Raw genomic sequence first — 133374 nt, 5'->3', positions numbered from 1 at the left:
CCACTTGCATCTCCCTGTGGTCCCCACTTGCATCTCCCTGTGGTGCCCACTTGCATCTCCCTGTGGTGCCCACTTCCGTCTCCCTGTGGTCCCCACTTGCATCTCCCTGTGGTGCCCACTTGCATCTCCCTGTGGTGCCCACTTGCATCTTCCTGTGGTCCCCACTTGCATCTCCCTGTGGTGCCCACTTGCATCTCCCTGTGGTCCCCACTTCCATCTCCCTGTGGTCCCCACTTGCATCTCCCTGTGGTCCCCACTTCCATCTCCCTGTGGTCCCCACTTCCATCTCCCTGTGGTGCCCACTTCCATCTCCCTGTGGTCCCCACTTCCATCTCCCTGTGGTCCCCACTTGCATCTCCCTGTGGTGCCCACTTGCATCTCCCTGTGGTCCCCACTTCCATCTCCCTGTGGTGCCCACTTGCATCTCCCTGTGGTGCCCACTTGCATCTCCCTGTAGTGCCCACTTGCATCTCCCTGTGGTCCCCACTTGCATCTCCCTGTGGTGCCCACTTACACCTCCCTGTGGTGCCCACTTGCATCTCCCTGTGGTCCCCACTTGCATCTCCCTGTGGTCCCCACTTGCATCTCCCTGTGGTGCCCACTTCCAACCCTGCCTCCAGCTTCTCCCTTTCAGGTCTGAGCCTTGGGCACCACCAGCTAACCCTGGGATTCTTTTCCTCCTTGCTCCCTCCAGTTTCCTGAAGGTTAAACTCTCCATCTTCTGCTGCTCTGGGCTGTGAGGTTGTAGAGATAGTAGATTTCTACTCCTCAGAACTCTCATCATCTCTGGTGTCTCTTGTTTGGTTGAAAGCCAACAGCTGCCCATGGCTTGGGACCCCTTCACCCACCCCAAGAGAGCTGGTCCTGGATCAGTAGAAAGCAGTTTTGCACCTGACTTGGACCTGCCAAGCTGAGGAAGGTTAATAAACCACATACCTCATTCCTACCCAAGGGCTGTGCTTGCTCTCTTGACCCTTCCCAAAAATGCCCACCCTGGCAAGAGAGCCCTGAGGACCATCTCCAGGTGATGGTTGGAACTGAGGATAGGTTGGACTGGATGAGCTTGGAGCTCTCTTCCAACCTGCTTGACTCTATGATTCCATGATTAGAAGGTGCTAGGTTGGGCTGGATGAGCTTGGAGCTCTCTTCCAACCTCCATTCTTACTCTCCCATCTCACCTTCATCTTGGGCACCTCAGCCTTGCTGCAGCTTGACTCTGCAGCCCACCCTTCCTCTCCCATCTCACCCTCATCTAAAGCAAAGAGCAGTGCTGTTGGACCACCCTCTCTTCTCCATGGGATTTGTGTTCCTCTCCCCAGGGATGTCCTGGCAGTTGTCCAGACCTGCTCTTCTCAGGCTTTCAAGCACTCCATGCCCTAATTTTTGGTCTCTTGCAGCCCTGTCAGCATTTGGCCTTTGGGCTGGTGCCTGCTAACATCTCCCCACAAGCCCCTTAGGTGGAACTCAGCCCTCTCCCAGCAGCTGACCCCTTTCTACCCCAGCACAAAAAGGGGCTGGGATGGAATCTCAGCAGCTGACCCCTTACAGCCACACATCCTGCAGCTGATCCCTTCCTACCCCAGCACAAAAAGGGGCTGGGATGGAATCTCAGCAGCTGACCCCTTACAGCCACAGATCCTGCAGCTGATCCCTTTCTACCCCAGCACAAAAAGGGGCTGGGATGGAATCTCAGCCTTCATCTGCTGCCCCAACAGCCACAGATCCTTTGGGATGCTGCCAGCCCTACCTCATCTGCTACCCACTCATCCAAAGCGATCCAACCCAGCGCCACCTTAATCCCATTTGAGCCCTGTCTGGCGTTGCAGTTGCATGTCACTGAAGCAAGTGACAGCAGTGGCACTGCAGGCAGCTCCCAGTCACTTCCTTTTGTCGACAGCAGCAGCCCCGAGGTGCCAATCCCTGCTGGTTTCCCAGCCCTGGGCTTGCTGCTGCTTGGCTTTGCGTGTCTGAGCCCAGGAGAGACTCGATGCTGGTGGGGTTTGGATGACCCTGAGCTGGAAGGATGCTTCTAAAGCAAGGGCTGTGGTTTCTTCTTGCAGCCCATCCCAAGCTCCTCTCCAAGCCTCCCCCCCAGGGCACTGACGTCTTGGTAAGCCCTCTTGGCAGCTCCGGGCCATGGGTGGAGCTGGAGTTCAGCCTCTGTTTACACAGCCCTGCCTATGTCTTCCTGGAGATCTCTTGGCAGGCAGCAGGCTGAGGTGGGAGATGACAGGCAGGAGGTGGCTTCATCAGTTTGCTTGTTTTCATACAATTATGGGATGGTTTTGGTTGGAATAGACTTCTAAGGTCATCAAGCCCAACCATCCACCTAACCTCACCAGGGTCATTGAGTCATGGCCTTAAGTGTCACCTCCACATGTTTCTTGGACACCTTCAGGGCTGGTGACTCCATCACCATCTTCCAGTGCCCTTCTTCAACATAAACAGGCTGGCCCAGGGTTGAACTGAGCTCTTCTGCTTCAAGGTAGCTTCTCACCTCATCTCTAACCCCTGCCCCATCAGCGTGGCCATGAGCTGGATAGTTCTGCCCTTGCCCATCCACACTTCTCTTCACCCAGGCCCTGCCCTGGTGGTGAGCTGGCTCCTGGGGTTGGTCCAGCTGACAAACCAGCCCCATGTGGGGGGTGGAAATGCAAGGTCTGGGGCATGCTGTGAGGGATGGAGAGGAAGGATTGGGAGGTGACCACTGTGACATCCCAAGCTGGTGGTTGTGGTGACTCGGAGGGGTGATGCCACCCACAGGATGACCTCCAGCATCCAACCCAGGAGCCACTCTCTGTTATCATGGGCTGAAGCCTAACATAACTACTGAGTTGCCTTAAAAATGATTGTGTGTCCCCCCTAAAAAAGGCACCATAAACAAGGAGAAATCCTCATCCATCTCTGCTGCCCAAAGAGCTGTGCACCAGCCATGCAGAGCTGTGACCAGGGGTGTCCCCCAGGGATGAGTGCTGGGGCCAGGCCTGGGCAACATCTTCATCAGTGACCTGGATGGGGGCACAGACAGAGGCTGCTCAGCAAATTTGCTGCTGACACCAAGCTGGGAGGCTTGGCTGAAGGCTGTGAGGGCATCCAGAGAGACCTGGGCACAGAGCTGGGCACAGAGGAACCAGATGAGGTCCAACAAGGACAAGTGCAGAGTCCTGCACCTGGGGAGGGAGAACAAACTACAGCAGGACAGGCTGGGAGGTGACTGCTGGAGAGCAGCCCCAAGGAGAGGGAGCTGGGAGTGCTGGGGGAGTGATAGAGCACTGGGAGGGCTTTAGGGGTGCTGGGGGAGTGATAGAGCACTGGGGGGGCTTTAGGGGTGCTGGGGGAGTGATAGAGCACTGGGAGAGTTTGGGGGTGCTGGGGGAGTGATACAGCACTGAGAGGGCTTTGGGGGTGCTGGGGGAGTAATAGAGCACAGGGAGAGTTTTGGGGGGAGCTGGCAGGACAATACAGGATGTCTACAGCCGAGGGAGGGTTTTGGGGCAGCTGAGGGAGGGGGAAAGGCTGCTGGATCCGAGCGGTTTAGGGGTGCAGAGAGGCAGGAGGCAGTTTAGAAACCCAACAAAAGCTCTTTATTGCCGTGGGTGCAGCACTGGCGACGAGGAGAGGGTAGCTGCAGGGCCGGGGGTGAGGGGAGGGATAGATCCCGATGGATCCTGCAGGCAAGCACTGAGAGAAGGAACCAGCCCCAGACTGCTGGGGGTGGGGGAGGTGAAGATGCTCAATGCCTCCACCGTGAGCCAAGGGGTCCCCCAGCAGCCTGGGGCAGTCAAGTGTCCTGCGTGGGGATGCTGAAGCGTTTAAGGAGCATGTCTAAGGCTTGTGAGTCAGCTCAGCTCCTGCCTGGCTGCTGGGTTTCCCCAGCCCTTCCTTCCCCTGCTCCATCCCACAGCCTCCACTGGCTTTCCCAGCAGAGAAATCCTTTTGGGTTCAGTCCCTCCCTGCTGGGGTCCAGCCTGGAGCAGGGCAGCTCAGTGGGACCAGCCCAGCAGAGTGCTTTGGACTGCAGGCTTCAGGGAATGGGGAAGGGAAAAGGGGAAGGGAAGGAGGGAAAGGGATGGGAAATGAGAAAGGGAAAGGGAAGGGGGGAAAGGGAAAGGAGAAAGGGAAGGGGGAAAAGGGAAAGGGGAAAGGGAAGGAGGAAAAGGGAAAGGGGAAAGGGAAAATATGAAGGGAAGAGAAAGGGGAAGGGGAAGGGAAATGGGAAAGGGAAAATATGAAGGGAAGGGAAAGGGGAAGGGGAAGGGAAATGGGAAAGGGAAAATATGAAGGGAAGGGAAAGGGAAAAGGGGAAGGGAGGGGTAAAGGGAAAGAGGAAGGGGAAAGGGAAGGGAAAAGAGGAAGCAAAGGGAAAGGGGAATGGGAAGGGAAAAGGGAAGGGGAAAGGGGGTTGGAAAATGGAAAGGGAAAGGGGGAAGGAAAGGGAAAAGGGAAAGGGAGGCAAGGGAAAGGGAAAGGGGAAGAGAAGGGGGAAGGGAAAAGAGAAAGAGAGGGGTGAGGGGAAGGGAAAGGGGTGGAGAAGGGGAAAGTGGAAGGGAAAGGGAAAGGGAAAGGGAAAGGGAAAGGGGAAGGGGAAGGGGAAGGGGAAGGGGAAGGGGAAGGGGAAGGGGAAGGGGAAGGGGAAGGGGAAGGGAAGGGAAGGGAAGGGAAGGGAAGGGAAGGGAAGGGAAGGGAAGGGGAAGGGGAATCAGCTGAATGCCATCTGGAAGAGGCACTGAGGGTGGTGGGGCCTGACCTTGCAACATGCAGGGAGGGTGCAGGTACCCTCCCTGCTCCTAGCACCCAGGCCAGCAGGAGCCCTTTGTGCTCCTGCAGGGATGAAGCCTGTGGAAAGCCTCCTTCTGCCCCACAAAAATGGCCTCACCCAAGCCTGTGCCTCCATCCAACATCTCCTACTGCACTCCTCCTACTTGCAGAGCACCACCTGATCTCTGCCCCCCACCCCCAGAGCCACCTGCCCTGGGACCCGTGGGCTCTTCTCACACTCTAGCTGGTCCTACTGCTGCTGGTGCTTCAAGTGAGGTTGGTGGCAGGAAGGATGCCCCTGGCCAAGGGGCTGGGCGCTGGGACTGTCATCTCTGGTGCCTTTGGATGGGCAGGATCCTCTCTGAGAGAGCTCCCTGCCGGCTGCCTCGGGGAGAGGAGGGCTCACGGAGGTGGGCTCTGGGGATAGGTGAGGTCACCCCGTCGAGGGTGGACTTGAACCCTGCAGCTGCACTTCGGTCTCAGAAAGGAGAGAAGCCAGGAGGTGGCAGCTGTGGCCACCTGGAGGCTCTGCTCTGAGCCGCTTGGAAGCTCTCCGCTGGCGAGCCCAGCCCTGACCCTCATCTAAGCGAGGGGCTTGAACCCCCAGCCCCTGGGCCCCTTCCACTGCCCACAGCTCCCAGAAGCTCAGCAAAGGCATGGCACTACTTGAAGATAAACGCTACAGAAAGAAGGTGGCAGTGTGTTGGGGGGCCCCCCCCCCTCCTTTACCAGCAGACTGCAACGCCCAGAGCCAACAGCAGGGTCCCCAGGCGCAGCTGGGGCACCGCTCCCCCAGCCCTGCTCTTGGAACCCTTGGGCATGTGATAAACGATCACCAGCTTCTCCCCGGCGCCAGAGGGATCCATTTCATCCCCTTTGGAACAGCTCCCCCCCCCGAGGTGGCTGGCCTGGGGTTCATCCCTCAGCCAATCTTCAGCCGGGTTCTCCGAGCCTGCCAAAGCTACGTTGACCGAGACTTCTCGGCTGCCCACATCGTTGACGGCCAAGCAGGTGTAGATGCCCTCATCCTCCTTGCTGAACTTGGGGATGGCCATGGTGCCGTTCTTGAAGACCAAGAAACGCTCCGGGCTCTGCTTGCCGTTGCCATCCCTGGCCACGTTGGGGCCGCTGATCTCCAGGCGGCGGCGGGAGGCGGAGGTGTGAATCTTCCACCTGATCTCCGGCGGAGGGCTGCCGGCCACGCTGCAGTGCAAGCTCAGCGTCAAGCCGTCGTAAGGGACGGCGTTGCCCGGGTTGGAGAGGTAGGTGAGCTGAGCCGAAGGTGCCACGCAGTGATGGTCGGGGATGTCCGTCACAGCCCTGCCTTTCAGCCTGCCGGGAGCCGCGCACAAGGTGGAGCCTCCCTTGGTGATGGAGACGGAGGTGTTCTCGGTCCACTTCTTCAGCCAGAAGACTTTGCAGGAGCAGTTGAAAGGGTTGTTGAAGAGCTGCAGCTGGGAGAGGGAGGGCAGGCTGTCGAAGGTGCCCTCGGCCAGAGTGGTCAGCTCGTTGTCGTTGAGCCAGAGGGAGCGTAAGTCCTTCAGGGAAGGGAAAGCATCCCGGGGCAGCCCCCCCAGGCGGTTGTTGTTCAGCTTCAGGATCTGCAGCCCGCTGAGGTTCCGGAGGTCCTGCCAAGGGAAGGCTGAGATCTTGTTGTGGCTCAGGTCCAGGTTCTTCAGGTGCACCAAGGAGGCGAAAGCTCCAGGTTCCACCAGCCCGATCTGGTTGTAGCCCAACCACAGCGACTGCACCTCGGGAACCTCGGCGAAGGAGCCTTGCCCCAGCCGACTGATCCTGTTGGCTGACAAAGTGAGGATGGTGACGTTAGAGGACAGCCCCTGGGGCACCTCCTGGAGATCCTTATAGGCACACTCAGCCAACAGCCTCCCGTTCTTCTTGAGGGAGCAGGAGCAGGCTGTGGGACAAGCCAGGCAGGACCCAAGGAGCATTGTCAGCCCCAGGCAGCAGAGCAGGGGCCTCATCCTTCCTGCTGGGAACAGAGATGGGGGGCAATGAACGGGATAGGTCGAGCCCAGGCAGAGATCTTGGCTTCTTTGGTGCCAAATTTTAAGAGGAAGCAGCAGAAGGCATTTCCTGGCCAAAAAAGCAGAGCCCTACCTACTGTGAGCAAGGAACTTCCCCTTCAACCCTTTCCTTCCCTCACCAGATGAAGAAATGCCTCTTTTTGGTCACCACCACCCCCCAAAGATGCTCCTTCTCCAGCTCTGGGGCTGAAAAGTGGGAGCTGAAAGGTTGGGAGCTGAGGCTGTAGCAAGCACAGCTCTTTCCCATCACAGCCTTCCCCATCGGGGCCAGCAGAGATCTTCCAAGAGCTCTTTCCAACCTCAAACCACCACTTCCCCTCCCCCTCCTCGCTCCACTTCCATCCCCATCTTCTTTTTATTCTCCATGTCATGGGAAAAGAACAATAAAAAAAAAAAAGACAAAGTAAACCCAAAAGCAAAGCAAAAAGCAAAGCAAACCCAAAAGCAAAGCAAAAAGCAAACCCAAAAGCAAAGCAAAAAGCAAACCAAATCTAAAAGCAAACCCAAAAGCAAACCCAAAAGCAAAGCAAAAAGCAAAGCAAACCCAAAAGCAAACCCAAAAGCAAAGCAAAAAGCAAACCAAACCCAAAAGCAAGTGCAAAAGCAAATGCAAAAGCAAAGCAGACCCAAAAGCAAAGCAAACCCAAAAGCAGACCCAAAAGCAAACCAAACCCTAAAGTAAACCCAAAAGCAGACCCAAAAGCAAAGCAAAAAGCAAACCAAACCCAAAAGCAAACCCAAAAGCAGACCCAAAAGCAAAGCAAACCCAAAAGCAAAGCAAAAAGCAAAGCAAACCCTAAAGCAAACCCAAAAGCAGACCCAAAAGCAAAGCAAACCCAAAAGCAAAGCAAAAAGCAAAGCAAACCCTAAAGCAAACCCAAAAGCAGACCCAAAAGCAAAGCAAAAAGCAAACCAAACCCGAAAGCAGACCCGAAAGCAGACCCAAAAGCAAAGCAAACCCAAAACAAACCCAAAAGCAAACCCAAAAGCAAACCCAAAAGCAAACCCAAAAGCAAACCAAACCTAAAAGCAAACCAAACCCAAAAGCAAACCCAAAAGCAAACCAAACCTAAAAGCAAAGCAAACCCAAAAGCAAACCTAAAAGCAAACCCAAACCCAAAAGCAAAGCAAAAAGCAAACCAAAAAGCAAACCAAACCCAAAAGGAAACCTAAAAGCAGACCCAAAAGCAAAGCAAGCCCAAAAGCAAATGCAAAAGCAAACCAAACCCAAAACCAAACCCAAAAGCAAACCTAAAAGCAAACCAAACTTAAAGCAAACCAAACCCAAAAGCAAAGCAAAAACCAAAGCAAAAAGCAAACCAAACCCAAAAGCAAACCCAAAAGCAAACCAAACCTAAAAGCAGAGCAAACCCAAAAGCAAACCAAACCTAAAAGCAGAGCAAACCCAAAAGCAAACCCAAAAGCAAACCCAAAAGCAAAGCAAACCCAAAAGCAAACCAAACCCTCCCCTAAAAAACAGCTTTTGGAAGCGTTTCTTCTACAGCCAGAGGCAATGTGTGAGGGAGCCTTAACTGCTGGAAGTTCACAGAGCAAAAACATTGCCGAGCTAACTCCTCGCTCCCACCCCCTCCTTCTCCTCCTCCTTCTCCTCCTCGCCTTGCAACGGGAACTGATTCCCGGCTCCTGGAAGCTGTGTCCCACCAAGGAAGAGGTTAAACCCGCGGCTCTGGTAAGGAGTTGGCAGCCAGAACGCTTTTGTCTCTGCTTTGTGGGCAAGTTCTGCTTGCTCCTTCCAGTCTCCCCAGTCCCTGGAGTCGGGAATAGGGGATGGGGGGTGGGGGGGTTGGGACATTCTATTGGCAAGGCTGAGGTTGAAGAAGTCTTGCACAGCAATTTGGAGGCGGGGGGGGCGAGGGGGACACATACACACACACACAACGACACACAGGACACAAAGGGTCCTGTCCTGCAGGGATAACCCAACCTGGCTGGGTTTCAAGGGCTGCAGAAGGAGCCCCAAAGGCATTTTGGGGGGTGTTGGAGGGGTGAGAATCCAGCAGTGTGTGTGTGTGTGTATATCCCTTTGGATAATGCCTTTGGTGGAGCTCAATTTGGGGGTGTCCCATTCCTTTCCCCCCCGTCCCCCCCTAGCTTGCAGGGGTAGATCCCCATCACCCTACTAAGGGATGCTGGAGTGGGAGGTGGAGGGGGGAGAGAGGGAGCAACACAACGGGGACATAGAGTAGGGGGGGGCTCACTCCAGGAGCACCCTTCCAACCCCTGCCCTCTTTCATCCTAACTAACCCCTTCCCAGCCCCCTCCCCACCCCTATCCTTCTAGCAAACCCCCCCCCCCCCCCCGCCCCGAGTCGAAGCAACCCAGAGGAGGGGGGAGAAATAAGAGTGGGGGTGTGAGCAAGGCCGACACATCGCATACCAGAGCTGTGAATAAGCACTCAACAACCCCCCCCCCCCCACCTCCGACACCTCCCCTCCCCTACTTACACCCCTCCCTCCAGCCTTCTCTACCTCCCCCCACCCACCCCAATCCTCTCCCTCCTTCCCCCTTCCCTTCCAACCCCATTCACCGGCAGCTTCGGGGGGATCGGAGCCCCGACGGCAGCCGCTCCTCTGGAATTGCCTGCGGTAGGAGGGGGGGGGGGATGGAAAGGAGGGGGAAAAGGGTTTAGGAAAATGGGATCTGTGGTTCCCTCAGCCCTGGTCGGGCTTCTCCTCCCCTCCCCGTCCCTCGGGCTTTGGCCTTTTTTTTTTCCTCCCCGTTGTTTTCCATGGCACCGGACCCGCTCCTGCCGCTGGAAAGCTGCTGCGGGGGCCCTTCCTCCACCCTCTCGCCTCCCCCCTGGAGCTGCTACACCAAGCCTGCCCTCCCCCCACCCCCTTTCCCTCCGCCTCCCCCCCCCCCCCCGCCCAGTTCAGGGTCCGTCCAGTTCCAATCCAGTTTCAGTTCCAGTCCAATTCCAGTTCCAGTCCAGTTTCTCCCCTCCCCCTGCCAAGTTCAGGGTCCGTCCAGTTCCAGTCCAGTTCCAGTCTAGTTCCAGTCCTGTTCCAGTTCCAGTCCAGTTCCAGTTCCAGTCTAGTTCCAGTCCAGTTCTTCCCCTCCCCCTGCCAAGTTCAGGGTCCGTCCAGTTCTAGTCCAGTTCCAGTCTAGTTCCAGTCCTGTTCCAGTTCCAGTCCAGTTCCAGTTCCAGTCTAGTTCCAGTCCAGTTCTTCCCCTCCCCCTGCCAAGTTCAGGGTCCGTCCAGTTCCAGTTCCAGTTTCCAGTCCAGTTCCTCCCCTCCCCCTGCCAAGTTCTGGGTCCATCCATTTCCAGTCCAGTTCCAGTTCCAGTCTAGTTCCAGTCCAATTCTTCCCCTCCCCCCTCACCAAGTTCAGGGTCCGTCCAGTTCCAGTTCCAGTTCCAGTCCATTTCCTCCCCTCCCCCCGCCAAGTTCTGGGTCCATCCATTTCCAGTCCAGTTCCAGTTCCAGTTCCAGTTCCAGTTCCAGTTCCAATCTAGTTCCAGTCCAGTTCCTCCCCTCCCCCAGCTATATTCAGGGTCCATCCAGTTTCATTTCCAGTCTACTTCCAGTTCCAGTCCAGTTCCTTCCCTCTCCCCCCACCAAGTTCAGGGTCTGTCCATTTCCAGTCCAGTTCCAGTTCCAGTCTAGTTGCAGTCCAGTTCCTTCCCTCCACCCCCCAACCCTCCCCCAAGTTCAGGGCCCATCCATTTCCAGTCCAGTTCCAGTTCCAGTTCCAATCTAGTTCCAGTCCAGTTCCTCCCCTTCCCCAGCTATGTTCAGGGTCCATCCAGTTTCAGTTCCAGTCTACTTCCAGTTCCAGTCCAGTTCCTTCCCTCCCCCCGCCAAGTTCAGGGTCCATCCATTTCCAGTCTAGTTCCAGTCCAGTTCCTTCCCTCCCCCCCCACCAAGTTCAGGGTCCATCCATTTCCAGTCCAGATCCAGTTCCAGTTCCAATCCAGTTCCAGTCCAGTTCCCCCCCCTGCCAAGTTCAGGGTGCATCCATTTCCAGTCCAGATCCAGTTCCAGTTCCAATCCAGTTCCAGTCCAGTTCCCCCCCCTGCCAAGTTCAGGGTCCAACCATTTCCAGTCCAGTTCCAGTCCAGTTCCTCCCCCTGTCCCCCTGCCAAGTTCAGGGTCCATCCATTTCCAGTCCAATCCCAGTTCCAGCCCAATTCCAGCCCAGTTCCAGTCCAGTTCCTCCCCTCCCCCCACCAAGTTCAGGGTCCATCCAGTTGCAGTCCTTGCAGGGCATATCCCAGGGAGGTTCTGGAGGACATGGGGAGTCTGAGAGGGGATGAAAGGCTTTGGGGTGCTGCGGGACAAGATGAGCCCCACACACACACACACACTGCAGGGCTCGGTGGGGAAGGGACACAGCCCAGAGGCTGCGTGGGGGTGGGGAGGAGGAAGGAGGGCATTAAGTCGAGGGGCTAGGAGGTCACAAGGGAGTTGTCATCATCTCTGCTCGGCAAGGAAACGCTGAGCAAAGCCTCGAGAAGCAGCCGATGGAGCACTCATCCTGCAGCCTCCCACTGCCTGCAGCCTTCACGGGATCACAGGAGGTTAAAAGGGTTGGAAGGGACCCAAGGAGATCATCGAGGCCAACCCCTCCCCCCCCTTGCCAGAGCAGGACAATGCTATGTAACACAGATCACAGAGGAACACATCCAGACAGGCCTTAAAAGCCTCCAGTGAAAGCCTTCTATTGTCCTGCAGCTACCCACCATCCTCCAGCCACCCACTCATCCTCCTCCAGCCACCCACTCATCCTCCTCCAGCCACCCACTCATCCTCCTCCAGCCATCCATCCTCCTCCAGCCACCCACTCATCCTCCTCCAGCCATCCATCCTCCTCCAGCCATCCACTCATCATCCTCCAGCCACCCACTCATCCTCCTCCAGCCATCCATACTCCTCCAGCCACCCACTCATCCTCCTCCAGCCATCCATACTCCTCCAGCCACCCACTCATCCTCCTCCAGACATCCATACTCCTCCAGCCACCCACTCATCCTCCTCCAGACATCCATACTCCTCCAGCCACCCACTCATCATCCTCCAGCTGCCCACTCATCATCCTCCAGCTACCCACTCATCCTCCTCCAGCCATCCACTTATCATCCTCCAGCCACCCACTCATCCTCCTCCAGCCACCCACTCATCCTCCTCCAGCCATCCATACTCCTCCAGCCACCCACTCATCCTCCTCCAGACATCCATACTCCTCCAGCCACCCACTCATCATCCTCCAGATACCCACTCATCCTCCTCCAGATACCCACTCATCCTCCTCCAGCCATCCACTTATCATCCTCCAGCCACCCACTCATCCTCCTCCAGCCACCCACTCATCATCCTCCAGCCATCCATACTCCTCCAGCCACCCACTCATCATCCTCCAGCCATCCATACTCCTCCAGCCACTCACTCATCATCCTCCAGCCACCCACTCATCATCCTCCATCCATCCATTCATCATCCTCCAGCCACCCACTCATCATCCTCCAGCTGCCCACTCATCATCCTCCAGCTACCCACTCATCCTCCTCCAGCCATCCACCCATCCTCCTCCAGCCACCCACTCATCCTCCTCCAGCCACCCACTCATCCTCCTCCAGCCACCCACCCTTCTGCAGCCACACCTCTCCTGCAGCCAGCTGCCAGCCCACAGCCTCCTTCTGCCCTCACCACCACCATCATTTGTTCTCTCACCATCCTGAAGCCTCCTGCTGTTCTGCAACATCCCCCTGCCCTCCACCCACCTACCATCTTCCACCCCCACTCGCTGTCCTCCAGCCTGGGGGGGGGGGGTATCACTTGGACAGAGATGGGCAACCAGGACCAGGATTTTGAGTGGGTTCTTCACTCTTTGCCTTCCCACACTCATCTGCTGGCCAAATTTGGGCTTCTCTGAAGGGAAACCCACCTGCTGCAGGGCTGGAGGAACCAGCTGCAAAGAAGCAAGGATCTCCATCCTGGAGCTGACCAGACCTGCTTTGGAAATGGTTCTGAGCAAGGTGAAGGTGAAGCAAAAAGGGGGGAAGCTGGAGTCCCCCCACCAAACAGAGCTTCATCTCCCTGGAACCCAAGCACAGGTCTGTGTCTTCACACTCGTGCTGACGTAGCTGCTGCTGCTGAGGGCAGGCTGTGAAGAAGCTTGGGGTTAAAAATAGTGTCAGGGAGAAAGGGATCACGGAGAGAATCTGGAGCAGCTCCTCAGGGAAGTGCTGGCAGGATGAGTGAGGCAGGGAATCAGGGATGGGGTGGATGGAGTTAGGGGAGGGAGTTGTCACCATCCCTCTTGGATGTGAGGCTCTCGTGGACAGGGCCAGCATGAGGCTTGCTTGCTGACTCCTCGTGGCCCCAGAGCTGGCTGAAGATGGATGTTCTAGGAGGCCTCCATGCCTTGAAGCACATTTTGATGAGCATCTTCAAAGCCCATCCAGAAGGGTGTGAGGGCTCTGAACCAGTGGAGGACACAGAGCTTGAGGGTCACCATAGGGCCTCATTCTGCCTGCTGCTGCCCTGCCCACTCCTGTGAGGACTCCAGACTCCATTTGTGGACCTAACCAAGAAAACAACCCCTTCAGTGGGTGGCAGCTGTAGTGCTGCTGGTGTCCAGGGGACACAGGGATGCTCTTTTTGGCCTGGACTTTTTGGACCTGGAATACCAGATAACTCAGGAACAAGGGACATGAAAACTTCTTTCTTGTGGAGCTCTCCTGGCCAAAGGGTGCCAGGTGCCACCAGGAGTAGGTGGCAGCCCAGGCTGGTGGCTAGGTGGTGGGGGAGCTGGTGGCAGGCTCTGCAGAAGGGTTCATGCCTTAAGAGGGGCTGAGCCATCCTGTAGGGATGCTTTAACCCCTTCAGGCAGATGAGATGATGCTGAGCTCCACCTCTGACCCTCCAGGCACTGGGTTCTAATTAGTACCCTCCTGAAAAGGAGCAAATCTGGGCCATAATCCAGCACAGGAAGGTAGCTCATCCCGAGGAGATTCCCTGTGGATCTGTTAGGCAAGGAAATCTATTACTCCCTAATTAAAGGGAGCAGAAATGATTGTGCTTTTGCTTTCCCTGCTCAGCCAAACTCAATTACAAAGGTATCCACAGGAGGGGATTTTGTCTACATGGGGGAGTCTCTTCTTGGCAAGAAGGGCTTGGAAAGCTGGAGCAAACACCTGGCCTGCTCCAATTCCCAGGATCTGGTGGATCTGAAGGGGATCTTTTTGGGGTGTACAGCCCTAGCTTGCTGCTGCTTTGCTTTGTCTGTCTTCTGGCCCAGCCTTGCTCCATGCTGCAGGAGGAAGAGGCAGAGGCTGGGTTGAAAATAGAAAGGCAGATTCGGGATGGGGGTGGGGGTGGGGAAGGGAGTGATGGCTTGGGAGGGGGATCTGATCCCTTGGGGGAGGGATGGAGGGGGTGAGTGGCCTCAGTGAGGCTTCAGGAGCCACCCATGGATGCTGGAGGGTGGGTGACTACTCCCACTGAAGCACAGGGACGCTAGGAGGGCATGTGGCTTCGGAGGTGTAGATAAGAAAAGCAATCAAAGGCAGCCTTAAATCTTCACCCTGTAACTGCAGCTTAAATCATCAGCGCCGGGAGAGGGAGGACAAATCCATCAGGGACCTTCTCGGCTCCTGAGTCTTGGGGATGGGGGTGTCTGGGGGACCAAGGTGACACTAAGACCTGCTCATGAGGCTGGGAACACAGCCGTGGGTGTAGGTGGTCGTGTACGAGAGTCAGGGATGTAGAGTCCCGTCCGTAGGGTCACGTCTGCAGAGCCCTGTCTGTAGGGTGGGGTACACTCATCACCACCCACCTCCTCCGGTCCTCTTGGCCTTACCGGGCTGCACCGAGAGCTGCGAGCCCGGGGGCAGTGATGGGGAGGACCAAGCGCATCCCAATCTCTCCGTCTCCGCCGAGCGAATCCCAAACCCTTCCCCCCCCCTCCCCCGGCCCCGATCTCCATCAAGCACAGACCCAGCTCCACTTTCAATCCCTTTTATTGACTCTTTCACAGACAGAAGCTCGCAGAAAGGCGCCCGCGGCTCTCGCCGCTCCCGGGGCTCCCGGAGGAAGAGGGAAGCGGCGGAGATTTCTCACCTCCCGGCTCCAAATCCCACTGCCACCCCCCCCTAATACCATAAACCCCCCCACCAGCAGCACGGGCGCGTCTACGGCACAGACACTTGGCTACAAGGCTACTCTACCCAACACACATCGAGGGGCCCCGCCGGACCAGGGAGGGATGGGGGGAACGGGACGAGGACGGGAGTCGGGATGGGACTGGGGGCTGACCCCTGCTACCCCGGGGAGCGGGCGGGGGGGGCGGAGCTGTCCAGCCCCGCCGGTTACTGAACGGTTCCGGCACCGGGGAACGCACGGCGGAGCCCCGGTACTCACCGGGCAACGGAGGGGGATCCTATCGGGAAGTCCCTGTACCCACCGGGCAGCGGCGGTGCAGGGGGTTGGTGGTACCGGAGAGTCCCAGCGCCCACCGGGCAGCAGCAGGGCTCGCACCTCGGCATCCACCGGCAGCGGAGGAAGGGTCGTACCGGGAAGCAGCAGTGGTCACCGGGCAGCAGCAGGGATGGCAGCAGGCATCCACCCGGCAGCGGAGGAGGGGAGGATGGAACTGAGGAGTCCCGGTGCCCACTGGGCAGCGGAGGAGGGGAGGATGAAGCTGCGGAGTCTCGGTGCCCACTGGGCAGCGGAGGAGGGGAGGATGAAGCTGCGGAATCCCGGTGCCCACTGGGCAGCGGAGGAGGGGAGGATGAAGCTGCGGAATCCCGGTGCCCACTGGGCAGCGGAGGAGGGGAGGATGGAACTGCGGAGTCCCGGTACTCGCTGGGCAGCGGAGGAGGGGAGGATGAAGCTGCGGAGTCCCGGTGCCCACTGGGCAGCGGGGGGAGAATCGTACGGGCGAGCCTCGGTACCCACCGAGCAGCAGCGGGGCTCGCACCGCGGCACCACTGAGCGGCGAGGGAGGTGGAGATGGAACTAGGGAGTCTCGGTAGCCACCGGGCAGCGGCGGAGCTTGCACCTCCGGACCCACCGAGAGGCGAAAGAGCCGGGAATAGCACCGGAGAGCCCCCGTACCCACCGGGTTGCAGTGTGGCTCTCAGCCTGGCACCCACCGAGAAGCCCTGGAACACACCGCGGAAAATAGGCATTGAACGGAGCGCTACGGACATCCGCCGGGGAGTGGCGGAGACTTGGACCGAAGCACGGCGGGAACCTACCCGGGATGCAGCGGGGACGGGGAAGCGGAGAGGATAACGCCGAGGAGCGATGGAGAGACCACATCAGATGAGGCTGGGTTCACAAGAGGGGCTCGGTGGGGTCGGACCGGAGAACGAAGGAGACTCGGTGGGAACTGAGAAGTAGAGAGACTGAACCGAGGAGTGAAGGGAACCCACCGGAGAGCGGCGGGGATGGCGCCGAAGCGTGGAAGTGACCCGCCGGGGAGCGGCGTGGAGCCGATAACGGAGGATAACGCCGAAGACTGGCGGGGACAGCACCGGGCTGTGACAAGGCTCCCACCGAAACTCAGTGCGGATCGATAGGACCAAATCGGGGAGCGATGGGACCGAACCGGGGAACGGAATGGACTCACCGGGGGACCCAGGGAGCGGCGGGAACTCACCGGGGAGCGGCGGGAACTCACCGGGGACTGAACCGTTTCCAGAGAGAAAAAGGTCTGGGGATAGGGGGATTTTTTCCCCCCCTTTTACCGTGTTTCCTCCCCTCGCTTTTTCGTTTTCGTCCTTTTAAAGGGAAGGCAACCACAGGGCCAGCGGAGGGCAGAGGCGGGCAGGGGAGCGGGAGTCGTTGCGGTGATGCTGCCGAGCGGAGAGAACGAGGATCGCCGGTACCCCAAAAACGAAAACGAAAGCAGGGCAAAACCCGCCCGCATCCAGCATCCCCGGGGCAAAACCTCTTCCCCGGGGACCTGCCGCCTGAGGGAGGAGGAGGAGGAGGAGGAAGAGGAGGACGGACAGGTCGGCGTCGCTGAGGATGCTTCGGTTTGGGTTGGAAAGGACCTTCGAGATCATCTCGTTTCAAGCCTCCTGCCATGGGCAGGGACGCCGCCCGCTTGACCAGGTTGGCTGCTCAAGGCTTCTTGAGCAGAGAAAAGCAGCTACCAGTGCCCCGGGGAGGGGGCTTCGGTGGGGAGATGGGGACCGGGGGTGAAAGGGAGGGGGTTGCGGGGAGGGGAGGAGGCGGGGGATGCTCAGCGGGGACGCTGCCGATAGTTGCCGTTGATCTCCTGGGAGATGGTGACCGCCTCGGCGCCCAGCGGCAGCCTGTCGCTGTACTCGGAGCGCACCTCGAACTCCTCGCCGTTGGCTTTGGATTGCGACTCCACCATGGAGCTGGCCGCCACGCTCTCCTCTCGCTCCAGCTCCCCAGCTCCTTCGGTTTCTCTCCTCCTCCTCCTCCTGCCTCCTTCATCCTCCTCCTCTTCGTCGTCGTCGTCTTCTTCCTCCACCTCTGCTTCGCCCACCTCACTGAGGTTGTAGTTCTTCTCGGACTCCAGGTAGGAGATGCGAGGGTCGAAGTCGGCAGCCATGTGCTTCTCCATCTGGTCCGGGTTCTGAGCCTTCATGATGAGCTTGTAGGTCTTGCCTTGGTACTTAGAGAGGAGGTGACACCACGTTGCCCCCATCAGGGGTAAAGTGGCCAGCACCAGCAAGAAGATGCTCACCACCACGATAATGATGAGCGAAGGGATCTCTTTTTTGGTGGTGAAGACCACTTGGACCTGGCAGTCCTCCCCCAGGTAGGTGAGACACACAGAGTAGTTGGTGCCAGGATTCAAGCCCTGGAACCAGTACGAGTTCACCCCTTCCTCAATCTTGGACCACTGCACCAAGGCATGGCCCTGGCTGCTCTCCTGGCACAGGTAGAGCATCCTGAGGTGGACCTTCTCAGGTTGCAGGTAGGTGGGCGTGAGCTGTACCCGGGCATCCCGCTCGGACACGTCTAAGGCGATCACCCCCAGGTCAAACGTGTGCTGCTTGAAGTCACCGCTCTGGTTGAAGGCGTGGTTGGAAATGTACTTGCTGCTTTGCGCGGAGCCGCATCTCTTCTCGAAGGGTGGAAGCTGGAAAGGGACTCGCCCCTCTCCTGTGGCCTCCGTCCCAGCTGCCGAGGACGGTTGGCTCTGTCGGGTGGGACCCCCGAAGGGTTTGCTCCTCTCATCCGGCATGAGCACGCTGTTTTTCGCTCCTTTGGCCCCGGGCTTCTTGTCACCTGGTTGTGCTTTGCCCCCCAGCGGGTCCCTGCCGGGTTGCAGCGGGTATTTCTGACTGCCCGCCACAGCCACGTTGACCGAGGTCTGATTGCTGCCCATTTCGTTGGTGGCCAGGCAGGTGTAGGTGCCCTCTTCCCGTTTGCTCAGGTGGGGGATCACCAATGTGCCGTTCTTGAAGACCAAGAAGCGCTCAGGCTCTTCTCTGGGCAGGTCCTTCCCAGCCGTCTCCTTCGGGTTGCCGTCGAGCTGCAAGGTTTGGCTGGAGGTGCGGATCTTCCAGCTGACTTCGGGCGGCGGGGTGCCCGTCACGGCACAGTGCAGGGTCAGGGTGAAGCCGTCAAAGAGCTCCGTGGTGTCCAGGTTGGGGTAATAGGTGAGCTGCACGGTAGGGGAGGTGCACTGAACGTCCGGGATCTTCCCCACCGGCACTCCCCGGAGCTGCTCCGGCAGGGCGCAGGCGATGGAGTCCTTCTCGGGGATGGAGATGAGGGTGCTGTCCATCCACTTCTTCAGCCACTGGAGCTTGCAGGAGCACTCGAAGGGGTTGTTGTAGATCTGCAGGTGGGAGAGGGAACTGAGCGAGTCGAAGATGCCCTCGGCGAGGGCGGTGAACTTGTTGTTGTTGATGCGTAAGGACCGGAGGTCCTTCAGGGTGTGGAAAGCTCCCTGAGGCACCGAAGCCATGTGGTTATTGTTCATCTTGAGCAGCTGGAGAGCGCTGAGGTTGTAAAGGTCCTGCCAGGGGAAATCCACGATCTGGTTGTGGCTGACGTCGAGGTTTTTCAGCTGCACCAGGATGGCGAAGGTCCCGGGCTCGATGGAGCGGATCTCATTGTGTGCCAACCAGAGCGAGGTCACCTGGGTCACCTCCACGAAAGAACGCTGCTGCAGGGAGGTGATCTTGTTGGCCGAAAGGCTGAGGGTGGTCACGTTAGAAGGCAAGCCCGTGGGTACCACTTGGAGGTCCTTGTAGGCGCAGTCGGCGAACTGATGCGCGTACTTGTCCACACAAGCGCAGGGCTCCGGGCACGCCCGGGCCAAGCCCAGCAGGGCCACCAGCCCCAGGGCTAGCAGCGGGGCCATCTCCGCCTGTCAAAGCACACAGGGGACTCTCAGGGCTCCTGATGCTTCTCCCCCACCCCTCTGCCGGTGCCCGATCCCCACCTTGCGAAGGGAGGGAGTGGCGGGGCCGTGCCCCATTGTCTCTGCCTGGCTCCCCCGGGCTGCGCCCCCTGTGCCCCTCGCTCCTTCTCAGCCCCTCTGCTCCTTTCCCCCCTTCTCTTTCGTTTTCCTCCTTTTCTCCTTCGCTCGCCTCTTCCCACCCTTCTCTCATTCTTTTTTCTTGTCTTATTCCTCTTCTCCTTCCCTCTCCGACCCCCCCCCCCCGCCCCCAAATTTTTCCTAATTTTCTTTCTCACCTATTAAAAAAAAATATTTATTTCTCTTTGCTATTTTGCTCCTTCGATTCTTTTCTCTCTCCCTCTTCCCACTTTTCTCTCTCCCTTCTCCATCTCTCCTTATTTTCCCCCTTCACCCGAGCAAAAAAATAAAAACCCCAAACCAAAATAAAAGGAAATAAAAATTCAGGTTTATTTTCCCCTCTAATTTCCAAAATGATTTATTTATATTTTCTTCCCCCCCCTCCTTCCAGTCTTTTCTTTCTCCCTCTTCCCACTTTTCTCCCTCCTTTCTCCCACCCCCCCCCCACCCCCCGCCTCTTCCCTAATTCTTCTCTGTTTTCCCTGATCCCCAACCCACTCCCTTCTCGCCTTCCCCACCCCCCCCGCCCCCGCCCCGGGGTGGGAGTGGGGGAGGTGTACCCCGCACCTTACCCCTTTCTAAGTGGCGTGAAGCAGCCCGCAGCGCTTCTCCTCGTCTTTACCGCTCCTCAGCATCCTCCTCCGGCAGCTCCGTCCCCTTCAGCTGAGGAGGAAGCGACTGTGAGGGGAGAGGTGATGAGGTAGAGGACCCCCACCCGAACACACACAACCCCCCCCCACACACACACTCCTTCTTCCCAATCCCTGCCTCGGCCGGGTTGAGCTGCCAGCCGGAACGGGGCCGGCCGGGCACTGGGGCTGGCGAGACGCTGAGGAAAGGGAGGAATTAGCATTTCTCCAGCCTCCCCCCCACCCCCCCCCTCACCCTCTCCCCTCCCCTACTCCGCACGCTGCCCCCTCCCTCCTCACCATCCCCCTTTTCCCATCCCACCACCCACCCACCGCCGCCTTTCGCCAGCCTTGAGCCGGGGACGCAACCGATTCCTTCCAGGGGAGGGCACGACAACATTTCCCCCCCTCCTCCCAACCTCTCCACCTCCATCCTTCCATCCTCCTCCCCCCCCCCCCCCAAAAAAAAAGAACCCATCTCATAATTAACCATAATTAACGCCGAGTGGGGACGAAACCGTCTCCATCCCTGGGAGGACACCACAACCCTCCCCCTCCTCCTCCTCTCAGATCATAATTAACCATAATTAAAGCCCTCCCCGCGCAGCAACGAGTACAACTCACACGCATTTGGCAGCAGCCATCATCCAGCACACCCCACGCTCCCTTCCTCCCCTCCCCGCACTGTTTCCAGCCTTCCCTCCAGGTCCTCCCCCCACTCCGAGATCCGCTTCACGCCGCATCTCCGAGAGCCGCCAGGATGCCGTCGGGGGGCAGATGAAGGACCTGGCTCCCCTCATCCTCCCGGGACATCATCCCGGGTGATGTGACCGACAGAAACCAGCCTCAGGTCCCAGCCTAGACCTGCCAGCAGGGCGCAGCGCGGTGCGGTGCGGTCTATCCGCCCTCCCTTCCCTCCCCATCCGCGCATCCCCAGCGCCGGTCGTTGCCAGAGGTGTGCGGGATGTACCCTCAGCCCCTTCTGCTTGGATGCAGAAAGCTCTTTGAAGCGTTTGAGAGGAGGGGTGGAGGGAAGCACAGGGTGGAGCTGTTGGGGGATGCCCGGGACGGGACCGTTCTCCTTCATCTTCCTCCGGAAGGGTTTTAACCCTCGGGAACGCAGCGGTAAAGTGGTGGTGCTCTTCTCTCTGCCGTCGTGCCTCGACGCGGGGCTCTCTTCGCACCCTTCTCGCCCTCCCCAGTGAAGACTCTGCCCCTCAAATGCCCCCTCCTCCCCCCTCTCTCCCCTTTGATCCTCCACCGCCCGTGCTGGGAAACCCGAGACAGGATTGATTGGGTGAGTGGCATCGATTCCTGCCTCCCATCATTCCCCAACCCCGGCCCCAAGCCTGCATCCCTCCATCCCAACCCCACCGGCAGCATCGCTGGGGAGGGGGTGAGGGAGGTGGAGGAGCTTGTGAGGGATGGAGGGGGTCTCCAAGCAGAGTAAAAACCTGCTTAACTCTCCCTCCCCCCAGGGAGAAGCCCAGCTTGGGACCCTCACCCCGATGCCACAGGGATGGGCAAGTTGTGCCCAAGAGCACAGGGGTGGGGGTGTTGAAGGTGAGGATCATGGGTGGTGAGGCAGGGAGGGGAAGATGGTTGACAGCAAGGTGCCAGAGCTGACCTTCCATGCTGGCTCCAGGCATCTCCATCATCTCAGGAGCCATAGCCAAAGTCCTCCCTCCCCCCCTCCCACCCTTCTCAGTCTGATTCATAGATCACAGAATGAGTTGGGGCAGAAGGGACCCTGAAGGTCATCCAGTTCCAAGCCCTCTGCCATGGGCAGGGACATCTCCTACCAGCCCAGACTGCTCAAGACCTCATCCAACCTGACCAGGGAGACAACCTCCTGACCAGGGAGACAACCTCCTGGCCAGGGAGGCCTCCTTGGGCAACCTGTTCCAGTGTCTCACCACCTTTACTGCTGCCTGGTACCCAAAGACCACCTTGGCCAAAGTGGTCAATGCCTCAGTTTCTCTTCAGCCCTGTGTTGGGAGGGTGGTTGCTGACACCCAAGAGGTGGTTGAGCTGCTTGGGGGGTGGTCAACAAACCTACCATTTCCATGCCAGTGAACCAAGAGTGGCCAAAGTGTTGCACTGTGGCCACCTACACCACCATGCCCCCAGCCCTGCACTGATATGGCTCAGTCCAACTGATATGGCTCAGTCCAACTGATATGGCTCAGCCCAACTGGCACCCCCAGGATGGAAAGGAAAAAATCATGGACTCAGGGAATCATTTTGGTTGGAAAAGGCCTCCCAGATCAATTCTCTACCTCTACCAAGGTTGGTGCTAAACTGTGGCCCTCAGCTCTGTAGCTTTGAACCTCCTTCCAGGCATGGAAGGATTCAACCTCTTCCCTGGGCTGCTTGTGCCAAGTGGTTCAGACATCTAAGAGGGCAGCACTTCCAAGCTTCCCTTCCTGCTGGAGCTGCTGTCATCACCTCAGTATCTTCAAGAGCTGAGCCATGACTCATGCCCTTCCCACCCCTGCAGCTGGTTGCTCACCCCAGAGTGCCCTCACCCTGCCCATGGTACCCTGCCCTGAGCTTTGGTGCCCTGTGGCTAAGGGAAATTACAGCATCAGACATCTGCTGCTGTGCTTGTCAGGAGGTTTGTGCCCTCGTTTTGCTCGCTTCTGGAATGTTCATGGGCTGCTGACTTCTCCTGAGCACCATAGAATAAAATCCTGAGGTTGATAGGGCAGCACCTTGGGGGCTCAGTACCTCCAAGCAGCCAAATTACATCCCCCACACTGCTCCTCACCCTCATGGAGCAGCACTTTGGGGCCTCAGCACCTCCAAGCAGCCAAATTACATCCCTACACTGCTCCTCACCCTCATGGGGCAGCATCTTGGGGGCTCAGCACCTCCTAGCAGCCAAATTACAGCCCCACACTGCTCCTCAGCCCTCTTGGGGCAGCATCTTGGGGGCTCAGCACCTCCAAGCAGCCAAATTACATCCCCCACACTGCTCCTCACCCTCATGGGGCAGCACTTTGGGGCCTCAGCACCTCCAAGCAGCCAAATTACAGCCCCACAGTGATCCTCAGACCTCTTGAGGCAGCATCTTGAGGGCTCAGCTCCTCCAAGCAGCCAAATTACAGCCCCACACTGCTCCTCACCCTCATGGGGCAGCATCTTGAGGGCTCAGCACCTCCAAGCAGCCAAATTACAGCCCCACACTGCTCCTCACCCTCATGGAGCAGCACTTTTGAGGCTCAGCACCTCCAAGCAGCCAAATTACAGCCCCACACTGCTCCTCACCCTCATGGGGCAGCATCTTGAGGGCTCAGCACCTCCAAGCAGCCAAATTACAGCCCCACACTGCTCCTCACCCTCATGGGGCAGCACTTTTGGGTCTCAGCATCTCCAAGCAGCCAAATTGCATCCCCACACTGCTCCTCACCCTCATGGGGCACCACTTTTGTGGCTCAGCACCTCCAAGAAGCCAAATTACAGCCCCACACTGCTCCTCAGCCCTCTTGAGGCAGCATCTTGGGGGCTCAGCACCTCCAAGCAGCCAAATTACAGCCCCACACTGCTCCTCACCCTCATGGGGCAGCATCTTGGGGGCTCAGCACCTCCTAGCAGCCAAATTACAGCCCCACACTGCTCCTCACCCTCATGGGGCAGCATCTTGAGGGCTCAGCACCTCCAAGCAGCCAAATTACAGCCCCACACTGCTCCTCATCCTCATGGGGCAGCACTTTGGGGCCTCAGCACCTCCAAGCAGCCAAATTACAGCCCCACAGTGATCCTCAGCCCTCTTGAGGCAGCATCTTGAGGGCTCAGCACCTCCAAGCAGCCAAATTACAGCCCCACACTGCTCCTCACTATCATGGGGCATCACTTTGAGGGCTCAGTACCTCCAAGCAGCCAAATTACAACCCTACACTGCTCCTCACCCTCATGGAGCAGCATCTTGGGGGCTCAGCACCTCCAAGCAGCCAAATTACAGCCCCACACTGCTCCTCACCCTCATGGGGCAGCACTTTTGGGTCTCAGCATCTCCAAGCAGCCAAATTGCATCCCCACACTGCTCCTCACCCTCATGGGGCACCACTTTTGTGGCTCAGCACCTCCAAGAAGCCAAATTACAGCCCCACACTGCTCCTCAGCCCTCTTGAGGCAGCATCTTGGGGGCTCAGCACCTCCAAGAAGCCAAATTACAGCCCCACACTGCTCCTCACCCTCAAGGAGCAGCATCTTCAGAGCTCAGCACCTCCAAGCAGCCAAATTACATCCCTACACTGCTCCTCACCCTCATGGGGCAGCACTTTGAGGGCTCAGCACCTCCAAGCAGCCAAATTACAGCCCCACAGTGATCCTCAGCCCTCATGGAGCAGCATCTTGGGGGCTCAGCACCTCCAAGCAGCCAAATTGAATCCTCACACTGCTCCTCACCCTTCACTGCTGCACATCCCAGGCTCCCCATCCTGCCACGGGGCTGCAGGACCACGGATCATGATCCTGCATGGCACTGGGAGACAAAAGGACTGCAAAGTTGCTTGGAGGAGCATGGAAGTAGGTTACAAAGCCCCAGGGACGTGGCTGACACGAGGAGGACTCTTTGTTTTCTGCCTTGGCTGCTCTCCACTGCACTCTGCTGAGCTCTTCCCAAGATGCCTTCATTCATCATGCAGGAGGAAGAAGCTGAAGTGTCCTAGATCGAGTGGCAGCTTCTGGGTGTGCCAGAAGTGGGTCAGGGGACGTGTGGCAGGGTGGTTAAAGTGGTGCTCTTTGTGCTCCTGGGCACTTGGGAGGGCATCACAGCTCCTGCTCAGAGCTCTCCAGTGGGTACCAAACGTGGGGCTTGTGGCACTGCTTATGCTCAGCAGGGGGAGAGGCCCAGGGGGAGGGGGGAGGGAGGGATGGGTGGAGGGTGGGTGGGTGGCTGCATGCATGGCTGGGTGGGTGGATGGATGCATGGATGCATGGATTGAGGGATGCATGGATTGAGGGATGCATGGATTGAGGGATGGATGGATTAGAGGGAGGGATGGATGGATGGATGGATGGATAGATGGCTGCATGGATTGAGGGATGGATGGATGGATGCATGCATGCATGGATTGAGGGATGGATGGATGGATGGCTGGCTGCATGGATTGAGGGATGGATGCATGGATGCATGCATGCATGGATTGAGGGATGGATGGATGGCTGGCTGCATGGATTGAGGGATGGATGGATGAATGGATAGATGGCTGCATGGATTGAGGGATGAATGGATGGATGGATGAATGGATGGATGGATGCATAGATGGATGGATGGCTGTATGGACTGAGGGATGGATGGATGAATGGATTGAGGGATGGATGGATGGCTGTATGGATTGAGGGATGGATGAATGGGTAGATGGATGCATGGATTGAGGGATGGATGGATTGAGGGATGGTTGGATGGCTGCATGGATTGAGGGATGAATGGATGGATGGATCTGTGAGGTCTCTTCCAACCCTGATGATACTGTGATACTGTGATACTGTGATATGGATGGATAGATGGCTGTATGGATTGAGGGATGGATGGATGAATGGATGAATGAATGGATGGCTGCATGGATTGAGGGATGGCTGCATGGATGGATGGATGGATGGATGGATTGAGGGATTGAGGGATGCATGGATTGAGGGATGGATGGATGAATGGTTGGGTAGATGGATGAATGGTTGAATGGATACATGGATGAATGGATGGATGCATGGATGGAGGGAGGGATAGATGGATGGATTGAGGGATGAATGGATGGATGGATGGATGGGTGGGTGGACAGAGGGATGCATGGGTGGATGGATGGATGAAGGGATGGGTAGATGGATAAATGGTTGAATAGATACATGGATGAATGGATGGATGCATGGATGGAAGGAGGGATGGATGGATGGATGGATGGATGGATGGATGGATGGATGGATGGATGAAAGGAAGGAAGAGCAGGCTCTGATGCTGTCAGCCTTCCCTCACACTACACCTACCTGAACCCCTGGCACTCTAAGTTTCAGCAAGCTCCTAAGCAAGTAGAAGCTCCTGCCAAGGAGAAGCTGGGCTGAGTGGCCATGCCTACAGCTAGTGGTGACCATCATGGCCCTGGGGACATGGATCCCACTGGTAGAGATGAAACCAACCTGCCAGCTGGAAGAATCAATGCATCACCACTGTGGGCAGTGAGGCTTTCCTGCTTCACACCATTCATCTCCAAGGGGAGTCTGAAGGAGGAGACCTCCTCACCAGCTCAGGGGCATTGACTGTTTAAGGAAGAGAAAGCCAAGCCTTCAATTTGGGGGCTTCTCCCCACCCAAACCAGCTCCTCCAGGAACAGCTGAGCCAGCACCTTGGGAGCATCCTGGCTACAGGATGTGGTTGGCCAGAGAGGATGTGGCTTCTCCTTGCTGCAACTCAGCTTTGCCTTAGCTTCCCCAAAGACCAATCCTGAGCACCTTGCCCTTGCTCCTTATGCCCATGGGATGCAGATCCCTGGTGAGGCTTAGTTAGAAATACCATCCAGGTAGCATCTCTCTCAGGCTTGTCAAGGTGAATGCTGAGAGGAGAAGCTAAGAGAGTTGGAGTTGTTCAACTGGAGAAGAGAAGGCTCCAGGGAGACCTTCTGGTGGGGAGGTCATAAAGCTGGGGACAGAGTTTTGACTGATGTGACAGGACAAAAGGGGTGAGGGTTTGAAACTCAAAGAGGGAGATTCAGACTGGAGAGGAGGAAGAAATGTTTGCCACTGAGGGAGGTGTTGGTCCTGGCCCAGGTGCCCTCAGAAAGGTGGAGATGTCCCATTCCAGGTCAGATTGGTTGTAGCTCTGAGCAACCTGCTCTAGCATAGAGCCATAGCATGGTTTGAGTTAGAAAGGGACCTCAAAGGTCATCTACTTCCAGCCCCTGCCACGGGCAGGGACACTTCCCACTAGCCCAAGTTGCTCAAGGTCTTGAACACCTCCTGCAGGGATGAGGCATCCACAACCTCCCTGGGCAACCTGTGCCAGTGTCTCACCACCCTCACTGGCAGGGGTTTCTTCCTCATCTCCAGTCTCAATCTCCCCTCTCCCAGCTCAAATCCATTGTCCCTCATCCTGTCACTGCCAGCCCTTGTCAAAAGTCCCTCCCCAGCTCTCCTGTAGCTCACTTCAGCTACTGGCAGGCTGCTCTAAGGTCTCCCTGCAGCCTTTTCTTCTCCAGGCTGAACAGCTCCAACTCTCCCAGACTGTCCTCAACCCTCTGATGATCTTTGTGGCCTCCTCTGGACCCTCTCCAACAGATGCTTGTTGTGCCAAGGGCTCCAGAGCTGGACACAACACTCCAGGTGGGTCCTGCTCTGAAGATATCCCTGTTGCCAGCAGGGCACTTTGAAGGTGTCTGAGGTTGGTCTGGATGACTCTTAGAGGTCCCTTCCAACTTAAGCACTCTGAGGGTTTGTGCTTCTATGATGATCTTAGAGGTCTCAATCATCTTAGAGGCCTCAATCATCTTAGATGATTCAATGATCTTAGAGGTGTCAGTGATCTTAAAGGTCTCAATGATCTCAGAGGACTCAATGATCTTAGATGACTCAATGATCTTAGAGGACTCAATCATCTTAGAGGTCTCAATCATCTTAGATGATTCAATGATCTTAGAGGTGTCAGTGATCTTAAAGGACTCAATGATCTCAGAGGTCTCAATGATCTTAGAGGACTCAATCATCTTAGAGGTCTCAATGATCTTAGAAGTGTCAATGATCTTAGAGGACTCAACAATCTTAGAGGACTCAATCATCTTAGAGGTCTCAACCATCTTAGAGGTCTCAACCATCTTAGAGGTCTCAATGATCTTAGGGGACTCAGTGATCTTAGAGGTCTCAATGATCTTAGGGGACTCAATGATCTTAGAGGTCTCAATCATCTTAGAGGTCTCAATGATCTTAGGGGACTCAATGATCTTAGAGGTCTCAATGTGAACATGAGTGTGCACAGGCAGCTGTGGGTGTGCACAAGGAGATGCCAACATGCACAAGCAGCTGTGAGTGTGCACAAGGAGATGCCAACATGCACAAGCAGCTGTGAGTGTGCACAAGCAGCTGTGGGTGTGCACAAGCAGCTCTGGGTGTGCACAAGCAGCTGTGGGTGTGCAAAAGTAGCTCCGGGTGCGCACAAGGAGATGTGAACGTGCACAGGCAGCTGTGGGTGTGCAGAAGTGTCTCCGGGTGCGCACAACCCGGGCTCTGGCCCCTGCTGCTCTGGCGCCTGTGCAAAGAGGACACCTGCTGGCGTGTGGCACTCACTGCCTTGTCGCACGCAGCCCCTGCTCTGCCTGGCACCCCGGGGTGGCATCCAGGCTGCGGGGAGGGGATTGAGGAGGGGGTCAAAGCACCGGGGGCAGCACTCTGGGTATCTCCCGGTTCGACTGGGTAAAGGAAGGGTGGTGACACCCCAAGAAATGACACTGGGCTGAGCTCTGTCATTTATTGCATATCAGTAATATGAGTGAGTGGCTTCCTCCCCTCCACAAGAGCTGACCAGGGGTCTTGAACCTTTTAAGGCCCATGCTGGGAGCAGAGAGGGTCTGCAAAGCCTTCTTGATGCTGCTGCTGGCATCCCTAGAGAGCATTCCTGCGTCCCTGTATCCATGGTGAGGATCTCTGTACCCATGATGAGCACCCCTGTACCCTCAGAGAGCACCCCTACATCCATGGTGAGTATCCATGCACCCATGGTGAGCATCCCTGTACCCTCAGAGAGCGTCCATGCATCCCTGGTGAGCATCCCTGTACCCATGATGAGCATCCCTGTACCCTCAAGGGCATCCATGCATCCATGGTGAGCATCCCTGCATCCATGGTGAACATCCATGGTGAACATCCCTGTACCTATGATAAACATCCCTGCAGCCCCAGAGAGCATCCTTGCACCCATGATGAGCATCCTTGCACCCATGATGAGCATCCCTGTACCCATAGTGAGCATCCCTGCAACCGTGGTGAGCATCCCTGTACCCATGATAAGCATCCCTGTAGCCCCAGAGAGCATCCCTGCATCCATGGTGAGCATCCCTGCATCCATGGTGAGCATCCCTGTACCCATGGTGAGCATTCCTGCAGCCCCAGAGAGCATCCTTGTACCCATGATGAGCATCCCTGCATCCGTGGTGAGCATCCCTGCATCCGTGGTGAGCATCCCTGTACCCATGATAAGCATCCCTGCAGCCCCAGAGAGCATCCTTGCACCCATGATGAGCATCCCTGCATCCATGGTGAGCATCCCTGCACCCATGTTGAGCATCCCTGTACCCATGATAAGCATCCCTGCAGCCCCAGAGAGCACCCTTGCACCCATAGTGAGCATCCCTGCATCCATGGTGAGTATCCCTGTACCCTCAGAGGGCATCCATGCAGCCATAGTGAGCATCCTTGCACCCATAGTGAGCATCCCTGCATCCATGGTGAGTATCCCTGTACCCTCAGAGGGCATCCATGCAGCCATAGTGAGCATCCTTGTACCCATGGTGAGCATCCCTGCATCCATGGTGAGCATCCCTGCATCCATGGTGAGCATCCCTGTACCCATGTTGAGCATCCCTGCACTCACTATAAGCATCCCTGCAGCCCCAGAGAGCATCCTTGCACCCATGATGAGCATCCCTGTACCTTCAGAGGGCATCCATGCATCCATGGTGAGCATCCCTGCATCCAAGACAAGCATCCCTGCATCCATGACGAGCATCCCTGCATCCCCACCATGGTTATCCTACGACCCAGCCAGCTCAGCTCACCCTAAGGATCCACTCATGCCTCTTCCAGCTCCCAGAGGATGAGGTTCCTCTGGGCCAGGATCCTGACAGCCCTCCTGGTGAGCAGCTTCTCCCTGAGCAGGGGCAGCAGCATGGTGTAGCACTGCAGGTTGCAGTGGGTGAGCATCATCCCCTCGTCAGCCTGAGCAGGGAGCTTCAGGGAGTGCCAGAGGTCCTGCAAGGCTTTGGCGCTGGCCAGGGCGCTGGCCTCGATGAGCTGCTGCTGCAGGTGTCTCTTCAGCAGGCTCTTCAGCCTGTAGGAGGTGGCTGTGGGCAGCTTCTCTTTAAGCAAGGCCAACATGTCCACGTAGCCCCCCACGGCGTGGCAGAAGTCCACTTTCTTGCTGCTGGCATCCAGGGCTCTAAAGAGAGAGGGCAGCTCCCGGGACCAGAAGTTATAGACGACGAGGATGGGCCTGGGGAACGTAGAGAGGTAGCAGAGGAGATGCTGAATCGCCACCTCCAGGGGGACACCCTGAGACAGAAGAGCCAGCATCGACTCCGGCGTCTGAATCAGCGTCTTGAAGACGTTGTCGCCGCTGACTGCTGCCACCTCTGTGATCTGCTGGGCTGTGGGGAGGAAAGGATGGGGCCGCAATAAGTATTTGGGGGTGCTCCTCTTTGGCTCCCAGCCCCCCACTGTGTCTGGCAAAGGCAATGCTCACTTTTCTGGTCAGCCCTCAAGCTGAGGAACACCAAAGTGCTCAGCTCTGATTCACTGTCCTGGGAGCTGGAGGGCCTGATGCTGTTGTGGGGTGAGGTGCCAGCCTCTGACCATGTGGGGCTGGAGGATTTCTTGATGTCCTCAGGCTTGATGTAAGTCTGCAAGAGATTGGAGAAGGAGGCCAAGTCCCATCTGCTTACTTGGACCTGGCTGGGAAAGCATGAGGAGCACCCTTGGGTGTACCATTGGCTAGGGGCAAGGACTTAGTTGGGTGCATCCCACGGAGGGGCAGGCAGTGGCAGGGTTGAGTTGGGTGTGTCTTGTGTCTCAGGGCTGGGCTGACCATGGGGACCCCCTTTGAGAGCCCAAACCTAAGGTCTGGGCCAAGAGAACAAGAGCAGAGCCCTGAATGCAGCTTGTGGACAGAGGTGGGATGCAGGCAGTGGCCAGAGGGCCAAGAGAACAAGAGCAGAGCCCTGAATGCAGCTTGATGTAGAGGTGGGATGCAGGCAGTGGCCAGAGGGCCAAGAGAACAAGAGCAGAGCCCTGAATGCAGCTTGCTGTAGAGGTGGGATGCAGGCAGTGGCCAGAGGGCCAAGAGAACAAGAGCAGAGCCCTGAATGCAGCTTGTTGTGGACAGAGGTGGGATGCAGGCAGTGGCCAGAGGGCCAAGAGAACAAGAGCAGAGCCCTGAATGCAGCTTGATGTAGAGGTGGGATGCAGGCAGTGGCCAGAGGGCCAAGAGAACAAGAGCAGAGCCCTGAATGCAGCTTGCTGTAGAGGTGGGATGCAGGCAGTGGCCAGAGGGCCAAGAGAACAAGAGCAGAGCCCTGAATGCAGCTTGTTGTGGACAGAGGTGGGATGCAGGCAGTGGCCAGAGGGCCAAGAGAACAAGAGCAGAGCCCTGAATGCAGCTTGATGTAGAGATGGGATGCAGGCAGTGGCCAGAGGGCAAAGTGAACAAGAGCAGAGCTCTGAATGCAGCTTGTTGTGGACAGAGGTGGGATGCAGGCAGTGGCCAGAGGGCAAAGTGAACAAGAGCAGAGCCCTGAATGCAGCTTGTTGTAGAGGTGGGAAGCAGGCAGTGGCCAAAGGGACACAGCACACAGGCCTGGGGACTTCTGTCCCTTTCTGCAGGGACACTAACACATGGCTGAGGAACAAGATTTGCTGGGTGTCTAGAGAAACAGGCAACAGAATCAGGCCAGGAGGAGGTTTGGTGCCTCTCCAGGCTCAGCAGATCCAGTGCCCAGGGCAGTGCTTGCCAAGGATGAGGAAAAGCAGCCATGCCAACCATCCTCTACCCACCAGCAGTGGACATCCACAGCCAGCATCTCCCTACAGGAACAGCAGGACAAGGAGACATCCAAGAAGTTCCAACCTTGGTTTTCCTCCTTCTTGACCTCAGGTGCAACCCTACCCCTTTGGCCTGGGCAGGCTGCAGGAGCTTCCCATTTCCTTCCACACCAGCTCCCTGCAGCTTCACCTGCAGCTCAGGAGTGCTGGAAACTGCTGGATGCAGGTACAGGAGCAAAACCAAAAGCTCCCCAGCCTCAGGGGATGGGAGATTGTTCAAATGGCAGGTGAAAGTGAGGTGGTTGGAAGCATATATGGGGTTCCTCTGTTTGGGAAAGGATGGCAGAAGGATGGTAGCAGTGGTGGGGTAGTGACAGTGCCCCTCACATCCCCCTGGAATGGCCCAGCTGGCCTGAAAGGGGTTAGCTGAACCAAGGTGGGCATCAAAATCTGTTACCCAGAGCAGCAACAAGCAAATGGAATTTTGGAGAGGGAAGAAGTGCAGGATTTGAGGAGGAGGAGGAGGAGGAGAACCACCCAGGCAGAGGCACCTGCTCACAGCACCACGGTGGCCATAGGTGATGGATCCAGCCAGGTGCTGGTGATGCTCTGGTGGCTTCAGCTGGGCACGCAGAGCATCATCAACCTCAGGCCACCCCACCAAAGTTCCTCTCCAGCCTGACAATCTCCTTTCAGCTGTCTGAGCCTCTAGGCAGGTCCTTCAGCCCTCACCCTCCACCTCATGAAGGCTGCAGTTTCCTTGAGCTGCATCCCTCTGCCTTCAGCCTTTTTCCTCCCTCAGCTGCTACCTCCCCCGAGGCTTTTCCAAGCCTTAACTCGGCTTTTCCCACTTCTCAAGGCACTTTTTAACCCAGTTTTTCCCACTTCTTTCCTAGCACCCAGCCTCAGACCCACGAAGGAGATGTTTCTACCCCCACATCCCCCCCCAGGACTCTCAAATCCACTTTGTACCAAAGGACACCTGACCCACGCAGGGATTTCTCACAGCAGGCAGCCAACATCCACCCTTCCAAAGCCCCAGCCAGGGATTGTTTTGGTTGTCACTAGCAAGGAGCAGGGATGAAGGTTTTAACCCCACAACTTTAGGGTTTTCCCCTCCCCACCCCCTCTTAGAAATGGATCAGGAGAGCAAGAAGAACAAGCAAAGCCAAAACTGACTAAGGAAGGCAGCAGCAGGCTGAGATTCCTTCTGGGAACAGCTTTATTGAGGAGCAAGAAGAGCTTCTGCAGAAGGTCATACAAAAAACCCAAGAAGACATGGGGGCTGTTGACCCCTCATGAAGACAGCCCCACCCCCACACCCCATCCCAAATCCCAATCCCAATCTGATCATGCTTGCCTCCCCCCCCTTTCCAAAGGGATCCCCCGCTGGTGATGATGATGATGATGATGATGATGATGATATCTCCAGCAGGGATCTCATGCCCTTGGTTCACCTAACCACCTCAGCCAGGGCTTTGTTGTTTTGGTTGTGACATACCAGGGGTTCCCCATTCCCACAGGGAGCTTGGGAATGTCACTGTGAGACAACTCAGATGGCTGCTACCTGCTCTGGTGGCTCTCTCAGGAGCTCCTCAGCCTGTGCAGGTACAGGGCTGATGAAAGTGGATGGAACTTGATGTTTGTAGAAACAAAAATGAGCTTTGGCTTTGCTTTGTAGGCTGAGAACAACCTTCTCAGCAAGGCAGGAAGGGAGGAGGCCACAAAGACTGACTCAAAAGGGTCATTTTTAGGCGGGGGGGGGGGATCAACCAGTGTGGGATCCTACCTCAGAGCAAATCAAGCTGGGGTTTGCTGCCTGCGAGAGAGAGAAAGAGAGAGAGAGCAACCTAACTGCTCCAGAACACCAATCTTAGATCTGGGATGGCCCAAATGTGATGGGAGCAAGCAAAAGGAGGGAGGGAGGAAGAGAAAGCCTCAAGCAAGCCTCTGGATGGTGGTGGTGGTGGTGGGAAGGGGAGAAGGCTGGGTCTGAGCGTGGCTGTAGGCAAAGGAAAGGCACCCTGGAGGCGAAAGGGTGCAGCTGCCTCCTCGGAGCGTCTCAGGGAGGAGGGATGTCTGTCGTTTCACTCACCACCGTGTCTTCTGAGCTGTCATCTGAGCTGGAGATGATGATGCTGGTGTCTTCTGTGGAAGGAACAGGAGGATGCTTTCAGGATTGGGGTTTCGGGTCCTCAGGGAGGACCTCTCTGATCTCCTGCAGCTTTGTGCAACAGGCAGCGAAGGCTTTTTAAACCCAGGGCTACAAATCACCTCCCTCTGAGAGGTGCTGGGAAAAGTGGCCCCCCCCTGCAGCTCTGAAACACTTCCAGAGGAGGTGAGGATTCAACCACCTCCCTGGGCAGCCTGTTCTTGTGCTTGAGAACCCTTTCAGTCAAGAAGTTTCTTCTAACATCCAACCTAAACCTCTCCTGGTGCAACTTGAGGCCGTTTCCTCCTGTCCTATCAGTTCATAGAATCATAGACTCAAGGAGGTTGGAAGAGAGCTCCAGGCTCAGCCAGCCCAACCTAGCACCCAGCCCTGGCCAGTCATAGAATCAAGCAGGCTGAAAGAGAGCTCCAAGCTCAGCCAGCCCAACCTAGCACCCAGCCCTGGCCAGTAATAGAATCAAGCAGGCTGGAAGAGAGCTCCAAGCTCAGCCAGCCCAACCTAGCACCCAGCCCTGGCCAGTCATAGATTCAAGCAGGTTGGAAGAGAGCTCCAAGCTCAGCCAGCCCAACCTAGCACCCAGCCCTATCCAGTCATCTAGACCATGGCACTAAATCCCTCATCCAGTCTTTTCTTGAACACCTCCAGTGATGGTGACTCCACCACCTCCCTGGGCAGCCCATTCCAATGCCAATCACTCTCTCTGCCAGCAACTTCCTCCTAACACCCAGCCTAAAAGCCCAACCTCCACCTGGCTTCAGCCTCCTTTCAGGGAGTTGTAGAGGGCAATGAGGCCTCCCCCTCAGCTTCATTTCATCCAAGCTGACCAACCTGCTGCCCATCACCAGTCACTCTTCACTGAGTGACTCACAGCAAGAGTGATTGGCATCGGAATGGGCTGCCCCGGGGCAGGTGGTGGAGTCCCCATCCCTGGAGGTGTTTAAAAGGAGGTTGGATGAGGCACTTAGTGCCGTGGTTTAGTTAATGAGAAGGTGTTAGGTTGGACTGGATGAGCTCAGAGGTCTTTTCCAACCTGGTTAATTTCTGTGGTTCTCTTCTCCAGACTTTGTTCAGAGAACCACAGAATCAGTCAGGGTTGGAAGGGACCACAAGGATCATCTAATTCCAACCCCCTTGCCACAGGCAGGGACATCTTACTCTAGATCAGGCTGTCCAAAGCCTCATCCAGCCTGAGCTTAATCACCTCCAGGGATGGAGCCTTCTCTGGACCTGCTCCAACCCCTCAACGTCCTTCTTGAAGTGAGAGCCCCAAAACTGAACCCAGTCCTCAAAGTATGGCACTCACCACTGCTGAGTACAGGGTGACAATCCCTGCCCTGGCCCTGCTGGCCACACACTATTGCTGGTCCAAGCTAGGATGCTGGTGGCCTTGCTGGCTACCTGGACATACACTGCCTGGCTAGCCTACCCACATCCACCCCTGAGCATCACTCTCACGTTTGGCCTCTGAGGACCAGCTGCCACCCTGCAAGCCTTTGACCCAGGAGAAGTTGAGGACAGAGGCTGGGGTAGAGCAAAAGGCAGAGATGGGGCAAAGAGGAGCAGCCCAGGCAGGTCCTGGTCCCTACCTGCATCATCAATGTGCCTGCTGGTGGCAGGGATGCTGCGGCAGTTCTGGCTCGGCGTGGAGGTGCTGGGTCCCCTTCCACCATCCCACTGGTTTGAAGTGGAGTCACTGGGGCTTAGCACCTGGTCACTCTCCAGCTTCAGTACCTTGGGTGACACCTGGCTGCCCTTTGCCTTGCAGGGTGACTTCCTCTTGGGCCACTCTCTGATGGGGAGATCCTACAGGGAGGAGAATGCGAGGGACAGAAGGTAGCCAGGAGGGTGGCACCTGCTGGTCCTCAAAGGCTCCTTGCTTGGCTAGGATGGTTCTTACCATGTTCACTTGCATCTCCTCAAGGCTGATGGTGAAGGTGGGCACAATGGTCTGGTTGTCAGGCTGGGCAGGCTCCTCTTGCTGCAGACAGAGTGGGGGCAGCGTTAGGGTGAACCTGGAGACCACCAACACCTCTGCAGGGCTGGGCAGCAGGAAGAGGTGTGTGGGGGGGGGAGCAGAAACATCCTCAGCAGGGGGGAAACTGAGGCATGGTGTGGCCTTGTGGCTTGGCTTAAGGCTTGTGCCTGAGCTGCAGGTGTCTGGCAGTGCTGCAGCCATGGGTAGTGACGGTTGGGAACGTGGGATGAAGCAGGAGGCTGGGAGGAGCAGGATGAGTAGGAGCACGCCTGGGTGGTGGAAAACAGTGGCTGCAAAGCAAGTTCTTCTCTGCCCAGTGTGGAACATCTCTAAGGGGCTGTTGTTGATGAGGATATGGGGTTGGAGGGCTGAGAAGGGGAAGGCAGACCCTTGGGAAAGGCTTGCCGAGGTCAGAAGGAGGGATCCAGGTTGGGGCTGATGCAGAAGCCCTCCCAACATGGCAAAACACTGGGCCAAAACACTGACAGCTCACCAGGTCATTCTCCAGGTCCACCTCAACCACGGGGACAGCCTGAGAGTTGCTATCTGCAAGGGAGAAAGAGCAAGGCTGTCATCCTGAATCACAGCCTCTGCAGCTCCCACCTGGCAACCCAGCTGGGATAAAGCTGCATGCTGGTTGTGGCATGCAAGGGGCAGCTCTGCTCTCCTTTCCCTTTCCCAACCCTTTGGTTTGGGATTGCCCAAAGGGGAATGGCTGGATCCATTCCCGGGGGCAGCTCTCAACCTCCTTCCCTCCAAACTGAACAACAGCATCTCCATCAGATGCTCCTCACCAGAGCCTTCACCACCTTCCTCGCCCTTCTTCTCTTCCTCTTCTCCACACCCTTCACCGCCTCCCTCTCCCTTCTCCCCTCCCTCTTCTCCACTCCCTTCTCCCCTCCCTCTTCTCCCCTCCCTTCTCCCCTCCCTCTTCTCCACTCCCTTCACCGCCTCCCTCTCCCTTCTCCCCTCCCTCTTCTCCCCTCCCTTCACCACCTTCCTCATCCTTCTCCCCTCCCTCTTCTCCACTCCCTTCACCACCTTCCTCATCCTTCTCCCCTCCCTCTTTTCCACTCCCTTCACCACCTTCGTGCCCTTCTCCCCTCCCTCTTCTCCACTCCCTTCACCACCTTCCTCACCCTCCTCCCCTCTCTTCACCACCTTCCCCGCCCTTCTCCCCTTCCTCTTCTCCACTCCCTTCACCGCCTCCCTCTCCCTTCTCCCCTCCCTCTTCTCCCCTCCCTCTTCTCCCCTCCCTTCACTGCCTCCCTCTCCTCCCCTCCCTTCACCACCTTCCTCATCCTTCTCCCCTCCCTCTTCTCCACTCCCTTCACCGCCTCCCTCTCCCCTCTCCCCCTCCTCTCCCTCTCCTCTCTCTCTCCCTCCTTCACCGCCTCCCTCTCCCTTCTCCCCTCCCTCTTCTCCACTCCCTTCACCGCCTCCCTCTCCCCTCTCCCCTCCCTCTTCTCCACTCCCTTCACCGCCTCCCTCTCCCCTCTCCCCTCCCTCTTCTCCACACCCTTCACCGCCTCCCTCTCCCCTCTCCCCTCCCTCTTCTCCACTCCCTTCACCGCCTCCCTCTCCCTTCTCCCCTCCCTCTTCTCCCCTCCCTTCACCGCCTCCCTCTCCCCTCTCCCCTCCCTCTTCTCCCCTCCCTTCACCGCCTCCCTCTCCCTTCTCCCCTCCCTCTTCCCCACTCCCTTCACCGCCTCCCTCTCCCCTCTCCCCTCCAAGCCCCCCTCGGTGCCAGGCAGCCCAGAGCGCAGGCGGCACTCCCGCAGCGCAGGTCGCTGCCGCCACTGCCCTGCCCGCCCCCGCGGCTCCGCCGCCGCCGCCCGCAGCCCCCGGCCGAGCGCCTCCTCACCTGGGCGCCCTGTGACCCGCTCCACCAGCGCCTGCAGCCTGGCTCTGCACTCCGCGAAGTCCCCGGGCTGCGCTGGCTCCTGGGCCGCCGGCGGCTGCAGCCGCTGCAGCTCCTGCAGCGAGCCCTTGATGAAGGGCTGCATGTCCATCACCTCCTGCTCCGTGCCGTACAGCCCCATCTTCTCCACCAGCCGCTCGCCCGCCTCCAGCCGCCGCAGCACCCCCTCCACCCGCCGCAGCTCCCCCGCCAGCCGGCCCCGGCCCTGCTCCTGCCGCGCCGCCACCAGCGCCAGCAGCTCCTCTTCCTCCCGCCGGATCAGCGCCACCAGCTGCTCCGCTCGCTGCCGGATCAGCTCCCGCATCTCCCGCTGCGCCTCCTCCAGCCGGGCGGCCTGGGCCCGCAGCGCCTCCGCCGCCGCCTGGAAGCCGCTCCTGCTGCCGCGCAGCTGCCGCCCGAGGCTGCCCAGCTCCTGCTGCCGCCGCTGGCTCTCGCTGCGGATGTCGCAGAACGGGGCGTGCTGGCTGTCCAGCAGCGCGCACGAACAGCACAGCGCCTTGGCGCACCGCCGGCAGTAGATGCTGCAAGGCAACGCCGCAGCTGCTCACAGCCGGCCCGGGCCCCGCCGCGCCCCCCCCGGACCCGACCCGACCCGACCCGACCTGCCCCGACCCGGGGAAACTGAGGCACGGCGCCGGGCAGGGCTCCGCCTCGCCTCGCCCCGCCCCGCCCCGCCCCGCCCCGCCCCGCCCCGCCCCGCCTCGCCCCGCCCCGCCCCGCCAACACCACAGATGGGGACAGATCTCCTCACACACCTTACAGATTGGCTCTTGTGGGTAGGGTTGGAGCAGGGGAAGTTGCTGTTCCTCCTGATGCCCTCAAGGAAGTCCTTAGCAGACCCTGCCTTGATGTCTACCACTCTAACCCAAGTCAATTTGTGCCAACACCACAAATGGGGACAGATCTCCTTCGTCACACCTCACCATGCCCTAGACCCAACTCTACCTTGGTGCAGGATCCAGATATGGAGGCCAAGACACAAGTCTCACCTGGAGATGTGACCCTGGTCAGCGTGACCCGGCCGGGAACAAAAGAGGTTGCTGGACTTTTTGGTGTCTTCCAGGAACTGATGAGCTGACTCAGCACGGAGGTCTTCCACCCTCCTGGCCTCGTGGCTCCTCTTCTTGAAGAACCACTGGTGGTCCTCAAAGCACTTGGTGCAGAGGAACTCCTCGCACTCGGAGCACCAGACGGCTGCCACCTGCCCGCGGCATCGGCTGCAGCTGGGACCTTCGCTGTCTCGGATCTTCTTGTAGACCTTGAGCCTGGCCTGCAGGTTGATGAAGAGGAGGTTGTCCATGTCTGGGATGCCGTTGGCCTGAGGGATAGGCGTGTGGCAGATGGGGCACTGCCCGACCGGCTTGTTCTCGCTCAGGCAACCCAGGCACAAGGTGTGGAGGCAGATGAGGAGCTTGAGGTTGGGCGATTCCTGCTGGCAGCGCTCGCAGAGGACAAACTGGAAGTCATCTTCCGTGGCTGGAGGGTGGGAGGGAGTGGAGCAGGAGGGTGCAGGGGGCTCAGGTTCCTTCTCCATGGGGGTAGCGGCTTGGGCGCTGTCTGGGTGGGATGGGTGGGAAAGATCCTGGTGGAGCACCTGAGACAAAAGGGAGATGGGAGGCTCAGTTCCAGATGTGAGGGGGCAATGAAGACCACCCATGGGCAGCCTGCTCTGCTCACCTCACCCCAGCAAGGCAATGAGTGCATTCCTGGGGGGAGGGGGACAATGAAGTCCACCCATGGGCAGCCTGCTCTGCCCACCCCACCCCAGCAAGGCAATGGATGTATTACTGGGGGAGCAATGAAGACCACCCATGGGCAGCCTGCTCTGCACACCTCACCCCAGCAAGGCAATGAGTGCATTCCTGGGGGGGCAATGAAGACCACCCATGGGCAGCCTGCTCTGCACACCTCACCCCAGCAAGGCAATGAGTGCATTCCTGGGGGGGCAATGAAGTCCACCCGTGGGCAGCCTGCTCTGCTCACCCCACCCCAGCAAGGCAATGAGTGCATTCCCGGGGGGGGCAATGAAGTCCACCCGTGGGCAGCCTGCTCTGCACACCTCACCCCAGCAAGGCAATGGATGCATTCCTGGGGACCGCTTCCCCAGCAAGGCAATGAGTGCATTCCTGGGGGGGGCAATGAAGTCCACCCGTGGGCAGCCTGCTCTGCTCACCCCACCCCAGCAAGGCAATGAGTGCATTCCCGGGGGGGCAATGAAGTCCACCCGTGGGCAGCCTCCTCTGCACACCTCACCCCAGCAAGGCAATGGATGCATTCCTGGGGGGGCAGTGAAGACCACCCATAGGCAGCCTGCTCTGCACACCTCACCCCAGCAAGGTAATGGATGCATTCCTGGGGGGGCAATGAAGACCACCCATAGGCAGCCTGCTCTGCACACCCCACCCCAGCAAGGCAATGAGTGCATTTCCGGGGGGGCAATGAAGACCACCCATGGGCAGCCTGCTCTGCACACCCCACCCCAGCAAGGCAATGGATGCATTCCTGGGGAGGCAATGAAGACCACCCATGGGCAGCCTGCTCTGCCCACCTCACCCCAGCAAGGCAATGAGTGCATTCCTGGGGGGGGCAATGAAGACCACCCATGGGCAGCCTGCTCTGTTCACCCCACCCCAGCAAGGCAATGAGTGCATTCCTGGGGGGGGCAATGAAGACCACCCATAGGCAGCCTGCTCTGCCCACCCCAGCAAGGCAATGGTATTCCAGTTGTGTTTCCTCCCTGCCTTTAGCGTGGGCCCCTTGGAAGTTCTCCCTCTCGGAACTTCTCTTTCGAGTGATTCTGCATTCAAAAGCTGAAGGTAGGGGGCGGAGGAGGAACTGAGGCTGCGAAGGGAAATGCCGCTGCCTCTTCCTGGTTTTCAAGTAGTGAGGGAGGAGGGGAGGGGAGATAAACTTTGGCAGTGGTCCCTCCTGTTTCCTGCTTAAACATCCTGGATCTTGCAAAACTCCCCCCGGGCAGCATCAGCCTTGTCCCCAGTGAGTCTTACTCGCCCCTCACTTCAGCCTCCCTCAGCCCAGCAGCGCAGGCAGAAGCCTCCCGAATACAGCAAGGACCCCCCCCCCCAAATCCTTTCCCCTTTCCCACCTCTTTCCACCTTTCCCACCTCTTTCCACCCTTACCATCTCTTTCCACCACCTCCCGCAATGACTTTGCACCCTAAAAACATAAGACCTCCCCCCAAGCATTCGATCCCTTTCAGTTTTGGGTTTGGCTTTTTGGTTTTTTTTGGGGGGTTATAGGAGGGGGATTGCTTTGCCAGGCGTTTCCCCCCTCTTTATCTCGCCCCCTCGCCTTACAGTAAAGAGGGGGACCCCCCCCCCAAGACGCAGCCCCCTTACCTGCTCGGGCGGCGGTAGGGCTGTCGGGCATACGGGAGGCGGGGAGGGGCAGGGCTCTACGGGCACTTTCGTTTCTCCGGCTTCCCTGGCGGGAGGAAGAGGAGGAGCTGATGAGAAGAAGGCGGGAAAGGCAGGAGAGTTCCCCGGAAAGCTGTGTGTGTCAGTTCGTCCTGTTCCCTCCCCCCCCCCCCCCCCGCCTCCACCCTGCCTGCTTCTGCCTGTCGCTCTGCTCTTGGGGGGATGCTAGGGGGCTGGGGATGCATCCAGAGGGGGGATGCTGGTACCGGGGGGATGATGGTACCAGGGGGATGCTGGTATCTGGGGAAGTGAAGGCACCGGAAGGGATGCAGGCACTGGGGGATGCTGATATCACCAGGGTGCTGGCACTGGAGGTGCTGACACCAGGGAGATGTTGGTACCAGGGAGATGCTGGTACCTGGGAGAATACAGGCACAGGAGGGGATGCAGGCATTAGGGGGATGCTGGTACCAGCAGGGTGCTGGCACTGGAGGTGCTGACACCAGGGAGATGTTGGTACCAGGGGGATGCTGGTATCTGGGGAATGCAGGCACAGGAGGGGATGCAGGCATTAGGGGGATGCTGGTACCAGCAGGGTGCTGGCACTGGAGGTGCTGACACCAGAGAGATGTTGGTACCAGGAGGATACTGGTATCTGGGGTGGGGATGCAGGCACTTAGGTGATGCTAGTACCACTGGGGTGAGGATGCTGGCATAGGTGTGGGGGCAAACCTGGCACAGGAGTGTGGGAGATACTGGTACTGGGGTAGGGATGCTGACACATAGGGGATTCAGGTGTTGGGAGGATGCTGGTACCAGGGGGTGCAGGTAAGAGAGTGATACTAATATAGGGCTGATGTTGATATTGATAGGGGGGTGCTGGTACTAGGGTGGGGTTAAATGGAAAAGCCCAGGTTCAGCTGCCAGATAGGGCCCCCAAACTGTGCTCAGGAGGTTTGTCTGGATGCCAGCTGGGCTGTAAGAGCTGCTGCTGTGTCTGGGGCAGCCTCAGGCCCCAGGTTCAGGCAAAGAGGGGGGCATTAAAGCCACTCTATTCCCGCCTCCCTCAGCATCTCTGCTCTGGACTGCTTTTTGGTCTCCACTTCCCCCTCCAGGCCAGTGAGAAGGAATGGAGGGGGGGGGAGGCCACACTTTGGCATGGTGAGAAGGATTAGGGGGGGGCTTTGGTATGATGAGAAGGAATGAGGGGAGGCTTTGGCATGGTGAGAAGGAATAGGGGGAGTTGGTATGACGAGAAGAAATAGGGGTGGGGAGGCTTTGGCATGGTGAGAAGGAATTGGGGAGGTTTTGGTATGGTGAGAAGGAATAGGGGTGGGGAGGCTTTGGCATGGTGAGAAGGAATTGGGGAGGCTTTGGCATGCTAAGAAGGAATTGGGGGGACCTTTAGTGTGGTGAGAAGCAACGGAGGGGGGGAGAGCTTTGGCGTAAGGAGAAGGCCACTGCTAGAGCCCCGGGTGCCCCGCAGTTGGCTGGCACGGCCGCCCGGGCACCCTTCTCCCCGGCAGCCCTCACCTTAGCAAACCTTCACCCCGGCAGCACTCACCCAGCAGCCCTCACCCCGGCAGCGCTCACCCTAGCAGCCCTCACCCCGGCAGCCCTCACCCCGGCAGCCCTCACCCCGGCAGCGCTCACCCCGGCAGCACTCACCACAGCAGACCCTCACCCCGGCAGCCCTCACCCCGGCAGCGCTCACCCCGGCAGCGCTCACCCCGGCAGCACTCACCCCGGCAGCACTCACCCCGGCAGCGCTCACCCCGGCAGCACTCACCCCGGCAGCGCTCACCCCGGCAGCACTCACCCCGGCAGCCCTCACCCAGCAGCACTCACCCCGCAGCCCTGCGCTCACCCCGGCAGTGCTCACCCCGGCAGCCCTCACCCCGGTAGCGCTCACCCCGGCAGCACTCACCCCGGCAGCCCTCACCCAGCAGCACTCACCCCGGCAGCGCTCACCCCGGCAGCGCTCACCCCAGCAGCCCTCACCCCGGCAGCACTCACCCCGGTAGCGCTCACCCCGGCAGCCCTCACCCCGGCAGCGCTCACCCCGGCAGCGCTCACCCCGGCAGCGCTCACCCCGGCAGCGCTCACCCCGGCAGCGCTCACCCCGGCAGCGCTCACCCCGGCAGCCCTCACCCCGGCAGCCCTCACCCCGGCAGCGCTCACCCTAGCAGCGCTCACCCCGGCAGCACTCACCCCGGCACCCCAGCAAGCCTTCACCCCGGTAGCGCTCACCCCGGCAGCCCTCACCCCGGCAGCCCTCACCCCGGTAGCGCTCACCCCGGCAGCCCTCACCCCGGTAGCGCTCACCCCGGCAGCCCTCACCCCGGTAGCGCTCACCCCGGCAGCGCTCACCCTAGCAGCACTCACCCCGGCAGCGCTCACCCCGGCAGCGCTCACCCCGCAGCGCTCACCCCGGCAGCGCTCACCCCGGCAGCGCTCACCCCGGCAGCCCTCACCCAGCAGCACTCACCCCGGCAGCCCTCACCCCGGCACCCCAGCAAGCCTTCACCCCGGTAGCGCTCACCCCGGCAGCCCTCACCCCGGCAGCCCTCACCCTAGCAGCGCTCACCCCGGCAGCACTCACCCCGGCACCCCAGCAAGCCTTCACCCCGGTAGCGCTCACCCCGGTAGCGCTCACCCCGGCAGCGCTCACCCTAGCAGCACTCACCCCGGCAGCGCTCACCCCGGCAGCGCTCACCCCGGCAGCGCTCACCCCGGCAGCCCTCACCCCGGCAGCGCTCACCCCGGCAGCGCTCACCCCGGCAGCCCTCACCCCGGTAGCGCTCACCCCGGCAGCGCTCACCCCGGTAGCGCTCACCCCGGCACCCCAGCAAGCCTTCACCCCGGTAGCGCTCACCCCGGCAGCACTCACCCCGCCATGGAGCTCCTCCGCTGCGGCGTCCTTGCTCCGTCACCAGCCACATGACCAGGGACCAGGAAGCGGCAGCTGCCTCCATCCCCCCTCGCAGCATCCTCGCCGCGGCTTCCGCTCCCCTCCGCCACGCCGCCGGTGCCCAGGGGCACCTCTCCCAGGGGTCATCTCCTTCCCTCCCCAACCCCCCCACCCCCCCTAGCTCCAAGGATCGTGGGGCCGCTGTGGGGCTTTACTTTCGTCTCCTAGCTCAGCTCTTGCCCAGAAGGTTGCTACATCAAGCTGGGTGTAGATCTCGGCATGGAAACCCCCTGATGGGTTTGGGCTTCTTCTCTGTGCCCGAGCCAGGGCTTCGCAGCTCTGCGCCTGTGCTTGCCCGGGGGCGCAGGGAGGTTTGCAGGCAGCCGGACGGGGACGTTGGAGCAGGTCACCAAAAAGGTGGCTGAGGAGATGGGAGCAGGGAGCTTGGCTTAGAGGGTTCTAAGCATCGGGAGCAGGTCCCCAGCCAAGGCACTAGGTCCCCGGGCAAGGCATCAGGTTCCCGGGCAAGGCATCAGGTCCCCGGGCAAGGCACCAGGTCCCCAGCCAAGGCACCAGCATCATGTTCAGCAGGTCAGGATATCAGGCTCTTCCCTTAGGAGACTTTGATCGCTTCCAGCAGTCCAGCATTGGGCTCTATGGTGCCCAGAAGGGCTTCTTCTCCTTTGGATCCAAGGAAGACCCTCTGGGGCCAGCTGGGAATACGACAGGTGAGTGCCAGGCTCAGAAGGGAGATGCTGCCATGGCCTATTGCCACTTCTGCTGGAGGCTGTCATGCTGGCTGGGTGTCCCTCATGCTGCCAGCTTCCCTGGGGTGCATGGTGGGGAGAGGCTTGGGTGGGGCTTCGCAGGCAGGGCAAGGGAGGTTGAAGCAGCTCCATCCCTCCCTGCCCCCCTTCTGGCTCCCTGCAGACTCCTCCCAGGGTTGGCTGTCCTGGATCTGCCATGGCATTATCACCTCCTTGGTTTTCCTGCTGCTAGTCGTCACCTTCCCCATCTCAGGATGGTTTGCCTTGAAGGTAAGGGAGGAAAGCAAATGAGGAGCTGGGCTTGCAAACCATCCTCCTGGCTCGCCCCATTGCTCCTGGCACTACAGGTCCCAAGGGGTTTGCTTCTGCCCTGGTCTAAACTGTGCCATTCCAGGTCGTGCCCACCTATGAGCGAATGATCGTCTTCCGCCTGGGCCGCATCCGGGCACCACAGGGACCTGGCGTGGTCCTGCTGCTGCCCTTCATCGACCACTGGCAGCGAGTGGATCTGAGGATGAGGGCCTTCAACGTGCCCCCTTGCAAGGTGAGGTGCTTTGGGTCTCAGGGCAAGGAGGGAGAGACATCTCCCAGAGTGGGTGGATCTGGTCTGACTGCTGGTGCCATGTGTGGACCCAGCTTTTGGATCCTCCGTGGTCGTGGTGAGGGGAGAGGGTTTGTAGCTGAAGCCCTCGAGTTTATGTGGTTGGGTCAAGAACTGGCTGGAAGGATGAGCCCAGAGAGTGGTGGTGATGGTGCCACATCCAGTTGGCAGCTGGCACTGGTGGTGTGTCCTGGGCCCAGTCCTGTTCAGTATCTTTTTTGATGATCTGGAGCAGGGGATTGAGTCCAGCAGCAGTCAGTTTGCAGATGGCACCAAGCTAGGAGCAGCTGTGGAGCTGTGGGAGGGTAGCAGAGCTCTGCAGAGGGACCTGGCCAGGCTGCATGGGTGGGCAGAGGCCAAGGGGATGAGACTGAACAAGGCCAAGGGCAGGGTTGTGCACTTTGGCCACAACAACCCCAAGCAGCACTAGAGGCTGGGGCCAGAGTGGCTGAGAGCAGGCAGGCAGAGAGGGAGCTGGGGGTGGTGGCAGAGAGGAGCTGCAGAGGAGGCAGCAGAGTGCCCAGGAGGGCAGCAGAGCCAATGGCATCCTGGGCTGGCTCAGGAGCAGTGTGGGCAGCAGGACAAGGGAGGTTCTTGTGCCCCTGTGCTCAGCACTGCTCAGGCCACCCCTGCAGTGCTGTGTCCAGCTCTGGGCTCCTGCATTGCAGAGAGATGTTGAGGTGCTGGAAGGTGTTTGGAGAAGGGCAGCAAGGCTGGGGAGGGGCCTGGAGCACAGCCCTGTGAGGAGAGGCTGAGGGAGCTGGGGGGGTGCAGCCTGCAGCAGAGGAGGCTCAGGGCAGAGCTGATTGCTGCCTGCAGCTGCCTGCAGGGAGGCTGTAGCCAGCTGGGGTTGGGCTCTGCTGCCAGGCAGCCAGCAGCAGAAGAAGGGGACCCAGGCTGAAGCTGTGTCAGGGCAGGTCTGGGCTGGCTGTGAGGAGGAAGTTGCTGGCAGAGAGAGTGATTGGCACTGGAATGGGCTGCCCAGGGAGGTGGTGGAGTGGCTGTGGCTGGAGGTGTTGCAGCCAAGCCTGGCTGGGGCACTTAGTGCCATGGTCTGGTTGGTTGGGCAGGGCTGGGTGCTAGGTTGGGCTGGCTGAGCTTGGAGCTCTCTTCCAGCCTGCTTGATTCTATGGTTCTATGCTAAGACCCTCTTGACTTTGCACACCTTGCTCAGTGGCTACTCCTGGCTGGAGACCTCTGCAAACCATCCCTCCCCACCCTTCCTGGCTGTCTCTGCTGGAAGCCATCCCCACTGCACAGACTCACCCAAACCTGATCCTCTGAGTGGGTTTTGTACCTAACGCCCCTCTTAGGCAAGAAGACCTTTGCTCCTTGGCTCTGCACACAAGAGTTGGGTAATGAGGCAGGGAAAGGGAGAGCTCCTGACATCTCTCTTCCCCTAGCTGACCTCCAAGGATGGGGCAATCATCTCCATGGGTGCCGACATCCAGTTCCGGGTGTGGGACCCTGTGCTGTCCGTCATGATGGTGAAGGATCTCATCGCTGCCACCCGGATGACAGCACAGAATGCCATGACCAAGACCTTGATGAAGAAGAGCCTCCGTGAGATCCAAGTGGAGAAGCTGAGGATTGGGGAGCAGCTGCTGGTAAGGACTGTCCCAGCCCTCTGCAGAGCCCCCCCTGAAACACAACCCACCCCCCCCCTCCCCCTACACTCCCTCCCTGAACCCTTGTGCGTGGAAGCAGCAGCGAGGGAAAGGTGGAGCTGCTGAAAGTCCTTCTGTGCTGATCAGTGGGGAGCAGACCACAGTATCACAGCATCACCAAGGTTGGAAGAGACCTCACAGACCATCAAGTCCAACCCTTTACCACAGAGCTCAAGGCCAGACCATGGCACCAAGTGCCACGTCCAGTCCTGCCTTGATCAGCCCCAGGGATGGCGACTCCACCACCTCCCCGGGCAGCCCATTCCAGTGTCCAATGACTCTCTCAGTGAAGAACTTTGAGAGATATCTTCAGCCTGTTGGGTCTGTGGAGCTCTGTGGCTCCAGATCTCAGCCACCACTCCCCGCTGGAGGTGGTGAAGAGGGAAGAGATGTGGTGCTGAGGGCTATGGTTTAGCCCCAAGCTTGGTAGAGTTAGAGAATGGTTGGAGTTGATGATCTGATGTCCTGGGGGGCACTCAGCAGAGTGTGGCCAGCAGATCAAGGGAGGTTCTCCTGCCCCTCTGCTCTGCCCTGCTGAGACCTCATCTTGAGCACTGCCTTCAGTTTGGGGCTCCCCAGTTGCAGAGGGACAGGGATCTGCTGGAGAGGGTCCAGCAGAGGGCTGTGAGGATGATGAGGGGACTGGAGGGCACTGCCTGGTGAGGAGAGGCTGAGGGCCCTGGGGCTGCTTAGTCTGGAGAAGAGAAGGCTGAGAGGGGATTTGATCAATGTCTATAACTACCTGAGGGTTGGGGGTCAGGAGGGGGGGACAGGCTCTGCTCACTGCTCCCTGGGACAGGACAAGCAGCAGTGGATGGAAGCTGCAGCACAGGAGGTTCCAGCTCAACACAAGGGGGAACTTCTTGTCTGGAAGGGTCCCAGAGCCCTGGCATAGGCTGCCCAGAGAGGCTGTGGAGCCTCCTTCTCTGGAGCCTTTCCAGGCCTGTCTGGATGTGTTCCTGTGTGCCCTGAGCTGGATTGTGTGGCCCTGCTCTGGCAGGGGGGGGGTTGGACTGGATGATCTCCTTGGGTCCCTTCCAACCTCTAACATCCTGTGACCTGTGATCTGAAAGAACTTCTCCAACCGACCCAATTCCATGGTTCTGTGATTCTGTGATTATCTCTAAGGGCTTTGGCCAACACAGGGAAAAAAACAAAGGCCATGTGTTGCTGGCAGGCTTCAGTTTGACCCCAGCAGGAAGGGTGGAAGGGGTTTTTGGGGGTGAAAAAGCCAGGATAGGGCAGTGGCAGGGGAGCAGTGAGTGGTGGTGGCCAGAGTATAAGCTCTGGGATGTCCTGGGTTGAAGGTGCTGTGGGTGGTCACTGTGGCCATGCCCAGCTCTGCTTGGGGTTACCAGCACCAATCCTTTCCTTCTTGGCTCTGCAGCTGGACATTAACGACATGACCAAATCCTGGGGGCTGGAAGTGGACCGAGTGGAGCTGAGCATGGAAGCTGTGCTGCAGCCACCTAGGGAGAACCTGGTGGGCCCTCTGGCCACCATGCCAGCTGTGCCTGGGCTGGATGGCAGCATTCAGCAGCTGGCTGCCCACTTCTTCAGCAACACCGTGGCTCTGGCAGGCAGCGGGAAGGGCACACCAGAGGCAGGTAACCAAGGCAAGGCCACCACTTCTCCCTCCTGCCCCATGACCTCTGTGGCCACTGGCTGCTTGACAGAGGAGTCAAAGTCTGGGCCATGTCATGTTTCAGTGAGCACAGCTGGAATGAATTAGGAGGGGAAAGGAGAGAGGACCTCTTTGGGGCATGGCTGCGTAGAGCCTGTGGCACAACACAGCCTTTCTGACAAGAGAGATGGGACTGGTGGGGGGCAGGAGAAGATCTGCAGGAGCCTAGGCTGAAGCTCAGCTCAGATCTCAGCATTTCCAAGCCTGAGTCCAACATGGTCTGGGTGTGTTTTTTTTTTCTTCACTCCAGAAGCCCTGCACCAGTTTGTGCTCAGCTCTTTTCTTTCAGCTTCCATCCCTTGGTAGCAGTCACTCAGGGCACACAGAGAGGGGCAGGCAGCAGGAACTCCAAAGCTCTTTTGTCCTCTTTTTGCTTAGCTGGAAACCTGCTGGCTAAGTGGGTTTCTTTCCTCTGGAGGTTGCTGAATCCAGGCAGCCCAGCAAAGCTCATCAGCCCCAAAGTGGATCAGTGTTGGGGCCAGTCCTGGTCAACATCTTCATCAGTGACCTTGATGAGGGCACAGACAGAGTCTGCTCAGCAAGTTTGCTGCTGACACCAAGCTGGGAGGCTTGGCTGAGACAGCTGCAGGCTGTGCTGCCATCCAAAGAGACCTGGGCACAGAGCTGGGCACAGAGGAACCAGATGAGGTTCAACAAGGACAAGTGCAGAGTACTGCACCTGGGGAGGGAGAACAAACTGCAGCAGGACAGGCTGGGAGGTGACTGCTGGAGAGCAGCCCCAAGGAGAGGGAGCTGGGAGTGCTGGGGGAGAGCATCCCTGGCACAGCAATGTGCCCTGGGGGCCAAGAGGCCAATGGGGTCCTAGGGGGCACTCAGCAGAGTGTGTCCAGCAGATCAAGGGAGGTTCTCCTGCCCCTCTGCTCTGCCCTGCTGAGACCTCATCTTGAGCACTGCCTTCAGTTTGGGGCTCCCCAGTTGCAGAGGGACAGGGATCTGCTGGAGAGGGTCCAGCAGAGGGCTGTGGGGATGATGAGGGGACTGAGCAGTGCCTGGTGAGGAGAGGCTGAGGGCCCTGGGGCTGCTTAGTCTGGAGAAGAGAAGACTGAGAGGGGATTTGATCAATGTTTATAAGTATCTGAAGGCTGCTAGTGGGGGAGGGACAGGCTCTGCTCACTGCTCCCTGGGACAGGACAAGCAGCAATGGATGGAAGCTGCAGCACAGGAGGCTCCAGCTCAGCACAAGGGGGAACTTCTTGCCTGGAAGGGTCCCAGAGCCCTGGCACAGGCTGCCCAGAGAGGCTGTGGAGTCTCCTTGTGTGGAGCCTCTCCAGCCCTGTCTGGATGTGTTCCTGTGTGATCTGTGTTAGATCTGCTCTGGCAGGGGGGGGGTTGGACTGGATGCTCTCTTTGGGTCCCTTCCATCCTATGATCCTAGGGGACTTCTGTCTCCTTGTCCCCAGCAGACAGCGTGGAGACAGTGGACGAGGTGGAGCCTCCCACTGCTCCCCTCCTCCCTGCCGCTAGCAGCAGCCGGAGGAAGCCCAGCGCCGATGAGCTGCTCTCAGCAGTGGAGCTTGTCCTCTCTGAGACCCTGGTCAGCCAGGTGGGAGCATCCTACCAGGTCAACATCACCCTGCCCAGTGGTACCCAGAGCACCTACTTCATAGACCTCTCCTCAGGTGAGCACCCTTGGGAGGGCTGTGACTTTGGGAGGGTGTTTTGTACCTGTGCCACCAAACTCAACGCCCTGAGCCCATTTGGCAGCTCCAGGAAAGGCAACCCCCAAAGTCCTTCAGCTGGAGCACTGCTGTTTGGTGACCACATCCTGTGAGCCTGTGACCATGGCCTTGAGTTTGTGCTCCCTGGAAGTCCAAAGTAGGATTTGTTTTGGCTTAGAACCAGGAATTCTCCTTCAGGAAGAGAATGTTGATTCTATGATGTAGTCAATGTCTATGCATAGCTGAGGGCTGGGGGTCAGGAGTTGGAGGGAAGGGGAGCAGGCTCTGCTTACTTGCTGCCTGGCACAGGACAAGCAGCAATGGATGGAAGCTGCAGCACAGGAGGTTCCAGCTCAGCACAAGGAGGAACTTCTTGCCTGGAAGGGTCCCAGAGCCCTGGCACAGGCTGCCCAGAGAGGTTGTGGAGTCTCCTTGTGTGGAGCCTCTCCAGGCCTGTCTGGATGTGTTCCTGTGTGCTCTGAGCTAGGAGAGGGAGCTGGGAGTGGTGGGGGAGAGCATCCATGGCACAGCAGTGTGCCCTGGGGGCCAAGAAGGCCAATAGGGTCCTGGGGGGCATTAAGCAGAGAGTGGCCAGCAGATCAAGGGAGGTTCTCCTGCCCCTCTGCTCTGCCCTGCTGAGACCTCATCTTGAGCACTGCCTTCAGTTTGGGGCTCCCCAGTTGCAGAGGGACAGGGATCTGCTGGAGAGAGTCCAGCAGAGGGCTGTGAGGATGATGAGGGGTCTGAGCAGTGCCTGGTGAGGAGAGGCTGAGGGCCCTGGGGCTGCTTAGTCTGGAGAAGAGAAGGCTGAGAGGGGATTTAAACAATGATTGTAACTATCTGAGGGTTGGGGGTCAGGAGGGGGGGACAGGCTCTGCTCACTGCTCCCTGGCACAGGACAAGCAGCAGTGGATGGAAGCTGTAGCACAGGAGGTTCCAGCTCACCACAAAGGAGAACTTCTTGCCTGGAAGGGTCCCAGAGCCCTGGCACAGACTGCCCAGAGAGGTTGTGGAGTCTCCTTGTGTGGAGCCTCTCCAGGCCTGTCTGGATGTGTTCCTGTGTGCCCTGTGCCCTGAGCTGGGTTGTGTGGCCCTGCTCTGGTGGGGTGGGGGTTTGGACTGGATGATCTCTTTGGGTCCCTTCCAACCTCTGACATCTGTGATCCTATGATCCTGCAAAGCTTAGGGCACGGTGGGGCAAGGTTGGATGCTGAAGCCTCACTGTCCCTCCTCTCCCACCCATCATGTCCTACAGGCAGTGGGCGAGCTGGGCGCGGCGTGCCCGAGGGCAGCCCTGACGTCGTGCTGGAGGTGGCAGAGAAAGACCTGCAAGACCTCTTCTTGGGTGACCTGCGCCCCTTGGCAGCCTACATGAGTGGGAGGCTGCAGGTGAAAGGGGACCTGCAGCTGGCCCTCAAGCTGGAGGAGCTGGTGAAGGCCATGAAGCAGCGTGGATAGAGCCTGGGCACGTGGGTGCCCCTCTGTGTGCATGTCTCTGGGGGGGGGTCTGGAGGTGGCTGCCTGCTGCCAGCCTCGTCCTGCTGACCTCCTGCTGTTCTCCTCGTGGAGGCTGCAAGGGCTGGAGGAGGACCTGGGCAGGGGGGAACCTGAAGCTGAGCTCCCTTGTCTATGTCCATGGCTTTGCCACCCTTGCCCAGCCTTCGCCTACGATGTTACAGGATGAGAAGCAGTTGGCACCTCGGCAGGTACCAGTTTGCTTCCAGGTCCCTTGGCCCATATGCCACCAGGGGACAGACTGAGCTGAGCAGATGGAATAAGAGCAGAACTTGATGATGCTGTGGGCAAGGATGGGGCAAGGGTAGCCAAAATGAGGCATGTAGGCTTGCTGGACCGGGCTGGGACTCCACCAGCAGGCTGGCATCGGGGTCCAACGTGGCACTGCTAACAATAGAGTGGCATTTCTGGGCAAGGAGCTGGAGTGGCAACCTGCCTGGGGGTACCTGAGTCTTCTTTAAGTGGTGGTTGGCAACCAGTGGTTGCTCTCTCGTTTGTGCTTCAGTGTGCTCTTGTGTGGTGCCACGAGGTCTGTCCCTGGGGGTGTGGGAGGCAAGGAAAGAGATCTATTTATTTTGGAAGCGTCTTTGCTATCGTCTCTTGGTGGACAATAAACTTGGTCTGCAGCCTTCATGCTGGGGCAGTTGTGAGCTGATGAATTCTTAGTGCCTCAGTTTCCCCAAGGGTCCCCAAGGTGATGGGTAAAGAGGGCATAGAGGTTGCGGTCAAGGAGGCTGAGTGGTGTGACCGTGGTTGGGATGGGGTGAACCTACCTTGGTTCTGTGACCTCCAGAAGTTCCCTCCAACCCCTACCATTCTGTCATGGAATCATAGAGGCAGAGAATCAGAATCAAGCAGGTTGGAAGAGACCTCCAAGCTCATCCAGGCCAACCTATCACCCAGCCCTATCCAATCATAGACTCAAGCAGGTTGGAAGAGAGCTCCAAGCTCAGCCAGCCCAACCTAGCACCCAGCCCTATCCAATCATAGAATCAAGCAGGTTGGAAGAGAGCTCCAAGTTCATCCAGCCCAACCTAGCACCCAGCCCTATCCAATCATAGAATCAAGCAGGTTGGAAGAGACCTCCAAGCTCATCCAGTCCAACCTAGCACCCAGGTCCTGCCACGGCGAGGAAGAGCTGTCAGGATGCAGTGTGGTCTCCCCAAGAGCTCTCCCAACAGCACCCCAAGGCTGAAAACATCTTGGAGCTCCAAGCAGCTTTAGCAGTGTTCCCCCCAGGATGTTTTGCTGGACCAGTGGGACAAGCCTGACCCATCCTGCAAGGAGTTATTGGCCAAGGTTTGAAGGGGGAGCAGAAAGAAGGCTTCCAAAATGGAAACGTTGCCAACTGAACTGTTTCATGGCCAAACCACCTGCCAAATGTCTTCTTCAGAGCCTGGGGCTGGGTGGCACCAGCCTGGACCAGACTTTGGAGAGCCTACAGGCATCAAAAACCCCAAGGGGAGGTGACTGTAGTGATCCACCGTGCCCCCAGTTTGTGCTGGTTCTCTGTTCTTGGTGATCCCCTCTACGTGGTGGCCTCCAGTTTGTGCTGGTTCCCTGCTCTTGGTGATCCCCTCTTTGTGGTGGCCTCCAGTTTGTGTTGGTTCCCTGTTCATGGTGGTCCCCTGTTGGTGGTGGTCCCTCATCTGTGCTGGTCTCCTTTTTGTGGTGGTCCTCAGTTGATGCTGGTCCCCAGTTGATGCTGGTCCCCTCTTCAAACTGGTCCCACTTTTCGTGGTGGTCTCCAGTTTGTGCTGGTTCCCTGCTCATGGTGATCCCCTCTTTGTGGTGGCCTCCAGTTTGTGTTGGTTCCCTGTTCATGGTGGTCCCCTGTTCATGGTGGTCCCCTGTTGGTGGTGGTCCCTCATCTGTGCTGGTCCCCTTTTTGTGGTGGTCCTCAGTTGATGCTGGTCCTCAGTTGATGCTGGTCCCCAGTTGATGCTGGTCCCCTCTTCAAACTGGTCCCACTTTTCATGGTGGTCTCCAGTTTGTGCTGGTTCTCTGCTCTTGGTGATCCCCTCTACGTGGTGGCCTCCAGTTTGTGCTGGTTCCCTGCTCATGGTGATCCCCTCTTTGTGGTGGCCTCCAGTTTGTGTTGGTTCCCTGTTCATGGTGATCCCCTCTTTGTGGTGGCCTCCAGTTTGTGTTGGTTCCCTGCTCTTAGTGATCCCCTCTTTGTGGTGGCCTCCAGTTTGTGCTGGTTCCCTGTTCACAGTGGTCCCCTGTTCATGGTGGTCCCCTGTTGGTGGTGGTCCCTCATCTGTGCTGGTCTCCTTTTTGTGGTGGTCCTCAGTTGATGCTGGTCCTCAGTTGATGCTGGTCCTCAGTTGATGCTGGTCCCCAGTTGATGCTGGTCCCCTCTTCAAACTGGTCCCACTTTTCGTGGTGGTCTCCAGTTTGTGCTGGTTCCCCTCTTGGTGGTGGTCCTGCATTTGTGGTGTCCCCTGTTCGTGGTGGTCCCCATGGTGCTGCTTGCTTTGTGGCACCGATTCCCAGCAGGAATGGTCAAAGGAGAGCCGGGACACAACCTCCCCTACCCCCAGGAACAGGACGAAGCAGGATGTGGGAATCCTCTCCAAGGATGCTGGGGGGCAACGCTGCCCCTGGTAATACATTTGGGGGAGTTGGGGGCCGGGGGATGGGGGGAGGGCAGGCACTTCTTGGGGTCTCCTCTGGGTTTCGTCGCTCCTGGATGGCCGGGAAGGGCTGAAGGTTCTTCCCTGGAAGGGGTTAACCGAGGCTGGGAGCGGAAGGTGCGTAAGAAGGTCACGAAGGAGGAGATTTGGCCGCGGCGAAGAAACCGAAAGTGAAGAGATCGCGGGAAGGCGAAGGGGTGGGGGGAAAGGGGATCCCAACCCTGCCCCCCACCATGGCCAGCACCCAGGTGAGAACCGACTGGTCCAGGCATGGACTGATGGGCAGGGGGGATACGAGTCGTAGCGGGGGGGACGACTCCTCTAGCGGTATAGAATGCTCAGGGTGCTGATGGAGGGCGGGGAGGCAGTTGAAGCCACCAGGAAGTGGTCAGCACCACCATGTGAGTGATGAGTTTTGGGGTGTCCCTTCCCCCACCCCCAGGCTGGTGGTCCCCAGTCCAACCCTCTCCCCGCACAGTCCTGTGGGGATGCTGCAGACAGAGAGAGGCAGGAGCTCAGAGGGATGGGATGGGCAATGTGGGGGTGGTAGAGTGGCAGGGAGGGGGGAGGCAGTTGAAGCCACCAGGAAATCTGCAGCACCACCATGTGGGTGGTGAGTTTTGGGGTGTCCCTTCCCCCACCCCCAGGCTGGTGGTCCCCAGTCCAACCCTCTCCCCACGCAGTCCTGTGGGGATGCTGCAGATGGAAGAGAGAGGCAGAAGCTCAGATGGGCAAGGTGGAGGTGGTAGGGGAAGGGGTGGCAGGGAGGGGGAGAGGCAGTTGAAGCCACCAGGAGGTCTGCAGCACCACGATGTGGGTGATGAGGTTTGGGGTGTCCGTTCCCCCACCCAGGGCTGGTGGTCCCCAGTGCAACCCTGTCCCCACGCAGTCCTGTGGGGATGCTGCAGATGCAGAGAGGCAGAAGCTCAGAGGGGTGGGATGGGCAATGTGGGGGTGGTAGAGTGGCAGGGAGGGGGGAGGCAGTTGAAGCCACCAGGAAATCTGCAGCACCATCATGTGGGTGATGAGTTTTGGGGTGTCCCTTCCCCCACCCAGGGCTGGTGGTCCTCAATCCAACCCTCTCCCCACGCAGTCCTGTGGGGATGCTGCAGGCAGAGGAGAGAGGCAGGAGCTCAGAGGGGTGGGATGGGCTGAGCAAGGAGGGGTGGTAAGGGAGGGGAAAAGGTTGGAGGGGAGGGGGGAGGCAGTTGAAGCCACCAGGAAGTCGTCAGCACCATCATGTGGGTGATGAGTTTTGGGGTGTCCGTTCTCCACCCCTGGGCTGGTGGTCCCCAGTCCAACCCTGTCCCCGTGCAGTCCTGTGGGGATGCTGCAGGCAGAGGAGAGAGGCAGAAGCCCAGAGGGATGGGATGGGCAATGTGGGGGTGGTAGGGGAAGGGGTGGCAGGGAGGGGGGAGGCAGTTGAAGCCACCAGGAGGTCTGCAGCACCACGATGTGGGTGATGAGGTTTGGGGTGTCCCTTCCCCCACCCCCAGGCTGGTGGTCCCCAGTCCAACCCTGTCCCCGCGCAGTCCTGTGGGGATGCTGCAGGCAGGAGCTCAGAGGGATGGGATGGGCTGAGCAAGGAGGGGGTAGTAGAGTGGCAGGGAGGGGGGAGGCAGTTGAAGCCACCAGGAAATCCGCAGCACCACCATGTGGGTGATGAGTTTTGGGGTGTCCCTTCCCCCACCCCCAGGCTGGTGGTCCTCAATCCAACCCTCTCCCCACGCAGTCCTGTGGGGATGCTGCAGATGGAAGAGAGAGGCAGGAGCTCAGATGAGCAAGGTGGAGGTGGTAGGGGAAGGGGTGGCAGGGAGGGGGGGAGCTGTTGAAGCCACCAGGAGGTCTGCAGCACCACGATGTGGGTGATGAGGTTTGGGGTGTCCCTTCCCCCACCCCGGGCTGGTGGTTCCCAGTCCAACCCTCTCCCCACACAGTCCTGTGGGGATGCTGCGGACGGAGGAGAGAGGCAGGAGCTCAGAGGGGTGGGATGGGCTGAGCGAGGTGGGGGTGGTAAGGGAGGGGAAAAGGTTGGAGGGGAGAGGGGAGGCAGTTGAAGCCACCAGGAAATCTGCAGCACCACCATGTGGGTGATGAGTTTTGGGGTGTCCGTTCTCCACCCCTGGGCTGGTGGTCCCCAGTCCAACCCTGTCCCCACACAGTCCTGTGGGGATGCTGCAGACAGAGAGAGGCAGGAGCTCAGAGGGATGGGATGGGCAATGTGGGGGTGGTAGGGGAAGGGGTGGCAGGGAGGGGGGGAGCTGTTGAAGCCACCTGGAGGTCTGCAGCACCACGATGTGGGTGATGAGGTTTGAGGTGTCCATTCTCCACCCCTGGGCTGGTGGTCCCCAGTCCAACCCTGTCCCCACACAGTCCTGTGGGGATGCTGCAGATGGAAGAGAGAGGCAGGAGCTCAGATGGGCAAGGTGGAGGTGGTAGGGGAAGGGGTGGCAGGGAGGGGGGAGGCAGTTGAAGCCACCAGGAAATCTGCAGCACCATCATGTGGGTGATGAGTTTTGGGGTGTCCCTTCCCCCACCCCCAGGCTGGTGGTCCTCAATCCAACCCTCTCCCCACACAGTCCTGTGGGGATGCTGCAGATGGAAGAGAGAGGCAGAAGCTGAGGGATGGGTTGGGCTGAGCAAGGTGGGGGTGGTAGAGGATGGCTGGGAGGGTGGTCCCCACCGTGCCAGGTTGTCATGCAGGGGTCTGCCTCTGGGTTCCACCTTCTATGCTGCCTTTCTGCAGCACCCCCAGCCCCACAGCAAAGGGCACCATCCTGCTTCTTCTTTGCTCCTGTCCAGCCACACAACCTTACCATGGTGCATCCAAAAACACATCTTCTATTGTGGGGGAGGGCTGTCTGCTAACAAGGCTTGAACATCACTGGTGGGAAGTGGTTGCTCCAAACAGGGTTTGGATGTCTTCTTATTATCCCCTACCCCCCCCCCCCCCCCCCAAAGAAGATGTGTTTTTGGAAGCCCTTACACCCCAGGGCTCATTCCTCTTCCTCTCTCTCCAAGCTGCTAGAAGATGACTTCCAGTTCATCTGCTGTGAAGGCTGCCAACAGGAATCACCCAAACTCAAGCTCCTCACCTGCTTCCACACCTTGTGCCTCAACTGCCTGAGCCAGAACAAGCCAGATGGGCAGTGCCCCGTGTGCCACGCAGCCATCCAGCAGGCTGCTGGTACCTCTGACGTGGACAACCTGCTCTTCACCAACCTACAAGCCAAGCTGAAGGTCTACAAGAGGATTGTTGATGGAGTGGACCTCTTGTGTGACAACTGCAAGCAAGGCAGCGAGCTGTGGTGCTTTGAGTGCAAGGAGCTCCTCTGCACCAAGTGCTTCAGGGCCCACCAGCGCTACTTGAAGGGTCACGAAGCAAAGAGAGTGGTGGACATCAAGGCAGGGTCTGCTAAGGACTTCCTTGAGGGCATCAGGAGGAACAGCAGCTTCCCCTGCTCCAACCCTACCCACAAGAGCCAATCTGTAAGGTATGTCTGAGGAGATCTGTCCCCATCTGTGGCGTTGGCAGGAATTGACTTGGGTTAGAGAAGATGAGGACTGAGCAGGATGCCCTTCACCTTCTGCTGCCCTGATTGTCACCATGGCACGGGGAAAATGGGTGGCAAGCAGTGACTGGTGGGTCTAGGGCATGGCAAGAGGGTCTGGGTGAAGCTGAGTTCCATCTGATGGTGGGAGGGCAGGGGCAAGGTAGGCAGAGGGAGGGGAGCATGTGAGGTGCTCCTTACTAGGGTAGGGAGGGTGATGCTGATGGAGCTCATGGAGAAGACCTCTCGATTGGACTGCTGTGATGGACAAGGCAGGCAGGACTTGTGTGGGGGATCACAGAGTCACAGAACCAAGCAGGTTGGAAGAGCCCTCCAAGATCACCCAGTCCAACAGACAAAGATCTCCTCTCCCACTTCTTATATTCTTGCCTTGGGCATCTTAAGATGACCTTTGGTCTTCTGCCTTTATACTTAGCCCCGGGAAGCAGTGGTGGCAGGGCTCACCTCTGCCCTGCCCTTGGGATGCTCTCTGCTGGTGCAGCAGCCACCACAGAGCAGTCTGTAGCCAACCCACCAGAGCAGTCTGAAGCCTGTGGAGATAGGGAACCAACATCACTTTTTGCAGCTGGGAGAGTGCAGCAAGATCAAGTGTGGTGGTGCCCAAAATTCCAGGGGTGGCTGAACTTGCAGTTTGGCAATGAGTGGCTCAGGGGAGAGCTCACTGCTGCCTGCAACCACCTGAAAGAAGATTGTAGCCAGGCAAGGGTTGGTCTCTTCTCCCAAGCACCCAGTGACAGAAGAAGAGGACACAGTCTCCAAGTGGGCCAGGGCAGGTTGAGCCTGGCCATTAGGAGGAAATTCTTCCCAGAGAGAGGGATTGGCCTTGGGATGGGCTGCCCGGGGAGGTGGTGGAGTCCCCATCCCTGGAGGTGTTTAAAAGGAGGCTGGGTGAGGCACTTGGTGCCATGGGTTAGTTGGTTAGAAGGGTCAGGCTGGGCTCGATGCTGATCCTAGAGGTCTCTCCCAACCTGGTTCACTCTGTGGTGATTCTGAGTGCCCAGCAAAGGGCAGGGTCAGGAGGAGTGCTCTGCTGCTGCTCGGCCCCGCAGCCTCTCCTGCAGGATGTGCTCCAAGGCTCCGTGCAGCTCCCGTCCTGCTCTAAAGCAGAGACAGAGAATGGTTGCACTCAGGGAGCACGAAGGTCGCTCCCAGGCAGAAGGGTTCCAGGCTCTGAGGCCGCTGCTGCAGGCCCAGCTGTGGCAGCAGGGCAGAGCCAGAGAGGTTTGTGCAGCTGCCTGCGGAGGGGGAGCGCTGCCAGCCCAGCGAGGTCCCGGGCAGGAGCAGAGGGTGCCGCAGAAGGGCAGAGCGAGAGAAGAGCTTTGGCCTCCGAGATGCTCCCCTCCAAGCCCCGAGCCCGCACCCCCGCGGCCACTCGGCGCCGTGCCCAGGGGCCAGGCGCAGGTCGCAGCCCTGCGGGGCCGGCGAGGCAGCAGCTCCCCGGGCAGCCGAGCGCAGGTGCCCGGCAGGACGGAGCTGTGCGGAGCGGCCAAGCTGCCACCGCAGCTGCGGGGCGAGGCGAGGCGAGGCGGAGCCCTGCCCGGCGCCGTGCCTCAGTTTCCCCGGGTCGGGGCAGGTCGGGGCGGGTCGGGTCGGGTCCGGGGGGGGCGCGGCGGGGCCCGGGCCGGCTGTGAGCGGCTGCGGCGTTGCCTTGCAGCATCTACTGCCGGCGGTGCGCCAAGGCGCTGTGCTGTTCGTGCGCGCTGCTGGACAGCCAGCACGCCCCGTTCTGCGACATCCGCAGCGAGAGCCAGCGGCGGCAGCAGGAGCTGGGCAGCCTCGGGCGGCAGCTGCGCGGCAGCAGGAGCGGCTTCCAGGCGGCGGCGGAGGCGCTGCGGGCCCAGGCCGCCCGGCTGGAGGAGGCGCAGCGGGAGATGCGGGAGCTGATCCGGCAGCGAGCGGAGCAGCTGGTGGCGCTGATCCGGCGGGAGGAAGAGGAGCTGCTGGCGCTGGTGGCGGCGCGGCAGGAGCAGGGCCGGGGCCGGCTGGCGGGGGAGCTGCGGCGGGTGGAGGGGGTGCTGCGGCGGCTGGAGGCGGGCGAGCGGCTGGTGGAGAAGATGGGGCTGTACGGCACGGAGCAGGAGGTGATGGACATGCAGCCCTTCATCAAGGGCTCGCTGCAGGAGCTGCAGCGGCTGCAGCCTCCGGCGGCCCAGGAGCCAGCGCAGCCCGGGGACTTCGCGGAGTGCAGAGCCAGGCTGCAGGCGCTGGTGGAGCGGGTCACAGGGCGCCCAGGTGAGGAGGCGCTCGGCCGGGGGCTGCGGGCGGCGGCGGCGGAGCCGCGGGGGCGGGCAGGGCAGTGGCGGCAGCGACCTGCGCTGCGGGAGTGCCGCCTGCGCTCTGGGCTGCCTGGCACCGAGGGGGGCGTGGAGGGGAGAGGGGAGAGGGAGGCGGTGAAGGGAGTGGGGAAGAGGGAGGGGAGAAGGGAGAGGGAGGCGGTGAAGGGAGGGGAGAAGAGGGAGGGGAGAGGGGAGAGGGAGGCGGTGAAGGGAGAGGAGAAGAGGGAGGGGAGAAGGGAGAGGGAGGCGGTGAAAAGAGGGGAGAAGAGGGAGGGGAGAGGGGAGAGGGAGGCGGTGAAGGGAGGGGAGAAGAGGGAGGGGAGAAGGGAGAGGGAGGCGGTGAAGGGAGGGGAGAAGAGGGAGGGGAGAGGGGAGAGGGAGGCGGTGAAGGGAATAGAGAAGAAGGAGGGGAGAAGGATGAGGAAGGTGGTGAAGGGAGGGAGAAGAGGGAGGGGAGAAGGGCGATGGAAGGTGGTGAATCAGGCTCTGGTGAGGAGCATCTGATGGAGATGCTGTTGTTCAGTTTGGAGGGAAGGAGGTTGAGAGGTGCCCCGGGGATGGATCCAGCCTGCCTGCAGGCAGCATGGGCTTGGAGCAGCTCCTAAATCCCTGCATCACAGAATGCATCAGGCTGGAATGGGTCCCTCGGAGGTCATCTTGTCCAGGCACCTTTGCTTTGAGGAGGGACACCTGCAACTAGAGCAGGTTGCTCAAGGCCCCATCAAGTGTGACCTTCTGTCTGCAGGGATGAGCCCTCAACTAGATCTTTGGGCAGCCTGTTCCAATGTCTCACCACTCCCATTGTGAGGAACCTCCTGCTGATGTCTCCCACGGGGTTCAGAGCCACCTCCATGCAGCAAAACAAGTCCAGGTTCCCTCTTGTAGGGTCCTGGTTTCCACTGGGCTCAAGATTTGCTCCATTTCTTCTATGGCCACAGCTCTGTTTTGCTCTCCTGCCCATCTGTCAGGCTCTGATGGGGTTCTGCACTTTGGCCACAACAACCCCAAGCAGCACTAGAGGCTGGGGCCAGAGTGGCTGAGAGCAGGCAGGCAGAGAGGGAGCTGGGGGTGCTGGCAGAGAGGAGCTGCAGAGGAGGCAGCAGTGCCCAGGTGGGCAGCAGAGCCAATGGCATCCTGGGCTGGCTCAGGAGCAGTGTGGGCAGCAGGACAAGGGAGGTTCTTGTGCCCCTGTGCTCAGCACTGCTCAGGCCACCCCTGCAGTGCTGTGTCCAGCTCTGGGCTCCTCCAGTCAAGAGAGAGATGTTGAGGTGCTGGAAGGTCCCCAGGGAAGAATGAAGCTGGGGAAGGGGCTTGTTCTCCAGGCCTTCTTTATTCAACCACCTGGGGCAGTCCCCACTTTTGGGCTGTTGATTGACCTCCTTGGCATGGTGTAGCCAACCAAGAAGGTGAAATGTTCCCTGTGAGCCCTCCCTGTGGAAGGTGCAGCTCTTTCCCCAGCTCTTTGGGAGGGATTGGGAATGGCATCTGTGGTGTGTGCAGGGTTGGTGTGCTGGAGGGTCCAGGTTGAGTCAGAAGGTGGTAGCATCCCTCCAGAAAATGAGAGCAAAGGAAAAGCAATGGGAGGAGGAAACTTTGCAGGGTCTTCTGCTCCATCCTCCTCCTCCTCCTGCTGTCTTCAGACCTGGGCTATCACCCATGTGCTCTTTGGCCTGCTGTGGGATTCCACCACTGAGCACCCCAGGGCAGTGGGATTGCACCACTGAGCACCCCAGGGCAAATTCAGAGGTGGTCCACAGAAGAGCTCAGGGGTTGATGTGGTGCATGGAGCTTGGGAGTTTCCTGGGGACAAAGCTGCCTCCCACCCCAGTCCTTGCATCTCAGTGGTGTGGTAGGCATCATCACTCTATCTCCTCTCTCCACCCCACCAAGGCAGGCTGGAGGAACCCTCCAAGCTCTGCTTCTTGCCTTCTGCTTCCTTCAACCCCTCTCCCTACAACAGGTCCCTCTGCTGCCCAGCATGACTCGATGTCTGATGATGACACCACCCTGATCCTCGACCTTCAACCTCCTAGGGAGCATTGCCAACCTGATGGAGGTCTGCCCACGGGACTGCCTGCCCACCACCAACCCTCTGCCCCCACCTTGGACCTCTCCAATGACAGAGGATGTGCGTGGCCAGACCAGGGAGAGGTCTTACCCCCTGCCCAACCCACATCTCCATCCCTTCTAATGCAAAGGGCTGAAGAAGCTGAGGAAGACTCCAGGTCAGCTCATGGGGACAATGGGCCACTTCCCAGGAGCATCCAGGAATTCCTGGCCTCCCTGAAGGAAGATTTCAGTGGCTGGGCCAGGTCCAACAGGCAGCAGGCAGAGCAGCTCCTGAGGCTGGGCGATGAGCTCCTGCAAGCTCAGCAAAGGGCAAACAGGCATCTGGTGTCCCTGATCCAGGAGATCCAGGCCATATCCCACTCCCTGGCCACTGTAACCTCTGCCATGGCACCCCTGCCACAGCCTGTGGCCAGCCAGCAGGACCTCCTCAGCCCAGATGTGGCTTGGCCATCTCTGCCTTCCGACTTGCTGGAGTTATTCCCTTCCAGCACCCCACAGAACCATCAGCTGCTGGTACCAGTGGCTGCCACAGCTCCTTCCCCCAGCAGCCCTCGTCCTGCCACCCCTCCTGCCAGCCCATCCTGCTCAGAGCCCTCCAGCCCAGCTTCTGAGGGGGAACAGCCCAAATCGAGGTACCTCACCAGGGGCAAGCGCAGAGGGAAGGCCAAAAGAAGAGCGCAGAAGCGGAGGAAGAAATGAGGCTGTGCCAAGCAGAAGGTTTGCTGAGGGCTGCCAGCTGCTTGGCCAAACCCTTTGAAGGTCTCTGTGGAGGCCAGAAGCTCCATCTCACCTCACTGTGCCAATAAATGCTCCTGGGATGAAGGCTGCATTGGTCTTCTGTGGGGTTTGGGAGGGCAAGCATGGCTCTCCCGAGCGAGCCCTTGGCAAGAACCTGCTTGGGAGCAGCATGGTCCCATGAAGTCCCTTTCTGATTCCCTTCCCAGCATCTGTGACCTCTTGGATTGAGGGTTTAGGGTGGGTGGAAGGGCAGCAAAACCCAGTGGGAGGGCTGGAGGAAAGGCAAGAGTAGGTGCCCAGCCTGCAACCCCTCCGCTGGATTCCAGCCTCAGTAGCACCTCCAAGAGGAAGATCCTCCCAAGGAGGTGATCCCAGAGCCACCTGCACCTCCTGCAGCATCTTTTCTTCCTCCTCTCAGCTCCCTCCAGCATGCTTCAGCCTCACTGTGAGTTCATTGTGGTTTTCCTCTTAGCAGAAGCCTCTGCACCTCCAGCCATGGAGGAGTCCCACCGTGGGATTTCCACCTCTTGGGCTTAGCCAGCAGGAATCTGAGGCCACCTTCAGCCCTTGCAAGGTTCTTTGAGCTTTGAGGTTTGCTTGCTGCTTTCCAGGTTCTCTTTAGAGAGGGCAGATCAGCCAAGCAAGCTGGGCACAGGGCTGCAGAGCCCTCAAAGGCACTTTGCTGACATCTCAGCATGAGGCAGGTTGATGGAACCAGGCTGTGGAGAGCCTCCCTTGGGCATGTGGGGGCTTGTGAGTTGTTTCTTGCCTACACCTTGCCCTGCCCATGTCCAGAGGTGCCATGAGTGGTTGTGATGGGCTTGAGGCCCCCCCCCAAAACACAGAATCACAGAACTAACCAGGTTGAAAATGCCCTTTGAGCTCATTGAGTCCAACTCATCACCCAACACCTCCTAATTAACTGACCCATGGCACCAAGTGCCTCCTGCAGCCTCCTCTTCAACACTTCCAGGGTGTTTGGTTGATTGTGTGATCACAGAATCATGGAATCATAGAATCAGGCAGGTTGGAAGAGAGCTCCAAGCTCAGCCAGCCCAACCTAGCACCCAGCCCTGGCCAACCAACCAGACCATGGCACTAAGTGCCCCAGCCAGGCTTGGCTGCAACACCTCCAGCCACAGCCACTCCACCACCTCCCTGGGCAGCCCATTCCAGTGCCAATCACTCTCTCTGCCAGGAACTTCCTCCTCACAGCCAGCCCAGACCTGCCCTGCCACAGCTTCAGCCTGGGTCCCCTTCTTCTGCTGCTGCTGCCTGCCTGGCAGCAGAGCCCAACCCCAGCTGGCTACAGCCTCCCTGCAGGCAGCTGCAGGCAGCAATGAGCTCTGCCCTGAGCCTCCTCTGCTGCAGGCTGCACTCCCCCAGCTCCCTCAGCCTCTCCTCACAGGGCTGTGCTCCAGGCCCCTCCCCAGCCTTGCTGCCCTTCTCCAAACACCTTCCAGCACCTCAGCATCTCTCTGCAATGGAGGAGCCCAGAGCTGGACACAGCACTGCAGGGGTGGCCTGAGCAGTGCTGAGCACAGGGGCACAAGAACCTCCCTTGTCCTGCTGCCCACACTGCTCCTGAGCCAGCCCAGGATGCCATTGGCTCTGCTGCCCACCTGGGCACTGCTGCCTCCTCTGCAGCTCCTCTCTGCCAGCACCCCCAGCTCCCTCTCTGCCTGCCTGCTCTCAGCCACTCTGGCCCCAGCCTCTAGTGCTGCTTGGGGTTGTTGTGGCCAAAGTGCACAACCCTGCCCTTGGCCTTGTTCAGTCTCATCCCCTTGGCCTCTGCCCACCCATGCAGCCTGGCCAGGTCCCTCTGCAGGGCTCTGCTCCCCTCCAACAGCTCCACAGCTGCTCCTAGCTTGGTGCCATCTGCAACCTGACTGCTGCTGGACTCAGTCCCCTGCTCCAGCTCATCAGTGCAGATACTGAGCACATCTCCCACCAGAAGGGCAGAGCCTCACTCAAGCAGAAGTGGCCTTCAGTGCTGCTGGAGGCAAAGTCCCTTCTGGCTTCCAGTGCCACAGTGCAAGGACTTGCCTGGCCTCAGACCTGCCTGGTGACCTTTGCCTGGGACAGAACAGCCGTGACAGGGCCAGGGCTGGGGGCCTCCAGGCTGACTGCAGAGCATGTCCCCAGTCAGACCAGGCTGGGATCAGAAGGGCTTCACCCTCCCTGCAGGATAGAAGCAAGAGGCTAAAGGTGATTTATTGCCCCAGCTCTGGAAAGGGAGGTCCCATCCCCTCTGCCTGAAAGGGGGGGTCCCATCCTGTCTGCCCAAAAAGGGGGGTCCCATCCTCTTTGCCCAAAAGGGGGGGTCCCATCCTCTCTGCCCAAAAGGGGGGGTCCCATCCTCTCTGCCCAAAAGGGGGTTCCCATCTTCTCTGCTTAAAAGGGTGGGGGGGTCCTATCCCCTCTTCCTGATGGGGGGGGGGCATCTGCTTAAAAGGGGGAGTCTCATCCTCTCTGCCTGATAAGGGGGGTCCCATCCTCTCTGCCTACAAAGGGGGGGTCCCATCCCCTCTGTACCTGATAGAGGGGGTCCCCATCTCCTCTGCCTAAAAAGGGGGTCTCATCCCCTCTACCTGATAGAGGGGGTCCCATCTTCTCTGCCTAAAAGGGGGGTCCCATCCTCTCTGCCTGATAGAGGGGGTCCCATCCTCTGCCCAAAAGGAGGGGTCCCATCCTCTCTGCCTGATAGGGGGAGTCCCATCCTCTCTGCCTGATAGAGGGGGTCCCATCCTCTGCCCAAAAGGAGGGGTCCCATCCTCTCTGCCTGATAGGGGGAGTCCCATCCTCTCTGCCTGATAGAGGGGGTCCCATCCTCTGCCCAAAAGGGGGGTCCCATCCTCTCTGCCTGATAGAGGGGGTCCCATCCTCTGCCCAAAAGGGGGGTCCCATCCTCTCTGCCTGATAGAGGGGGTCCCATCCTCTCTGCCTGATAGAGGGGGTCCCATCCTCTGCCCAAAAGGGGGTTCCCATCCTCTCTGCCTAATAAAGGAGACCTCATCCCCTCCTCTAGAGACAATGTTCCTATCCCCTCTGCCTCAAAGGGGGGGACCCCATCCTCTGTACCTGGTGGAGGGGGACCCCATCCTCTGTACCTGATAGAGGGGATCCCCATCTCCTCTGCCTGATAAGGGGGGAACCCCATCTCCTCTGCCTGATAAGGGGGGATCCCCATCTCCTCTGCCTCCCTGTGCTGAAGCAAGTGGACAGAGAGGCTTAGCTGCAGCACCTCCTGCAGCCCCACCCCTGCGACTTGCCCTGGGGGGGGGGGCTGAGTACCCTCAGCTGCTGGCAGTTGCCATCGCGGGAGGTGCTCTGAGCATCACCACCCACCTGAGCTGGGAGTGGCTGCAGGAGATGAGGGCTATAAAAGGTCCCCCCGAGGCAGCAGCAGCTGCTGCTTGTGCTGGCCACTTGTAGGCAGGATGAGGCTTGGAAGCAGCCTGAGGCTTGTTCTTTTCTGCTGGGTTTTTGGGGGGGTGGCTGCTTACCACCCGTGGGATGTCCTTAAAGGGGAGGTAGAGCTATGGAAGCGTGGAGGGGACCCTTCCTTTGGGCAGCCCAGAGCCTTCTCCCAGCCCTCTCCCTGGGCATGGGTGGATGTTTCCCAGCTGCAGGCAGCTGCCCCCTTGCACCCTGTGGCTGTGCAGTGCCAGGAGGCACAGATGGTGGTCACTGTGCACAGGGACCTCTTTGGCACAGGACGTCTGGTCAAGGCTACAGACCTGAGCCTGGGCTCAGCCTCCTGCTTGCCTGTAGCCTGGAGCACTGCTGAGCCTCTGGTGACCTTTGTGGCTGGGCTGCATGAGTGTGGCAGCAGCCTCAGGGTAAGGCTGGTGGAGCCTCTGGTGACCTTGGGTTGGGGTCTGAGCTTCTGGTGACCTCCATGGCTGGACTGCATGGGCAGCAGCCTCAGAGTAAGGCTGGTGGAGCCTCTGGTGACCTTGGGTTGGGGTCTGAGCTTCTGGTGACCTCCAGAGCTGGGCTGTAAGGGCAGCAGCCTCAGGGTAAGGCTGGTAGAAGGGGCTGGAGCTCTTGGCTGGGGATCTGAACCTCTGGTGACCTCCATAGCTGGGCTGTAAGGGCAGCAGCCTCAGGGTAAGGCTGATGGAAGGGTCTGGAGCTCTTGGGTTGGGGTCTGAGCCTCTGGTGACCTCCAGAGCTGGGCTGTGTGGGCAGCAGCCTTAGGGTAAGGCTGCTGGAAGGGTCTGGTGACCTTGGGTGGGGGCCTGAGCCTCTGGTGACCTCCAGAGCTGGGATGTGTGAGCAGCAGCCTCAGGGTAAGGCTGGTGGAGCCTCTGGTGACCTCCAGAGCTGGGCTGTAGGGGCAGCAGCCTCAGGGTAAGGCAGGTGGAAGGGGCTGGAGCTCTTGGGTGGGGGTCTGAGCCTCTGGTGACCCTGGGTGGAGGTCTGAGCCTCTCACCTCGCACCACATCTCAGCCTGGTCAGCAGAAGCTCTGCTCTGCAGTCCCGGGTGGTGGAGGGGGATTGTGTGAGCAGGGAGAGGGCAGGCAAGAGGCAATTAATAGCTGACTCAGGAGGTTTTTATGCCGTTGCTGCCCTCTCCAGGGTGGAGCTCAGATGGCAGGGAGCTGGAAGCCCTTCCAGTGGGTGCTTAACCTTCAGGTGGCACCTGGGTGCTGCTGGAATGTGGCACAGGTTGGAAGAGAGCTCCAAGCTCACCCAGCCCAACCTAGCACCCAGCCCTGGCCAATGATAGAACCAAACAGGTTGGAAGAGAGCTCCAAGCTCAGCCAGCCCAACCTAGCACCCAGCCCTATCCAGTCACCCAGACCATCTCAGGGCTATGAGGATGATGAGGGGACTGGAGCACTGCTGAGGCTGAGGGATCTGGGGCTGCTTAGTCTGGAGAAGAGCAGCCTGATAGGGGATTGAATCAATGTCCAGAAGTATCTGAGGGCTGGGGGTTGTGGGGGGGGTTCAACAAGGACAAGTGCAGAGTCCTGCACCTGGGGAGGGAGAATAAACTGCAGCAGGACAGGCTGGGAGGTGACTGCTGGAGAGCAGCCCCAAGGAGAGGGAGCTGGGAGTGCTGGGGGAGAGCATCCCTGGCACAGCAATGTGCCCTGGGGGCCAAGAGGCCAATGGGGTCGTGGGGGGCACTCAGCAGAGTGTGTCCAGCAGATGCAGGGAGGTTCTCCTGCCCCTCTGCTCTGCCCTGCTGAGACCTCATCTTGAGCACTGCCTTCAGTTTGGGGCTCCCCAGTTGCAGAGGGACAGGAACTGCTGGAGAGGGTCCAGCAGAGGGCTGGGAGGATGATGAGGGGACTGAGCAGTGCCTGGTGAGGAGAGGCTGAGGAACCTGGGGCTGCTTAGTCTGGAGAAGAGAAGACTGAGAGGGGATTGAATCAATGTCTATAACTGAGAGCTGGGGGTCAGGAGGGGGGGACAGGCTCTGCTCACTGCTCCCTGGCACAGGACAAGCAGCAATGGATGGAAGCTGCAGCACAGGAGGTTCCAGCTCAACACAAGGAGGAACTTCTTGCCTGGAAGGGTCCCAGAGCCCTGGCACAGGCTGCCCAGAGAGGTTGTGGAGTCTCCTTGTGTGGAGCCTTTCCAGGCCTGCCTGGATGTGTTCCTGTGTGCCCTGAGCTGGATTGTGTGGCCCTGCTCTGGCAGGGGGGTTGGACTCAGTGATCTCTTTGGGTCCCTTCCAACCCCTGACATCTGTGAGCCTGTGAGAGGTCTCTTCCAGCTGCTGTGTGTGTCCAAGGGACAGGAGTGGTCTCACTTGACTGGATGATGTCTTCTCCCTTTCTCCAGGTGACTCCTGAGGCTCTGATCTACAGCACAAGCTTGAACTACAACCCAGTCCCTACCGGTAACCCCAACATCATCCGAGCCAGCCCTGCCCTGGTTCCTATTGAGTGCTACTACCCAAGGTGAGGCAGGAAAAGGAGCACCAAGCAAGCCCTTGTGCTGCTCAGGGGGATTTCATCATGAGCATCTCTTTTCCTCCCCCCCCCCCCCAGGAGGGACAATGTGAGCAGCAATGCTGTCAAACCCACATGGGCACCCTTCCACTCCACCTTGTCCTCTGAGGAGCAGCTGCTCTTCTCTCTGCACCTCATGAATGGTAGGTTTGGGGTGAGGGACTCCTTAAAGGCAGCCCTGAGGTGGTCACACTTCTCCTGGTGCTGCTGTCACACTCATCTTACCACTGGAGTGATGGCACTGGGGGGGGGGGAGCAGATTGGGGTGGGCACTATTGGAGTGAGGGTGCTCAGGGTAGGGACTCAGCTCCCTGTACCTGATGAGGTTTCCTTGGATAGGAATAGAATGGAAACATGGAATCAGGCAGGGCTGGAAGGGAGCACAAGGAGCAGGCAGTGCCAACCCCCTGCCATGCCCAGGGACACCCTACCCTAGAGCAGCCTGACCACAGCCTCAGCCAGCCTGGCCTCAAACACCTCCAGCCATGGGGCCTCAACCCCCTCCCTGGGCAACCCATTCCAGCCTCTCACCACTCTCCTGCTCAACAACTTCCTCCCCACCTCCACCTTTGCTCCATTCCCCCCACTCCTGACACTCCCTCACAGCCTCAAAAGTCCCTCCCCAGCTTTTTTGGAGCCCCCTTCAGACCCTGCAAGGCCACCAGAAGGTCCCCTGGGAGCCTCCTCTGCTCCAGCCTGCACAGCCCCAACTCTTTCAGGCTGTGCTCACAGCAGAGCTGCTGCAGCCTCTCAGCATCCTCCTGGCCCTGCTCTGGACACTCTCCAGCATCTCCACAGCCCTCTTGGCCCAGGGGCTCCAGAGCTGGATGCAGCACTCCAGGTGGGCTCTCAGCAGAGCAGAGCAGAGGGGCAGAATCCCCTCCCTGGCCCTGCTGGCCACACTGCTGCTGCTGCAGCCCAGCCTCTGCTTGGCTTTCTGGGCTGCAAGTGCTCACTGCTGGCTCCTGTGCAGCTTCTCCTCCAGCAGCACCCCCAAGTGCCTCTCCTCAGGGCTGCTCTCCAGCCTGGCACTGCCCAGCCTGCATTGCTGCTTGCCATTGCCTCTAACCAGCTGCAGGACCTTGCCCTTGCTCTTGTTGCACCTGCTGAAGACCAGGAGGCACAGGCTGGCATCCTGCTCCCGAGTGCCTGCTGCCCTCTGTGTTCCCAGATGATTGGAGTGCAGAGAGGGACTCTGCTGTCTTTCACCTGGGAGAGGTCCTCCACTTCCAAGCTGAGGTCAAGGCAGAGAACCATGCACCTCTGAGGCTCTTTGTGGACAGCTGTGTGGCCACCCCAAGCCCAGACAGAAGCACTTCTCTCCACTATGCCTTCATTGACTTCAGTGGGTAAGAGCTGGCTCTGTGTGTGTGTCCCCCTCAACTTGCAGGCACCTCCTTGGCAGGGTCTGGGTACCTCTGCCAGTGAGATCTTGCTGCTAGTCCTTGCTTCTGTGCCTTAGGTGCTTGGTGGATGGGCAACTGGATGATGCCACCTCGACTTTTATCTCCCCAAGACCCAGGCAAGATGTGCTGCAGTTTGCAGTGGAGGCTTTCAAGTTTGCAGGAGGCTCCAGCAACCTGGTAAAGTATCCTTCAGGGAAGGTTTTATCCCTCCCCTCCATGGCTCTGGCCTGGAATTGCCTTCCCCAAGGCCTGATGGCAACCTATGAATGAGGTCACAATGGGTGGCAGCTGCTGAGTCCAAGATCTGCCCTTGGAGGTCAAGTTCTCATCCAGCTCAAGCCAAGCCCTTCTGTTGGGCTTCATTAGCTGCCTCCTTCAGGTCACTTCTAGCTTCAGAGAGGTTTGAGGTGGCCTCCAATTTGGGCTAGCAACAGGGTGGTGGATGTGAAAGCCATCATGACAACTGACAGCCTAACCCCTCTGCTCTTCTTGGCTCTCCCCAGGTCTACATCACCTGCCACCTGAAGGTCTCCCTGGCTGCCCAAGCTCCAGACCCTCTCAACAAGGCTTGCTCCTTCCACAGAGCCAGCAGCCTGTGAGTAACCAGCAACCAGGACAGGCTGAGAGCTGGGCACAGAGGAACCCAACGAGGTCCAACAAGGACAAGTGCAGAGTCCTGCACCTGGGGAGGGAGAACAAACTGCAGCAGGACAGGCTGGGAGGTGACTGCTGGAGAGCAGCCCCAAGGAGAGGGAGCTGGGAGTGCTGGGGGAGAGCATCCCTGGCACAGCAGTGTGCCCTGGGGGCCAAAAGGCCAATGGGGTCCTGGGGGGCACTCAGCAGAGTGTGGCCAGCAGATCAAGGGAGGTTCTCCTGCCCCTCTGCTCTGCCCTGCTGAGACCTCATCTTGAGCACTGCCTTCAGTTTGGGGCTCCCCAGTTGCAGAGGGACAGGGATCTGCTGGAGAGGGTCCAGCAGAGGGCTGTGAGGATGATGAGGGGACTGAGCAGTGCCTGGTGAGGAGAGGCTGAGGGCCCTGGGGCTGCTTAGTCTGGAGAAGAGAAGGCTGAGAGGGGATTGAATCCATGGTTATAAACCCCTGAGGGGGGGACAGGCTCTGCTCACTGCTCCCTGGCACAGGACAAGCAGCAATGGATGGAAGCTGCAGCACAGGAGGTTCCAGCTCAGCACAAGGAGGAACTTCTTGCCTGGAAGGGTCCCAGAGCCCTGGCACAGGCTGCCCAGAGAGGCTGTGGAGTCTCCTTGTGTGGAGCCTTTCCAGCCCTGTCTGGATGTGTTCCTGTGTGCCCTGAGCTAGGTTGTGTGGCCCTGCTCTGGCAGGGGGATTGGACTGGATGCTCTCCTTGGGTCCCTTCCAACCCCTGATATCCTGTGAGTGGTTGGGCAAGTTGCTGTGCCAAGAGCTTGGGCTCCCCTTCTGGTGTGCCACCTTCCAGGCAGATGGAGTTGCCCATTTGGCTGGGAAGGGTTTTGGTCTCTCCTGGGAGACCCCCAAGCATGTGAAGGGGTGGGCTGGTCACTGCCACAGAACTGCAGAGGTTGGAAGGGACCTCCAGAGCTCATCCAGTCCAATCTCCCCTGCCAATGCAGCATCCCTCCAGGGGAGTTCACACAGGGATGCAGCCAGGTGGGTTTGGAAAGCCTCCAGAGCAGGAGACTCCACAACCTCTCTGGGCAGCCTGCTCCAGGGCTCTGCCACCCTCACTCTAAAGAAGTTTCTCCTCCTGTTGAGCTGAAACCTTCTCTGCTCCAGTTTGCATCCATTGCTCCTTGGCTCATTGCTGTGCACCACCCATAAGAGCTTGGCCCCCTCCACTTGACCCCCACCCCTCAGCTACTGACCAGATCCCCTCTCAGCCTTCTCTTCTCCAGGCTAAACAGCCCCAGGGCTCTCAGGCTCTCTCCACAGGGGAGATGCTCAACTCCCCCACTCACCCTTTGTGGCTCTCAGTCTCTCTCCACAGGGGAGATGCTCAAGTCCCCCACACATCCTTGTGGCTCTCAGTCTCTCTCCACAGGGGAGATGCTCAACTCCCCCACTCACCCTTTGTGGCTCTCAGTCTCTCTCCACAGGGGAGATGCTCAACTCCCCCACACATCCTTGTGGCTCTCAGTCTCTCTCCACAGGGGAGATGCTCAACTCCCCCACTCATCCTTGTGACTCTCAGTCTCTCTCCACAGAGGAGATGCTCAAGTCCCCCACACATCCTTGTGGCTCTCAGTCTCTCTCCACAGAGGAGATGCTCAAGTCCCCCACACATCCTTGTGACTCTCAGTCTCTCTCCACAGGGGAGATGCTCAACTCCCCCACTCATCCTTGTGGCTCTCAGGCTCTCTCCACAGAGGAGATGCTCAACTCCCTCACTCACCCTTGTGGCTCTCAGTCTTGTTGCTGCTCTCTTCCAGATGGACTCCTGTGGAAGGCACTCAGGACATCTGTTCCTGCTGTGAGATGAGGAGCTGTGGCTCAACCAGGCACTCCAGGAGGTTCCAGAGCCCTTCACAATGGCAAAGAGGCCGTGCCAGAAGAGCAATACCCTCCCAGCTTGGTATGGCTCAATCTGCCTCTTGGTCCCTGTCATCCCCATGGTAACTGACTTGGTGCTGGGTGGTTGGAGCTGCCTCATCACCTCTTGGTGCTGCTCCAAGGTTTGGGAGAGCTTCAAAGGAGTTGGAGCACTCATTTGTGATCTCTCCCTTTCTAGATGCCTTGCTGGAAGAAGCAGATGTTGTGGTTGGACCTCTCTTGATCCACAGCTGGCAGGATCACTCAGTTAGGAGGTTACCTTCTCAAGGTAGGGCAGAGCCAGGGAAGGGGAATGGTTTGTGCAGCAGGTTCTGGCTGTGACCACCTCCTTGCTTCTCCTTCCTAGGTGCTCATCATATGTGGGTGGCACTGATGCTGGCTGCTGTTGCTGGTTTGGTCATCCTGCTGCTTGCTGTTCTAGGAGCATTGAGTGTCTGCTGGACACCCAGCAGCCTCCTTTGAGGCACTGCTTTTAGCTGTCCACCCAGTAACAAACTGAGAGGCTTGAGGGAGAAGTCTCCCTGGAGAGCCAGATGGAATAAAGCTTCTTGTTAACTTGAGCTGTGCTGCTTCATCTCCCTCAACCTGCTCTGAGCACCTCCTTTGGGTCACTGCTTTCAGTTGTCCACCCAGTAACAAGCTGAGAGGTTTGATGGAGCCAGTGGAGAAGTCTCCCTGGAGAGCCAGATGGGTTAAAGCTTCTTGTTAACTTGAGCTGTGCTTCTTTGTCTCCCTCAACCTTCTCTGAGCACCTCCTTTGGGTCACTGCTTTTGGTTATCCACCCAGTGATGGCCTGAGAGGTGTGGAGAAGCCTCCCTGGAGAGCCAGATGGGTTAAAGCTTCTTCTTAACTTGAGCTGTGCTGCTTCATCTCCCTCAACTTGCTCTGAGCACCTCCTTTGGGTCACTGCTTTTGGTTATCCACCCAGTGATGGCCTGAGAGGTGTAGAGAAGCCTCCCTGGAGAGCCAGAAGGGTTAAAGCTTCTTCTTAACTTGAGCTGTGCTGCTTCATCTCCCTCAACCTGCTCTGAGCACCTCCTTTGGGTCACTGCTTTTGGTTATCCACCCAGTAATGGCCTGAGAGGTGTGGAGAAGCCTCCCTGGAGAGCCAGATGGGTTAAAGCTGCTTCTTGAACTTAAGCTGTGCATCTTTGTCTCCCTCAACCTGCTCTGAGCACCTCCTTTGGGTCACTGATTTTAGTTGTCTACACAGTAATGGCCTGAGAGATGTGGAGAAGCCTCCCTGGAGAGCCAGATGGGTTAAAGCTTCTTCTTAACTTGAGCTGTGCTTCTTTGTCTCCCTCAACCTGCTCTGAGCACCTCCTTTGGGTCACTGCTTTTGGTTATCCACCCAGTAATGGCCTGAGAGGTGTGGAGAAGCCTCCCTGGAGAGCCAGAAGGGTTAAAGCTTCTTCTTGAACTTGAGCTGTGCTTCTTCATCTCCCTCAACCTGCTCTGAGCACCTCCTTTGAGTCACTGCTTTTGGTTATCCACCCAGTGATGGCCTGAGAGGTGTGGGGAAGCCTCCCTGGAGAGCCAGAAGGGTTAAAGCTTCTTCTTAACTTGAGCTGTGCTGCTTCATCCTCCTCAACCTGCTCTGAGCACCTCCCTTCTGCTGAAGCCCTGCCTCATACCACCTCCCCCCCCCCCCCATGATCCCCCAGAGCACCCAGCTGGGAATTGATGTGAGGAATCCCCCACCCCAAGATGCTCTGTTTTGTGCTTTGGGAGCAGCATGGTTTAGCCTCAAACCTTTTCCTCCCCCCTGTAGGAGCTGCTTTGAGTCTGCTCCACACTTCCACATCCCTTCCTCAACAGGAGGTTAATAAAGCTTGGACCATTTCTCCTCCTGCCTAAAGCTGTTCCTGGGAGAGAAACTCAGTGGAGCTGCTGAGGGTCAGGAGATTTGGCTTCTTCCTGGGCTAGAGGCAGGCAGGAATTCCAATCCCTGTCCCCTCCACCCCCACCCCAAGGACTGTTTACACATAGTTGTATGTCACCAGCCTTGGCTTCAATCTACAAACAGTCCTTGGGGTAAGGATTGGAATTTCTGCCCTTCCCCTCCTTCTCCAACCTCTAGAAAGGGCTTTTCTGCCATCAGTCACAGCTGCTGCTGCTTTCTTGTTCCTGGTGCTGTGAAATTTGGGGGTTCTTCTACTTGGAGCTGCCTGCATGGCTACAAGATGCCCCCAAGGCTTGTTGCTGCTCTCCACTAGTAGGGAGAGGCTCCCAGCTCAGGCAGCAGTGGGAGCTGGGCCAACTGAACAGCTTGGGATGTGTTGTTTGAGGTCAGAATGAATCCAGGCTGCTCTGGATTCATGGAAGAGTGACTTGCAGGTAGCTGGAGCCTGCTTGTTTGGGCTCCTCTACTTAGAGCTGCCTTCATGGCTACAAGATGCCCCCAAGGCTTGTTGCTGCTCTGCACTAGCTGGGAGAGGCTCCCAGCTCAGGCAGCAGTGGGAGCTGGGCCAGCTGAGCAGCTTGGGATGTGGTGTTTGAGGTCAGAATGAATCCAGGCTGCTCTGGATTCATGGAAGAGTGACTTGCAGGTAGCTGGAGCCTGCTTGTTTGGGCTCCTCTACTTAGAGCTGCCTTCATGGCTACAAGATGCCCCCAAGGCTTGTTGCTGCTCTGCACTAGCTGGGAGAGGCTCCCAGCTCAGGCAGCAGTGGGAGCTGGGCCAGCTGAGCAGCTTGGGATGTGGTGTTTGAGGTCAGAATGAATCCAGGCTGCCCTGGATTCATGGAAGAGTGACTTGCAGGTAGCTGGAGCCTGCTTCTTGGGGTTCTTCTACTTAGAGCTGCCTGCATGGCTACAAGATGTCCCCAAGGCTTGTTGCTGCTCTCCACTAGCTGCAAGAGGCTCCCAGCTCAGGCAGCAGTGGGAGCTGGGCCAACTGAACAGCTTGGGATGAGTTGTTTGGGGTCAGAATGAATCCAGGCTGCCCTGAATTCATGGAAGAGTGACTTGCAGGTAGCTGGAGCCTGCTTGTTTGGGCTCCTCTACTTAGAGCTGCCTGCATGGCTACAAGATACTCCTGCCTCAAACCCAAGGCTTGTTGCTCCTCTCCACTAGCTGGGAAAGGCTCCCAGCTCAGGTAGCAGTGGGAGCTGGGCCAGCTAAGCAGCTTGGGATGTGTTGTTTGGGGTCAGAGTGAATCCAGGCTGCCCTGGATTCATGGAAGAGTGACTTGCAGGTAGCTGGAGCCTGCTTGTTTGGGCTCCTCTACTTAGAGCTGCCTGCATGGCTACAAGATACTCCTGCCTCAAACCCAAGGCTTGTTGCTCCTCTCCACTAGCTGGGAGAGGCTCCCAGCTCAGGTAGCAGTGGGAGCTGGGCCAGCTGAGCAGCTTGGGATGTGTTGTTTGAGGTCAGAATGAATCCAGGCTGCCCTGGATTCATGGAAGAGTGACTTGCAAGTAGCTGGAGCCTGCTTCTTGGGGTTCTACTTAGAGCTGCCTTCATGGCTACAAGATGGCCCCAAGGCTTGTTGCTGCTCTCCACTAGCTGGGAGAGACTCCCAGCTCAGGTAGCAGTGGGAGCTGGGCCAGCTGAGCAGCCTGGGATGTGGTGTTTGGGGTCAGAGTGAATCCAGGCTGCCCTGGATTCATGGAAGAGTGACTTGCAGGTAGCTGGAGCCTGCTTGTTTGGGCTCCTCTACTTAGAGCTGCCTTCATGGCTACAAGATGGCCCCAAGGCTTGTTGCTGCTCTCCACTAGCTGGGAGAGACTCCCAGCTCAGGCAGCAGTGGGAGCTGGGCCAGCTGAGCAGCTTGGGATGTGTTGTTTGGGGTCAGAGTGAATCCAGGCTGCCCTGGATTCATGGAAGAGTGACTTGCAGGTAGCTGGAGCCTGCTTGTTTGGGCTCCTCTACTTAGAGCTGCCTTCATGGCTACAAGATACTCCTGCCTCAAACCCAAGGCTTGTTGCTCCTCTCCACTAGCTGGGAAAGGCTCCCAGCTCAGGTAGCAGTGGGAGCTGGGCCAGCTGAGCAGCTTGGATGTGTTGTTTGAGGTCAGAATGAATCCAGGCTGCTCTGGATTCATGGAAGAGTGACTTGCAAGTAGCTGGAGCTTGCTTGCAGTGTGGCCAGGGCTTGAAGCTGGTTTTGCAGAGAGCAGGAGGACTTCTGCAGCCTCTCAGCCTGCTCTGGCAGAGCTTGGGCAGCTCTCCTGGTTGGGAGGGACAAAGGGATGTATTGCACACTGTCATGGCTTTAGGTGTCACCCCTAACCCCCTCAGCTGGATGTCCTTAAGTGTCACCTTGTTCTGTGATCCCTTTGGTACAAGATACCAAGCTGGTCTGGAGCCTTTGAGCCACCTAAACCCCCAGCCTCATCCCTCCCCTTGGCTGCTCATAGATCTAAAGACAACTTAGAGCAGCTGCAGGTGGGCTCAGGGAGCTACACTGACTTGGAGTTGAGGTTTTCATCAGGGCTTCTTCCCTCATCCATATAATCTGACCCTTTCAGAGGAGCTTTGTGCCTTGCAGCAAGGTGGGAGCTGGAAGAAGTCCTCTCCATCCCTGTGAGCTGTCAGCTTTTGGGAGGGGAGGATGGCCTGAGAGCACAGCTGGAAGTGATCAGCAGTGAGAGTGGTCCCTTGAGCATCCCAGGTTAGCAGTGAGAGTGGTCCCTTTGGCATCCCAGGTCAGCAGTGAGAGTGGTTCCTTTTGGCATCCCAGGTCGGCAGTGAGAGTGGTTCCTTTTGGCATCCCAGGTCGGCAGTGAGAGTGGCTCCTTGAGCATCCCAGGTCAGCAGTGAGAGTGGTCCCTTGAGCATCCCAGGTTAGCAGTGAGAGTGGTCCCTTTTGGCATCCCAGGTCGGCAGTGAGAGTGGCCCCTTGGGCATCCCAGGTCGGCAGTGAGAGTGGCCCCTTGGGCATCCCAGGTCGGCAGTGAGAGTGGCCCCTTGGGCATCCCAGGTCGGCAGTGAGAGTGGCCCCTTGGGCATCCCAGGTCGGCAGTGAGAGTGGCCCCTTGGGCATCCCAGGTCGGCAGTGAGAGTGGCCCCTTGGGCATCCCAGGTCGGCAGTGAGAGTGGCCCCTTGGGCATCCCAGGTCGGCAGTGAGAGTGGCCCCTTGGGCATCCCAGGTCGGCAGTGAGAGTGGCCCCTTGGGCATCCCAGGTCGGCAGTGAGAGTGGTCCCTTGAGCATCCCAGGTCGGCAGTGAGAGTGTCCCCTGGAGCATCCCAGGTCGGCAGTGAGAGTGGTCCCTTGGGCATCCCAGGTCGGCAGTGAGAGTGGTCCCTTGGGCATCCCAGGTCGGCAGTGAGAGTGGTCCCTTGAGCATCCCAGGTCGGCAGTGAGAGTGGCCCCTTGAGCATCCCAGGTCGGCAGTGAGAGTGGTCCCTTGAGCATCCCAGGTCGGCAGTGAGAGTGGCCCCTTGAGCATCCCAGGTCGGCAGTGAGAGTGGTCCCTTGAGCATCCCAGGTCGGCAGTGAGAGTGGTCCCTTGAGCATCCCAGGTCGGCAGTGAGAGTGGCCCCTTGAGCATCCCAGGTCGGCAGTGAGAGTGGTCCCCTGGAGCATCCCAGGTCGGCAGTGAGAGTGGTCCCTTGAGCATCCCAGGTCAGCAGTGAGAGTGTCCCCTGGAGCATCCCAGGTCGGCAGTGAGAGTGGTCCCTTGGGCATCCCAGGTCGGCAGTGAGAGTGGTCCCTTGGGCATCCCAGGTCGGCAGTGAGAGTGGTCCCTTGAGCATCCCAGGTCGGCAGTGAGAGTGGCTCCTTGGGCATCCCAGGTCGGCAGTGAGAGTGGCTCCTTGGGCATCCCAGGTCGGCAGTGAGAGTGGCCCCTTGGGCATCCCAGGTCGGCAGTGAGAGTGGTCCCTTCGGCATCCCAGGTCGGCAGTGAGAGTGGCCCCTTGGGCATCCCAGGTCGGCAGTGAGAGTGGCCCCTTGGGCATCCCAGGTTAGCAGTGAGAGTGGTCCCTTGAGCATCCCAGGTCGGCAGTGAGAGTGGTTCCTTTTGGCATCCCAGGTCGGCAGTGAGAGTGGTTCCTTTTGGCATCCCAGGTCGGCAGTGAGAGTGGCCCCTTGGGCATCCCAGGTCGGCAGTGAGAGTGGCCCCTTGGGCATCCCAGGTCGGCAGTGAGAGTGGCCCCTTGGGCATCCCAGGTCGGCAGTGAGAGTGGTCCCCTGGAGCATCCCAGGTCGGCAGTGAGAGTGGTCCCTTCAGCATCCCAGGTAAGCCCCCAGGGCTCTCAGCCTTTCCTCCTCACAGAGATGCTCCAGGCCCCTCAGCAGCTTTGTAAGTTCAACTGAACTCCCTCCAGTAGTTCCCTGTCCTCCTTGAACCGGGCACACTAGTCTTGATGTGGCCCCACCAGGGCTTGTTTCTGTGGGCATGCTCCTTCCCCACCCCATGCTTGACCCAGACAGAGGATCTGCAAGGGCTGGGGGTCCTCCAACCATAGAATCAGGCAGGCTTGGAAGGGAGCACAAGGAGCAGGCAGTTCCAACCCCCCTGCCATGCCCAGGGACACCCTACCCTAGAGCAGCCTCACCACAGCCTCAGCCAGCCTGGCCTCAAACACCTCCAGCCATGGGGCCTCAACCCCCTCCCTGTTTCAGGGTCTCACCACCCTCATGCTCAACAACTTCCTCCTCACCTCCAGTCTGAATCCAGCTCTGCTCCATTCCCCCCACTCCTGACACTCCCTCACAGCCTCAAAAGTCCCTCCCCAGCTTTTTTGGAGCCCCCTTCAGACCCTGCAAGGCCACAAGAAGGTCCCCTGGGAGCCTCCTCTGCTCCAGCCTGCACAGCTCCAACTCTTTCAGGCTGTGCTCACAGCAGAGCTGCTGCAGCCTCTCAGCATCCTCCTGGCCCTGCTCTGGACACTCTCCAGCATCTCCACAGCCCTCTTGGCCCAGGGGCTCCAGAGCTGGATGCAGCACTCCAGGTGGGCTCTCAGCAGAGCAGAGGGGCAGAATCCCCTCCCTGGCCCTGCTGGCCACACTGCTGCTGCTGCAGCCCAGCCTCTGCTTGGCTTTCTGGGCTGCAAGTGCTCACTGCTGGCTCCTGTGCAGCTTCTCCCCCAAGTGCCTCTCCTCAGGGCTGCTCTCCAGCCTGGCACTGCCCAGCCTGGATTGCTGCTTGCCATTGCCTCCAGCCAGCTGCAGGACCCTCACCCCTGGAGGTGTTTGAGGCCAGGCTGGCTGAGGCTGTGATCAGGCTGCTCTAGGGTAGGGTGTCCCTGGGCATGGCAGGGGGGTTGGAACTGGCTGATCCTTGTGCTCCCTTCCACCTCTCCCTGATGCTATGGTTCATGTTGAGCTATTCCTCCCTTTGGCCATCACTTCTGCTAACCTGAACAGCATAGAGACCATCAGAAGGATTTATCCTCCTGGTGGTATCAAGCCCTGCTCCCCAAACTAAATCCCCTGAGCTCTGTGGCTCTCTCAGATGTGATAGGCTGAGGCCAGAGCTCTCCAGTGGTCCTTGCAGCTCAAGGACCTGACCAAGTGGGGATGCTCTTCTAGCTGCTTATCTACTGTTTCAGCATGGCCTGCTGCCCTTATCTCCCTGACCAGGGAGCTCAGCCTGCTGGAATCCCTGGCATCCCTACACAAGTCTCAAGGTATTCCAAACACTGAGGAGAAGTTCTGGACCTGCTACCAACAGCAGGGATAGGATAGCAGCTCCTAGAGGAAAGGCAGAGGACGTTGAGCCAGCCACAAGCCAGCTCCAAACCTGCTGGGATGTCTGCTAGGAGTTGGCTGCCCAAAGCTTTTAGTTTTCCCAGGAAAGCTTCAGCTGCTCCAGCTCTAATATCCCAGCTGAGGGTTTTCTGCTGCCCCCTAAGGCTCTTTGGGGGTTACTCTGAAAGCTGGGAGGATGGAGCCAACATCCCTTGCATGGAGCCTAACAGGATGCTCCCAGAGCCCTGGCAGAGATAAACAGGAGAGTTGAGATGGCTCAAAAGAAAAGGCAGAAGCTCCAAAACGAGGCTTGGAAGCACAGAAGGTTGCTTTTGGAAGCAGCTTTCCCCTCTTCTGAGGCCTTGAGTGACCTGTTCTAGTGGGAGGTGTCCCTACCTATGGCAGGAGGAGGGGGTAGGGGGGGGGGTTGGAACTAGATGATCTTTGAGGTCCCTTCCAACCTAACCCATTCTGTGATTCTCCAGCTGGCAGGAGCTGGGCAGTGCTGGGGTGGGGGTGTGAGGAACAAATGGGGCTGCTGTGGTGTCAGGAAGGGACTGATGGGTTGAGCACCTCAGCTCTGCCTCCTTCTACCCTGAGCTCCTTTCCTTGAAGGCAACAACCCCAAGAGCTGAGGGGGGGAAAGGCAGCAGAGTGAAAAAGAAAGGCTGCAAGCTCACTGCTGAGGCTAAGAGAGGTTTTGGTCGGCCCTGGCTGAGCTCCGGGTAGTGGTGAGAGCTCTCCAGCAGCATCAGGAGCCAACATCCTGGTCCTGCCCCAGCTGGGGGGGGCTGTGTAAAGCCCCTGTTTGGCCTGGAGCTGTAGGCATGTTGGCTGCCAACCTTCCCCCCCAGCAACAGCCAAAGCCCTGAGCTGGGGAGGCAAAGGGCAGGGCTGGGAGCTTTAGGAAAGCTGGGAAGCCCCTGGCTTGGGCTCCTGCTCTCCTCACCTTCCCCAGCAGCCTTGGGGCAGACCCTTATCACCTCCTAACCTAAACAAGTCACTTTGTACCAGTCTCCCTGGCTCCAGCTTCTGCTGACTCGCATAAACAACTTCCCCCCAAAGAGGCTGACGAGGATGTTTGGATGTTTTGGACGTTCCTTTGCCTTGGGCAGCTCAAGAACAGGGCTAGGGGGGTCCAAGCACCCCGGAAATGCCTTCCCCCTTCTCCCCTCACCCCACAAGGGCTGGCCTTTGGGTCCCCAAATGAGAGGTGAGGGGGAGGACAGCTCCTCAGCCTTGCTTGGGGGGCAGATATAAAGGTTGCTTCTCTGCACTGGGGGGGGGAGCCTAGAAGAAGAAGAAGCCAGGATGGCATCTAAAGGTGGTTTGATGCTCGCCCTCCTCTGCTGGGCAGCAGGCAAAGCAGCTGCTTATCCACCTCGGGAGTTCTCCTGGCACGACACAGCGAGGAGAGGAGCCAGGGCAGACCCTCAGCCGTGGGCTCCGTGGCTGGAGGACCCTCACTCCCGAGCCATCTCCGCTGGCCAGCCGGTGGCGGTGCAGTGCCAAGAGGCTCAGCTGGTGGTGACGGTGCACAGGGACCTCTTCGGGACCGGGCGCTTGGTGAACGCCGCCGACCTGACGCTGGGACCGGCGGGGTGCAAGCATTCCTCGCTCGACCCTGCCAGCATCACTGTCACCTTCGCTGCTGGCCTCCACGAGTGTGGCAGCGTGGTGCAGGTGAGACCTTTCTTCCCCTTTATCCCACCTGGATTTCTCCTGGAGCTGAGGGATGGGCAGCCTGGAGAAGAGGATGCTCAGGGCAGAGCTCCTTGTTGATGCCTGCAGGGAGGCTGTAGCCAGCTGGGGTTGGGCTCTGCTGCCAGGCAGCCAGCAGCAGAAGAAGGGGACCCAGGCTGAAGCTGTGGCAGGGCAGGTCTGGGCTGGCTGTGAGGAAGAAGTTCCTGGCAGAGAGAGTGATTGGCACTGGAATGGGCTGCCCAGGGAGGTGGCGGAGTGGCTGTGGCTGGAGGTGTTGAAGCCAAGCCTGGCTGGGGCACTTAGTGCCATGGTCTGGTTGGTTGGGCAGGGCTGGGTGCTAGGTTGGGCTGGCTGAGCTTGGAGCTCTCTTCCAACCTGCTTGAGTCTATTCTAGACTGGGGCCAGAGTGTCTGAGAGCAGGCAGGCAGAGAGGGAGCTGGGGGTGGTGGCAGAGAGGAGCTGCAGAGGAGGCAGCAGTGCCCAGGTGGGCAGCAGAGCCAATGGCATCCTGGGCTGGCTCAGGAGCAGTGTGGGCAGCAGGACAAGGGAGGTTCTTGTGCCCCTGTGCTCATGGGATGTTGGGAGATGGAAGGGACCCAAGGAGTCCAATCACCCTGCCAGAGCAGGGCAATGCTATCTAACACAGATCACAGAGGAACACATCCAGACAGGCCTTGAAAGGCTCCAGAGAAGGAGACTCCACAACCTCTCTGGGGAGCCTGTGCCAGGGCTCTGTGACCATTCCAGGCAAGAAGTTCCCCCTTGTGCTGAGCTGGAACTTAACTTACTCAGCACTGCTCAGACCACCCCTGCAGTGCTGTGTCCAGCTCTGGGCTCCTCCATTGCAGAGAGATGCTGAGGTGCTGGAAGGTGTTTGGAGAAGGGCAGCAAGGCTGGGGAGGGGCCTGGAGCACAGCCCTGTGAGGAGAGGCTGAGGGAGCTGGGGGGGTGCAGCCTGCAGCAGAGGAGGCTCAGGGCAGAGCTCATTGCTGCCTGCAGCTGCCTGCAGGGAGGCTGTAGCCAGCTGGGGTTGGGCTCTGCTGCCAGGCAGCCAGCAGCAGAAGAAGGGGACCCAGGCTGAAGCTGTGGCAGGGCAGGTCTGGGCTGGCTGTGAGGAGGAAGTTCCTGGCAGAGAGAGTGATTGGCACTGGAATGGGCTGCCCAGGGAGGTGGTGGAGTGGCTGTGGCTGGAGGTGTTGCAGCCAAGCCTGGCTGGGGCACTTAGTGCCATGGTCTGGTTGGTTGGGCAGGGCTGGGTGCTGGGTTGGGCTGGCTGAGCTTGGAGCTCTCTTCCAACCTGCTTGACTCTATGATTGGATAGGGCTGAGTGCTAGGTTGGACTGGATGAGCTTGGAGCTCTCTTCCAACCTGCTTGATTCTATGTTTTCATGGAGACATAGAACAGCTTAGGATTGAAGGGAGCTTAGAGATCATCTACCCCAACCTCGCTGCCATGGGCAGAGACATCTCCTCCACCCCTTTTCCCCCCCTTCTCTACCTCCCTCTACCTTTCCCAGCTGGGGAAGCAGAGCCATGTGGCATTGGTGGGAGGTGCAGTGGTCTCACCACCATCTTCCCACCCTCCCTCTCCTGCCCAGGTCACGCCAGAGTCCCTCATCTACCGCACGCTCCTCAACTACACCCCCAGCCCTGCCAGCAACCCTGTCATCATCCGCAGCAACCCTGCTGTCATCCCCATCGAGTGCCACTACCCCAGGTAAAGCCTTTCCAGCCCCAGGACCACCCCATCCTGCTCCCTAGGGACCAGCATGGGGCCCTCACCCTGATGCATGGTGGTGCTTTGTGCAGGAGGGAGAACGTCAGCAGCAATGCCATCCAGCCCACCTGGGCTCCCTTCAGCTCCGAGCTGGCGGCAGAGGAGAGGCTGCTGTTCACTCTGCGCCTGATGAACGGTAGGTGGGAGCCAGGCTGACCTGCAGGTGGGGCTGCACGACAGCCTCAAGCAGTGCTACAGGCTGGGAATGGGCTGGAGCAGGGGACTGCGTCCAGCAGCAGTGAGTTTGCAGATGACACCAAGCTAGGAGCAGCTGTGGAGCTGTTGGAGGGGAGCAGAGCCCTGCAGAGGGACCTGGCCAGGCTGCATGGGTGGGCAGAGGCCAAGGGGATGAGACTGAACAAGGCCAAGGGTAGGGTTGTGCACTTTGGCCACAACAACCCCAAGCAGCACCAGAGGTTGGGGCCAGAGTGGCTGAGAGCAGGCAGGCAGAGAGGGAGCTGGGGGTGGTGGCAGAGGGGAGCTGCAGAGGAGGCAGCAGTGCCCAGGTGGGCAGCAGAGCCAATGGCATCCTGGGCTGGCTCAGGAGCAGTGTGGGCAGCAGGACAAGGGAGGTTCTTGTGCCCCTGTGCTCAGCACTGCTCAGGCCACCCCTGCAGTGCTGTGTCCAGTGCTGGGCTCCTGCCTTGCAGAGAGCTGCTGAGGTGCTGGAAGGTGTTTGGAGAAGGGCAGCAAGGCTGGGGAGGGGCCTGGAGCACAGCCCTGTGAGGAGAGGCTGAGGGAGCTGGGGGGGTGCAGCCTGCAGCAGAGGAGGCTCAGGGCAGAGCTGATTGCTGCCTGCAGCTGCCTGCAGGGAGGCTGTAGCCAGCTGGGGTTGGGCTCTGCTGCCAGGCAGCCAGCAGCAGAAGAAGGGGACCCAGGCTGAAGCTGTGGCAGGGCAGGTCTGGGCTGGCTGTGAGGAGGAAGTTGCTGGCAGAGAGAGTGATTGGCACTGGAATGGGCTGCCCAGGGAGGTGGTGGAGTGGCTGTGGCTGGAGGTGTTGCAGCCAAGGCTGGCTGGGGCACTTAGTGTCATGGTCTGGTTGGTTGGGCAGGGCTGGGTGCTAGGTTGGGCTGGCTGAGCTTGGAGCTCTCTTCCAACCTGCTTGAGTCTATGATTCTATGATTCTTTCCTTACAGCAGCACCCCCACTGGAGAAGCCATCCCACCACAAAGCAAACAGCAGCTTTCTTACTGTCTCTGGTTCCATGGGAGCTTGGGGACAGCTGAAGTCACCTCCTCTTTGTCACTTCCTTGCAGAGGACTGGAGCTCTGAGAGGCCTTTCACGGGTTTCCAGCTGGGTGATGTCCTCAACCTTCAAGCAGAGGTGGCCACTGAGAACCATGTGCCACTGAGGTTGTTCGTGGACAGCTGCGTGGCTGCCCTGAGCCCTGGTGCAGACTCCTCCCCTCATTACTCCATCATCGACTTCAACGGGTGAGACCTGGGGAGCTGCCAGCAGCCATGCTGTGGGTACACATAAACACCCCCCCTCCAGCATGTGCACCAAGCTAGGAGCAGCTGTGGAGCTGTGGGAGGGTAGGAGAGCCCTGCAGAGGGACCTGGCCAGGCTGCATGGGTGGGCAGAGGCCAAGGGGATGAGACTGAACAAGGCCAAGGGCAGGTTCTGCACTTTGGCCACAACAACCCCAAGCAGCACTAGAGGCTGGGGCCAGAGTGGCTGAGAGCAGGCAGGCAGAGGGGGAGCTGGGGGTGCTGGCAGAGAGGAGCTGCAGAGGAGGCAGCAGTGCCCAGGTGGGCAGCAGAGCCAATGGCATCCTGGGCTGGCTCAGGAGCAGTGTGGGCAGCAGGACAAGGGAGGTTCTTGTGCCCCTGTGCTCAGCACTGCTCAGGCCACCCCTGCAGTGCTGTGTCCAGTTCTGGGCTCCTGCATTGCAGAGAGATGCTGAGGTGCTGGAAGGTGTTTGGAGAAGGGCAGCAAGGCTGGGGAGGGGCCTGGAGCACAGCCCTGTGAGGAGAGGCTGAGGGAGCTGGGGGGGTGCAGCCTGCAGCAGAGGAGGCTCAGGGCAGAGCTCATTGCTGCCTGCAGCTGCCTGCAGGGAGGCTGTAGCCAGCTGGGGTTGGGCTCTGCTGCCAGGCAGCCAGCAGCAGAAGAAGGGGACCCAGGCTGAAGCTGTGGCAGGGCAGGTCTGGGCTGTCTGTGAGGAGGAAGTTGCTGGCAGAGAGAGTGATTGGCATTGGAATGGGCTGCCCAGGGAGGTGGTGGAGTGGCTGTGGCTGGAGGTGTTGCAGCCAAGCCTGGCTGGGGCACTTAGTGCCATGGTCTGGTTGGTTGGGCAGGGCTGGGTGCTAGGTTGGGCTGGCTGAGCTTGGAGCTCTCTTCCAACCTACTTGATTCTCTGCTGACTCCTGTCCCCATCCCATCCCAGGTGCCTGGTTGATGGGAGGTCAGATGACACCAGCTCTGCCTTCATCACTCCCCGGCCTCGGGAGGATGTGCTGCGGTTTCAGGTCGATGTGTTTAGGTTTGCAGGGGACGCCAGGAACCTGGTAAGGCTGCGTGTGTCTGTGTGTGTGTCTTTGTGTGTGTCTGTGTGTGTGTGTGTCCTCACCAGCTCCAAAACAAACCATCCTCCCCCTGCCGGCGGCTTCCCACCTCTCTGCTTTACCCTCCCCACAGATCTACATCACCTGCCACCTGAAGGTGACCCCAGCAGACCAAGCCCCAGACCCTCTGAACAAGGCTTGTTCCTTCAACAAAGCCAGAAACACGTGAGTGGCCGTGGGGCACACCTGGGCAGGTCCCCACCAGCATCCCACAAGCCTTGGGGACGCATCCCGGACCCAGCCCTGGGGGACGCATCCCGGACCCAGCCCTGGGGGACGCATCCCGGACCCAGCCCTGGGGGACGCATCCCGGACCCAGCCCTGGGGGGACGCATCCCGGACCCAGCCCTGGGGGGACGCATCCCGGACCCAGCCCTGGGGGGACGCATCCCGGACCCAGCCCTTGGGGATGCATCCCGGACCCAGCCCTGGGGGGACGCATCCCGGACCCAGCCCTGGGGGGACGCATCCCGGACCCAGCCCTGGGGGGACGCAGTGTGAACGCCTCGGTGGGGCTCTGGTGACACTGCTCTCCCCCTGCTGCAGCTGGGCACCCGTGGAAGGCACTCGAGACATCTGCAGCTGCTGTGAGATGGGCAACTGTGAGTCCTCTGCCTTCTCCAGGAGGCTCAACCCCCTGGAGCAGTGGCCCAGCCGCCGCTTCCGCCGCCACGATGCCAAGGGTAAGGTCCTCGTGGGGGCAGGGGAGGCAACCCTGGAGTTGTGGGATCAGCCAACCTCATCACTGCTTTCTCCCCAGGGAAAGAGGCTGAAGCTGATGTGGTCATCGGCCCTGTGCTGCTCTCCAAGGACCTGGGCACCACGGGAGAGCAGCAGGAGGGAGCTCAGGGTGAGTCCTCGCCAGCTGTGGCCCCCTGGCATGGCCACAGAATGGTTTAGGTTGGAAGGGACCTCAGAGATGGTTCAGGGACCCCTCCCACTAGGATGTGCAGTCTTTGTGCTGGTTCTGCTCTTCATCCACAGTGAAACACGAAGGTTTCTCCACCCTGGATTTCTGCTTGAACCTTGCCACCTTCGCCCTGTGCTCCTCCCCACCCTTGTCACCAGTGGAGCAGGTGGTCCTTAACAGAGGCAACCTTGGTTTGCCAAAGGATTGCAGGCAAGAGCTCAAATCAAGGCTTAGAGCTGCAAGGTTCGCACACAAGAGCTCAAAGCAAGGCTTAGAGCTGCAAGGTTCGCACACAAGAGCTCAAAGCAAGGCTTAGAGCTGCAAGGTTTGCATGCAAGAGCTCAAAGCAAGGCTTAGAGCTGCAAGGTTTGCACACAAGAGCTCAAAGCAAGGCTTAGAGCTGCAAGGTTCCCACACAAGAGCTCAAAGCAATGCTTAGAGCTGCAAGGTTTGCATGCAAGAGCTCAAAGCAAGGCTTAGAGCTGCAAGGTTTGCACACAAGAGCTCAAAGCAAGGCTTAGAGCTGCAAGGTTTGCACACAAGAGCTCAAAGCAAGGCTTAGAGCTGCAAGGTTTGCACACAAGAGCTCAAAGCAAGGCTTAGAGCTGCAAAGGTTTCCACACAAGAGCTCAAAGCAAGGCTTAGAGCTGCAAAGGTTTGCACACAAGAGCTCAAAGCAAGGCTTAGAGCTGCAAGGTTTGCACACAAGAGCTCAAAGCAAGGCTTAGAGCTGCAAGGTTTGCACACAAGAGCTCAAAGCAAGGCTTAGAGCTGCAAGGTTTGCACGCAAGAGCTCAAAGCAAGGCTTAGAGCTGCAAGGTTTGCATGCAAGAGCTCAAAGCAATGCTTAGAGCTGCAAGGTTTGCATGCAAGAGCTCAAATCAATGCTTAGAGCTGCAAGGTTTGCACGCAAGAGCTCAAAGCAAGGCTTAGAGCTGCAAGGTTTGCACACAAGAGCTCAAAGCAAGGCTTAGAGCTGCAAGGTTTGCATGCAAGAGCTCAAAGCATGGCTTAGAGCTGCAAGGTTTGCACGCAAGAGCTCAAAGCAATGCTTAGAGCTGCAAGGTTTGCATGCAAGAGCTCAAAGCAAGGCTTAGAGCTGCAAGGTTTGCATGCAAGAGCTCAAAGCATGGCTTAGAGCTGCAAGGTTTGCACACAAGAGCTCAAAGCAAGGGTTAGAATCACAAAGGTTGCACACAAGAGCTCAAAGCAAGGGTTAGAATCACAAAGGTTGCACACAAGAGCTCAAAGCAAGGCTTAGACCCGCAAAGGTTGCACACAAGAGCTCAAAGCAAGGCTTAGAGCTGCAAGGTTTGCATGCAAGAGCTCAAAGCAAGGCTCAGAGCCTTGATTACTGCTGCAGACTTCAGGTCACTCGCTCTAAAGCGCAGGCATATTCCCAAACAAACCCAGCACCACCACTTCATTAGAACCATAGAATCAGGCAGGGCTGGAAGGGAGCACAAGGAGCAGGCAGTGCCAACCCCCCTGCCATGCCCAGGGACACCCTACCCTAGAGCAGCCTGACCATAGCCTCAGCCAGCCTGGCCTCAAACACCTCCAGCCATGGGGCCTCAACCCCCTCCCTGGGCAACCCATTCCAGCCTCTCACCACTCTCCTGCTCAACAACTTCCTCCTCACCTCCAGCCTCACTCTCCCCACCTCCACCTTTGCTCCATTCCCCCCACTCCTGCCACTCCCTCACACCCTCAAACGTCCCTCCCCAGCTTTTTTGGAGCCCCCTTCGGACCCTGCAAGGCCACAAGCAGGTCCCCTGGGAGCCTCCTCTGCTGCAGCCTGCACAGCCCCAACTCTTTCAGGCTGTGCTCATAGCAGAGCTGCTGCAGCCTCTCAGCATCCTCCTGGCCCTGCTCTGGACACTCTCCAGCATCTCCACAGCCCTCCTGTCCCAGGGGCTCCAGAGCTGGATGCAGCACTCCAGGTGGGCTCTCAGCAGAGCACAGCAGAGGGGCAGAATCCCCTCCCTGGCCCTGCTGGCCACACTGCTGCTGCTGCAGCCCAGCCTCTGCTTGGCTTTCTGGGCTGCAAGTGCTCACTGCTGGCTCCTGTGCAGCTTCTCCTCCAGCAGCACCCCCAAGTGCCTCTCCTCAGGGCTGCTCTCCAGCCTGGCACTGCCCAGCCTGCATTGCTGCTTGCCATTGCCTCCACCCAGCTGCAGGACCTTGCCCTTGGTCCTGTTGAGTCTCCTGAGCTTGGCTTGTGCCCACCTCTGCAGCCTGCCCAGCTCCCTCTGCATGGATCCTGCCCTCCAGCCTGGCTGCTGCACCACACAGCTTGGTGTGGGCAGCAAACTTGCTGAGGCTGCACTCAGTGCCTCTGCCCATGGCACCCACAGAGATGCTGACCAAGCCTGGGGCCAGGACTGATCCCTGAGGGACCCTACTTGTCCCTGGCCTGCACTTGCCCATGGAGCCATTGACAGCCACTCACAGTTAAGGGAGCTTCACTTGAAGCTGCAGAGGAGCTCCAAACATTGGCACAACCCCAGTCCTGCTGCCCAGCACTAAGAGCCTCCCCTTGGTTCTTGCAGGTGGCATAACAGCGGCGTCCAGCGTGGTGACAGGGTTCATCTGCCTGGCAGCTGGCGTGGGGCTGGCAAGCCTGGGGCTGGCCGTGGGCATAAGGCACAGGAGGTGCACCCCTGCCTCAGCATGAGCTTTGAGTGACAGCCCAATAAAGATAAGGAGAAATGAATCAACTCAGTCTGCTGCCTCTGTGATGGTGTCTTTGGGGATAGGGCCCTCGGCAGGGAGAGAGCATTGACCCCAGCATCTGGGTATGGTGGGGGGCAGAGGTCTTAGCTCCTGGGGGAATCACAGAGTCAAGCAGGTTGGATGGGTGGGCAGAGGCCAAGGGGATGAGACTGAACAAGGCCAAGGGCAGGGTTGTGCACTTTGGCCACAACAACCCCAAGCAGCACTGCAGGCTGGGACCAGAGTGGCTGAGAGCAGGCAGGCAGAGAGGGAGCTGGGGGTGGTGGCAGAGAGGAGCTGCAGAGGAGGCAGCAGTGCCCAGGTGGGCAGCAGAGCCAATGGCATCCTGGGCTGGCTCAGGAGCAGTGTGGGCAGCAGGACAAGGGAGGTTCTTGTGCCCCTGTGCTCAGCACTGCTCAGGCCACCCCTGCAGTGCTGTGTCCAGTTCTGGGCTCCTCCACTGCAGAGAGATGCTGAGGTGCTGGAAGGTGTTTGGAGAAGGGCAGCAAGGCTGGGGAGGGGCCTGGAGCACAGCCCTGTGAGGAGAGGCTGAGGGAGCTGGGGGGGTGCAGCCTGCAGCAGAGGAGGCTCAGGGCAGAGCTCATTGCTGCCTGCAGCTGCCTGCAGGGAGGCTGTAGCCAGCTGGGGTTGGGCTCTGCTGCCAGGCAGCCAGCAGCAGAAGAAGGGGACCCAGGCTGAAGCTGTGGCAGGGCAGGTCTGGGCTGGCTGTGAGGAGGAAGTTGCTGGCAGAGAGAGTGATTGGCACTGGAATGGGCTGCCCAGGGAGGTGGTGGAGTGGCTGTGGCTGGAGGTGTTGGAGCCAAGCCTGGCTGGGGCACTTAGTGCCATGGTCTGGTTGGTTGGGCAGGGCTGGGTGCTAGGTTGGGCTGGCTGAGCTTGGAGCTCTCTTCCAGCCTGCTTGACTCTAGGATTCCAGAAGGCAGGGCTGGGGCTGAGTCCCACACCCGCCCGGAGCACCCAGTCCCCGCAGCCTGGCAGGGTCCCCGAGGCTAGAGCAGCACCGAGCAGGGGCCGAGGCTCGCATGGGCTGCGAGAGGCAGCAGGAGGCGCTCGGGGTGCGGGGCCGGAGCCGCAGGCTCAGGGCATGCCCCGGGGCTGACTCCCGCAGGGCTACATTGAGAGGAAGCGATGCTGGAGCTTGAATAAAGAACACAACGGCAACAACGACGACCACGGCGCTTATTTAATTGCCTTAACGTACATAAGGTGATCATCACACAAAACAACCACCCGAAGGTCAGGGACGTGCCCCTGAGCAGAAGGGGGCTGCCCCCTCCCCAGTTCCAATCACTCTGCACCCCAAGGCTCCGCGTTCACCTCGCTTGTCCCCTCGACGGCAGCTCCGCGGACTGCAGAGCTTCCCAGCTCCTAGGGGAGCACTCAGACCTGAGTGTCTTGGCTTTAAGGCAGCTCCCACCCAGAGCTGCCTTTGAGGCTGAGCAACCAACCCCAGAGGTGTGCTCGAGAACAGGCGAGGGGGCTTGGGGGCTGGTTTGGGGGCTCAGGGCTGGTTTGGGGGCTCAGCACCAGCCGCAGTGCTGCTTTTGGGGGACAGGGAAGCAGAAGCAGTTTGGTCGTTCCCAGCCGTCAAACGCTTCTCGGGGAGGGAAGGGTCTGGGGTTGGGTGGGAGTGGGTTAGTGAGACCCCGAAGGGCATCAGGGCTACGAGACCCTCACCGGCGGTGAGAACAGCATCTCTGACCGGGAGAACCCAGCGTCAGGAGCTGAGCTAGAGAACGGGGACTGCCCCTGAGGTGTCCACCGGCCACAGCAGGAGGAGCTGGAGCCGCAAGGAGGCAGAGGATCCATTGGCACCAAGGGGGTCCCATGAGCCGGAGTATCTCTTACCTCGCGTGTGCAACGTGTGCGACCGATCGCGGGGCTGGGGACTCACTCTGGGACTGCTCCCCAGCTGCAGATTCAGCCCCGCCAGGCAGAAGTCAGGACCCGTACAGGACACATCCCCAGCGCCGCACTCCCCTAGCCGGCTCCCCTCTTTGCCCAAGCCGCAGCCCGGCCCCTTCCTGCTCTTGGTTCTCTTCCTTCCTTCCGCCCGGCTAACCCCGCAGCGACCCGGCACGCCCGGCTGCGGGTCCGGGCACCCCTCCAGAGGGCGGCACTGGGGGCGGTGGTAGCCCGGGAAGGAGAGGGCAGGACCGGAACGGAGCGGGACGAGAGGAGCTGCGGCCGCGAAGCGCCACGACGGCGGGAGGCGCCCGCGGGGGCGGGGCGAGGGGGCGGGGCACCAGGCGGAGCACCAATGGGGGCGGAGGGGCGGGGCCGATGGAGACACTGGGGCGGGGACTGAGGAAAGGGGCGGAGCACCAATGGGGGCGGAGGGGCGGAGCCGATGGAGACACAGGGGCGGGGACTGAGGGAAGGGGCGGAGCACCAGGCGGAGCACCAATGGGGGCGGAGGGGCGGGGCCGATGGAGACACAGGGGCGGGGACTGAGGGAAGGGGCGGAGCGGGAGGGAGCTTCGCGGCGTAGGGGCAGTGGTAGGGGACAGAGGTTAGGAGGGGGACAGGAGCTGGCGGAGTGGATCGAAGGAGGGCAGAGAGGAGCAGAAGGTGTCGGGGGGGGACAGAACAAGGGTTGGGTGGGACAGGATCTGGTAGAGGGGGTCAGGAGACGGCGGGGAGGACAGGAGCTGGCAGAGGGGGACAGGACAAGTGGAAGGGGACAGGGGTTGTGGGGGACGGGGAAGGAGCTGGCAGAGGGGGACTGGACCTGTGAAAGGGGACAGGGGTTGTGGGGGATGGGGAAGGAGCTGGCAGAGGGGGACAGGAGCTGGCAGAGGGGGACAGGACAAGTGGAAGGAGAAAAAGGTTGTAGGGGATGGGGAAGGAGCTGGCAGAGGGGGACAGGAGTTGGCAGAAGGGAATTGGATCAGTAGAAGGGGACAAGGGTTGTGGGAGGTGGGGAAGGAGCTGGCAGAGGGGGATGGGAGTTGGCAGAAGGGGACTGGACCAGTAGAAGGGGACAAGGGTTGTAGGGGATGGGGAAGGAGCTGGCAGAGTGGGACAGGAGTTGGCAGAAGGGCAGTGGACCAGTGGAAGGGGAGAAGGGTTGTGGGGGATGGAGAAGGAGCTGGCAGAGGGGGACAGGACAAGTGGAAAGGGACAAGGGTTGTGAGGCATGGGGAAAGAGCTGGCAGAGGGGGACAGGAGTTGGCAGAAGGGCAGTGGACCAGTGGAAGGGGAGAAGGGTTGTGGGGGATGGAGAAGGAGCTGGCAGAGGGGGACAGGACAAGTGGAAAGGGACAAGGGTTGTGAGGCATGGGGAAAGAGCTGGCAGAGGGGGACAGGACAAGGAGGGGGCACAAGAGTTGAGGCAGGGGGCAAAAGCTGATAGAGAGGTACAGGGCTTGGCAGAGAGAGGCAGGAGCTGGCAGGGTCATGGGAGAAGTGAAGGGACAAAGTTTGTCAGGACCTGGGGTGAGGCCAGGAGGTGATGGCAGGACTGTGGCTCCCACAGCACAGAGGATGTCACTGACAGGGTGACATGTACCCCACTCCCCCCTTCTGAGGCAGGGCAGGCAGTGAGTAGCACTTGGGGTGCCTCAGGGAGCACATCCTTCCCACCCTCCCCTAGGAGCTGTGCCCTTTGCTCCCCAGCATTCAGGATTCGAGGCCACGGTGACAAAGCCAAAGGCTTTCCTTTAGCTCATCCCAGCCCTACCTGTGACCTGAGGCCATCCTGGGAGACAGCCAAGGCCTCAGTTAAACACCAAACCCTCCAAAGCAATGTGTTTTAATGATCTCTGGTTTGAAAGCTCATGAACAATCATCATCATCATCATCACCATCACCATCATCACAATAATAATCCAAGTCTTTCAGTCACCTCCTTCATCTGAAAAGCCAAACAGATGGAGCAAACCTCCACTAAGGTTGACAAAACTCCCAACACCTTTGGTTCCAAAAGGAACCAGAGCATCCCTACCTGGGCAGCACCTCCAAATCCACCCCTTTACCCCCCCCCCCCCCCACCTCCTCCCCCCAAAGGGGTGAAAAGACTGAAGAGCTCTATTGCTAATATGGGATTTACAGCATTTCTACAGCACTTGGGGGGGGGGTCCTGCTTTTTATTCCAGCTAAAACTCAGCCTTCCTTTAGGGAAGGGGAAGGAAAACAAACAAACCAACCCCCCCCTCACCCCCTCCAAAAGGTTAAAGAAAAGTTAAGTATAAAAACCACTATTTCAAAGAGTCATTCTTGCTTCTCCTCCTTTTCATGTGAAATGAGTTTGTGTCTTTTTTTGGGAGGGGGTGGAAGGTGTTGAAGGAGGAGCTGCTGCTGCTGCTGGGCTCCAGGGTTTGCAGTGGGATGAATGGAGCCAGCTCAGGCACTTTGGTGGAGGTGGGGGATAGAGGTTGAGGGGCAAGGTGAGGTTCCCTTCTGGCCCTGCTGCCATCAGGATCTGAAAGAGGACACAAAGAAATGTGCACTGTGAAATGGTCTTGCCATGGTGGTGGTGTTGGGGTGGTTCTTTTGTAACTGCTTCATTCTCCACCAGAATAAAAAAGGAAATTTGGTAGAAATATGGTCCAAAAAAAAAAAAAAACCAAACCCAAAACCCAGCAAGACACCAACCAGCCTCAGCTCCAGAGCTGGCCAAATCCAGCTGCTTTGGGTGTTCACACAGAGAAAGCGAATCAAAAGCAGGCAGAGGGGAACTAAACTGCTCGGGTTTGACTCCCCTCCCCAGCTCTGGGCTTTTTGGAGGGCTGAAGGAAGGACAGAGAAGGATAAAGAAGCACCAAAAAAAAAAGGATAGAGAAGGACTGAGGAGGATGGAGGAAGACAGAAAACGATAGAGAAGGATGGAGAAGGACAGAGAAGGACTGAAAAGGATGGAGAAAGACAGAAAAGGATGGAGAAGGACTAAGAAGGATGGAGAAAGACTAAGAAGGACAAAGAAAGACAGAAAGGGACAGAGAAGGGTGGAGAAGGACAGAGAAGGACTGAAAAGGATGGAGAAAGATGGAGAAGGACTAAGAAGGATGGAGAAAGACTAAGAAGGACAAAGAAAGACAGAAAAAGACAGAGAAGGGTGGAGAAGGATAGAGAAGGACAGAGAAGAACTGAAAAGGATGGAGAAAGACAGAGAAGGATGGAGAAGGACTAAGAAGGATGGAGAAAGACTAAGAAGGGCAAAGAAAGACAGAAAGGGACAGAGAAGGGTGGAGAAGGTCAGAGAAGGGTGGACAAGGACAGAGAAGGATGGAGAAAGACAGAGAGGGATGGAGAAGGACTAAGAAGGATGGAGAAAGACTAAGAAGGACAAAGAAAGACAGAAAGGGACAGAGAAGGGTGGAGAAGGATAGAGAAGGACAGAGAAAGATGGAAAAGGACAGAGAAGGACTGAAAAGGATGGAGAAAGACAGAGAAGGACAAAGAAAGGTGGAGAAGGACAGAGAAGGATGAAGAAGAACAGAGAAGGATGGAGAAGGACAGAGAAAGATGGAGAAGGACAGAGAAGGATGAAGAAGGACAAAGAAAGGTGGAGAAGGACAGAGAAGGATGGGGAAGGATGGAGAAGGACAGAGAAAGATGGAAAAGGACAGAGAAGGATGGGGAAGGATGAAGAAGGACAGAGAAGGATGGAAAAGGACAGAGAAGGACAAAAAAGGGCAAAGAAAGATGGAGAAGGACAGAGAAGGATGGAAAAGGACAGAGAAGGATGGAGAAGGACAAAAAAAGACAAAGAAAGGTGGAGAAGGACAGAGAAGGATGGAAAAGGACAGAGAAGGATGGAGAAGGATAAAAAGGACAAAAAAAGGTGGAGAAGGACAGAGAAGGATGGAAAAGGACAGAGAAGGATGGAGAAGGACAAGAAAGGACAAAGAAAGGTGGAAAAGGACAGAGAAGGACAAAAAAGGGCAATGAAAGATGGAGAAGGACAGAGAAGGATGGAAAAGGACAGAGAAGGATGGAAAAGGACAGAGAAGGATGGAGAAGGACAAGAAAGGACAAAGAAAGGTGGAAAAGGACAGAGAAGGACAAAAAAGGGCAATGAAAGATGGAGAAGGACAGAGAAGGATGGAAAAGGACAGAGAAGGATGGAGAAGGATAAAAAAGGACAAAGAAGGGTGGAGAAGGACAGAGAAGGACAGAGAGAGAGCTCCTTACTGGGAGATCTTGCAGTTTGTGGTGGCGACGTAGCGTCCGGTGTAGTGGATGTTGCACCTCACCACGTTGTTGGTGAAATCTGACTCCAGGACGATGTATTTGGGGTTGACTTGAACCTAAAATGGGGGTCAAAGGGAAGGAAAAACACCCCTAGAAATCAGTAAGGGGAAGGAAGGGGTGGGGGGAGAGCAGCATCTAAACCCACATTGCAAGGATGGCACTGATAAAGGTGTGGGGTTCTGATCTGCTGGCTGAGAAGGTACCAAAGTGACTCAGGTACCAAAGCGACCCAGTGGTGATGCTTGCCTCTAAAAATATGAGCTCCCCCCCTCCCCACCCAGTCACCCAGGTCACCTTTAAGACATAGTTTCCTGGCTGCACATCTGTGATATCAATCCACTGGCAGTCAATGTCAGCATTGTAAGTGTCATAGCAACCCGGGCTCAAGCCCTAGGAGGAGAAAATAAAGGGTTTAGGTGGACCCCCTAAAGAAAGGGGTGGTTGGAGCCCTAAAAAGCCCTTCCAGCATCCCTCCCCCGAAGGCACCTGGGTGTGGGAGGTGCAGGCATAACGTTTCAGGTTGCCAAAGTCACAGGTGGTGTCCTCCAGGCAGAAGCTGGCCTTGTGACCCTCAGCCACCTTCTTCCCCGTGGTGGCATCCAACAGGTCGTAGTGGCTGAACTCATCCATGCTGTGGTAATGCCTGGAGGGGGTGGGGAAGGGGAGCAGTCAGGGTGACATTGATTGAGGATGCTGATTGCAGGAGCTTGGTGGCTTTAGGGGCAAAGGCTAAGCAAGATCACAAGCTGACAGGATGCCAGGCAGTGGACAGGTGCCAGGCTTCTATCCAGCAGCTGTGCCAGGGAATGAGGGGGATGGGAAACTGAGGCAGGGTTGTGCTGTCTGCTCTTGCCTTGATGTCAGTTGATGCTTGGGAAAGAGCCATCAAGCACTGGAAGAAGCTGCTCAGGGAGGGTGATGGAGTCACCATCCCTGGTGGTGCTCAAAAACCCCCACCCTGAGGTGGGCCTGGCACTTCAGGCCATGGTTAAATGGGTGGGGTCAGGTTGATGGTTGGACTTGATGAGCTCAGGGCTCTTTTCACAGGCTCACAGTGTGTTAGGGGTTGGAAGGGATCCAAAGAGATCAAGTCCAACCCCTCTGCCAGAGCAGGACCACACAATCCAGCTCAGGGCACACAGGAACACATCCAGACAGGCCTGGAAAGGCTCCACACAAGGAGACTCCACAACCTCTCTGGGCAGCCTGTGCCAGGGCTCTGGGACCCTTCCAGGCAAGAAGTTCCTCCTTGTGCTGAGCTGGAGCCTCCTGTGCTGCAGCTTACACCCATTGCTGCTTGTCCTGTCCCAGGGAGCAGTGAGCAGAGCCTGTCCCCCCTCTCCTGACCCCCAGCCCTCAGATAGTTATAGACATTGATTCAATCCCCTCAGTATTCTCTTCTCCAGACTAAGCAGCCCCAGGGCCTTCAGCCTCTCCTCACCAGGCACTGCTCAGTCCCCTCATCATCCTCACAGCCCTCTGCTGGACCCTCTCCAGCAGTTCCTGTCCCTCTGCAACTGGGGAGCCCCAAACTGAAGGCAGTGCTCAAGATGAGGTCTCAGCAGGGCAGAGCAGAGGGGCAGGAGAACCTCCCTTGATCTGCTGGCCACACTCTGCTGAGTGCCCCCCAGGACCCCATTGGCCTCTTGGCCCCCAGGGCACATTGCTGTGCCAGGGATGCTCTCCCCCAGCACTCCCAGCTCCCTCTCCCTGGGGCTGCTCTCCAGCAGTCACCTCCCAGCCTGTCCTGCTGCAGTTTGTTCTCCCTCCCCAGGTGCAGGACTCTGCACTTGTCCTTGTTAGACCTCATTTGGCTCCTCTGTGCCCAGCTCTGTGCCCAGGTCTCTCTGGATGCCCTCACAGGCTGCAGCTGTCTCAGCCAAGCCTCCCAGCTTGGTGTCAGCAGCAAACTTGCTGAGCAGACTCTGTCTGTCTGTCTGTGCCCTCCCCAATGGCATTGCTGGTGAGGTTTGACCATCACCAAACCCAGCACCGATCCCTGGGGGGAGGGACCCCACTGCTTACAGCTCTCCAGCTGGACCTGACACCACTGCTCACCACCATCAGGTGGTGATCACCAACCCTCCACTGGTCCCTCTCCAGCAGATCCTCACCTGAAGATGCCACCCACCCTCCTCCTCCTCCTCCTCCTCCTCCTCCTCCTCCTCCTCCTCCTCCTCCTCCTCCACTGTTCCTCCTCCTCCACTGTTCCTCCTCCTCCACTGTTCCTCCTCCTCCACTGTTCCTCCTCCTCCACTGTTCCTCCTCCAACAGATCCTCACCTGAAGATGCCACCCACCCTCCTCCTCCTCCTCCTCCTCCTCCTCCTCCTCCTCCTCCTCCTCCTCCTCCTCCTCCACTGGTCCCTCTCCAGCAGATCCTCACCTGAAGATGCCACCCACCCTCCTCCTCCTCCTCCTCCTCCTCCTCCTCCTCCACTGGTCCCTCTCCAACAGATCCTCACCTGAAGATGCCACCCACCCTCCTCCTCCTCCTCCTCCTCCTCCTCCTCCTCCTCCTCCTCCTCCTCCTCCTCCACTGGTCCCTCTCCAGCAGATCCTCACCTGAAGATGCCACCCACCCTCCTCCTCCTCCTCCTCCTCCTCCTCCTCCTCCTCCTCCACTGGTCCCTCTCCAGCAGATCCTCACCTGAAGATGCCACCCACCCTCCTCCTCCTCCTCCTCCTCCTCCTCCTCCTCCACTGTTCCCTCTCCAACAGATCCTCACCTGAAGATGCCACCCACCCTCCTCCTCCTCCTCCTCCTCCTCCTCCTCCTCCTCCTCCTCCTCCTCCTCCTCCTCCTCCTCCTCCACTGGTCCCTCTCCAGCAGATCCTCACCTGAAGATGCCACCCACCCTCCTCCTCCTCCTCCTCCTCCTCCTCCTCCTCCTCCTCCTCCTCCTCCTCCACTGGTCCCTCTCCAACAGATCCTCACCTGAAGATGCCACCCACCCTCCTCCTCCTCCTCCTCCTCCTCCTCCTCCACTGGTCCCTCTCCAGCAGATCCTCACCTGAAGATGCCACCCACCCTCCTCCTCCTCCTCCTCCTCCTCCTCCTCCTCCACTGGTCCCTCTCCAGCAGATCCTCACCTGAAGATGCCACCCACCCTCCTCCTCCTCCTCCTCCTCCTCCTCCTCCACTGGTCCCTCTCCAACAGATCCTCACCTGAAGATGCCACCCACCCTCCTCCTCCTCCTCCTCCTCCTCCTCCTCCTCCTCCTCCTCCTCCCCCCCGGCAAAGAACCTCAAAGCAAAGCCAGCTGTGAAACGGCCTGGATAAAGCCGCGGAGGGCTGGGGGCAGGGCCGGTGGTGGCACTCACTGGTGGCAGCTGTGCCACTCCCAGGTGTGGCGGGGCCGGCTGGGCAAGAAGTCAGCCGTGCCCTGGTTCTTCACCCGCTGCGGGAAGCGCAGCAGCACTCGCACGTCGTAGTCGGTGGCTTCGGCGGTGTAGGCGGTGCTGGGGGACGTCGGGGAAGGTCAGCGACAGTGGCCTCAGCCCCAGGGTTAAGAGGAGACTCAGACCTGGCCACCCCTGGACTGAAGTTTGGCTTTTGTTCTATCCTTTTCCCTTCTTCTCTCCATCATTGCTCTTTCCCTTTCTGGTCCCCTCGACGCTTTCCTCTCCATTCCTCTTTCCGTCTCATCTCCTTTATCCTTCCTCTTCTCCTTGACTCTGCCCCTTTAACCTTTTCTTCTCCCCTCCATTCTTCTCGTTCCTCTCCTTTTCACTGCTCCTCTTCATTTTCCTTCCGTGCTTCAACCCTTCCCTTCCCCTCCCTTCCCTTCCCTTCCCTTCCCTTCCCTTCCCTTCCCTTCCCTTCCCTTCCCTTCCCTTCCCTTCCCTTCCCTTCCCTTCCCTTCCCTTCCCTTCCCTTCCCTTCCCTTCCCTTCCCTTCCCTTCCCTCCCCTGCCCTTCCCGTCCCTTCCCTTCCCTTCCCTTCCCTTCCCTTCCCTTCCCTTCCCTCCTCCTTCCCCTCCATGATCCTTTTCTTCCTATCCTTTCCCCTTTCCTTCCCCTTTCCTCCACCCTTCTCCTTCGTCTGCCTCCTCCATTCCTTCCATGAAGCCCCCCCCACCAGCCAGCTCTCCATCTCTCCCACACCCCCACATCTCCTGTTGCCCCAGGACCCCCATCTTTCCCCTCCATGTCCCCATCTTTCCCTCTCCCTGTGACCCCCATCTCCCCCACATCCCCATCCTTACCCTTGCCCTGCACCCCAATCTCTCCCCCATGTCTCCATCTCCCCTTTGCCCTCTGCCCCCATCTCTCCCTTGCCCTGTGTCCCCATCACCCCCTTGCCCTGTGCCCCATCTCTCCCCCATGTCCCCATCACCCCCTTGCCCTGTGCCCCATCTCTCCCCCATGTCCCCATCACCCCCTTGCCCTGTGCCCCATCTCTCCCCCATGTCCCCATCACCCCCTTGCCCTGTGCCCCATCTCTCCCCCATGTCCCCATCTCCCCCTTGCCGTGTGCCCCCATCTCTCCCCCATGTCTCCATCTCCCCTTTGTCCTGTGCCCCCAGCTCTCCCTTGCTCTGTGCCCCATCTCTCCCTTGCCCTGTGCCCCCATCTCTCCCTTGCCCTGTGCCCCCATCTCTCCCTTGCTCTGTGCCCCATCTCTCCCTTGCCCTGTGCCCCCATCTCTCCCTTGCCCTGTGCCCCCATCTCTCCCTTGCCCTGTGCCCCCATCTCTCCCTTGCCCTGTGCCCCCATCACCCCCTTGCCCTGTGCCCCCATCTCTCCCCCACATCCCATCTCCTCTTTGCTCTGTTCTATCTCCCCCTGGCCCTGTGCCCCATCTCTCCCCCATGTCCCCATCTCCCCTTTGCCCTGTGCCCCATCTCTCCCCCACATCCCCATCTCCCCCTGTGCCCCCATCTCTCCCCCACATCCCCATCTCCCCCTTTGCCCCCATCTCTCCCTTGCCCTGTGCCCCCATCTCTCCCCCACATCCCATCTCCTCTTTGCTCTGTTCTATCTCCCCCTGGCCCTGTGCCCCATCTCTCCCCCATGTCCCCATCTCCCCTTTGCCCTGTGCCCCATCTCTCCCCCACATCCCCATCTCCCCCTGTGCCCCCATCTCTCCCTTGCCCTGTGCCCCCATCTCTCCCTTGCCCTGTGCCCCCATCTCTCCCTTGCCCTGTGCCCCCATCTCTCCCCCATGTCCCCATCTCCCCTTTGCCCTGTGCCCCATCTCTCCCCCACATCCCCATCTCCCCCTGTGCCCCCATCTCTCCCTTGCCCTGTGCCCCATCTCTCCCCCACATCCCCATCTCCCCCTTTGCCCCCATCTCTCCCTTGCCCTGTGCCCCCATCTCTCCCCCACATCCCATCTCCTCTTTGCTCTGTTCTATCTCCCCCTGGCCCTGTGCCCCATCTCTCCCCCATGTCCCCATCTCCCCTTTGCCCTGTGCCCCCATCTCCCCCTTGCCCTGCGCCCCAATCTCTCCCCCATGTCCCCATCTCCCCTTTGCCCTGTGCCCCCCATCTCTCCCCCACATCCCCATCTCCCCCTTGCTCCATCTCTCTCCCCCCCCCATGTCCCCCTGCCCCTTTGTCCCCACACCCCCTACCTGGCCAGGCACTTCTCCTCCGCGGCGCAGCGCAGCGAGTAGAGGTGAGCTCGCTGCACGTAGGTGGATGCTTGCACATAGTTGGGGTCTGGCACCAAGTCAGGGAGACCTGCCAGGAGGATGAGGACAGCCCTGAGGATGGGGACAGGCCTTGGGGACAAAGCCTGGGGGAGGGGGGGGTAAGACTTTACAGCATCATCAAATGGGTTGGCTTGGAAGGGACCTTCAAGATCATGCAGGTCCAAACTCCCCTTTGCCATGGGCAGAGAAGCCTTCTACCAGACCAGGTTGTTTCAAGTCTCCTCCACCCTGGCCTTGAACACCTCCAGGCATGTGGGGACAAGCCTTGGGGACACAGCAGTCCCCTCTTTGAAGCAGCCAAGCCCCAGCCTTTGCTTGGTCACCTCCAGGTTGTTTCAATTTGAAGCTGCAGACAGAAAATCCTCCTCCCTTCCCTCCCCCTTCCACCCCATCCCAGCTCCCCTTAGCAAATCCCAATCCTCTCCATTTTCCTACAGCAGGGTTGCTCAGCTCCACCTCCTGGAAGTGATTACACCCAGCCCTGCCCCTGCCTGGGGTCCCCTTGAGCCCTCTCCCCCCCTTTCCCACCCCCCCCCTCAGCTGCCACCTCTGTGGTGTGGGGTAGTGACACAACCCCCTTTAAAAAGGAGGCTTCCTGGCTCCTGTCCTGGTTTTAACCCCAAAACAGGAGTGAAACTGAGGGCTCTGCTTAGCCCCAGCCCCCCCCCCCCCCCCCCCCCCTCAGCCATTATCTCACCTTCCCTTTAACTCCCCAAGTTGCCCTTGTGCTTGAGGCCAAGCTGAAGTGAGCTGTGGATGGACAGACAGATGGACAGCCAGCTGGAGGGATGGGTGGGGGCTGCCTGGCTTTCCCAAAGCATTCCAGAGCCCAGCTGGAGCTGACTTGCTGACACCCCCAGCCCCAGCAACGCCCTTTCACACCTCCCCTTCCTAGAGGTTCTTCTGGGACCACTGATCTGGAAAGCATCTTTAGCTCTGCCCCTTCAAAAAGGAGCAGGATGGGTCCTGGGATGCTCCTCGAGTGCTGCCTGCCTCAGTTTCCCTTCTATCTGCCCTCTGCAAAGCCAAGCCCTGCTCCACAACAGCCTCTGCTTAGCATCTCTCCTTCCTGTGAGCCTGGCTTCATCCTCATCCCAATCTCTATCCCTATCCTCATCCCCCTTCTCATTCTCATCCCCATCTCCATCCTCATCCTCATCCCAGTCTCTGTCCCTATCCTCATCCCGCTTCTCATTCCCATCCCCATCTCCATCCTCATCCTCATCCTCATCCCAATCTCTATTCCCATCCTCATAACCCTTCTCATTCCCATCCCCATCTCCATCCTCATCCTCATCCCAATCTCTATTCCCATCCTCATAACCCTTCTCAATCCCATCCCCATCTCCATCCTCCTCCTCACCCTCATCTTCACCCCAATCTCTATCCCCATCCTCTTAACCCTTCTCATTCCCATCCCCATCTCCATCCTCTTCCTCACCCTCATCTTCATCTCAATTTCTATCCCTATCCTCATTCCCCTTCTCATTCCCATCCCCATCTCCAACCTCATCCTCATCCCAATCTCTATCCCTATCCTCATCCCCCTTCTCATTCCCATCCCCATCTCCATCCTCATCCTCACCCTCATGCCATTATCTTCATCCTTACCCCCACCCTCATTTTCATTTTCTTCTCTCTCCTTATTCTTATCCTCACCCCCACCCCCTTCCCCCCTCCCCATCATCTCCATCTTCACCCTCATCTCCATACTCATCCTCACCTTCATGCTCATCCTCATGCCATTGCCCTCTATCATCTCTATCTTCATCCTCAGCCCCATCCCCATCTTCATCCTTTTTTATCCTTATACTCATCCTTGCCCTCTCCCCCCTCCCTTGTCTCCATCTTCATCCTCATCCCCATCCTTCTCATCCTCTTCTATCCTTATGCTCATCCTCCCTTTCCTTTCCTTTCCTTTCCTTTCCTTTCCTTTCCTTTCCTTTCCTTTCCTTTCCTTTCCTTTCCTTTCCTTTCCTTTCCTTTCCTTTCCTTTCCTTTCCTTTCCTTTCCTTTCCTTTCCTTTCCTTTCCTTTCCTTTCCTCTCCTCTCCTCTCCTCTCCTCTCCTCTCCTCTCCTCTCCTCTCCTCTCCTCTCCTCTCCTCTCCTCTCCTCTCCTCTCCTCTCCTCTCCTCTCCTCTCCTCTCCTCTCCTCTCCTCTCCTCTCCTCTCCTCTCCTCTCCTCTCCTCTCCTCTCCTCTCCTCTCCTCTCCTCTCCTCTCCTCTCCTCTCCTCTCCCTTCCTTTTATTTCCTTCTCTTCTCTTCTCTTCTCTTCTCTTCTCTTCTCTTCTCTTCTCTTCTCTTCTCTTCTCTTCTCTTCTCTTCTCTTCTCTTCTCTTCTCTTCTCTTCTCTCCTCTCCTCTCCTCTCCTCTCCTCTCCTCTCCTTTCCCTTCCTTTTATTTCCTTCTCTTCTATTTCCTCTCCTCTCCTTTCCCTTCCTTTTATTTCCTTCTCTTCTCTTCTCTTCTCTTCTCTTCTCTTCTCTTCTCTTCTCTTCTCTTCTCTTCTCTTCTCTTCTCTTCTCTTCTCTTCTCTTCTCTTCTCTTCTCTTCTCTTCTCTTCTCTTCTCTTCTCTTCTCTTCTCTTCTCTTCTCTTCTCTTCTCTTCCCTTCTCTTCTCTTCCCTTCCCTTCCCTTCCCTTCCCCTTTCCTCCCTGCCCTCTCCTCTACATGTTTATCCCCATTTCCCCTCTCCCTCTCTTTTCCTGCCGTTCCCTGGGCAAAAAGAACAATGCCTTCTTGTTTCTGTCCTGCCCTCCCTGGAGGCATCACGTCACTCCTTTGGACCTCGTTTCCTGCCCTGCTTGCTTGGTCATCGCTGCTGATGTAATACCCAAGGGGGCCACACAAGCCAAGCTTGGGGGGTGGAAGGGAAGGAGGGGGGAAATCAGGACAGCTTGGAAAGGTTTTGCTTAGGGCTTTTTTTTCTCCCTCCTCCTCCTCCTCACCCCTCTTAAAAACCAGGACTACACAAAAGCTGGAGAAAGACCCCCCCTGGGCCCCATCCTGTTAGCCAGAGGAACATTTGTCATCGTTTCTAAAGCAGCTTCTCCTCCCTGCTGTTGTTTATAAGAAACCCTTGGACGTTCCAGACAGAAACTTGACTCCTTTACCAAAGGGGACTTGGATTTTCCTCCCTCTCTCTCTCTTTCCTCCCCCCCCACCCCCTTCCCTCCTCCTTCCACCTTCCCCTACTATGGAGCTTGCCCTGGCTTGGCCTCGTTGTTCTTGGAGGGTCTCCTGCTCCCAGCACCCAGCCAGGCTGCAAAGGGTCAAACCACATGGCTGAGGCTAACAGGATGGCAAGACCTCCACCTCAACACCACCCTCTTTAGCCACTCAGCTGTCCCCAATCCCAAACTGGCCAAATCCTGCATCCTGCTTTCATTTTTTTTTCCTTTGCTGAGCCAGCATTTTTCCCTACCTCCTGCAAGTAGGGGGTGGGGAGAGTGTGTGTGTGTGTGTGCTGGCAGCTCCCCCTCCTTGCTGTTACCTCCCCCCCCAAATAAAAGGGACAACCACAGCAAGAAAATGTTTGTTTTTCCTCCCTCCTTCTCCTCCCTCCTCCCTTAGCCTGCCCCTGGGAGCTGCCAGAGAAGATTTTCTTCTTCTTCACCGTGAAAATTAGAATAATAAAAAGAGGCAGGCTGGCTCCCTGCTGAGCTGTTTGTGCAGGTGTGCCTGGCTTAGCCCAAAAATCCCAGCTCCAAGCACTTTTCCAAGAGGGCAGCTGCTGTGCCTCCCTCGGCCCAGAGCTGCTGGCACCCGGGGCTGAAGATGCAGAGACTGTGGAAGGGGCTGGTTGTGAGCAGTGGGGGTGGATGGGGATGTGAGGATATCACCCAGTCAGCAAGATGCACTCCTTCATCAGCCCATTCCCCCAGCATCTCTCCTCTGGCACCTACTGAGGCACCCTTTCATTCCCATCCATCCTATCCCATTCCACTCCACTCTCACAGCATCTCTCTTCTAGCAGCTACTGAGGCACTCTTTCATTCCCATCCATCCTATCCCATTCCACTCCACTCTCACAACATCTCTCTTCTACCACCTACTGAGGCACCCTTTCATTCCCATCCATCCTATCCCATTCCATTCCACTCTCACAACATCTCTCTTCTAGCACCTACTGATGCACCCTTTCATCCCCATCCATCCTATCCCAATCCATTCCACTCTCACAACATCTCTCTTCTAGCACCTACTGATGCACCCTTTCATCCCCATCCATCCTATCCCAATCCACTCCACTCTCACAACATCTCTCTTCTACCACCTACTGAGGCACCCTTTCATTCCCATCCATCCTATCCCATTCCATTCCACTCTCACAACATCTCTCTTCTAGCACCTACTGATGCACCCTTTCATCCCCATCCATCCTATCCCAATCCATTCCACTCTCACAACATCTCTCTTCTAGCACCTACTGAGGCACCCTTGCATCCCCACCCAGCACATCCCATCCCATCCCATCCCATCCCACCCCTTCCACTCCCCCAGCATCTCTCATTTAGCACCTACTGATGCACCCTTTCATCCCCACCCAGCACATCCCATCCCATCCCATCCCATCCCATCCACTCCCCAAGCATCTCCCCTCTAGCACCTACTGATGCACCCAGCACATCCCAACCCATCCCATCCCATCCCATCCCTTCCACTCCCCCAGCATCTCCCCTCTAGCACCTACTGATGCACCCTTTCACCCCCATCCAGCACATCCCATTCTTTCACCATGTCCCCTCTAGCACCTCCTGGTGAACCCCTTCATCCCAATCCACCATATCCCAAACCCATCCCCTTCCATTCCCACCCAGAATCCCTCCTCTAGCACTTCTTGGTGCAGTCCTTCATCCCATTTTATCCCATCCTCTTCCATTCTCCCAGCACCCCTCCTCTAGCCCCTACTGCTGCACCACTTCATCCCCATCCAACACATCCCATCTCATTCCCTCTCTAGCACCTCCTGGTGCCTTCCTTCATCCCATTCTATCCCATCCTACCTCATCTTGTCCCATTCCATTTTATCACCCTATCTTATCCCATCCCCTTCTCTTCCATCCTCCCAGCATCCCTCCTCCAGCACCTCTTGGTGCACTCCTTCATCCCATCTCATCCCATTCTTGCACCATCCCTCCTCCAGCACTCCTCCATCACACTCTGCCACATTCCATCCTATTCCATCTTACCCCATCCCATTCCTGCCCCATCACTCCTCCTCCAGTACCCCTTCACCCCATTCCACTCCATCCCTGCAGCATCACTCTTCCAATACCTCTGAATTCCACCCCTTTATCCCATCCTATCCCTGCAGCATCACTCCTCCAGTACCCCTTCATCCCATCCCATCCCATCCTTGCACCATCAATCCTCCAGTACCCCTTCATCCCATCCCACTCCATCCCATCCCTGCAGCATCACTCTTCTAGTAGCTCTGAACCCCTTCATCCCATCCCATCCCATCCCTGCAGCATCACTCCTCCAGTACCCCTTCATCCCATCCCATCCCATCCCATCCCATCCCATCCCATCCCATCCCATCCTTGCACCATCACTCCTCCAGTACCCCTTCATCCCATCCCACTCCACCCCATCCCTGCAGCATCACTCCTTCTCCAGTAGCCCTTCATCCCTTCCCATCCCATCCCTGCAGCATCACTCTTCCAGTACCCCTTCATCCCATCCCACTCCACCCCATCCCTTCCCATCCCACTCCATCCCTGCACCATCACCCCTCCAGTACCCCTTCATCCCATCCCACTCCATCCCTGCACCATCACTCCTCCAGTACCCCTTCATCCCATCCCATCCCTGCACCATCACCCCTCCAGTACCCCTTCATCCCATCCCATCCCTGCACCATCACCCCTCCAGTACCTCTTCATCCCATCCCATCCCATCCACTTCTCTTGGGATCCTTGGCTGGTTGTTAGCAGCAAAATGAACCCAAACTCATCCCCAAGCCCACAAAAAGAGAGGCTCTCCCAACCAAGTTGTCATCTCCTAGCCCAGGTGCCCCACCCTTGCAGGATGGCATCCTCAGGTGTCACCATGGCCACCATGACTCAAGCTCAGTGGGTACCAAAGTCCTCCTCACCTCATGAGATTTCCATCCCACACTCCCATTGGAAAGCCAACTCCAGGAGAGCTGTTTGCATGAGGGCAAGGTGAAAAGCAACCCCTCTGGAGACAAAGGAAACCAGAGGGGAGGGGGGGTCCAGCTAAGGGTCAGGGTGAGGAAGCCCCTGGGGGGTCACTCAAGAGTGGGGAGCACCTTGGTTGAACCTCAAGGTGGGCTCCCTGCCCCCTTGCCCTTGCCTTTCAGTAGCCAAGACCTCCTGTGCCCTCACCTCCTTCATCTCTCACCTCTTCCATCCCTCACCTCCTTCATTCCTCATCCATTGCTTGCCCCTCCTGCCTCATCCCTTCCATCCCTCTTCCCCTCCATCCCTCACCTCCTTCATTCCTCATCCATTTCTTGCCCCTCCTGCCTCATCCCTTCCATCCCTCTTCCCCTCCATCCCTCACCTCCTTCATTCCTCATCCATTTCTTGCCCCTCCTGCCTCATCCCTTCCATCTCTCTTCCCCTCCATCCCTCCCCTTCTTCGTCCCTCACCTCTTCCATCCCTTCCACCTCCTTCATTCCTCATCTAATCTATTCCTTGCCCCTCCTGTCTCTTCCCTTCCATCCCCACTCCCCTCCATCCCTCACCTCCTTCATTCCTCATCTAATCCATTCCTTGCCCCTCCTGTCTCTTCCCTTCCATCCCCCCTCCCCTCCATCTCTCACCTCCTTCATTCCTCAGCTGCTCCATTCCTTGCCCCTCCTGCCTCATCCCTTCCATCCCCCATCTCCTCTATCCCTCACCTCCTTCATCCCACACCTTCATTCCTCAGCTGCTCCATTCCTTGCCCCTCCTGCCTCATCCCTTCCATCCCCCATCTCCTCTATCCCTCACCTCCTTCATCCCACACCTTCACTCCTCAGCTGCTCCATTCCTTGCCCCTCCATCCCTCATCCCCTCTATCCCTTGCCTGCTCCATTCCTCTGCTGCCCCACTCCTTCTATCCTCCATTCCTTGTTCCTCCATCCCTCCTCCCTCCCATCCCTCCTCCCCTCCATCCCTCCTCTGCTCCATTCTCTATGCTCTCCATTCTTTGCCCCTCCATCCCTCACTCCTCATTCTCTCACCCCTCTATCCCTCACTCCTCATTCCCTCACCCCTCCATCCCTCACTCCTCATTCCTCACCCCTCCATCCCTCAGCCAGCAGAAGCAGCTGCTCCTGGTGAGGCCCCCTGCAGCACTTGGCAGCAGGACACGTAAAGACCTTTGTGTCTTCTCCTCACCAAAGCATTGATCCTGCTGCATTTATCCCTCTCCCCTCTCATCAGCTGCTCCTCTCCCACCTCTCCACCTGTACAGCTTTAGGGCTGGAAACACTTCCAACAACTCTCCATTGCCTAGAGGGGTGCAGATGGACCTGAGATGCTCACACAAGCCCCCAGTTAAACCCTCTCATCAAAGCTGGTGGCATCTAATTGCTTAATTAACATCCCCACCCCTCAGGTGCCCCCAGTGAGGGGTCAGGAATGCTGCACATTCCTGCTGGAGACTGGTGGGATTAGGAGGCTCTCAAAGAGCTTAGGAGCATAATTAACATCTGATTGGGCTTTAGGAAGTGTTTTGACTAATTAAGAAACCTGCCTGAAGGGTGGCCCTGCAGGTGACAGGCTTGGGGTGGGGGAGGGTGGTTTGGTGACCTCCTCACCTAGGCAAGTGACGACTTTTCCCAACCAAAACCTGGCTGGAGAGAGCAGACCTGATGGAGAGGGCAGGCAGTGCCTGCTTGGATGCTTTCTTCTCTCATTTAGATGCATTAAGGAAGGATGAGTAGAAGGAGGCTGAGGGCTCTTGCACCAAGAGGTGAGTGTCCTTTTGGTGACCAACGAGGGTTGTCCACCCACTCGTGGGCATCCTGATTGCCCTGGGAGAGCCACAGCACCTTAATTCCCTGGCCTAGCTTTCAGAGATCCTCGAAGCACACAGCTTTTGCCAGCAGGGAGAAGAGAAGCTTGGCAGGAACCTTCCCATTTCCCTCTGTCTCCTTGGCTCAGCTGCAGGGCAGCCATTCCCAGAGACGTGGAACCAGCAGTGTCCCTCACCCCTTCATCCCTTGCTCCTGCAACCCTCACCTTTGCCTCCATCCCTCAGTCCCTCCATCCCTCAGCCCCTCCATCCCTCAGCCCCTCCATCCCTTGGCTCCTCTATTCCTCTTCCACTCCACTTCTTGTGTCCCCCGTTCCTCATCCCCTCCATCCTTCATCCCCTCTATTCCTCCCCTCCTTCATTCCTCATCTACTCCATTCCTTGCCCCTCCAGCCCTCATCCCCTCCAGCCCTCACCTCCTTCACTCTTCACCTGCTCCATTCCTTGCCCCTCCATTCCTCATCCCCTCCATATCTCACCTCCTTCATTCCTCATCTACCCCATTCCTTGCCCCTCCTGCCTCATCCCTTCCATCCCTCGTCCCCTCCATCCCTCATCTCCTTCATCCCTTCCATATTCCATCCCTCACCTCCTTCATCCCACACCTTCATTCCTCAGCTGCTCCATTCCTTGCCCCTCCATCCCTTCCATCTCACATCCCCTCTCTTACCTGCTCCATTCCTCTTCTGCTCCACTCCTTCTATCCTTCTTTCCTTGTTCCTCCATACCTCATCCCTCCCATCCCTCCTCCCCTCCATCCCTCCTCTGCTCCATTCCCTGTGCTCTCCATTCTTTGCCCCTCTATTCCTTGCTCCCTCCAACACTTAGCCCCTCACTCCTCATTCCCTCATCCCTCCATCCCTCAGCCAGCAGAAGCAGCTGCTCCTGGTGAGGTGGGCAGAGACCTGAAGGAAGATCCCCTCCACACTAACCCTGTCCCCAAGCTCTCTAGGAGGAAGATACTCTCCACTCAAACCCTGTCCTCAACCTCTCTAGCCTAGAAGGAAGATGCTCTGCACACAGACCCTGTCCCCAAGCTCTCTAGGAGGAAGATGCTCTGCACACAGACCCTGTCCCCAAGCTCTCCAGCCTAGGGGGAAGATGCTCTGCTCACAGACCCTGTCCCCAAGCTCCCAAGCCTAGAAGGAAGATGCTCTGCACACAGACCCTGTCCCCAAGCTCCCAAGCCTAGAAGGAAGATGCTCTGCACACAGACCCTGTCCCCAGGCTCTCTCCCACACATGCTTGGCAGGGCTGGCTGGACCTGGGGCTGACCCAGCCTGGCGGCTCCCACGGTGTTTACTCACTCACACGCAACGGGGCAGGGCTGGATGAACACTTCCCCCCCTCCCCCAGTAGAAATTCCTCTGGGATGGGTTTTCCTCCGAAAGCAGGGTTGGGGCTGGGTGGGTTATGGAGTCAGACAGGGCAGAGACTCCAGCTGAGCTGCATTTCCCAAGGGACCAGGCAAGGATCAGATCCCCCAGGATGCTGCTCCTCACGCTCTCCTGACTGGCTTCCAAGTTGCACCAGGGAGCAAAAACACTCTCAGCAAGGCTCGGGCCAAAAGCCACAGGATTTCATCATCATCACAGTCAGTAGGACACGGAATGACAGTGGCCCTGCTGTGACCCTGCTCCCCTGCTGTGGCCAAGCCCCGGGAGCAAAGGGAGCGACAGGCTTCGAGTGAGGCAGCACCACAGAAGCATTTGTGAGCCAGGAGTGTCCCAGCACAGCAGAGCACAGCCAGGGTGAGCTGGGACACGGCACTGCCCTGCCCCAATGTCCTACCCGATGTCCCCAGGCCGTAGCCCACAGCCACCCCGAGCTAGCAGCATCACCTTGGATGTGGCACAAAGGCACTCCACAAACGTGGCATGACCAGGCACAGGGCATGGAACCACTCCACAAGCAGGGCACCACAGCACAGACCCACCCCAGTGACCTCAGACATGGCACAGACCCTCCCCACAAGCTAAGCGTGCCCACATCACACAGCACCAACCTACCCCATGAAGCTGGAATGACCTGGGACATGGCACACACCCACCTAAGGAGTGCAGTGCCCACTCATCCCCCAGTACAAACCCACCCCACAGGCAGGGGATGGTCTGGGACGTGGCACACACCCACCTAAGGAGTGCAGTGCCCACTCATCCCCCAGCATAGACCCACCCCACAGGCAGGGCATGGTCTGGGACATGGCACAGACCCACCTAAGGAGTGCAGTGCCCACTCATCCCCCAGCACAAACCCACCCCACAGGCAGGGCATGGTCTGGGACATGGCACAGACCCACCTAAGGAGCACAGTGCCCACTCATCACCCAGCACAGACCCTCTCCACAGGCAGGGGATGGTCTGGGACATGGCAGAGACCCACCCCACAAGCAGGGAATGGTCTGGGACATGGCACAGACCCACCCCACAAGCAGGGCATGGTCTGGGACATGGCACAGACCCACCCCACAGGCAGAGGATGGTCTAGAACATGGCACAGACCCACCCCACAGGCAGAGGATGGTCTGGGACATGGCACAGACCCACCCCACAGGCAGGGCATGGTCTGGGACATGGCACAGACCCACCCCACAGGCAGAGGATGGTCTGGAACATGGCACAGACCCACCCCACAGGCAGGGCATGGTCTGGGACATGGCACAGACCCACCCCACAGGCAGAGGATGGTATGGAACATGGCACAGACCCACCCCACAGGCAGGGGATGGTCTGGGACACGGCACAGACCCACCCCACAAGCAGGGCATGGTCTGGGACCACTGAGACTTACTCTTCCCCTTTCCTCCTTGTTTCTCACCCCCCCAAACATCCTTCCCAAGCTACGTAGGGTCTCCAACATCCCCTCGGGTATCTCCTCAGCCACATCCATCCCCGTATCACCCGGGCAGCATCTCTGAGGAGCAACCACGGGTGGCAGAGGATGAGGAAGCCCCCGGGGCACCATCACACCTCACCCCCTGCGTCCCCCTGCCCAGACTCACCCCTTCCTCCGTGGCTGGGCCGGTAGACGCTGCCCACGCTGAGTCGGGCTTGGCTATCGGGGACAACCTGCGGCATTTCAGGGCTCCTGGCTGGCAAGTAAGGCTCGGGGCGAGGAAGCCCGTAAGGCTCCAACGCCCGGAACGGCGGTTGCGGCTCGTAGGGTGGATACTGAACCCCGTAACCCGTCCCGGTAGGAGCTTGGAGGTTATCCGTGGATGCCACGCCGTGACCGGCAGGGGGTTGTTGGTTGCCATACGAATCCGGGCTGCCCTGTTCCAGCGAGCCGCCGGTATCGTGATACAAGCTATGGGAGTACCGACGGTCCAAGCCATCAACCGGCTGCGGAGCAGCAGCAGCGGCGGGGACGTAAGGGCGCTCGGGAGGTGGGTAGTAAGCCTGGGCTCTGTAAGGGCTCTGCTCCTCCCCGTAGTCCTCGAAGCGTGCCCGGGGTTGGAAGGGGTACACCACGCTGGCCCCCGCCGCCGCCGCCGCCGCCGCCACGGCAGCCCCACCGGGGCCGGTGCTACGGTAATAGGTGTAGGTCTCGTCGTAAGCCCGGGGTGCCTCGTAAGGCTCGTATTGGGGGGCGAAAGGGTATTGGGGGTACGGAGGCTGCCCGACGGAAGCGTAGGCGAAGGATGAGGCGGAGGAGGCTGAGGATGAGGAGGAGGAGGAGGAAGGCTGGCGGGAACGGCTGGCGGGCCGGATCCTTTGCAAAGCGCTGCTGTCTCCCACCGGTCCCTCCCGCCAGTTTTCGGGCACCTGCCCGAACCCGAAAGGATGTCGCGTTTGCCCCCGCACCGTCTCGGAGCCCGGTCGGAGCGGTAGCCCCGGAGCCTGCCGCCGGACGCTGCCCGTTCCTCCGCTCATCGCTCCCGCCAACAACAACCGACTGCCTCCGGGTCTCTCTTGCCCTGCCGGGACGTATTCGGCGCCGGTGTTGAGCAAGCTGTAAACGCGACCGTTGTTCTCCCACCGGATCAGCTGCCTCCACGGCTGCCCTCCGCCGCCACCGCCACCGCCACCGCCGCCGCCGCCGCCGCCCGCCTGCTCCTGCCCGCCGGCCAGCATCCACAACCCGCACCAAGCCAGCGCTGCCCACAACCCCCGGGCTCCCCGCAGCCCCCGGGCTCCCCGCAGCCCCCAGGCTCCCCGTTTCGCCATCCCGTTCACCGCCGCTTCCTTCTCCCTCCCTCCAGCCCCGGCGCAGCGGCTCCCGGGGCGGGAGCAGCGGCCGCGCTCCCCCGGCGGCGGCGGCGGCGGCGGTGGCGGGAGGGAGGGAGGGAGGGAGGGATGGAGGGAAGGAAGGAAGGAGGGAAGGAAGAAGGGAGGGAAGAAGGGAGAGAGGGAGGGGAAGGGGGCGAGGTGGGGAGCAAAACCACCGGGTCCTAAAGACCGCCCTCGCCACCCATCCTGCTTGCCGGCAGCTGGGAGGGAGGGCTGCGGGGCGAGGGGTGGAGGGGAGGGGGGGGGGGGGCGCTGGATGTGTCCACTCGGGATAAACCCCAGGGGGGGTGGGGGGTGGTGTTTGCAGGCATTTCAAACCCTGGAGTGATTCAGACGGTCAAAAATGTGGGGTGAATTCCACCTCTGGCAGGGATCCTGCCCTCCGGGAGCTGGGAGGGAGGGCGAGGGGGGTGGGGGTGGGTAGTGGCACACAAACTGCATCCCTGCTGGATTAGGAGTAAAAAGGGAATTCCTGGATTTTAAACTGCTTCTAAGGCCTGGGTTTGTTTTCACCTTCCACATTTGGGGGGGGGGAATTCTGTGGGGATTTGGGCCTTGAAATTATCCCTGGCACAGGTAATGCCCTCTGTGAGGCAGGGAAGGAGGAAGAGCTGAGAGGGGCTGGATGTGAATCCTAGAACCAAGCAGGTTGGGAGAGAGCTCCAAGCTCAGCCAGCCCAACCTAGCACCCAGCCCTGCTCAACCAACCAGACCATGGCACTAAGTGCCCCAGCCAGGCTTGGCTGCAACACCTCCAGCCACAGCCACTCCACCACCTCCCTGGGCAGCCCATTCCAATGCAAGGCTGGGGAGGGGCCTGGAGCACAGCCCTGTGAGGAGAGGCTGAGGGAGCTGGGGGGGTGCAGCCTGCAGCAGAGGAGGCTCAGGGCAGAGCTCATTGCTGCCTGCAGCTGCCTGCAGGGAGGCTGTAGCCAGCTGGGGTTGGGCTCTGCTGCCAGGCAACCAGCAGCAGGAGAAGGGGACCCAGGCTGAAGCTGTGGCAGGGCAGGTCTGGGCTGGCTGTGAGGAGGAAGTTGCTGGCAGAGAGAGTGATTGGCACTGGAATGGGCTGCCCAGGGAGGTGGTGGAGTGGCCGTGGCTGGAGGTGTTGCAGCCAAGCCTGGCTGGGGCACTTAGTGCCATGGTCTGGTTGGTTGGCCAGGGCTGGGTGCCAGGTTGGGCTGGCTGAGCTTGGAGCTCTCTTCCAACCTGCTTGAGTCTATGACTGGCCAGGGCTGGGTGCTAGGTTGGGCTGGCTGAGCTTGGAGCTCTCTTCCAACCTGCTTGAGTCTATGATTCTATGATTCTGCCCTCTCTGAGATAGAGGAAGAGCTGCAGGGGGCTGGCAGTGCACAAGATGCATCCACTCAGGGTCAAACCATAGAATCAGGCAGGGTTGGAAGGGATCACAAGGAGCAGCCAGTTCCAACCCTGGGGCACCCTACCCTAGAGCAGCCTGACCACAGCCTCAGCCAGCCTGGCCTCAAACACCTCCAGCCATGGGGCCTCAACCCCCTCCCTGGGCAACCCATTCCAGCCTCTCACCACTCTCCTGCTCAACAACTTCCTCCTCCCCTCCAGCCTCACTCTCCCCACCTCCACCTTTGCTCCTTAAATCTGGGGGGTGGGGGTTACACTTTTTGTTTTGTTAAGGCCTGGAATGATTCACACCTCCAAAATTTGGGGGTTGGTTCTAGGATCCACCTCTGGAAGGCAGAGGGGAGGGGGTGGGGGGGGTTGGTTGGTTGTACACAGAACAGGATCAGAGGATCACAGGTCAGAGGATCACAGGTCAGAGGATCACAGGATGTTAGGGGTTGGAAAAGACCCCCCCAAAATCATAAATGAATCCAAAATGCAACTTGGGCTTTTTGCTACCTCACAAAGAAATTCCAGGGTTGGGAGGGGGGGGAAGTTTAACACTGCTTAAAACTTGGGAATGGTTCCCACGTCCCAAATTTGGGGCAAAATCAACTGGGTTTGGGTTTTTAGGACACACCCCCCCCCCCCCCCCCCAATTTTGGCACAGATCCTGCCCTCCAGGATGGGGAGGAAGAAGGATGCAAAAAGGGTTTAGCTTGAGCCTAAGATGCAGCCACTTGGAATGAAACCCTGAGCTTTTGGAAGGGGGAAGGGTTTGGGAGGGGGTTTAGACCTCTTTAAAGCTCTGCAAATGTTCCTCACCTGAGAGGGTTTGAGGCAACCCTGCAGGGTTTATTTTAGGGAGGGGGGGGGGGGGGGGGGAATCACAGCTGGGATGGATCCTGCCCCTCCAGGAGCTAGGAGCAAGCCCTTCAGGGTGCTGATTGCACAGACAAAATGCACCCAATTTGGGTTAAAATGACCCCAAACCTGATTTTTTTTTTTGGGGGGGGGGGGGGGGGGGAGGGGAAGTTTATCCTTCTCTAAAGCCCTGGCATGAAGCACACCTTGAAAAATGAGATGTGAAACAGGTGAGACCTCCAGGGAAGAAAATCAACCTGGAAGCTGGATGAGCTCATCCTTCTGGTGGCCTTGCAGGGTCTGAAGGGGGCTCAAAAAAAGCTGGGGAGGGACTTTTGAGGCTGTGAGGGAGTGGCAGGAGTGGGGGCGATGGAGCAAAGGTGGAGGTGGGGAGAGTGAGGCTGGAGGGGAGGAGGAAGTTGTTGAGCAGGAGAGTGGTGAGAGGCTGGAATGGGTTGCCCAGGGAGGGGGTTGGGACTCCATCCCTGGAGGTGTTTGAGGCCAGGCTGGCTGAGGCTGTGGGCAGCCTGATCTAGGGTGAGGTGTCCCCAGGGTTGGCACTGCCTGCTCCTTGTGGTCCCTTCCAACCCTGCCTGATTCTAGGATCCCATAATATTAAATATGGAAGCCTTCAATACACAAAAGAGGGAAGCTGAGGAATGAATCCAAGGGATCCTCAACCCAGCTGCCAGGAGGGATCCATCCTGTACCAACCCCAAAGCCTTCCCTGTGCTGAGACCACCTCCCCACATTGAACTCCCTCCCTCTGTCATGATCCCAACCTGGCTTAGGGAGATCCAGAGCATCCTAAGGGGATCTTAGCATCCTCAGTGTCCTGCCTCCCATCTTTCACCCTGGGGGAAACTGAGGCAGCACTTTGAAAGCCAGAGAGGGCATTCCCTAGCCCTGGCACCCCCTTGTCCTTGGAACTGCCTTGGTGCCACCTGGCATTGCCCTGTAGCTTTAAGTGCTGGCCCTAAGGATGTGCATTTTCCACGTGTGGATTTTCCCTTCCTCCTGCTTCTCTTCCCGGTCCTAAAGCCAGAGGTGGAGCCAGGGATGAGGCCAAGGGGGGGCCAAGAGCATCCTAAACCCTGAAGGAGCTCAGCAGCAGGCCTTACCAAAGAGCCTAAATCCCCTCTGTGGGACACATTTCCCTCCCTCTCCTCCCCCCTCCCCAATTCCCTGCATCCCCCCAATATTCCTCTGCTTTTCCTTGCTCCCTGCCTGTGCTCCTCCCTTCTCCCCGCAGGGACTGGAAATTCCAGAGTTGATGTAATAGGCAGTGGGGCTGGCCAGGAAGGAAAGCCTGGCTAACAGCCTCCTCCTCCTCCTCCTCCACCTCCTCTTCCTTCTTCTTCTCCTCCTCGTCCTCCTCCCCCTCCTCCATACTCCTCCTCCTCTTGCTCTTCCTCTTCCATCTTCCTCCCCCTCCTCCTCCTCCTTCTCCTCCTCCTCCTCCTTCTCCATCCTCCTCCCCCTCCTCCTCCACCACCACCTCCTCTTCCTTCTCCTCCTCTTCCTCTTCCTCCTCCATCCTCCTCCTCTCCTCCACCACCACCTCCTCCTCTTCCTCCTCTATCCTCCCCCTCCTCCTCCACCACCACCTCCTCTTCCTCCTCCATCCTCCTCCTTCTTCACCATCCTCCTCCCCCTCCTCCTCCTCCACCACCTCCTCCTCCTCCTCCTCCTCTTCCTCTTCTTTCTCCATCCTCCTCCTCCTCCTCCTCCTCCATCACCACCTTCTCCTCCTCCTCTTCCATCCTCCTCCATCCTCCTCCATCCTCCTCCCTTCCTCCTCCTCCACCACCACCTCCTCCTCCTCCTTCTCCTCCTCCATCACCACCTCCTCCTCCTCCTCCTCTTCCTCCTCCATCCTCCTCCTTCTCCATCCTCCTCCCTCTCTTCCTCCACCACCTCCTCCGCTTCCTCCTCCTCCTCCTCTTCTTCCTCCTCTGTCCCCTTCCCCCTCCTCCACCTCCTCCTCCTCCTCTTCCTCCTCCTCCCCCCTCCACCTCCTCTTCCATCCTCCTCGACCTCCTCCTCCACCACCACCTTCTCCTCTTCCTCCTCCTCCTCCACCTCCTTCTGCTCCTCCTCCTCCTCCATCCTCATCCTCCTCCTCCACCACCACCTCCTCCTGCTCATGAGGACCAGTACACTGGGCAGGCTTGCCAAGAGTCACTCCTCTGGCGTTGCCCCAGCCAGAGCTTTAGGAAGGGACAAAACTTGGCATGATGAAAGGGGGTGAGGATGGGGGGCGGGAGGGGGGGGGGGCACTCAGGGTTACCCCCAGCTCGGTGTGAGGCAGGAGGAGGGTGGAAGGATGACGATGGGGCAAGGCAAGCAGGTGAGTCCCTATGGATCTGGTTCGAGGGTGGGGGGGGGTGTCCAGTGCCCCATCCTGCTGCCCAGGCTGAGATGTCACAGGGTTCTGGTGGCTCTTCCCAAAACAGGAAGGGGTTAGGGACACGAAATGCCTCACCCCACATCCCCCTGGTCCCCCCCATCCCCGGGGAGGGGGGGGGGGGAGATCAGAGTACCTAAGGAAGAGGATAACCAGGGGACACCAAGCCGCCAAGATGTGACAGGTAGGGCCGTGTCCCGCCGCACTGCGTGGAGGGGGAAGGGTCCCACTCCCACTAGATGGTGCCAGCAGCCCACGCTTGCGATGCCATCGCACCTGGAGTGACTGCAGCGGGGACGGCCACAGCGGCAGAGGCTTCTCGCAGCCCAGCTCGGCAAACACTCCTTCCCCATGTGAGGTAGGAGGAGGAGAGAGAGAGAGGCTGGGATCTCTGAACCTATTTCCACCCCCAGACCTTCTTTATATCAGGATTCCATAGGGGTGGATGGTGATGGCATCCTGGGCTTGCCACAAGCAGCTCCTGGCACAGCTGGCAGCTCCTGGCTTGGACAGATTCACTCTGTGCTGGGTTAGGAACTGGCTGGAGGGCAGGGCCCAGAGAGTGGTGGTGAATGGTTGCCACATGCAGCTGGCAGCTGGCACCAGTGCTGTGCCCCAGGGAGCAGTGCTGGGCACAGTCCTGGTCAATATCTTTAGTGATGCTCTGGAGCAGGGGATTGAGTCCAGCAGCAGTCAGTTTGCAGATGGCACCAAGCTAGGAGCAGCTGTGGAGATGTTGGAGGGGAGCAGAGCCCTGCAGAGGGACCTGGCCAGGCTGCATGGGTGGGCAGAGGCCAAGGGGATGAGACTGAACAAGGCCAAGGGCAGGGTTGTGCACTTTGGCCACACCAACCCCAAGCAGCACTAGAGGCTGGGGCCAGAGTGGCTGAGAGCAGGCAGGCAGAGAGGGAGCTGGGGGTGGTGGCAGAGAGGAGCTGCAGAGGAGGCAGCAGTGCCCAGGTGGGCAGCAGAGCAGGGCAGTGATTGTCTCTCTGTGCTCATTCCTAGTTGAGAATAAAAGCATAGAATCAAGCAGGCTGGAAGAGAGCTCCAAGCTCAGCCAGCCCAACCTAGCACCCAGCCCTGCCCAACCAACCAGACCATGGCACTAAGTGCCCCAGCCAGGCTTGGCTGCAACACCTCCAGCCACAGCCACTCCACCACCTCCCTGGGCAGCCCATTCCAGTGCCAATCACTCTCTCTGCCAACAACTTCCTCCTCACAGCCAGCCCAGACCTGCCCTGCCACAGCTTCAGCCTGGGTCCTCTTCTGCTGCTGGCTGCCTGGCAGCAGAGCCCAACCCCAGCTGGCTACAGCCTCCCTGCAGGCAGCTGCAGGCAGCAATCAGCTCTGCCCTGAGCCTCCTCTGCTGCAGGCTGCACCCCCCCAGCTCCCTCAGCCTTTCCTCACAGGGCTGTGCTCCAGGCCCCTCCCCAGCCTTGCTGCCCTGCTCCAAACACCTTCCAGCACCTCAGCAGCTCTCTGCAATGGAGGAGCCCAGACCTGGACACAGCACTGCAGGGGTGGCCTGAGCAGTGCTGAGCACAGGGGCACAAGAACCTCCCTTGTGCTGCTGCCCACACTGCTCCTGAGCCAGCCCAGGATGCCATTGGCTCTGCTGCCCACCTGGGCACTGCTGCCTCCTCTGCAGCTCCTCTCTGCCAGCACCCCCAGCTCCCTCTCTGCCTGCCTGCTCTCAGCCCCTCTGGCCCCAGCCTCTAGTGCTGCTTGGGGTTGTTGTGGCCAAAGTGCACAACCCTGCCCTTGGCCTTGTTCAGTCTCATCCCCTTGGCCTCTGCCCACCCATACAGCCTGGCCAGGTCCCTCTGCAGGGCTCTGCTACCCTCCAACAGCTCCACAGCTGCTCCTAGCTTGCTGTCACCTGTCATTTCTGTGTGCCCTGCCCTGTGTGATCCTGCTTTGCTGGGGGGGGGTTGAACTTGATGATCCTGATGGAGGATCACTTCCCTTGCCCTGCTGCCCACACTGCTCTTGCTGCAGCCCAGGCTCTGGTTGCTCTCTGGGCTGCAATTGAAGCCTGCTGGCTCATGTTGAGCTTCTCATCCACCAGCACCCCCCCCAAGCTCTCAAGCAGTCTCTGCCCAGCCTGTATTTGTGCTTGGCATTGCCTCGACCCAGCTGCAGGACCTTGCACTTGGCCTCGTTGTGCTCCTCTGGCATGTTTCAAGCCTTCCCAAAATGTTTGAACCCTTGCTGTGCTCCTTGTTTCCTGCCCCTGTTTTCCTCCCTCAGATGGAGCAATTAAAGGTGATTTCCTTCTCCCCTCAGGCTCTTCTGATTAACTCACTTCTCATTCACCTCTTGGCCTCATCAGAAGCGAAGTTCTTCCACATCATCACCCTCTGGGATCCTTTTTATAGCCCAGCAACTGCTTGGGCTGTGAATCCAGGGGGTCTGACTTTCCAGAGGATGAGGAGGAAGCTGCTGTCCCCAGGAGATGCTGACCCTCCTCACCCAGCCAGCAGAGACATCCACAGGAGGTTTCACCTCCCAGAGGATAAGGAGGAAGCTGCTGTCCCCAGGAGATGCTGACCCTCCTCACCCAGCCAGCAGAGACATCCACAGGAGGTTTCACCTCCCAGAGGATGAGGAGGAAGCTGCTGTCCCCAGGAGATGCTGACCCTCCTCACCCAGCCAGCAGAGACATCCACAGGAGGTTTCACCTCCCAGAGGATGAGGAGGAAGCTGCTGTCCCCAGGAACATCCCATCCCATTGGAGAAGAACTACAGGCTCTGAGGCACCTCTTAGTAGCTCAAATTAGCCTTCAGTGCCTCAGCCACCAGGGACATTAAAGGTGACCTTGAGACCATTGTGGGCTGAGGTTCAATGAGGCCAACTGCTGAGCTTTGCACTTAGAATCAGCCAGGGTTGGAAGGGACCACAAGGATCATCTACTTCCAACCCCCCTGCCATGGGCAGGGACATCCTACCCTAGAGCAGAACCACCTCATGAATGCTTCAGGCTTGGGGCAGAGTGGGTAGAAACTGCCTAATGGAAGAGGACCTGAGGTTGTTGACCCTCAGCTGGCTGCCCAGGTAGCCAAGGGAGCTGACAGCATCCTGGCCTGGATCAGCAATAGTGTGGCCAGCAGGAACAGGGCAGTGATTGTCTCCCTGTGCTCATCCCTGGCTGAGGCCACAGCAGCAGGAGCAGGGCAATGATTGTCTCCCTGTGCTCATCCCTGGCTGAGGCCACAGCAGCAGGAGCAGGGCAGTGATTGTCTCCCTGTGCTCATCCCTGGCTGAGGCCACAGCAGCAGGAGCAGGGCAGTGATTGTCTCCCTGTGCTCATCCCTAGCTGAGGCCACAGCAGCAGGAGCAGGGCAGTGATTGTCTCCCTGTGCTCATCCCTGGCTGAGGCCACAGCAGCAGGAGCAGGGCAGTGATTGTCTCCCTGTGCTCATCCCTAGCTGAGGCCACAGCAGCAGGAGCAGGGCAGTGATTGTCTCCCTGTGCTCATCCCTGGCTGAGGCCACAGCAGCAGGAGCAGGGCAGTGATTGTCTCCCTGTGCTCATCCCTGGCTGAGGCCACAGCAGCAGGAGCAGGGCAGTGATTGTCTCCCTGTGCTCATCCCTAGCTGAGGCCACAGCAGCAGGAGCAGGGCAGTGATTGTCTCCCTGTGCTCATCCCTAGCTGAGGCCACAGCAGCAGGAGCAGGGCAGTGATTGTCTCCCTGTGCTCATCCCTAGTTGAGACTAGAAGCATAGAACCAAGCAGGTGGGAAGAGAGCTCCAAGCTCAGCCAGCCCAACCTAGCACCCAGCCCTGCCCAACCAACCACACCATGGCACTAAGTGCCCCAGCCAGGCTTCGCTGCAACACCTCCAGCCACAGCCACTCCACCACCTCCCTGGGCAGCCCATTCCAATGCCAATCACTCTCTCTGCCAGGAACTTCCTCCTCACAGCCAGCCCAGACCTGCCCTGGTACAGCTTGAGGCTGGGTCCCCTTCTTCTGCTGCTGGCTGCCTGGCAGCAGAGCCCAACCCCAGCTGGCTACAGGTAGTTAAAGAGTGACAGAGAGATACTGGAGAGAGCTCAATGGAGGCTCTGAGGATGATGAAGGAACTGGAACATCTGCCTGAGGAGGAAAGGCTGAGAGGCCTGGAGAAAAGCAGCCTGGGAGGGGGGGGGGAAGAGCTTATTAATGTTTCCAAGTGTCTGAAGGTTGAGGGGGCAAGAAGAAGGGGCCAGGCTCTGCTCAGTGCTGTCCTGTGATAGGACAAGGGGACACAAACTGGCACCCAGGAGGTTCCACTTCATCCCTGAGGACAAACTCCTTTACTGTGAGGGTGTTGGAGGCCTGGAGCAGGCTGCCCAGGGAGGTTGTGGAGTTTCCTTCTCTGGAGGCTTTCAAACCTCACCTTGGATGCATTCCAGTGTGCCCTGCCCTGGCTGATCCTGCTCTGGCAGGAATGGGGCAGGGACTGGGCTGGATGATCTCTAGAGGTCCCTTCCACCTCCTAACCACTCTGGCACTCTATGATTCATGCCAGCTCAGAGGAGCAGAAAGGATGACCCGAGGTGGCTCTCCCATCCCACCAGCACCAGATGGCAGCCTCAGCAGCCTCCACACCACCTACTGCTGCAGCATCCCCTAAAGGGAGGAAGGGGAAGGGGATGGGGATGGTCTCATCGTCTCCCGCTGGGGGTCCCAACCCAGCAGCCGCGGTCGGTACCCTGCAGGCTTCGCTCCTGGCTGGCAGGCGGGCAGGAGCTGGCGTTAATTAGCGCTAATCATCTGCTGCTGAAGGGCGGGTTGTTTGCAGCGGGCTGCTCGGGAGCGAGTTATTTTTAGGCTGTGGCTCTAACCTAAATAAAGCAGCTGGATTTCTCTCCCCCTCCTCACCCTCCCCTTCCTCCTCTCCCCTATCCCTGTCCCCATCCCCTCCCCTCTTTGCTCCCAGGTCGCAGAGGGAGGAGGCTCAGTCCCAGCCGCTGATGCTCCCCAGGCAACAACCACCTCGCAGCACCTCTGGGTTTCCAAGCAAGCCACCAGCTTGAGGACCACCAAGCATCTCCCTCTCGGCTGGAGCCCTGCTTCGATGAGCTGCTTAGCCCAGCAGACCCTCGTTAGGGTGCTGTAAGCCTCTCCGGCCCCATCCATCCCCTGCCACCCCAAGGAGGAGGAGGAGGTGATGCGAGCTGCAGCAGCTGCTTCCCGGTGGCTTCCTCCCAGCTCTGGGCTGCTGCAAACAGGGAGCAGCAGCCAGGGCCCTATCCTGAGAGGAGTGGAGTCGGAGGAAAGCTGTCTCCTAGCCCCAGCTCTCTCTCAGCCTCACTTGTCCCAGCCCCAGACAGCCCAGCTCCAGCTCAGTTGGCAACTGAGGGGTGTCTCAGACACCTCACTGTCTCCCCACATCAGTAACCACCACCATCACCTCCTCCTGCTTTTGTTCCTTCTCCTCTTCCTCCTTTACCATCATCACCAGCATTATCATTTTCTCCTTTTTCTTTCTTCTTCCTCTCCTTCTCCTTCCCCTTCTCCCTTCTCCCTTCTCCCTTCTTCTCCCTTCTCCTCCTTCTCCTTCCTCTCCCTCCCCTTCTCTCCCTCCCCCTTCCTCTTTCCCTTCCCCTTCTCCTTTCTCCTTCCCCTTGTCCTTTTCCACCTCCTTCTCCCTTCTCCTCCTTTTCCTTCCTCTCCCTCTCTCCCCTTCCCCTTCTCTCCCTCCCCCATCCCATTCTCTCCCTCCCCCTTCTCCTTCTTCTCCTTCTCCTTCCCCTTCTCCCCCTCCTTCCCCTTCCCCTTCTCTTCCTTCTCTTCCCCCCCTTCCTTCCCCTTCCCCTTCCCCTTCTCCCCCTCCTTCTCTTCCCCCCCTTCCTTCCCCTTCCTCTTCCCCTTCTCCCCTTCCTTCCCCTTCCCCTTTGCCCCCTCCTTCCCCTTTGCCCCCTCCTTCCCCTTTGCCCCCTCCTTCCCCTTTGCCCCCTCCTTCCCCTTTGCCGCCTCCTCCTTCCTCCTCCTCCTCCTCCTCCTCCTCCTCCTCCTCCTCCTCCTCCTCCTCCTCCTCCTCCTCCTCCTCCTCCTCCTCCTTGTTTTCTCCTTTCTGTTCCTGCTCCTTTCTTCTTTACTTCCTTCATGGTTTTCTTCTTCTTCACCTCCTTTCTGGTCATCTTCTTCCTCCTCCTCCTCACCCTTTATTCCCTCTAGCTTCTCTCAGGCTCTAATATTTCCTCCAGGTTCAACCCATCCCTTCCTGACCTCTTGGGACAGCAAGTCACACCCTCCCCCAGCAAAGAATCATCCCCAAACCTTGCCAGGAGAACCACAAGCTCCCCAACCCCCTCATTTAATTCACCAGCCATAACCAAGAGCAGGGTTGTAACCATGCCTTGACCTGGCAAAGACCCTCCCCAAACCCAAACCCACCCCCAAGAAGCTGAAGCAACGGCAGGGAGGATAAATCAACCAGGAGGCAGCCCTCAAAGCCTTTCCTAGAGCAGCAGGGAGGGAGAAACCTCACCCACAGCCGTGACAAACCTCTTTTGTCTGCCTCACCAGTGGAGTAGCTCCCAGGCAGTGAGCAGTGGCTGTGGAGTGGTAGGTGTAGAAATAGCTGGTGAGGAAAATGAACAGTTTTGTTTGTTCTGCTGTTATCTAACCTAATAGCTTCTGGGTGAGCAATTACTCCCTGCAACAAGAGCAAATAAGCAGCATTAGGGTAATTGGTTGAGTGTTGCTTTGCTTCGTGCTATAGGAGGCAGCGTTAGGACCTCGGCGCTTGCTCCTTGCAGGAGGTTTGCTGCCCTCTGCTCGAAGCTGGAAGGATGCTCAGTGTGGGCCAGCTCTGGGGTTTTACTCACAAACTGCTGAGCTCAGTGGGCAGAGGCCAAGGGGATGAGACTGAACAAGGCCAAGGGCAGGGTTGTGCACTTTGGCCACAACAACCCCAAGCAGCACTAGAGGCTGGGGCCAGAGGGGCTGAGAGCAGGCAGGCAGAGAGGGAGCTGGGGGTGGTGGCAGAGAGGAGCTGCAGAGGAGGCAGCAGTGCCCAGGTGGGCAGCAGAGCCAATGGCATCCTGGGCTGGCTCAGGAGCAGTGTGGGCAGCAGGACAAGGGAGGTTCTTGTGCCCCTGTGCTCAGCACTGCTCAGGCCACCCCTGCAGTGCTGTGTCCAGCTCTGGGCTCCTGCATTGCAGAGAGCTGCTGAGGTGCTGGAAGGTGTTTGGAGAAGGGCAGCAAGGCTGGGGAGGGGCCTGGAGCACAGCCCTGTGAGGAGAGGCTGAGGGAGCTGGGGGGTGCAGCCTGCAGCAGAGGAGGCTCAGGGCAGAGCTCATTGCTGCCTGCAGCTGCCTGCAGGGAGGCTGTAGCCAGCTGGGGTTGGGCTCTGCTGCCAGGCAGCCAGCAGCAGAAGAAGGGGACCCAGGCTGAAGCTGTGGCAGGGCAGGTGTGGGCTGGCTGTGAGGAGGAAGTTGCTGGCAGAGAGAGTGATTGGCACTGGAATGGGCTGCCCAGGGAGGTGGTGGAGTGGCTGTGGCTGGAGGTGTTGCAGCCAAGCCTGGCTGGGGCACTTAGTGCCATGGTGTGGTTGGTTGGGCAGGGCTGGGTGCTAGGTTGGGCTGGCTGAGCTTGGAGCTCTCTGCCAACCTGCTTGATTCTATGACTGGGCAGGGCTGGGTGCTAGGTTGGGCTGGCTGAGCTTGGAGCTCTCTCCCAACCTGCCTGATTCTATGATTCTATGATCAGTAGAGAGCAATGAGATCTCCCCCTCAGCCTCCTCTTCCTCAGACTGAACAACCCCAGTTCCTTCAGCTGCTCCTCAGAAGAGCTCTTCTCTAAACTGCTGCCAGCAGAAGGAAGCAGAAGCTCCCCAATCTCCTGGGATGGCTTTCTTCTTCCCTCTGGGTGAGATTATGGAGGTCAGTCCATGAGCCTGAGCCGATTTGGGGTTGCTGCTATTCTGGGCTGGGTTTAGCAGTGGTGGCACGGGAGGCTTTGGCAGGATAAAGCAGAGCCTCTTGATAATCAGCCTTGTGCCATCTGGGAGCTAACCCTGCTCAACAGCTTAAAGGGGACCAGGGCTTTGCTTGCATGAGGCCTTCTTGTGGGGTGATGATGGTTTGGGATGTGGAAGGTGGCTTTTCTTATTGCCTGAGAGCAGGCTCTCAGTGCAGGGAGCAGGAGCCACAGCAGCACGTTTCTTCATGCCTTAGGTGTGTCCTAGGATCACAGAATGGGTTGAGTTGGAAGGGATAGAATCAGAGAAGCAGAGAATGGGTTGAGTTGGAAGGGATAGAATCAGAGAAGCATAGAATGGGTTGAGTTGGAAGGGATAGAATCATAGAATGGGTTGAGTTGGAAGGGATAGAATCAGAGAAGCATAGAATGGGTTGAGTTGGAAGGGATAGAATCAGAGAAGCATAGAATGGGTTGAGTTGGAAGGGATAGAATCAGAATGGGTTGAGTTGGAAGGGATAGAATCAGAATGGGTTGAGTTGGAAGGGATAGAATCAGAATGGGTTGAGTTGGAAAGGATAGAATCATAGAATGGGTTGAGTTGGAGGGGATAGAATCAGAGAATCATGGAATGGGTTGAGTTGGAAGGGATAGAATCAGAATGGGTTGAGTTGGAAGGGATAGAATCAGAATGGGTTGAGTTGGAAAGGATAGAATCATAGAATGGGTTGAGTTGGAGGGGATAGAATCAGAGAATCATGGAATGGGTTGAGTTGGAAGGGATAGAATCAGAGAATCATGGAATGGGTTGACTTGGAAAGGATAGAATCATGGAATGGGTTGAGTTGGAAGGGATAGAATCAGAATGGGTTGAGTTGGAAGGGATAGAATCAGAGAATGGGTTGAGTTGGAAGGGATAGAATCATGGAATGGGTTGAGTTGGAAAGGATAGAATCATAGAATGGGTTGAGTTGGAAGGGATAGAATCAGAGAATGGGTTGAGTTGGAGGGGATAGAATCAGAGAATCATGGAATGGGTTGAGTTGGAGGGGATAGAATCATGGAATGGGTTGAGTTGGAAAGGATAGAATCAGAGAATGGGTTGAGTTGGAAGGGATAGAATCAGAGAATGGGTTGAGTTGGAAGGGATAGAATCAGAGAATGGGTTGAGTTGGAAGGGATAGAATCATGGAATGGGTTGAGTTGGAAAGGATAGAATCATGGAATGGGTTGAGTTGGAAGGGATAGAATCAGAGAATGGGTTGAGTTGGAGGGGATAGAATCAGAGAATCATGGAATGGGTTGAGTTGGAGGGGATAGAATCAGAGAATCATGGAATGGGTTGAGTTGGAAGGGATGGAGTCATAGAAGCATGGAATGGGTTGAGATGGAAGGGATAGAATCACAGGCTTGGCTTCAACACCTCCAGCCAAGAGGAGTCACAATGTAGGAGTAATGTCCCAGTCTCCTCCAAGCAAGTGTCCATCTCTGCTCCCCCAGCATCCAGGGAGCCTCCTCCACTCTCCTGACATTGGGAAACTCCTGAACAGCTGGGAATGGGTAAATCCAGGCTGAAAACTCTTTTGGAGGCTGCCTGGGGGAGGGATTAAATCATCCTCACGCCTGGCAGCCTTTAAAAGCCATGCCAGAGGTGGTGCTGAGGGCCATGGTTTAGCACCAACCTTTGGCAGTGTTGGGTTAAGGGTTGGCACTCGATGATCTGTGTTGGCTTGGAAGAGGGCACCGAGAAGGAGGCAGCGCTGCTGCTGCATCCCTCCCTCCTCGGAGGAGAAAAGGGGAGGGGATCAGATGCCTGCAGGGCAGAGATGTGCTGATGGATGCTGAGAGCTCTCAGGGGGCAGGAGTTCGCTGAGCTCTGAGCTCACCGAGGTGTTCCCAGCCCACATCTCCTCTCCAATCTCGATCTGAGCCCACCCTCGGCAAGGAGTTGAAGGGGGCCAAATCGTTTAGCATCTCTTGGCTTTGCTGCTGACCCATTTGGAATGGCTCGGAGTAGATCTCAGTTCTGCCTCCTCCCTTCCCCCCCCCCCCACCCCCTGTAAAATGTGATTAGGAGGCTGTGTAATTGCTGCCTAATTGTCCTCCTTCCTGAGGCTGCTGCACCCTGGGGTGCCAGCCTCTCGGTCTTAATTAAAAAGGATAACTCTTAATCAATCTCAATCATCACTGCAAAGCCCAGAGGGGTGGGGGAGGGCACCCTCAGCACACCACCCACCTTTGGGCTTGGGTGGAGAACCATAGACCCAGGCAAGGCTGAAAGGGAGCACAAAGAGCAGGCAGTGCCACCCCCCCTGCCATGCCCAGGGACACCCTACCCTAGAGCAGCCTGACCACAGCCTCAGCCAGCCTGGCCTCAAACACCTCCAGCCATGGGGCCTCAACCCCCTCCCTGGGCAACCCATTCCAGCCTCTCACCACTCTCCTACTCAACAACTTCCTCCTCCCCTCCAGCCTCACTCTCCCCACCTCCAGCTTGGCTCCATTCCCCCCACTCCTGACACTCCCTCACAGCCTCAAAAGTCCCTCCCCAGCTTTTTTGTAGCCCCCTTCAGACCCTGCAAGGCCACCAGAAGGTCCCCTGGCTCCTGTGGATGCTGAGTCCACTCTGAGAGCAAACAATGCTCCCTGGAAGGATGCTGAGGCCATGCTGAAAGCAAACAATGCTCCCTGGAAGGATGCTGAGGCCACTCTGGGAGCAAACAATGCTCCCTGGAAGGATGCTGAGTCCACTCTGAGAGCAAACAATGCTCCCTGGAAGGATGCTGAGGCCATGCTGAGAGCAAACAATGCTCCCTGGAAGGATGCTGAGGCCACTCTGGGAGCAAACAATGCTCCCTGGAAGGATGCTGAGGCCACTCTGAGAGCAAACAATGCTCCCTGGAAGGATGCTGAGGCCACTCTGGGAGCAAACAATGCTCCCTGGAAGGATGCTGAGTCCACTCTGAGAGCAAACAATGCTCCCTGGAAGGATGCTGAGGCCATGCTGAGAGCAAACAATGCTCCCTGGAAGGATGCTGAGGCCACTCTGGGAGCAAACAATGCTCCCTGGAAGGATGCTGAGGCCACTCTGGGAGCAAACAATGCTCCCTGGAAGGATGCTGAGGCCATGCTGAGAGCAAACAATGCTCCCTGGAAGGATGCTGAGGCCATGCTGAGAGCAAACAATGCTCCCTGGAAGGATGCTGAGTCCACTCTGGGAGCAAACAATGCTCCCTGGAAGGATGCTGAGAGCAAACAATGCTCCCTGGAAGGATGCTGAGGCCACTCTGGGAGCAAACAATGCTCCCTGGAAGGATGCTGAGGCCACTCTGAGAGCAAACAATGCTCCCTGGAAGGATGCTGAGGCCACTCTGAGAGCAAACAATGCTCCCTGGAAGGATGCTGAGGCCACTCTGAGAGCAAACAATGCTCCCTGGAAGGATGCTGAGGCCACTCTGAGAGCAAACAATGCTCCCTGGAACGATGCTGAGGCCACTCTGAGAGCAAACAATGCTCCCTGGAAGGATGCTGAGGCCACTCTGGGAGCAAACAATGCTCCCTGGAAGGATGCTGAGGCCATGCTGAGAGCAAACAATGCTCCCTGGAAGGATGCTGAGGCCATGCTGAGAGCAAACAATGCTCCCTGGAAGGATGCTGAGGCCACTCTGGGAGCAAACAATGCTCCCTGGAAGGATGCTGAGAGCAAACAATGCTCCCTGGAAGGATGCTGAGGCCACTCTGGGAGCAAACAATGCTCCCTGGAAGGATGCTGAGAGCAAACAATGCTCCCTGGAAGGATGCTGAGGCCACTCTGAGAGCAAACAATGCTCCCTGGAAGGATGCTGAGGCCACTCTGAGAGCAAACAATGCTCCCTGGAAGGATGCTGAGGCCACTCTGGGAGCAAACAATGCTCCCTGGAAGGATGCTGAGGCCACTCTGAGAGCAAACAATGCTCCCTGGAAGGATGCTGAGGCCACTCTGAGAGCAAACAATGCTCCCTGGAAGGATGCTGAGGCCACTCTGAGAGCAAACAATGCTCCCTGGAAGGATGCTGAGAGCAAACAATGCTCCCTGGAAGGATGCTGAGTCCACTCTGAGGGCAAACAATGCTCCCTGGAAGGATGCTGAGTCCACTCTGAGAGCAAACAATGCTCCCTGGAAGGATGCTGAGGCCACTCTGAGAGCAAACAATGCTCCCTGGAAGGATGCTGAGTCCACTCTGGGAGCAAACAATGCTCCCTGGAAGGATGCTGAGGCCACTCTGAGAGCAAACAATGCTCCCTGGAAGGATGCTGAGAGCAAACAATGCTCCCTGGAAGGATACTGAGGCCACTCTGAGAGCAAACAATGCTCCCTGGAAGGATGCTGAGAGCAAACAATGCTCCCTGGAAGGATGCTGAGGCCACTCTGAGAGCAAACAATGCTCCCTGGAAGGATGCTGAGAGCAAACAATGCTCCCTGGAAGGATGCTGAGGCCACTCTGAGAGCAAACAATGCTCCCTGGAAGGATGCTGAGGCCACTCTGAGAGCAAGCAATGCTCCCTGGAAGGATGTTCAGCATCTCCAGCTCCCTCCTGCATCCTCCCATAGAGGGCTAAGAGAGTTGCTCCACTTGCCCTGAGCAGGGTTTGCAGCTGGAGGGCTGACCTGGTGTGAGATGATGCAGCACCTGGAAGATGAGGGGGGGGTCTGAGAGTAAAACTAAGCCCCTGCAGAGCTGATTTGTTGAGGAGTAACTGGGCCAGAGCTCACCTCCTGCATGAACTGATTGGTCTCCTCTCTCTCATGAGGCTGGCAAAGATCCACCCAACTCCTGAGTGCAGGGAAATCTGAGCTCATTGCAAAGGGGGCTCTGAAGAGAGTGAAATGAAGAGAGGAAGGGGAAGGAAAGCTTTGGAGACAGCTGATGGAGGAGGAGAACTCAGCTAATTCCAGCCTCAGAAGGCTCACAGCTTCCAAAGGAATCCTTAATGACCACCACAGCAAAAAGCCTGCTCCTTTTTTTCCCCCCTCTTCCCTCCTCCTCTGTTTAACATAGAAAGGGAAAGCTCTGGAGGTTGTCAGATCAGAGCTGCTGCTCAGCCACCTTTCAGTGGTGAACACAGCACAAGCTGGAGGCTGTGAGGCCATTCAGAGAGCCTGGGAGCTGGGCAGAGAGCAACCTGAGGAGGTTCAACAGGGATAAGTGTAGAGTTCCCACCTGGGAAGGAGCAATAAGCTGCAGCAGTACAGGCTGGGAGGTTGAGCTGCTGGAGAGCAGCTCTGTGGAGAAGGATCTTGGAGTGCTTGGGTACAGGAAGCTGGCCCCAGGCTTGGTCAGCATCTCTGTGGGTGCCATGGGCAGAGGCACTGAGTGCAGCCTCAGCAAGTTTGCTGCCCACACCAAGCTGTGTGCTGCAGCAGCCAGGCTGGAGGGCAGGATCCATGCAGAGGGAGCTGGGCAGGCTGCAGAGGTGGGCACAAGCCAAGCTCAGGAGGTCCAACGAGACCAAGGGCAAGGTCCTGCAGCTGGCTGGAGGCAATGGCAAGCAGCAATGCAGGCTGGGCAGTGCCAGGCTGGAGAGCAGCCCTGAGGAGAGGCACTTGGGGGTGCTGCTGGAGGAGAAGCTGCACAGGAGCCAGCAGTGAGCACTTGCAGCCCAGAAAGCCAAGCAGAGGCTGGGCTGCAGCAGCAGCAGTGTGGCCAGCAGGGCCAGGGAGGGGATTCTGCCCCTCTGCTCTGCTCTGCTGAGAGCCCACCTGGAGTGCTGCATCCAGCTCTGGAGCCCCTGGGCCAAGAGGGCTGTGGAGATGCTGGAGAGTGTCCAGAGCAGGGCCAGGAGGCTGCTGAGAGGCTGCAGCAGCTCTGCTGTGAGCACAGCCTGAAAGAGTTGGGGCTGTGCAGGCTGGAGCAGAGGAGGCTCCCAGGGGACCTTCTGGTGGCCTTGCAGGGTCTGAAGGGGGCTCCAAAAAAGCTGGGGAGGGACTTTGGAGGCTGTGAGGGAGTGTCAGGAGTGGGGGGAATGGAGCAAAGGTGGAGGTGGGGAGAGTGAGGCTGGAGGGGAGGAGGAAGTTGTTGAGCAGGAGAGTGGTGAGAGGCTGGAATGGGTTGCCCAGGGAGGGGGTTGAGGCCCCATGGCTGGAGGTGTTTGAGGCCAGGCTGGCTGAGGCTGTGGTGAGGCTGCTCTAGGGTAGGGTGTCCCTGGGCATGGCAGGGGGGTTGGCACTGCCTGCTCCTTGTGCTGCCTTCCAGCCCTGCCTGGTTCTATGAAGCATTAAGGGGAAA

The 133374-nt window shown here is 58.5% G+C and overlaps 8 protein-coding genes and 1 long non-coding RNA gene across 15 annotated transcripts; 5 read left to right on the top strand and 4 right to left on the bottom strand.

Annotated features, from left to right (window-relative positions):
* Nucleotides 1-3561: 3561 nt before the first annotated feature.
* Nucleotides 3562-9628, bottom strand: LOC135182800 (immunoglobulin superfamily containing leucine-rich repeat protein-like). Its single transcript, XM_064157254.1, has 2 exons — nt 9352-9628; nt 3562-6748 (listed from the first exon to the last, which is right to left on the bottom strand). Exon 2 carries the CDS (start codon nt 6738-6740, stop codon nt 5484-5486), a length of 1257 nt encoding a protein of 418 aa, XP_064013324.1. The 5' UTR covers nt 6741-6748; nt 9352-9628; the 3' UTR covers nt 3562-5483.
* Nucleotides 9629-14768: 5140 nt separating this feature from the next.
* ISLR2 (immunoglobulin superfamily containing leucine rich repeat 2) lies at nt 14769-20473 on the bottom strand. 4 transcript variants are annotated; one of them, XM_064157250.1, is made up of 3 exons: nt 20420-20473; nt 19873-19963; nt 14769-19129 (listed from the first exon to the last, which is right to left on the bottom strand). In XM_064157250.1, exon 3 carries the CDS (start codon nt 19121-19123, stop codon nt 17018-17020), a length of 2106 nt encoding a protein of 701 aa, XP_064013320.1. In that variant the 5' UTR covers nt 19124-19129; nt 19873-19963; nt 20420-20473; the 3' UTR covers nt 14769-17017. The 4 variants fall into 4 exon arrangements, with proteins under 4 accessions (XP_064013320.1, XP_064013323.1, XP_064013321.1 ...); XM_064157253.1 differs by lacking the exon at nt 20420-20473 and adding an exon at nt 20263-20281; XM_064157251.1 differs by lacking the exon at nt 20420-20473 and adding an exon at nt 20259-20277.
* An 8294-nt stretch (nt 20474-28767) lies between these two features.
* Nucleotides 28768-44081, bottom strand: LOC135182797 (protein PML-like). The gene is made up of 10 exons (XM_064157245.1): nt 44000-44081; nt 41092-41176; nt 38724-39328; nt 37678-38255; nt 36307-36359; nt 35736-35816; nt 35425-35641; nt 33761-33813; nt 30371-30527; nt 28768-30275 (listed from the first exon to the last, which is right to left on the bottom strand). The coding sequence occupies exons 1-10, from the start codon at nt 44005-44007 to the stop codon at nt 29701-29703; spliced, it is 2412 nt and encodes an 803-aa protein (XP_064013315.1). The 5' UTR covers nt 44008-44081; the 3' UTR covers nt 28768-29700.
* Nucleotides 44082-44186: 105 nt separating this feature from the next.
* On the top strand, nt 44187-52566 carry STOML1 (stomatin like 1). Of its 3 annotated transcripts, none has more exons than XM_064157249.1 (7): nt 44187-44748; nt 44951-45057; nt 45182-45331; nt 46792-46995; nt 48443-48662; nt 50164-50379; nt 51674-52566. In XM_064157249.1, the coding sequence occupies exons 1-7, from the start codon at nt 44601-44603 to the stop codon at nt 51874-51876; spliced, it is 1248 nt and encodes a 415-aa protein (XP_064013319.1). In that variant the 5' UTR covers nt 44187-44600; the 3' UTR covers nt 51877-52566. The 3 variants fall into 3 exon arrangements, with proteins under 3 accessions (XP_064013319.1, XP_064013318.1, XP_064013316.1); XM_064157248.1 differs by having other exon boundaries at nt 50161-50379; XM_064157246.1 differs by having other exon boundaries at nt 48443-48671.
* Nucleotides 52567-54666: 2100 nt separating this feature from the next.
* LOC135182796 (protein PML-like) lies at nt 54667-63312 on the top strand. Its single transcript, XM_064157244.1, has 4 exons — nt 54667-54820; nt 57594-58066; nt 59799-60376; nt 62381-63312. Exons 1-4 carry the CDS (start codon nt 54806-54808, stop codon nt 63187-63189), a joined length of 1875 nt encoding a protein of 624 aa, XP_064013314.1. The 5' UTR covers nt 54667-54805; the 3' UTR covers nt 63190-63312.
* Nucleotides 63313-66654: 3342 nt separating this feature from the next.
* LOC135182795 (zona pellucida sperm-binding protein 3-like) lies at nt 66655-73711 on the top strand. Its single transcript, XM_064157243.1, has 9 exons — nt 66655-67070; nt 69028-69146; nt 69237-69340; nt 70369-70546; nt 70660-70780; nt 71107-71198; nt 73031-73173; nt 73330-73419; nt 73498-73711. Exons 1-9 carry the CDS (start codon nt 66669-66671, stop codon nt 73611-73613), a joined length of 1365 nt encoding a protein of 454 aa, XP_064013313.1. The 5' UTR covers nt 66655-66668; the 3' UTR covers nt 73614-73711.
* An 8181-nt stretch (nt 73712-81892) lies between these two features.
* Nucleotides 81893-112643, top strand: LOC135182794 (zona pellucida sperm-binding protein 3-like). Of its 2 annotated transcripts, XM_064157242.1 has the most exons (10): nt 81893-82475; nt 84095-84213; nt 84306-84409; nt 85531-85708; nt 86662-86782; nt 86913-87004; nt 87386-87522; nt 87600-87689; nt 90302-90450; nt 112634-112643. In XM_064157242.1, exons 1-9 carry the CDS (start codon nt 82104-82106, stop codon nt 90424-90426), a joined length of 1338 nt encoding a protein of 445 aa, XP_064013312.1. In that variant the 5' UTR covers nt 81893-82103; the 3' UTR covers nt 90427-90450; nt 112634-112643. The 2 variants fall into 2 exon arrangements, with proteins under 2 accessions (XP_064013312.1, XP_064013311.1); XM_064157241.1 differs by lacking the exon at nt 112634-112643 and having other exon boundaries at nt 90302-90469.
* LOXL1 (lysyl oxidase like 1) lies at nt 94698-114422 on the bottom strand. The gene is made up of 7 exons (XM_064157240.1): nt 113336-114422; nt 102260-102368; nt 100005-100142; nt 97167-97323; nt 96975-97070; nt 96621-96736; nt 94698-94908 (listed from the first exon to the last, which is right to left on the bottom strand). Exons 1-7 carry the CDS (start codon nt 114405-114407, stop codon nt 94902-94904), a joined length of 1695 nt encoding a protein of 564 aa, XP_064013310.1. The 5' UTR covers nt 114408-114422; the 3' UTR covers nt 94698-94901.
* A 4648-nt stretch (nt 114423-119070) lies between these two features.
* On the top strand, nt 119071-122022 carry LOC135182689 (uncharacterized). The gene is made up of 2 exons (XR_010305268.1): nt 119071-119136; nt 121483-122022. It is a non-coding gene; the product is annotated as an uncharacterized LOC135182689 (long non-coding RNA).
* Nucleotides 122023-133374: the final 11352 nt, after the last annotated feature.

Source organism: Pogoniulus pusillus, chromosome 17 (genome assembly GCF_015220805.1).
Source record: "Pogoniulus pusillus isolate bPogPus1 chromosome 17, bPogPus1.pri, whole genome shotgun sequence".
Classification (NCBI taxonomy): domain Eukaryota; kingdom Metazoa; phylum Chordata; class Aves; order Piciformes; family Lybiidae; genus Pogoniulus; species Pogoniulus pusillus.
Note: the sequence above shows the minus strand (reverse complement) of the source record. Positions and strands in the feature narration are given on the sequence as shown.

What these genes read in the sequence shown, in the direction of transcription:
- LOC135182797 (XM_064157245.1), bottom strand. An exon ending in AGGAGATGCAAGTGAACATG is followed by an intron (nt 35,642 to 35,735) that starts GTAAGAACCATC and finishes TCCTCCCTGTAG; the next exon opens with GATCTCCCCATCAGAGAGTG. An exon ending in CTTGAGGGCTGACCAGAAAA is followed by an intron (nt 30,276 to 30,370) that starts GTGAGCATTGCC and finishes TCCTCCCCACAG; the next exon opens with CCCAGCAGATCACAGAGGTG.
- ISLR2 (XM_064157250.1), bottom strand. Translation starts at nt 19,123, where the DNA reads ATGGCCCCGCTGCTAGCCCTGGGGCTGGTGGCCCTGCTGGGCTTGGCC.
- STOML1 (XM_064157246.1), top strand. Translation starts at nt 44,601, where the DNA reads ATGTTCAGCAGGTCAGGATATCAGGCTCTTCCCTTAGGAGACTTTGAT. An exon ending in ACCAGAGGCAGGTAACCAAG is followed by an intron (nt 48,672 to 50,163) that starts GCAAGGCCACCA and finishes TGTCCCCAGCAG; the next exon opens with ACAGCGTGGAGACAGTGGAC. An exon ending in CTTCATAGACCTCTCCTCAG is followed by an intron (nt 50,380 to 51,673) that starts GTGAGCACCCTT and finishes CATGTCCTACAG; the next exon opens with GCAGTGGGCGAGCTGGGCGC.
- LOC135182794 (XM_064157242.1), top strand. Translation starts at nt 82,104, where the DNA reads ATGGCATCTAAAGGTGGTTTGATGCTCGCCCTCCTCTGCTGGGCAGCA. An exon ending in AGTGTGGCAGCGTGGTGCAG is followed by an intron (nt 82,476 to 84,094) that starts GTGAGACCTTTC and finishes TCTCCTGCCCAG; the next exon opens with GTCACGCCAGAGTCCCTCAT. An exon ending in ATCGAGTGCCACTACCCCAG is followed by an intron (nt 84,214 to 84,305) that starts GTAAAGCCTTTC and finishes TGCTTTGTGCAG; the next exon opens with GAGGGAGAACGTCAGCAGCA.
- LOC135182800 (XM_064157254.1), bottom strand. Translation starts at nt 6,740, where the DNA reads ATGAGGCCCCTGCTCTGCTGCCTGGGGCTGACAATGCTCCTTGGGTCC.
- LOC135182795 (XM_064157243.1), top strand. Translation starts at nt 66,669, where the DNA reads ATGAGGCTTGGAAGCAGCCTGAGGCTTGTTCTTTTCTGCTGGGTTTTT. An exon ending in CTCTCTGCACCTCATGAATG is followed by an intron (nt 69,341 to 70,368) that starts GTAGGTTTGGGG and finishes CTGTGTTCCCAG; the next exon opens with ATGATTGGAGTGCAGAGAGG. An exon ending in TTCCACAGAGCCAGCAGCCT is followed by an intron (nt 71,199 to 73,030) that starts GTGAGTAACCAG and finishes GCTCTCTTCCAG; the next exon opens with ATGGACTCCTGTGGAAGGCA.
- LOC135182796 (XM_064157244.1), top strand. An exon ending in CACAAGAGCCAATCTGTAAG is followed by an intron (nt 58,067 to 59,798) that starts GTATGTCTGAGG and finishes GTTGCCTTGCAG; the next exon opens with CATCTACTGCCGGCGGTGCG. An exon ending in GCGGGTCACAGGGCGCCCAG is followed by an intron (nt 60,377 to 62,380) that starts GTGAGGAGGCGC and finishes TCCCTACAACAG; the next exon opens with GTCCCTCTGCTGCCCAGCAT.
- LOXL1 (XM_064157240.1), bottom strand. Translation starts at nt 114,407, where the DNA reads ATGCTGGCCGGCGGGCAGGAGCAGGCGGGCGGCGGCGGCGGCGGCGGT. An exon ending in GAGGAGAAGTGCCTGGCCAG is followed by an intron (nt 100,143 to 102,259) that starts GTAGGGGGTGTG and finishes GACGTCCCCCAG; the next exon opens with CACCGCCTACACCGCCGAAG. An exon ending in CAGGAAACTATGTCTTAAAG is followed by an intron (nt 96,737 to 96,974) that starts GTGACCTGGGTG and finishes CCCCCATTTTAG; the next exon opens with GTTCAAGTCAACCCCAAATA.